Source organism: Leptodactylus fuscus, chromosome 4 (assembly GCF_031893055.1).
Source record: "Leptodactylus fuscus isolate aLepFus1 chromosome 4, aLepFus1.hap2, whole genome shotgun sequence".
Lineage (NCBI taxonomy): Eukaryota > Metazoa > Chordata > Amphibia > Anura > Leptodactylidae > Leptodactylus > Leptodactylus fuscus.
In genome coordinates, this window is record NC_134268.1 from 101,011,371 (window position 1) to 101,152,430 (window position 141,060).

The window sequence follows — 141,060 nt, forward strand, 5'->3', positions numbered from 1 at the left end:
GCTTCTCTTGCTCTTGTAGTTCTATACACGAGCATAGAGAGGCCACCCCAAAATGGCCGCCGGCCGGCTCCTGTATTGAACTGCAAGAGCGGCTACCCAAAAATGGCCGCCGGTGGCCATTTTTGGGTAGCAGCTCTTGCAGTTCAACACAGGAGCCGGTGGCCATTTTGGGGTAGCCGCTCTTGCAGTTCAATACAGGAGCTGGCCGGCGGCCATTTTGGGGTGGCCTCTCTATGCTCCTGTATAGAACCTTTCTTAAGGCTATTCCGACGTGTTCATTAGAAAAAAAGGTAGTTTAATGGTAGATTCCCTTTAATGTCTCCTGTGGGAACATTTGCTGACACATTTCCCCACAGATTACAGCTGATCGATGGTAGTCTTATCAGAGGCTTATTCACACGAGATCAGGTAATAGATGACAATACACGGTGGATGCCAGTATTTCAAAAATAGTCTTTATTGTACCTTATACACAAAGGAAAATAGGCTTAGTACAAATACTGCAGATCTAAAAAGGCACAATAGCACAGGTCAGTCCGAACGAGGAATCACCTCATGCAATAGAACAAGACACTGCTGGGAGTTTAACATTAAACCTCTTCAAGGACCAGCGAGCTTCACGGACCTTGCTCCACTGAAAGCAACAATCTAAAGTAACTCTAATATATCCTACTTTGTTCATGTTAAATAAATACGTAGATAATAAAGACATAAAATGTAATAATAAGTATATAATCTATCAATAAATATACACAGCTCTTACCACTTTTAGAAAATAGGTTCTGCCAGGTGTCTTGGCAAATGTTGATGCTGGAACAGTACGGTTTTTACGTAGCAATACAGTAAGTACCATGCCGCACATCACTGCAGGCTGTATAGAAGGACAAGTAACAATGCCTCAATTACTCCTGGCCATATCAAAGCACCAAACGCTTTTGTTCACAAGTCTTGGTGCGTGGAAACCTCTTACCTGTTGTTTACATTTACATTCTGACATAGAACTGACATCAAGGGCACTGCACTTGTAGCACTAGACTCCCTGTCACTCTCGTCTGCTCAGGAAAGGTGAGCGGATCAAGATTTATTTACATGAAAATGAAGCCGTGCAGTTACCTGAATATCCCTGAATAAATACAAATGTGCTCACGAGAATGCAAAACTATATCAAGATTTAATTCCCATCCGAAATGCTATGACTTCATTTAGGTACTGGGAACAGACACAACATTCGCTGCAACTTTGCTCTCAAACAAATATATATGTCTGAAGTGGGAATATGAGTGAGCTTCATTCTTCATTATAAACAGTGGTGGACTGCATGGAATAAAATAAAACAAAAATGACTATTTGTCAAAGTTTTTAAAATGATACCATATCTTACATTTTATACATGTTGCCATGTGTTATTTCCCATGGATTAAAAGGATGGTCAACAACCCTCTTGGCCAACCGATATCAAACTGGTGGAAGTTAAAGTCTAAGGGCTGGTTCACATTAGTGTATGTATTCCGTCTGGTTAGAGTCTGCATGGAGACCCCCCGAATGGAATACAATCGCAATTGCAAGCAATGTGCTGTAAAAGCATACGGACCCCCATAGACTATAACGGGGTCCGTGTGCTTGCCACGCACTGCCTGCATGAATGATTCGTGCGGGCAGTGCACGGCAAGCACACGGACCCCATTGTAGTCTATGGGGTCTGTGTGCTTTAACTGCACAGCGTTTGCAATTGTGATTGTATTCCGTTCAGGGGGTCTCCATGCAGACTCTAACCAGACGGAATACATACGCTAATGTGAACCAGGGGTCAGCACTCCCATGATCACCTGACTGAAAGGGCCTCAACACTTGGGTGAATACTGCAGTCTCTTTATAGTTAACACCCGTGTACACCTACATGCACCACCAACCTCGTAATGGCTGTGCAGGGTTTTCACTTGAAGGAGACAAAGTTGTAATATCCGGCATAGGTAGTAATAAGATGATGGCCTGCATGTATACAGAGCAGTATAAATATAGAGGTTGCAGCACTCACCTGGGGGGAAGGTGAGAGTTCCGTTTAACATGTGTAATACATTGAAACCAATGGGTTAAAAAGCCTCCCATTGATTTCAATGTGTTACACGTGTTAAACAGAACCCATTGAAGTCAATGGGATTCTGTTTTGCAGCGCTGATTCTTATGCGAGCTATCGTGCAAGAATCAGCGCCGTGTTACTCCGTGTGAATGCCCCCTTAGTGTTGTGGCCCTTTCAATCATCTGAGTCATGGGGGTGACCCCTACCAATCTAATTTTGATGACTTTTTTCCTATGTACTTGATAAACCATTTTAAGCCTAAGTGCCATGAATACATGACAGGGTTTGACGGCTGTGTGATAGGCGTTTTTTTTTAATGGCCTCATAGAAAATAATGGTTCTATTCACACAAGCTTTTTTTTTTTTTTTTTTTTTTAACAGTCCATCTCACCGATGCGTTAAATAACAGAACTTGCTATTTTTCAAGTCTATGAGGTACCAATGAAAATGGATTACCATCAGACTTACATTCGGCTGTGAACAACCTACTTTATCAAGGCCGAGCACATGGCCCTGTTGTGTGAATGAGTTCATAGACTGGCGTTTCCCATCACATCTTGCACATGGCTGTGTGACGAATATCATCAATAACACCATGCCGTTCTCTGAGCCAGAATACAATGGACTGTTGGACTAATGTATCCATTTCTAATGCTGGATTATCTCTGCCACAAACCTGAACCATGTACAGAAAGATGGTTGAGGGGCTCCATCTTAAAGAAGCAGCAAGCAGTTAACTGCAATTCAGACATGACTTCAAGCCGATGTACCCACACTAAGGCTAGACTGGAACAGTTTATACAATGTTACCATTACAAGTGCACTACAGTAGTAAACAATATACAAAAAGATAAGGGCCTGCTCTACTCATAGGTCCGTAACATGGTCTGTAAAGAAGCATATACAATATAGCATACAATTATACAATAAGACTGTAAATGTCTAATGTAATGCTCCTACTTATTGGGCACAGACATTACCAGTGTGCTCTTGTAGGAAATACTTATGTGCTATTCCTTTAACATCAATTCACTGATCCCACTCATGTCCTCTATTACAGCACTTATAAAGTCATGTGACACTACAAAAGCCACTTGTACTGAACATATATACTTGTCTTATAGAGGCTGAGGACACACATTGTGGAAGTGCAGCAGAAAAAGCGGTGCAGACATGGAGTTAGCAACAAATGCTGGAGATATTTCATCCCTGCCAAATTTGCTCATGTGTCTCTATGGATGGTCGAGATATAAACAGTGATTGATTTGGCTGAAAGCCATTCTCTGAATGTATTGCTGATCAGTTTATTGTTCAACTTTAATGCCCCTGATTCTGTATCTGCCCCTGTCAGTTCTCTACAGTATTACAAGAGGGCCATTTATAAAAATAATGTCCACATAATTCATGTACAAGCGGGGTCTTCCAGAGCAGACCTGCCCAAGCAGAAGATCCCCCTCCTTCTCCTCTGATTTTTGTATGCTTTAATAGGATCTTATTGCTCTAATATACATTGGCCCTAACATACAAATGTGTGCATTTAAAAAACAAGCAATAAAGTTGAATGAAAATCTTGTCCAAAACAACACAATGGTAGTATACAACACTAGAGCCATTAGACACTTTGGTATTGTGATCAATGGCTGTTGCACACGTATGAATGATATCTCACTGTGTTAGTATTGAGTATATTTTTAGTAGAAGCCGGGGGACAAATCTTGCTTAAAAACAATACAATACTGAAACTTTTCCCATAAAAACTATGTATCAAATCTGCTTAGCTACTCCCGATCTATGCAATAAAACTTAGAGATTGAACAGCAATTTCTAGGTGACCATTTCCCTTTAAGTACATAGAGGAAAATACTAGAGATGAGCGAACAGCGTTGGATCGAGTACATGTTCGATCGAATATCAGGCTGTTCGAGATGTTCGATTCGAGTCAAACACCAGGTGGCAAACTCACTAAAAATTTGATTCCCCTCCCACCTTCCCTGGCGCTTTTTTTGCACCAATAACTGCGCAGGGGAGGTGGTACAGGAACTAAGACAATGGAGGCATCGAAAAAAAATCGGAAAAAGTAATTGGCTGGCTAAATCAGGTGACCTCCAATTTATACGAATAGTGGATTTAATATCCGGGTCATATGAGACTGTGAACTATGTGACTGTGAGACAGGGATAGATGTACAGGCAGGGTTAGCTAGGGATTACCTTTATTTAGCTGGGAATGTCACTCACACAGCTCTTTGGGGCTCTATCTGGTCGGAATCCTTGTCAGCTTGCGATATGCACGAGCTGACTTTTTCCCATAGGAATGCATTGACCAGTGTTGATTGGCCGAATGCCATACAGAGTACAGCATTCAGCCAATCAACGCTGGTTCTGCCGGAGGCTCGTCTTCTAAGATTGGACCAGAATGGAAACTGCTGTGGACCGATCTTAGACTCCGCCTCCTCCAGCAGAACCAGCGTTGATTGGCCGAATGCTGTACTTTGTATGGCATTCAGCCAATCAATGCTGGTCAATGCATTCCTATGCCGAGATGTAGCAGTGCTGTCTGTGCGCTCAGCACTGCTACACCGGAGATGAAGCAGAGCTGAGTGTGCAGCAGGGTTCAGCCGGCAGAACCAGCGTTGATTGGCCGAATGCTGTACTCTGTATGGCATTCAGCCAATCAACGCTGGTCAATGCATTCCTATGGGAAAAAGTCAGCTCGCGCATAACGCAAGCTGACAGGGATCCCGACGTAATACAATGACTTGGGCATGATAGATGCCCCCAGACATGCTTCCCCTGCTGTCCCAGTTGCATTCCAGGGTGTTGGCATCATTTCCTGGGGTGTCATAGTGGACTTGGTGACTCTCCTGAGTCGAATAGTGGTTTTCCCCTAAACGAGTATTTATTCCCCATAGACTATAATGGGGTTTGATGTTCGATCAAATAGTTGAGTATTGAGCGGCTACTTGAATCGAACTCAGAACATTTCACTGTTCGCTCATCTCTAGAAAATACCTATAAACACAAATAGCAATAAAGAAGATCTGTCTCACTCTCTCTTTTTCTGTGTGAACATTTGCTGACACATTTCCCTTTAAAGGCTGAGATGAGGCCACATGCTGTAGAAACGCAGCATTTATGCTGTTGTGGAAATGGCGCAGAAAAATAATGCTATGTTTTATAGACCAGCAAAAGGAGATTTTATTTAGTCTGATGCCCACACTGCGGAAAAAATTGCTATGGAAAATATGTTTTGAAAATGTACGTCATGTTAATTTTACCTGTGAAAATGCAGCTTTTCGCCATAGACTTACATAGGGGAAGCAAAAATGCAAAATACAGCAAAAAGCAATGAAAAATATTGTGATTTCTCCACTGCATTTTTGGCAGGGGTGTGGAGTTGAGAGGCCAATCCACCAACTCTAAGGCTAAGGCCCCACGTTGCGGAAACACAGCTTTTTTTGTTGCAGATTTTGTTGCGGTTTTTTGAGCCAAAGCCAAGAATGGCTGCAAAAGGAAAGGGAACTCTATAAAAAGTTCTTATACTTGTCCTTTCTGCTAAACCCACTCCCGACTTTGGCTGAAAAAAACACAACAAAATCTGCAACAAAAAAACGCTGTGTTTCCGCAATGTGGGGCCTCTGCCTTACTCCTCTATTTTTCCACAACTCCGACTTCATAAATGGCTGACAGCCATGGTCAGTCAGAAATAGTAAAAATCCTCAAATTCATTAAAATACTACTGATTGAATTCCTAGGAAATAAATATTTAAAAAACAATGTATCGAATAAATTCTACAATATTAATATTTATATAATATCATTAAAAATATGTACTCATTTTGTTTTGAAGAAATTGGTCCTGGTTCCACAACTCCACAACCCTGGTTTTGCTGTAATTCACTATGTGTGACCTTAGCTAAAAAGAGATTAGTGATTTGGTGTATTGTCACCCACTAATGTAGAATACAAAGGGGTGGAATAGAAGATCGTCCTGATTCTGTGGTTCCTCTTAGCTGGCCAAGGATGATGTCATGTGACTTTCACAGAGCTGCTGACTGGCTAAGAATGATCAAGTGAGATGTTTGGTAAGTGCTACTGTACCCACAAGTATAAAGTTAACGATAACTTAGCACTGTAATAGATCCAGGTGTCCAAGCACCTAGTATTGGATACATGCCCACTAAAGTTATAATGGATGATTAAGATTTTGGGGTGGCTGGATCTATGCTCAGATCAGTTAGCTGGTATGCTGAGGTATATGCATGAAAGCAGGTAAAAGATTATCTTACACTGTACTGATTAGCTAAGTAAAAACAGCATGGCACAATAAAGATGCCATATAGTGTAGAAGTTAATAAATAGCAATAGAAATAGGTTTCTGATCATAGTTAGAGAAGATGGATATCTGTGATCTCAAACTGTTTGGGATTTTACTTGGGTTGTCCAGCCAGTATTTTGTATGGGTCACAATGGAATAAAAACAAAGTGGTACCTTGCCGATCCCCCACTGCTCCTGTTGAGATGTTTTCCAGGTATCCACTGGTCTCTACATCCTGGCCCCTCTCAACATACAGAATATGATTACTCAGTCACTCCCTTTAAAAGAATTGTCCAAATTTAAGTGCATCAAACTGAACTGCAAGTCTAGCCACAGTCAATTGACAGATGTTGGAACTATTCTTGGAATTTTTTTCTAATACAAGACAACCCCTTTAACCACACATGGGATTAATTCAGTAAATATAAACTTTACCCCACATTCACATGACTGAGTGTTGGCTGGATTTACCACCCTGAATAGCTGAGAGAGGGTCTCCTAGTATAATAGTTATCTGTGCTGCTAGCAGTCTGTCCCATACTATAAGACAGGGACTCCTAGAGGCACAGATAACTATGCTGCTAGGAGTCCCTCTTCCGGAATACTGTTCAGGCCGGTAAATCTGCCCAACACACAGACCAAGCTTTACTGTCGAAACTTGGTCATGTGAATGCAGGGTTACTTTTATATCAGTTCATCAACAACCAATAACAGAGTGTGGATTAAATTAAAAAGCAGAATTTTAGAAAATAATAAAGTAGATGAGTGTGTAGTGGTGTGTGCGGTTTGTTTACTGACAAATCTGCACTAAACAATTGTGGGTAATGAATTAAATCTCAACAAGACATTACAATGCTAATATTTATATCAAACTCATATTGGCCCAAATACATGAATGCGTACATAATCAATATTTTTTCTACTGGATACAGCACCAACTTCTAAAGGCAGATATAATCCATTCCAGTGTTCAGTCCTTATCTGCAGAACACTAAAAAGCAGTGGCAGTAGCTGGGACTCGGTGCTCCTCTATAGATTCTACTTGTGGAGTGGCTTCACCTAGGCATTCATAGTCCTGCCTTCTATTTTCTGTCTCTGAAGTCACTTTATCAAGACATTCATATGCACACTTTGCAGTTTCTTCTTCTGGAGCGACTTTCTCAAGACACTCATGTGCTTGCCTTTCATCCTCTGCTTGCGGAATGGCTTTCTCAACACATTCATGTGCCTGCTTACCATCTTCTGCTTCTGGAGTGGCTTTCTCAAGACAGTCATATGTCGGCCTTCCATCTTCTTTAGGAGCTGATTGACTTGCTTTTTGAAGTGTTTCATATGCCTGCTGTCCATCTTCCCCTTCAAAATAAATAATATATATATATATATATATATATATATATATATATATATATGTTGGATCTCCCATCCACCATTGTGTTTAGTGCCAGAGAGCTCAATGCTTTCCCCAGTTTGTTTTCACTTCCATGCCCCTGATCCCCAGATGTAGATCATGTAAAGATTGAAAGCAACACTATATACATCCATGGAAATGAAGATTGTGGCAGTCACTTGATTTGTTCATGTGAGCGCTTCCCTGTCTCCTGACTCCAGACAGGGCACATCCAGTGTTTAAACACTCTACTTATGGGTAGCAGGAGGCCTGGAAAATAGCTGGGGTAAGAAGTGAGCTCCATGGCACATAACATGATGGTTTATGGCAGATTACAAGTTAATGCAGAAAATGATCAACCCCTTTAAGTCTGGGTTTTTACAAGTATATCAATCAAGTGATATATTTACAGTATAATAGTTCAGACTTAGACTTTGTTCACATTTACATTGGAGGCCCCATTGCAACTAGATTTCATAGGAACAATAGTACTTAATTTTTTTTTTTTTGTGATAATAATAGAAACCTTAAGAGAACCTGACTGACCCAAACTATAGTGGACAGATAGCTATTAAGGAGGTAAAAATTAGGTGGGGGTCAGGGCTGAAGTAAAATAAACAAACTGTCTTCAGTTTGGGTGGTGTATTCCCTTAGTCCTCTGGGTTGTAAGTGCAGGCATTCAGATGACTGCTGTGGCCAATCTAACATAATCAGCAGTGACGTCACAAATACCTAACATCTATTCTAGAAAGCCCTATTAACTAATAGGGATCTTATGTGGAGGTGTGGCCTGGCTGTGCATCAGGACTTATGCAAGTTTGTGAGCTACGGTCCTGAAAGCTCTTAACAATACCAAAGCTTCCCTCTATGTTGTATGCAGTGCACCGACATCTCGTTATGGAAATCTGCAAGTTAAATGATGAACCAGAAGGGAAAGAGACATTTAATAATACTCATTTGAAAGGCCGGGAGACTCTATGGCTAGGTTCACACCTGTGCCTGCATTCCGTTTGGAGTTTCTATCCCCAAACTTGCTTAAAAAATGTAGAGAGAAAAGTCCTACTTGTAGTTCATCACTTAAAGGGGTTGGCCACTTTCAGACCAATATTGACAAACAAATGTACAATAAAAAGACATACAATTTTCCAATATATTTTCTGTATCAATTCCTCACGGTTTTCTAGATCTCTGCTTGCTGTCATTCATTCTGTTACTTCTAGAGGATAAATCTCTGACCATGGTCATGTGATTTACTTTCCATGGTCATGTGATGTACACAGGTGCCGCTCGTTACAATCACAGCCCAGTAATCAGACATCTGCCTGGTAACGAGCTGTGCACCTGTGTGCTCATCACATGACCATGGACCGTAAATCACATGACCATGGTCAGAGATTTATCCTCTAGAAGTAACAGAATGAATGACAGCAAGCAGAGATCTAGAAAACCGTGAGGAATTGATACAGAAAGTATATTGGAAAATTGTATATCTTTCTATTGTACATTTTTTTTTTGTCAATATTGGTCTGAAAGTGGCCAACTACTTTAAAGTCACTTTGTAATGAAGCTATGATAACAAGCTCTCTCCCAAGAGAAATGCTTCGAGCTACTACAGTTACCATACCTAGCCCGGGGGTATATACGCGCGTATCACATTGAAAGCAATAGGTAAAAAAGCCTCCCATTGAGTTCAATGGGTAGCGTATGTAAGACCGAACCCATTGAACTCAATGGGATTCTGTTTTACTGTGCTCACTCTGACACGTGTTTACGTGTCAGAATGAGCGGAGCGTTAACTCCGTGTAAAAGCAGCCTAAGTCAACTGCTATTCTTGTAGATCCCAGTTTCAGTGTATTAGTGGTGATCACCATCCCTCACCTGAGAAGGATCAATCTTACCATATTTCTAACAGCTACTAATTTATAGCCAATATTACTATAGTCCATAGTGAACAGCATTCATAAAAACAAAAAAACACCCATTAGTTTAGATATTTTACCTGATAAACATAAAATCTGCAAACCCTGAACCATCCCATTGTCTTACAGAATGACACTTATCTATGGCTCCATTGACAATGTATGTGCAAGTGACTTACCTAGAGACAACAATGCCTCTGATGCAGCCTTACTAAGCTCTTCATTATCTGACTGACAGACGGTAACAAGAATATTAATGCTTTCTTTAGCCTAAAATACACAAACAAGATGTACAAGGTTACACGGTTGACATGTTCACAGAGTTCAACATTTAATCCACAGAGGTGCCAAACACCCAGTGTGTATAGTTCCCTGACCCCTCGTTCACATCTGCGTTGGTATTCCGTCCGGAGGAGTCCACATGGGGATCCCCTGAACTGATTACTAAACGCAATTGCAAGCGCTGTGCAGTAAAAGCACACGAACCCCATAGATTATAATGGGGTCCATGTGCTTGCAGCGCACTGCCCGCACAAATCATGCGGACAGGAAAGTAGATTGTAAACTACTTTCCTGTCTGCAGGATCCCTGCAGAGATCTGGCGGCAAGCACATGGACCCCATTATAGTCTATGGTGTCCGTGTGCTTTTACTGCACAGCACTTGCAATTGCATTTGGTATTCCATTCAGGGGGTCCCCATGCGGACTCCTCCGGACGGAATACCAACACAGATGTGAACAAAGGGTTAAAATAGAGTCGCATAAAAAATAAATATATGAGAAATGCTGCTCAGGTTAGGTGAGGTGATCACATGTGTATTGAGAAGGCAGCAAAAAACAGCATGGATCATGGAACCATCACAAAAATAATACTGTAACTATGGTGGAGGGGAGTTTTAACTTTAACTCTTTACGTGTCTGCAGCGGAACAGTTTTTTTTAACCGGAAACAAAGTCCTGCATGTCAAACTTTGTGTCCGGTTAAAAAAAAACGGTTACGCCGTGGAAAGGTACAAAATGCTCACAGGTGCTCACTTTTCAAACCCATTCATGTGAATGGGTTTGAAAACTGACTGCCGGATTTCCAACCCCTGTCCAGTTTCTCGGGGCAGAAGACGGAAACCCAGCAGGATGGCTTAAAGCGCGCATGGGTGCAGGTGTGAACCTGCCCTTAGGCTAAGGCAGGGGTCTCAAACTCAACTCAGCATGTGGGCCGCAGAGCAAGATCCCAGCCAGTCGGCGGGCCGCACCGCGGCAAATTTAGCTCCACCCACTTTTATGTTTACTCCGCCCATTCATTTTTCATGTGCCCCCACACTGTATAATCCTCCTACAGTCACCCGTAAACTATATGCCCCCCCTCCATCTTTCCCCCAGTTACATATACACCCTTCATCTGCCCCCAGATTCATGTCCCTCCATCTCTGCCCCCAGATTCACGTCCCCCCATCTCTGTCCCCAGTTTCATGTCCCCTCCATCTCTGCCCCCAGTTTCATGTCCCCCCATCTCTGCCCCCAGATTCATGTCCCTCCATCTCTGCCCCAGTGTCATGCCGTTCTCCCCCCTCCCTTCGTCTGCCCCCAGTGTCATGAGCCCCTTCATTCCACCTCAATGTTTAAAGAGGACCTTTCACCATTTTGGCCACAGGCAGTTCTATATACTGCCGGAAAGCTGACAGTGCGCTGAGTTCAGCGCACTGTCGGCTTTCCCGATGTGGGCCCGGTGTGAAGAGCTTACGGTCTGGTACCGTAGCTCTTCTATGGTCAGAAGGGAGTTTCTGCCACTCAGTCAGAGACGTCCTTCTTCACAGCACAGCCAATCGCGCTGTGCTGTGACAGCTGGGAGGAATTCCCCCCTCCCTCCCTGATAATGCTCGTCTATGGACGAGTACTGCCAGCAGATGGAGGGGGAAGTTCCTCCCGGCTCTCACAGCACAGCGCGATTGGCTGTGCTGTGAAGAAGGACGTCTCTGACTCAGTGGCAGAAACTCCCTTCTGACCATAGAAGAGCTACGGTACTGGGACCGTAAGCTCTTCACACTGGGCCCACATCGGGAAAGCCGACAGTGCGCTGAATTCAGCGCACTGTCAGCTTTCCGGCAGTATATAGAACTGCCTGTGGGAAAATGGTGAAAGGTCCTCTTTAACACACAAAAAAACCACTTATACTCACCATCCAACGCTCCCCGCCGCACTCTGCAGTTTCACTAATAGACCTGTAGGCGCGATGTGATGATGTGACGTCATCACATCGCGCCTATATGTCCACTAGCCGGAACGTAGCGGCTAGTCACGCTAAGGACGCCGGATCCGCGTTGAATACATTGCGAGATGATTATATCCACTAGCCGCTAGTGGATATAATCATCTCGCAATGTATTCAACACGGATCCGGCGTCCCTAGGCTTGTGCGGGCCGCACAAAATTGTTCGGGGGGCCGCATGCGGCCCGCGAGTTTGAGACCCCTGGGCTAAGGCCTCAAGTTGCAGAAATGCAACTTATTTTGTTGCGTTTTTTATTGAGCCAAAGTCAGGAGTGGATTGAACAGAAGGGAGAAGTGTAGGAGCTTTCTATGTATTTCCCATTCCTTTTGTGGTCACTCTAGGTTTGGCTAAAAAAAAAACACAGTAAAATCTGCAACAAAAGAAGCTGCGTCTCCACAAGTTAGGGAAAGTGGGTCTTAACTATTTCACAGAAAGTCTGCACATATTTCCTCTGCAGACTTTCTGCCCCTATTAAACCTATATGGAAAACGCAGCTTTTCTGCTGCACATTTTGTCCTGCAATGTGTGGATGGGATTAGCCAGAATCCCATCCACTTTGCAGGTACTGTAAAACGTAGGGTTTTTTTGCTGTAAGGTTTGGTGCAAGATCTGCTGCAAGGTTTGGCCACGGCACGAATGATAAGCATTCGTGCTGTGGCCAAAAGGCTGTGTTTTTGCAACATGTGGCCCCTGTCATACAAAAAAAAGCAGTGACAGCTATCTCTTTTCACAATCATACCCCAAGAGGAAAAACAAGCTCCTACATCTCACTAATAATTATGGGAGCCTTCACACGGAGTAAACGCGCGTGTATTTTTGCAAAATACACGTGTAAAAATAAGAATCCCATTGACTTCAATGACATTTTACTGGCGTATTTTTACAGGCGTATTTTTACACGTGTAAAAATACGCCTGTAAAATGTCATTGAAGTCAATGGGAGTCTTATTTTTACACGTGTATTTTACAAAAATACACGCGTGTTTACTCCGTGTGAAGGCTCCCTATAAGAGGGGTCTGGTAGGTGTCAGGGCAGGTATCCTGACATATTTTTGTCTTTTTATTTTTTTTGTAGAATTTTCAGAAAAAAACATTAAAATGCTTTTTCCTTCTCAGTTGAAATACAATCCTCAAGGTAAGGACAAGGTTTGAGTTTCTGTGGGTAAGATGTAAGAATGACTACCCTGGAGCTCTGAAAAGAAATCACTGCAACCTCCTTTAATGTTTGTACTATTTACAATGTTCACTTGTTGTCATTCTTACTGGCAGCAGAAATAAAACTAGAAGGGCTCTTCTTACAGTCTATTCCATACAAGATTCTTATACAGCAATGTTTTTCAGAATTTACATTTGGCTTGGATCTGTGCCACTTTTATCTTGCCAAGATCAGCATGTTAACTGTAAACGACAGGACTTAGGAATACAAGAACAGGGTCATAGAATAAGACTTGTAGACACTTGCCTATGCCACCTGGTGACTGGCAGACAAAAGACAGACTGGTAAAGCGAATGAACATCTAACAGACTCTAGCAGAGGGATTTAGCTATTTTTTAGAGTTTGATATTCATTACACAATGGGATTTTTTAATGTGTTTATAGGTAGTGCCAGACACGTAGACAACACTACCAAACTGACAGAAATTACTGCCAAGATATTCATTTCACAATTTTAGTCTGTCGGGAGGCTGTCAGACTGCTGGTAATGAATGAGAGAAATAAATGACAGGATCGGAGACCCTTCTTATAACATATCATTTTATATGAGAGAACTAATATTACTCTACTGGTGTCAGATTGAGGTTATCTGGGCCCACCAGAGAAAACCATAGAGAAGATATGCCCATGATTTTCACATCCACTTCAAAAGTATTGTAAGCGTTGCAGCTACCAGGGCTCATGCAAGTCATATCATGACATATTTTCTGAATTTACCTATAAGAAGTAAACCCTAGCAATAAGTCATTGTCTCCAAAGCCCCATTGTTGATCCCATAAGAGAAGATATCCAGACTGTGGTAAGCTACTCCAGACCTCAACTCCACAAATGGACATACTACTTTCAGACATAAGCTCAGTTCAAGTTCAATTTCACAATTTTACAATCCATTCAAATCACATTTTTTACATCCATTTAACAGAGGCAAAAAATAGATGCAAACGGACAGCCAACCGTTCACGTAGCCATCAATCTTTTTTTTTAAAAAACAAACAAACAAACAAACAAAAAACAGATCTGTTTATGTTTGGTTTTTTTTTTTTTTTTTTTAAGGGCAAAAAAAATCTAGTCTACCATTGTGTCCATCCATAAAAATGTACGGCAATGGATCCTTTTAAAAAAAAAAAAAAAAAAAAGAACAAAAAACCCCCCAAAACACTGATCTCTATGTAAACGAATGGCTATTCATTTGCATTTGTTTGCAGTATTAACACTTTTTAAATAGATCTTCTTACATATAACACAGATATATCACAGTGGGAAATTTCAGAAAACATGAAATCAATGGTGTAGTATTCTCTTAAAACATTTCAGTATTGATTTATTGACATGGTCATGACCAGCTTCTATAGAATAAGAAATGTGCAATATGGTGTTCAGTTCTTGGTCATGTAAAGAATACGTATTCAGCTTATACAGATATCCCAGAAGCTTAAAGACTTCACTTTCCCACGACCATTTGGCCACCTTTCTGCAGAGAATGAGCTCAGTGGCGGTATTACCAGCAAACCAGGTTTTTCTCTGTGTATCAGTGTCAATGGTATATTTTACAGTACACGTGGGAACTGCCTGAGGTGAAACAAATTACCTGAGCAATGGCCAAATATATGACAATAGAAACAAAGCCGCATGCCTAAAACTGACGGGCAGACACAGGACTCAGAAACACCCTTTATTTATCACATTTACACTGCTTAACATTCAGAAATGTTGGTAAAAGCTGAATTATTATTTACAGTTGCTGGTAATCTACTGCTAATCTATTATACTAGGCAATGAATGGAGGAAAGTTTTTTGGCAATGCTAGAGTTTGTAGTTTTGCATGGTAGCAATGGCTGGAAATGCATGCTATAAACTAGTGTTAGAAATGTAAGCTCAATATTCACAGGATATATTGTGAAATGCTCCTTGATCATATAGATAACATCATGGCAGGTAGAAGCTATATTTCTGCCAGACCAGAAACCAGTTAGAATTTAGCTTTTTCATTTCTAGGACATGAAGCCAATGAATTGAATAGAATTAAAGTAAAAAAATATCCACATATGCAGCCACCCACAAATAACCCTGGTGCCACTTTACCAATAAGTCAAATGGAGCACTTGCACCAAGCCCTATGGCAGTGGTGTCTCACACTCACTCCCCACATCCATTCTGTATTTAATAATGCATTTTTGGTTCAGTCCTGCTGTTCGGGGTGGTGGGTCCCAGATTTTAAGGGAGTGTTCACACTACCGTCAGTGTCCGACAGGTAGTGTCCGCTCCTAGTGTCCGTTCAAAATCTGGCACGGACATTAGGAGCGGACACTAGGTGTGTCCGTGACACTTTTCATTCATTTAAATGGCGATCGGTTGCGTTCTTTTGCACTCCGTGCCTGTCCTTCACTGTCCGTTTGTATAGATGTCCGACTTTTCAAGCGGACAGAAAAACCCAACATGTAGGTTTTTTCTGTCCTCTTGAAAAGTACCTCTGAGTACCACTGAGAGTGGTTTCGTAATCAAGAGTCATGTGACAGACTTTCATTAATTTACCCTACTACACATATGGGTTGCATTATGCATATGAAAAGACAAAATGCAGTAAGCAGTAAGAAGCAATATTTTATCATACACATAATTAAACATGCTATCATAGTGAGGATAAAACACATGCCAAAGCAACAAAATACATGTATGAAACGCCTACTAAAATTAAAATTACTACAATCAAGATGCTGTGTTTTCATTAGCATCAATTAGTTTACAGTATTTAATGTACACTGCATAGCTTAGACACTGGGCTGCATGCATAACCGGTCAGTCTGTCTTGCTTCCCTGGGGAATGCCATGACTAGTTATAAGTGTATTGTCCTTACACTCACCTGAAGGCACCCAAGAGCCAGACATGCAACTTTCTGGATGTGATCTTTAGGCTGGGTCAGTGCCTCACAATAGTATGTCAAGGCCTGAAATAATAACGAAACAAAAAACAAGTACTATTAATAGACATAAAGTTTCTATATACTGTATTAGCCACCTTTTAATGACTGATATATGTCTAACCTTTTAATTCATTCAATGACCTAAGACTAACATCCTCTATTTTCTGAACCTCCCATTCCTATATCCAAGATGTCTCCCGAGTTGCATCACTTCTCTGGAATGCTCTACCCTGGACAATCAGATTAGCTCCCAATTTCTACAGCTTCAAGTGCAAACTAATGACACATTTTTTCAGACAGGTCTATCATCAAAATTCCTAATCTAAACAGTTAGACTCCTTAAAATGAACCCTTTTGTTCACGTTCCCACATAACCCTACAGGATATGATGTCGTATCGGACTATAACTTTATATGTCCAGTCACCATCTGCACATTAAAGGACGATGACTGGTAATGGCTCATACAGCTTTATTTATTTGTAATAACAGTAACCTCTATCACAAAAATGGCTGGACCATTTTATAAGCAATGCTACCTCCAATGCCACCCCTGCTGCCTCTTGTGTCACCCCCTCTACCTCATAGATTGCGATCAGGACCTTCAGTCCCATTGTCTGAATTTACTATTACTCTGTAATGTATCTCTTTGTCTGTACTTGAACGCTACAATTTGTAAAGTGCTGCGAAATATGTTGGCACTATATAAATAAATTGTATTATTATTACAATTGATGTAAGCACTCATTGGGTGACCAGGAGAGGGGGCATGATAACTGGGGCTTATACAGCCAGAGAACAGACTGTCCAGTGAGGCCCTGTAGATAGCTCAACTTTTCATGAAAACTCAAGTATCATTTAATGAGTTAGATGCATTTCTGGTCCTCTGTGCACCAGAAAGTGAAATCTACACAAATCAGTTTGTGATGAAAGTCATAAAAATTTGTTGAGTTGCGGTTGGTCACGGCCCTTCCAGTAAAACACAGTTTGCCCATTTTTAGGGAAAGTTGTGAGTGTGGTGCAAAAAAAATTGTGCGCAGAAAAATTGTGAATTGTGCCAGAATTTGCATAAGGGTCATGATGTATTTCCTTTTAGGTGTTTTAGGAATTTCCAAGGTAAATTTAGTTCACATGACATTTTTGCGAGGGTACAACAATGGAATTACTTTCCAGAAACCACAGCCCACCTTTTCTCTGAACTCCTTTGATTTGGATGCAGCAGAGGCCAGCAGGTCCAGGGCATGATTGACATCATCATCATTGTCAGACAGCAGAAGATTTAATGATGTGAGAATTTCCTGGGAATGAGGCCGAGGACAAGTTTCCAGATCTATGGTTTTATCAGCTTCCACTGTGGTTTGCAGTACTGACTCAGCTGAAGCTAGTATAAGAAAAAAGATAAAAAATACAATAGTTACTAAAAATATAAGGGCATCACAACATTTCATTTGTGCCAATGTATAACCTTGGTAGTATTGCACCTAACCTCTCTTCCTCACTGACTGCTATCATGTTCACAACTTTCATACACAATTTTACATTTACTCAATGGGGTTATCCAGGACATAAAAAAAATCAATAGTAAACCTAATTTGAATTAAAATAGAGTTGCTTTACTCATATCTCAGTGTTTTGTGTATTTTTATTACCCTTTTCCACCACTTCTGGACTGTGGCTCCAGCAGTGAGATCCCCACAAGTCTTAGCATCAGCTCTCCAACCAGAGTCAATACAATCCCAGTCCACCCATTCTTTCACAGAACTGCCCTCAATGTGCAAGTGCCCTTTGTTGCATACATGAGCGGCCCAAACCCTTACGTTTGTATGTATATGCATGTCTAAATAGTGTCCTACATTGGGGTGTATTCAGGCTGGGAAAGATCATATATTCTAGGAAGAAACAGTGGATCAGTATGACATTTTTAATTCCTGCTGACTTTCTATCTATTGTGAGGTAGAAGGTATATATCCAACAACAAACAACAAATTTGTCATTAATAAGTGGATTAAATAGGTTGCCTGAGTGAGAGAACCCATTACAAGTTACTAAGGTATTCTAGCTCTGAACCTCCATCAAGTGACCTGGAGCTGCAGGTTTTTAGCACAATTCGCACTCTGCAGGCCACAAACAGCACATTGGTAGAAGTGGCCATCCTACCATGTGGTGCCTCATTTATTTCTGTAGTAGATGGCTAAACATTTGTTTTCCTTTTCTGAGCACAGTGTTGGACTGGCTCAACAGAGCATCAGGGGATCCTCCATTGGACCTAGGCACCAACACAATAATGGTCCAGTAAGGGGCCACACGGTGGCTCAGTGGTTAGCACTGCAGCCTTGCAGCGCTGGAGTCCTGGTGTTCAAATCCCACCAAGGGCAAAAAACCATCTGCAAGGAGTTTGTATGTTCTCCCCGTGTTTGCATGAATTTCCATCCCATATTCCAAAAAAGACATACTGATAGGGAAAAATGTACATTGTGAGCTCTGTGTGGGGCTCACAATCTACATTTAACAAAAAAACAAAACAAACAAAAAAAAACAATAATGGTCCAGTAGAAGGCACCCAAATTTGACGAGTACTACAGTCTAAAGGGTTGTTGGAGGGCTGGCCTCCTGAACCTTAATTTTACACTAGTCAAGCAGATTAAAAATGCTCACTGGCGGTCCTAGTAGGAGCGACCATTTTATGTACAGAATATTTTTAGGGATCCCTTTTGTTAAAAAGAGGATTTAAGAAAGCAGATAACGTCTTTAATATGTAAAATTATATTGTACAAAATAGAACAAATACTCTACCTTCCTCTGCGAGGTGCATCAAATAGCTTTTAAGGTCTGTAATATTATGGCTACTGAAAAAATCATAATACTGAAAAACTGTGATGGTTTCTGCAGACAAACTGGATGAAAGCATGTTTTCTGTTTTGTCAAGAATATGCGCAACCAGCATTCTGTAAACTAAAAGCAAACAAAGGCTATTAGTAATAAATACCCAGCACACATATTATAGTACGGATACATTCAGATCAAGTTTTTTACATGTGTTTAGAAGACTCTTTAACAGATGAAAAAAACGGATGCAAAAAATGGACGGATGATCATCTGTTTACATAGGCATCAAATGTTAAATCTGATCCGTTTCTGACCTTTTTTTTTCTGAAGGACTCAAAATTGTAGTATACCGTCAGAGTCCATAAAATTGACAGAAAAGTGTCCTTTTTTTTTTTTTTTTTTTTTTTTAACAGTGATGTCTATGTAAATGGAGGGCCATCTGCTTCAGTCCATTTTTTTGCATCTGTTAGATGGATGTGCTAGACTAATGTAAAAAAATGATCTGAATGGGGCCTAACAAGGTGACATAACTAAGAGCAGCATGACAACAGCTTCACAAAATCTTAACAAATCTCAATCTTCAATACAAGCTAAGCTCTTTTTCCTTTAAATAAACTTATATCTTCAAAAAGCTTACAAGGTATGTGTTTAATAGAAGGCTGGGACAAATACCATCGTATGTAGTATAACAATGGTGATTCTACACTTCATAAATTTATATAGACTTGATAGTTGCCAGATAAATTCATTTTACTTGAATAAAGTTCCATGTAGTTGTCTTCTCTGTTTTTTTTTTTTTTTTTACTTTTTATGGTCCGTTCAGTGAAGCATGCTATGCTATAGTATCCAGTAAAAAATAGTCCAAAATGGACCATTATGAGTGTACAATTAGTAAAAAAAATTATCTTATCAGATTTGGCAATAGTATCATCAGAATGCTGTAAGTACAGTAGTCATTATGTCAGTATCACAATGTTTCCCTCTGCTCTGTATAAGTACGGTCACTAACTTCAAGGGCAGACAGTATGGAAGTGTTAATACAGTCCTATGAAAAAGTTTGGGCACCCCTATTAATCTTAATCATTTTTTGTTCTAAATATTTTGGTGTTTGCAACAGCCATTTCAGTTTGATCTATCTAATAACTGATGGACACAGTAATATTTCAGGATTGAAATGAGGTTTATTGTACTAACAGAAAATGTGCAATATGCATTAAACCAAAATTTGACCGGTGCAAAAGTATGGGCACCCTTATCATTTTATTGATTTGAATTCCCCTAACTACTTTTTACTGACTTACTGAAGCACAAAATTGGTTTTGTAACCTCAGTGAGCTTTGAACTTCATAGCCAGATGTATCCAATCATAAGAAAAGGTATTTAAGGTGGCCAATTGCAAGTTGATCTCCTATTTGAATCTCCTCTGAAGAGTGGCATCATGGGCTACTCAAAAGAACTCTCAAATGATCTGAAAACAAAGATTGTTCAACATAGTTGTTCAGGGGAAGGATACAAAACGTTGTCTCAGAGATTTAACCTGTCAGTTTCCACTGTGAGGAACATAGTAAGGAAATGGAAGACCACAGGGACAGTTCTTGTTAAGCCCAGAAGTGGCAGGCCAAGAAAAATATCAGAAAGGCAGAGAAGAAGAATAGTGAGAACAGTCAAGGACAATCCACAGACCACCTCCAAAGAGCTGCAGCATCATCTTGCTGCAGATGGTGTCACTGTGCATCGGTCAACTATACAGCGCACTTTGCACAAATAGAAGCTGTATGGGAGAGTGATGAGAAAGAAGCCGCTTCTGCACGTACGCCACAAATAGAGTTGCCTGAGGTATGAAAAAGCACATTTGGACAAGGCAGCTTCATTTTGGAAACAAAAATTGAGTTGTTTGGTTATAAAAAAAGGCGTTATGCATGGCGTCCAAAAAGAAACAGCATTCCAAGAAAAACACATGCTACCCACTGTAAAATTTGGTGGAGGTTCCATCATGCTTTGGGGCTGTGTGGCCAATGCCGGCATCGGGAATCTTGTTAAAGTTGAGAGTCGCATGGATTCCACTCAGTATCAGCAGATTCTTGAGAATAATGTTCAAGAATCAGTGACGAAGTTGAAGTTACGCCGGGGATGGATATTTCAGCAAGACAATGATCCAAAACACCGCTCCAAATCCTCAGGCATTCATGCAGAGGAACAATTACAATGTTCTGGAATGGCCATCCCAGTCCCCAGACCTGAATATCATTGAACATCTGTGGGATGATTTGAAGCAGGTTGTCCATGCTCGGCGACCATCTAACTTAACTGAACTTGAATTGTTTGTCCAAAATACCTTTATCCAGGATCCAGGAACTGATTAAAAGCTACAGGAAGCGACTAGAGGCTGTTATCTTTGCAAAAGGAGGATCTACTAAATATTAATGTCACTTTTCTGTTGAGGTGCCCATACTTTTGCACCGGTCAAATTTTGGTTTAATGCATATTGCACATTTTCTGTTAGTACAATAAACCTCATTTCAATCCTGAAATATTACTGTGTCCATCAGTTATTAGATATATCAAACTGAAATGGCTGTTATAAACACCAAAATATTTAGAACTAAAAATGATTAAGATTAATTTGGGTGCCCAAACTTTTTCATAGGACTGTATATAGATCCTCTGGAAATATCACTGTAAATACTCTCATACCTTTATCAGCAAGTCCTGAAATTTCGGTATTCAGCATTTGGCTATAGGTTTCATGCAGATTTTTTACCATTTTGTCAGCACTTATGTGATACATGTGAACAGGCGTAGAACATTTTGTCCAGAATGCTAGAAGTGATGGCATGTCATGAAATCCAGAGATAACTAAGACACAAAAATACAAAGTTACTTTAAATTTTTACAGCAATACATAAAGAAGACCTTTCATCACCTTCACAAACTATCTCTTTGTATTCCTCAATAGCTGCTGCTCCGCTGATTCCAGAACAGTTGGATTTTCTTTCTAGCCCCCACCGATTACAAGCAATAATTTCTGCTAAATAGGCTTTCTACTGTCAGATGGGCGGTCCGAGCAGTCTAGCCTAGGACTGCCCACCCAATGGTAAGGAGACTCTTTATCATATTGGGTCCAGCACTAATTTATCGGGAGTGGCAAACGCCATAAAGAAAATTTCCAACTGTATTAAAATCAGGTGAAGGATCCAGAGAATTGGAGGTTATAATAGGCCCTTTTTAAAAATTTCGAAAACTTTAGATTTTCTGGCTACATACGTTTCATGAATAAATTTTGGACTATACTTTATTGACGAATATTGACTCCTTTCTGCAAAATCTTGCACTTAGTTATTTTTCCCTTGCTTCTGTATTGAGAGCTGCATGCTGCTCCCAATAGCTGTATGAGTCTATGGTTATATAGGTTCCTGTATTATAAAAGGAAGTTGTGGTTGGGAAGGTAATGTAAAACAGGCATATCTCCACCATTACTGTACAAAACCTAGAAAGGTGTTTTCAGGGGTGAACCATGGGTTTCTGCCACCTGAGGCAGACGTCAGAAAGCGCCCCCCCCCCCCCCCCCAGGAGGGGGCGGAACGGAGGGAGCGGAGTGGGCGGAACCGAGCGGAGGGGGCGGGGTCGAGCAGAGCGAGCGTCTTTAGCAGGCAGAGAGAAGGCAGGGAGAGGACCTGCTCTCTGCCTGAGCGGCCTCCCCAATCCACCGCTCAGTGACGGTGACCCTGTCCTGGACTGGCTTAGGTCAGAAAAATGCTGCCCTCCTCGGGGCCCTGGCATAGGGCCGCCTGAAGCAGTCGCTTCAGGTCGCCTCATGGGAGGTGCGGCGCTGGGTGTTTTGGTAAGTACAGGCTCATATAACTCCAAATGCATCTTTCACATGATACCAGTTCACAGTTCTACTTTTTAATTCTCAGAGGTATGGCCAGCTATAAACACATTTGGGATTGGGATATTTATTTGCAGCTCCAGCTGTTCCCAATCCCAACTGTATTTTCAACTGGTGATATCTCCGGAAATAATACGGGTAGAATCCCATCTTACAAAGAGCCATGCTTTCCAGTGCCCAGTCCCTCCTGCTCTCCTTCCCTGCCTGCTACAATTGAAATGTACACTGCCCAGAGCTGTCAGGCATAGCAGGTGAGTAGCTCTGTGCCTTGTTTGCTTCAGCACTCCAACTGGTGTAGAAATACAAGTCCCAGCATGTCTACTTGCTCAACACTTCACGGACCTCCCATACAAATGAATGGAAAACGCTGGGAATTGTAGTTTCAAAGAAGCTGCAGTGTCGAAGGTTGCTGATCCCTGTCATAAGGGAAAATCGAACTGCTGCCCCCTATTGCAGGATACAAGTTATTCGCTAAAAAGAAATACACCACTGTATTAATTCCAAACTAGTCAACAAGTCCTCATCTCATGGGCCTGTACTTACAAACCCTCGATCTGAATCATCTTGCATTACTGAATATTTGCTAAGAAAGTATGAAATGTTAGGTGGGATTATATGAACAAAAGCATGTTTGTTAACCAAATCTGCAGCCAGCGTCCATGTGAACTGCAGTGTGCATGTCCTGTGATAGAGTCTAAGAAACAGCCTCTGGCTATGACCAATGTAAACACTAGTCTGACATTCAATAGACTATTTTACATTATGATGTACATCATTTCTTGTTTGCTTCACATGTGACCACAAGAAACGGTTCTACTTGGACAAAACTTGCAAAAACAAGTACAGGTAGGAATGTTAAACTGATACAGGTTCACAAAATATAATGTAGCATGGCAAAAATGAAAGTGCCCTTGAAACACAGCGTTATATCCGGGTGAAAGGACTTTTGGAAAACTCAGTGTTGTACACCATAGAATCTGACCACTCTCTGTTAAAGGCCATGGACATTTTCGTACTTTACACTTTTGAGTTTTTATTGTTCATTTCTTTCCTAAAAGCACAAAGTTTTTACCTAATTATCAATACAAATGTCTTACTATTTTGCAGGAGTTGAATTTGTTCAACTACTGTATATAGCAGGCTGTGCTGCTGGTTCTGACATAGAATCCACAGATGGCTGTTCCTGGCTGATGTGCTCAGGGTTCTCACTCAGAGGTATTCAGACTGCTCTATGAAAAACCGCCCAAGTTTTATCCACTACAGACGGTTGATTTGTCATACATGCATTCAGCACATACTGTAAATTCATGGAGGAGATTAACTGCGATGCCCTCAAAGGCAATTGTCTCTGATGTTCTCCAGGTCAATATTCCTCCAAATTCATGAAAACAATGAAAAGCAGCCTGGAAGGAACCTGTTTTAGCTCAACCACTAACATATGCAATTTTTTTCTATGATAACGGTGTCCATAGTTTTTAATTAAATAAATAAAAAGGACATACCGTATATACTCGAGTATAAGACGAGTTTTTCAACACAGTTTTTGTGCTGAAAGCACCTCGGCTTATACTCGAGTCAATACAGTAATTGAAAATGTCACATGACTGGTCCGCAGTGAAAGACATCTGTGGGAGGCCGCTGGAGCAGCGCTGCTGCCGATAGGCGAGTGGTGAGGCAGCGCTGTCTCCAGGACCGCCCCAAGATATTTCCAGAGCATCTTCTCTGCCTTGGAAACATCTTAAGGCGGCCCTGGAAACAGTGCTGCCTAGCCACCCACCTATCGGCAGCAGCGCTGCTCCAGCGGCTGCCCACAGATGTCTTTCACTGCGGACCAGTCATGTGACATTTTCAATTACCGTATTGACTCGAGTAAATACGGTAATTGACTCGACCGTATTGACTCAACTGCAGCGGGCCTCCGCTCCAGTCCTGGCCCCCTCCCCTGGCTACATCACATGCCGGATGACGTGGCCACATTAGCTCAGGCCCGCACCCAGCGTGTGTCGATTACATCTTACTGCGTCTCAGCGCAGGTGGTGTCATCACGCCCCCTACGCTGAGACGCAGCGTACAGGTGGGAGAAGACGAGCAGCTCCAGGAGATGAGGAGCAGTGGCGGCAGTAGCAGCAGCGCGAGGTTGGTAAGTATGAGAACTTAATGCTTCTTTGTTTTATAATAGACCGCTACCTGCTGGAGTATTCCCAACAGGTATCAGCCTATTTACCAACCTCCCCGAGCCTGCTCACTTCCGACCCCCACTTCACCTTATACTATAGGCCGTGGAGGCCGGCAGTGAGTAGGCTCGAGCCCAGGCTGCGATCTCACTCCCGCTATTATTATATTCGAGGTCTTTTCATACCCCCGAGTATAATAATTGGAGCCCCAGGGGAGGTCAGAGAAAATAATAAACAGCTTCACTCACCTCTCTGGGATCCGATGTTAATCCTAGCTGGCTTCGGGCCTGTATGATAATGTCCCAGACGTCATGTGGTCTGGGATATTACCACATAGGCCCAAAGCCTGTGCTAGCAGTACCATATAGGCCCAAAGCCTGTGGTAGTAGTAATAGCCTGTTAATGCTAGCACAGACTTTGGGCCTGTATGGCAACAGGCTGCTACTGCTACCATAAGCCTTTGGGCCTGAATGATAATATCCCAGACGTCTGGGGCATTATCATACAGGCCCAAAGCCTTAAGGTAGCAGTAACAGCCTGTTGCCATACAGGTCCAAAGCCTATGCTAGCATTAACAGGCTATTACTACTACCACAGGCTTTGGGCCTATATGGTAATATCCCAGATCACGTGACGTCTGGGATATTACCATATGAGCCCGAAGCCGGCTAGGATTTACATGAGCACAAACATAATGTCATGCATTTTCCCCCCTCGGCTTATACTCGAGTCAATAAGTTTTCCCGTTTTTTGTAGTAAAATTAGGGGGGTTGGATTATATTCAGGTCGACTTATACTCGAGTATATACGGTATGTATTTGTAGGCTCAACTCCTTTTATTGGCTATGTCAGAAATGTACACATGAAGTATTTTTGTAACATATGCCTCAATGGAAGCCTCCAGCTTTTAAAATGTATCCTTTTATTATACAGTAGAAAGAAAAATGTAGACCAAAGCAATATTGGTCTAGCTTATGCCATAAGAGTAGTCTTACACGTACATTTGTAATGTAGCCAAAAAATGAGAACCTTAAGGTTAAGGACCTACGTAGCAAGCCGTAGCGAAAAAGTCCTGCCGGAAAAACCATGGTAAAAACGCATTGTGTTTTCTACCGCAACACTTTTCACTGAGAGTTTTCCTCTGCAGACCTTCTGCTTCAATTATACCTATACGGAAAACGCCAGGTTTTCCATAGGTATACTTGACATGCTGCGATTTACAAAAAAGCAACAGTTATTTTTCACGTTGCAAATATTTTTCTGCAGTGTGTGGATGCGATTAGCCAGAATCCTATCCAGTTTGCAGGTACTGTAAAATGCACGCATTTAGTATTGTAAATTTTGAATATTTAACCCCTACCCCCTGGCAACATTTTTCGATTTTCATTTTTCACTCCCCACCTCCCAAACTCCATGACTTTTTTATTTTTTCGTTCACAGAGCCATATGAGGTCTTAATATTTGTGGGACAAATTGTTCTTCATAATGCTACTATTTATAATTCTGTACAATGTACTGGGAAGCTGGAAAAAAATTCTGACTGGGGTAGAAATGAAGAAAAAGTACATTTGTGCGACTTTCTTACAGGCATTGTTTTTACTGCGTTCACTCTGCAGCCAAAATGACATGTCACCTGTATTTTGTGTTTTGTTACAATTCTGAGGATGCCAAATTTATATGGTTTTATTTACATTTTAACCCCTTAACAAAAATCTAGAACCTTGCTGGGAACTGGCCTGCAACGAGAAAGGTCTGATTTTTTTTCGGGGGGCATCCTGTACATTACAGTGGAGACTCGGTAGCTATGGTGGCCGGCATAGACCTGTAATAATACGTCTGATGTCGGAAAGGGGACTGTTTTAGTAAACAGTTATATTCCTTATTAAAGACTAGGGCAAGTTAGGTTCATCTCCTGTTTTCTGTGCGCCAGCTAGGAAATGGCATATATCTGAGCTAAAATTTATACCAGTTTTTAAGATGAATTATAGTAATTATGCCAGGAAGTGGGAGGACAAGACCCCTCCTGCTAAGCCCCACCCCTATATAAACATTTTCTGGGAAAGTGGTGCATGAGGTACAGATTTTGGCACAAAAATGGCAGCACGCCAACATTTGTGTCTTTCAGCTTACATTTTATGCCAGAATCTGGAGAAAAATGTATGACAAATTCCTACACAGTGTTTCCTGTATGAACAGGTGGTTAAACTCATCAGTATATGTTTATTAGAAAGTGCACTGATAGTTTCACCTCCTGTTCATACTAGAAAAACTGTGCCCATCAGAGGAGCAGAAAGAAGGTCAATGCTCCAAATGGGAGCACATAACTTTATAATAAAGCTTATAGAAAATGATTTAATAACATTACACTATACACAGATTTTACTGGAGTGCTTCCTTAATTGTAATAATCGTGTCTTTACCTACCTTCTACAACTGAATTTGTGTTGCCCATGTTCTCTTTGCTGATATCTGACAATTGCTTCATCACATGACTTTGTCTACTCAATTTCTTCTTTAGATCTCTTAGGGCAAACAGTACTTGACTTGAAGCAATAATTTGCTATATAAAACATAAAATGATGATTAAATAGAATGTTAAGGAATCTGCATGCTGAATATACAACCCATTATTTTCTCAACTAGTCACAATAATGCTCATCATACTACTGTAATAGAATGCATGGTACATGTGCAGTAAGCAATTTTAAGGGTTTGCATACTATAAATAATAACTTGCAGTTTGGCAGGTCCTCCTACAATTAGATTATAGGTTGTATGGTGCTGTGATGTTCTCTGGGTAAGCAATGCAAGAAGTGAATAAAGGGGCTCTATCATTGGGAAAAGTCATTTTTAACTAAGCACATACTTGCATAGCCTTTAGAAAGGCTATTCCACACATACCTTTTTTATGTTAATTGCCTCAGTAGTTTTTGAATGAGCCCGTTTTTATTCATATGCTAATTAGCCTCCAGTGTGCACTCTGGAAGTCTCAGCGAGCACTCATACTGTTCCCAAAGATAGAGCCCCTTTACGCATATAGGTGTCCTTTGAAATAAAGGGAAATTTGCTCGACACAAATGCTTGCAAACCACCAGACACTAGAGAAATAGGTCATGAAGTTTGAAGTATACCAAAGCAAGAATCTATAGTTCATAATTGCAGACATTCTTCTAACTATATTAATAAAGCCTTTAAAACACAAAAGGAATACAGTAAAGTACAGTACAGTAAAGGTATCTGCATTTTTTTTAAATGTAGGTTGTGAGCCTCATATAGGGATCACAATGTACATTTTTTTTCCTATCAGTATGTATTTTTGTAGAATGGGAGAAAATCCACGCAAGCACAGGAAGAACGTACAAACTCCTTGCAGATGTTGTTCCTGGCAGGATTTGAACCCAGGACTTCAGCGCTGCAGTGCTAACCACTAAGCCACCGTGTTGCCTCAGGTATCTGCATTTTATTATGAATGTATGCATCCTTCCTTTTTCATAGAAGATGGTATTTTGAAATAGTGCATAAGCAAAGATCTAGTAGTTTTGATCTAGCCATATTCCTCTAGATATGGCAGGATAACCAGAGCAAATGGAAGAGAATCTTTACCAGCATTCCTATTGAAATTAATGGAGTGTTGCACTTGCCAACCTGACCACCTCTTCATTCACACAATCTCCTGATAGGTGGGGGTCTGAATAGTTAATCCCCAATGATTTCCAGGAATAGATGATAATTTATTAAGCTTGGCAATACCTGTTATGGCACAACAGTTTTTCTGTCTACAGTCCCCTCAAAATGAAGTTGATGAGTTTACTGCATTTTCTTAAAGAGGATCTTTCACCACCATCGGGAAGTCAATTGATTGATACGGTCCTCTGGTTCCAAAGGAATGGGTGAGTCACTATCGTGCCCTACCCTTACCATAATTCCACAAAAATAAACTCCCATCCTGACCAGGGTGGTCCGCAAGAATCGCCTCTAACCACAAAATGTTCTACTACTGCTTTAAAAACAAAACAACCCCCCCCAACCTCTACTTATTGGATTATTTCTATAGGAATCAATCACTATTTTACTCACCTATGCTGGCTACTGTTCAAGCCCACTTTGCTTTGGCCTCCATGGAGCACCGCACACTACTTCTGGACACCTAGCAACATCCCAATGTCATGTCCTTACACTGTTCAGCATCTGAACTAAACGTCCAGCGCCCCTTGAAGACCAAAGTGTAGACAGTCCTGAACAGGAGTGGGAATGGGCGAGTAAATATCAGTGTTACCTGTTCAAAGAATCCAGCAGGTAATGGATAACGTGTGGGAGCCATAAAAGTGGACGTTACACTGTCAGGGTTCTAAAAGGGGCAATGTACCGTGTGGGGCCAGTAAAGAGAGCAATATCCTGTATGGGGCCAGTACAGGGATCAATATCCTTTGTGGGGCCAGTAAAGGGGTCAATATGGAGGCCAAAAGAGGGTACAGTATACTATATGGGGGCCATAAAAGGGGATAATGTACTGTGTGAGGGCTATAAAAGGGGGCAATATACTGAAATAGATAGCCAATTGCTTTTCTCAGTCATCTTTGTCATTCCCATAGGATCTGAATAGACCTGCAGTGCACATGTTCAACTGTAGCTCCATTCAAGAAGGGGAAGTTAGAGTAACGCTCAGAAAAATATTGAAGTTGTCGAGGATCAAGAGTCACCAAACAGGGTGGGACAATAACAGATTTCCTTTTGCTCTGTGCTTATTTATAGAAAAGGAAAATACATACAGCAAATCAAATTGTTAATAATGCAGCGTCAATTTAGATTGAAGAAACAATGCACAATAGCCTCATGCAAAATGTGGCTATTTGTAAGTCATGGAATAATATAAACAACCCTCATTTCTTTCTATCACAACTTACCTTAATAAGTTCAGAGCAGTACTGTAGATGCCTGACCAGAGTGATGTCCAGGCTTTCGTTTCCTGTAGTTAGGGGCAATGGACTACTTGCAACACTAGTGCCAACACCTGTGTCTTCAGTCAATGCCTCACTCAGGTGTCCTCTGGCCTCTGGGTGGTCTGATCTGTAACTGTAAAAACACACACTTGAGCAGAAACACACCTTAATCCTATATAAGATAAGGGCTGCACATTTATAGATTTTACTAAATCTAATCTGCAAATTTATGAACGTTGTATAGATCAGTTTTGTCAATAAAATCAGCCTTTAAAGAATAGATCTCACTCCATTTACTAAAATAAGAGAACGGGATCTAGATGAATCATGTTGGCACATTGGCCTGGTTTATAATAGTTTCCTACCATTAGATTTGTTGGAAATACATTGGAAACTGTAACAACAATCTTTCCCCATATTTCTAATGGATCAAAGACGTAGACTAGAATAGCAAGGCTTAGTGTGCAAACAAATATACAGGGGGGGGGGGGGGGGGGCTGAGGCACCTATAAGTCAAATATACAGTGCAAACAGTGTCATAGATTGAAGAGTGTAAATATTTATGTGTAACACAGTCATGAGCTCTATGGTCCAGCATGGCACTGAAGATATACTGTAGTAATGGCTGGTAAGGAGCTGATAATGTGAACTGTGTGGTTAGTAGACAATGCAATAAATGAAAAGGTGTAATCCCAATGAAATGATTTACAGCTTAGGATAGGTTCACAGCTAAGCCACTTTACCCCCCTCTTCTCTATCATAAGTCACATATTAGTCTGAGATTCCTGGGAGAACGTTGGCCCATTGTGGCGCGTGGCCTGCATTTTCTGGCATGTAGCACCTACTAGACACTGCTATTCCACAGCTCTCCTGGTGGAAACATGTGACCCTCAGTGTTGAGGTATTAGCCTCAACTTTTCTCCCCTGATTGGGTTATTCTGTAATACAACCCCGTCCTACTACCTGTCACCTATACCACCATTTACTCTTGCTTTCTCCCTTGGTCTCTACTCACTTCTCCCCCTTTGCCACCCACCCTTCTCCTATCCACCCTCACCCTTGCCCACACCTCAGTGGTTTCTTGGCCCATCACCTATCTCCATAGTCCCCCCCCCACCTTGCATACAGTCTTGCAGGTCTACCTCAAACCATCCAATTATGGCAGTGGGGGTTTCTGGGTTCCTTGTCATCTTTTTACATGCACAGCACCTTAATTGATCTGCAGTAAAGGTATGTCTTTGTCGAGGGGAATCTGGCGGGAAAAGTGACTACCCTAGCCAGCATGTATGCATCCAGAACAGGTCAGTTTTCTGAGTGAGAACTGGAGAAGCTAGACTGCTTCACTCAGGCTTCCTGATACTGGTGAGGACCTGAACTTGGTCCTTGACCCTCAGCTAGATATTTATCGCTCCCTACTCACACCTCCTACATTGACACACACCTCTCTGTACTCTTCTTCACCAACACCAAATCGAAGACACCAGTCTTTCTGTGACTACACTTTCTACTTGGCCCTTCATGATATATACTTACAAACAGATTACTTTTTTTTTTTTTTTTAGCAAATATGGTCACTTATCATTACCGACTGCAGCAGGGATAAACATTACGTTTTCCAATACTCTGATTCCCCTTAGGCTTACCTACCCAGTTCCCTCCTCCACAACATGCCAATGGTGTCTAAATGACTCCTTTCTGCAAGACCACAAACTTCTCCCTGTATGTCACCTCCCTAGACTCCAACCCACAATCTATATGAGAGGCTTTGAATGTAGCACCCTGAATGTAGCACCCTGAATGTAGCACAGCAGTGCTACATCAGGGTGCTTTCATCAGGTGTGGTACACATCTGAAAAAGGGAGTGGGCGCATCTGGTTAGCTCTATACTGACCAAAATGGTGGATCTGAAGAAGGTGCACAAGCCATTGCAGTGGAAGCAGAACTTTGTTCTCTACGTGAACAGCTTAAGTCCCTCCTCTTGTACAAAGAGAAGGCAGTTTTGGTGAAAATCCATACACATTTATATAAATTTGTTAAAAACCTGGTCAAGACTTTGAGCCCCGCAGACGCAATAGGCATGCATATTTTTTGCCAACACTCATCTCTAGTAAAAGACACCTAGTTTGGTCACTGTGCTGTCCTCAAAATGAACCTCTTGTCACACTTCTATACCTGCTCCAATACACCTGCCATGCCCGTTCTTCTCTCTACACTGTCAGCCATTACTATGAAAGTTGCCTGGGCAAGCATGTCCCTCCAAAAAGATGGATTCAGATACAACAATCTACAACTGAGGTGCCCTTATCAGTATTACCCTACAATTAGGATGACTTTGAAAAATGTGGCTACTCTTTTCCAATAGCAATTCCATGTAGAAGATGTGTCCCTTTCCATGAATGGATTACGGTAAACATACCAACTTTGCCACCATTTGACTACCCTCAAGCCAGCCAGGGAGTTTGGAGGGCACCCACTCCATTTAAGACACCATGCAGCCAGGGTACCAACTCTGTTTGAGACACTGTGCAGATCAATGGGACCTCTTCAACATGGCCTGCTATAAATAGTTCTTTTTTTAACAGTTTAACGATGCTGTATACCTTTGAATGAATTAAATATTCAATTCAATTTGTTTATAAATGTGTAGGAAAAATTTTGTAAGTTTTTCCAAATCTGAATATCAATGAAGTAGCATTAGGATGTAGTGTTAGAAAGACGCCCTCATTGTTTAGATTGGTCAGTTTACTGGTATGTTGTACATACAGTAGTTGTTGAGCAGATTACTGCAGCATCATACCATACAAGTGAATGAAGCCGTAATACTCTACACCGCTCCTGCTAAGTAGACCGCATGCAAGTAGGTGGACTGACAAAAACATTAAGGAGGCCTCAGCATCTTTAAAACAGCAAAATGTGGGAGTGCTGAGACTCTAATGATAGGCCATCAATATTTTGATCCAGGAAAAGCCCTTTAAAGGGCTTACCCCATCTGGGGCACATGCGGTTTTATATACCGCTAGAAAACAGACAGTGCGCTGAATTCAGCGCACTATTGGCTTTCCCGTTCTGAGCCCCCGGTGAAGAGCTATTGGTGCCGTTACCGTAGCTCTTCACTGTCAGAACGGCGTTTCTGACAGTCTGTCAGGAATGCCCTTCCTCACAGCAGCGTCTATAGCGCTGTACTGTGAGAGGGGGCGTAGTTTACGGCCCAGTGATGACGATGAGTGGCGAGAAACGCCCCCTCAGTACTCGTCCATAGATGACTACTATCAGTTGGGGAGGGGGCGTTCCTCACCACTCTCACAGTACAGCGCAAAAGGTGCTACTGTGAGGAAGGACGTTCAGACAGACTGTCAGAAATGCCCTTCTGACAGTGAAGAGCTACGGTACCGGCACGATAACTCTTCACTGGGGGCACAGAACGTGAAAGCCAAAAGTGCGCTGAATTCAGCACACTATCAGCTTTCTAGTAGTGTATTAAACCGCATGTGCCCCAGATGGTGAAAGGTCCTGTTTAATGGCTTTCTTTCTGAGCTTACATTTGTGATCCAGTGAATGATCACAAGATGGTGGTAAAGGTCCTCAAAAATATAGCTCTGTTGTCAGTAGGTTGTCTATTCATTCAATACCACTTCCCTACCTAAGAGATGATCTAGTGTAAACTTTGTTTTATCCTGACTGGTTTCAGGAATGTCACAGGATACAAATCATCCCTTCTGGTGTATGACACACTTTACGTATATACACACACTGAATTTTAGAGTCAGACACTGTAATTCTATTTTTTAATTGTCATTGTAATTTTCCCTGGGACGTGCTACCATGAATTGTACAGTAAAGACTAAAAGCCAGCCTTCTGGAGAATACAATCAATCAGTCTTGTTTGCATTGTCATCAAGTGGACGTTAAGGGCTGAGTTATATGGAAGGGGTAAATAATGGTCTGTGAAATATCTAAGTTATATATACATTCAGTAATATTTAAAGAGTACCATGTCAATGTAAGGCCGTGAGAAAATTACACACCATGCTTTCCCTCCAATTTTAGTAAACTGTATAGTAGTAGTGTAAAAGGGGCCTGGTCTAAAGGAAATCCCCGCGAATCTAAATAAAAGAAGAGTACGCAATGTTACGTAATATCTTTCACTGCTTGAAGCTTGACAACATTGACTCAACATTCTGAACCTGTGAGGGTATGTTTATATGGCTGAATTTTTCCAACTGACTAAATTCGGCGACAAAATTCCACACCAGCCAGATGATATTTTTACTTCAATGAGTGTTATCAGGCAGAATTTGCCTGAAGATCAAACTTCACAGCCATTTATTCCACTAGATGAAAATCAGTGTCTGCCTCATACCCTTAGGGGGTATTCACATGTAGGAATTTGACGCTGATTTGGGGACAGATTCCAACCCCAAACCAGTGGCAGATTCTGCCTCCCATTGTTTTCTACGGGAGGCAGAGATCACAGTTGGATGCTAAAAAAAATAAGTGTCCTGCTCAATCTTGTCATGGCTTGAGACTCCCTTCGGAAGCGGAAACCTTACAAGGAATGCTGAGTGGGGAGTCAGAGGCTGGAAAATGGCAGCCGTAAAACGAAGAGGTATTTCTCCTGATGAAGCCTTGAGACAGCAAAACGCTGGGGGTGACTGCTAGCATGTTTGTCTTTAGTTATGTCTGTTTTGTTTGGCACATGAAGTTCGCCACAACGGATGTATTTATTTGGCTATTTATTTAGATAAGCATTAACTCTTTAAGGAGGCCGGGTACTTTGTACATTAATGCTCGATGACTGCTTTCATATTTTCTTTCCTGTTTTATAAAATTCAATTTTTTTATTTTTCTGTTGACATAGCTATGTGAGGGCTTATCATTTGAGTGTCGAGTTGTACTTTCATTTGGCACCATTTTGGAGTACATATGTTTTATTTAGCTCCTTGGTACCATTGGTAAAATGCTGTAGGCCTGCAGCTGCATAAGAACTTATATTGATGTGAAAATACCTTTAGGAAGGGGCTCCATGGGACGGAAAAATCGCAGCGTTTTAAAGTAAGGGCAAAGTGGATGGGATTCTAGGGAATCCGATGCCCACTTTGCTGTAAAAAGCGTGGTCAGGACATGCCGCGATTTCCAAAATCTGCACGGTTTTGGAAAACGCAGCATGTCAATTATACCTACAGAAACACCAGCGGTTTTTCCCATAGGTATAATTGTAACAGAAAGTCCGCAGAGAAAAACTACAGCACTGTGGGAAGAACCACGATGCGTTGCCGCCACAGTTTTTCCCTCAGCGCCTCTTTCCTGTGGGACGTCCTATGAGGCCTTAGCCTCAAAGATGTAAAGAATTAAAAGGTGACAGATCTTCTCTCATTATCAAGCTGTAAAAGAACTAAGCAGCAGACGAAGTGCACAGCAATAAGAACCCAAAATATACATTATAGAAAAATGAGACACATGAATACAAAGCACGCAGAAAGAAAAAAAAACAAGGTCCAGAACACAAAACACGCAGTGAAAAAAATATCTTGCCAATTCAAAAGCAAAAACCTACACCATACTGCTTATGTATAGCCCATTACATTTGTAATTGACAAAGAAGGAAAAACATTGAAGACAATAGTAACATCATTTAGGTCCATAATGTATTCAAGGACATTTTTTTGTTTCCCCCAGTTACAACATGGCTCTGATGTGGCTTACCACGGTTGGACCCTGATCTAAAATGCACATAGAGGTACGTGCCGAATGTCATGTGGATTTAGGCTCTACAGAGTTGAAACAAAGTCTTCCTTAAATCATGTAAGCACCAGGTTTTTCCTTGTAAAAAATACACATTAGCACTCCTGTATTACAACTTACCTTGTCTTCTCCACAACAGTGTCAGTAAACACTGAGTCCGCACCTCGACCATTACACACCATACCACCACCATCCTCCTCAACATCATCATCATCAAAGTCAGAGGTGTTCAGGAAATCAAAGCTCTCTAAAGCACTCTCAACAGTTAGACTTATACTGGAAGACCTGCTTCGGTTTACAGATGGCTTGCACTGCAAAGGTAGAAGGGACCAGTGAAGACCAGATGTACATGATAGAACAGTGAAGAACAGAATAGGTTAATCTTGTAAGCGGTATTTCACATATATTACCTCTTTTATTTGTAATCTGATTACTTTGGAGGTAGCATTATATACATAAAACTCTGGTAGGCACCTTCAAACTAAAGCCCCACATAGCAAAACGCAGCAAAAAGAAAAAAATTGCTGTGGAAAAGACACATGGCGGAAATGCGTAGTGTTTTTATTCACAGTGTTTTTTCCAGAAACTCCACAGAGTTTTCCTCTGAGGATTTTCTGCCCCTATAATACCTATATGGAACACACCAGTATTTCGGCTGGCATAATCGATATGCTGAGATTTTCAAAACTATTTTTAAAAGCGCAGCTGAGGATTTTTTTCTGCATTCTGCAATGTGTGGATGGGATTAGCCAGAATCCCATCCACTTTGCAGGCATGGTAAAACGCTGTGTTTTTGTAACGTGGGGCTTCAGTTTAAGACATTTTCAGGAATGGTTATATGACTTAGGAATGGTTCAAATGAGGTGAGACCTGCGTTTAACTATAAATTTAGTCCCCCCCATCCTCTGTGCCCTGCTATTGCAGTAACCTAGCTGAAAAGATTCTCAGCTATGGTGGGGGTTATAGAAACAGTAAATTATATGGTACATTTTGGTCTATTCACCTGTACTATTGATCCTATGATATAGTATAGTATAGTATACTTAGACTTAAAACTGTGATCACACATTGCAGTTTTTAGGAACCTGCACACAGAGTTACGCTCCGCTCATTCTGAATGTACAACTCGTTCAGAATGAGCGCGTAAAAACCAGATCCCAGGCTTTTTTCCCTATTGCTTTCAAAATCTGCAATAAAAAAAAAAAATAGCTTTTAAATGTGTGACCTTAGCCTGAGCCCCTCAGCCATTTTTTTTTATCTCATCAAAGATCTGTTTATTAGATTTTTTTTCTTTTATAGCAGTAGAAAAATATTGCGGTTATGGCTAAATACCTTTGTATAAATGCAATAGAAGATGATAAATGATGAAATGCCCAAGTGACAAAATAACAGCGTAATGAACGAATAATCCAAACAATAAAAGGATGGTGTCCAAACACACCAGAACTTGTATCATTTATTATTCAGATCCAAGAAACAACTTCATTAGCAACCATCAAGCAAGTCTGCAGTTTACTGATGCCCTATGCTCTTAAGGTCATCACTGGCTGAAATGAGTTTTTAATATGACCCCACCCACTTAAGCTGTAGGCATGAGAACACAACATATGGTGCAATTGAGTATTCTTATTTACAAGATGTGACCACCCAGAGATTGTGTTTTCACACACATATTTATTAGAGATGAGCGAACAGTGAAATGTTCGAAGTTCGATTCGAGTAGCCGCTCAATACAAGACTGTTCAATCGAACCCCATTATAGTCTATGGGGAATAAATACTCGTTTAGGGGGAAACCACTATTCAACTCAGGAGGGTCACCAAGTCCACTATGACACCCCAGGAAATGATGCCAACGCCCTGGAATGCAGCTGCGACAGCAGGGGAAACATGTCTGCGGGCATCTAACATGCCCAAGTCACTGTATTACATCGGGATCCCTGTCAGCTTGCGATATGCGCGAGCTGACTTTTTCCCATAGGAATGCATTGACCAGCGTTGATTAGCCGAATGCCATACAGAAGTACAGCATTCGGCCAATCAACACTGGTTCTGCTGGAGGCTCATCTGTGAGGAGGCAGAGTCTAAGATTGGACCAGAATGGAGACTGCTGTGGACCGATCTTAGACTCCGCTTCCCCCGGCAGAACCAGCGTTGATTGGCCAAATGCTGTACTCTGTATGGCATTTGGCCAATCAACGCTGGTCAATGCATTCCTATGCTGAGATGTAGCAGTGCTGGCCGTGAACTCAGCTCGACTACTCCGGAGATGAGCCGAGATGAGCGCACGGCCAGCACTGCTACACCGGAGATGAAGCAGTGCTGGCCGTGTGCTCAGCTTAACTACTCCGGAGATGAGTCGAGCTGAGTGCACGGCCAACACTGCTACACCGGAGAACCGCTGAACCCTGCTGCACACTCAGCTCTGCTGCATCAGAGATGTGCTGCATCTCAGCTGAGTGTGCAGCAGGGTTCAGCGGTTCTTCGGTGTAGCAGCGGTTCTCCGGTGTAGCAGTGCTGGCTGTGCGCTCAGCTCGGGTGCATCTCCGGAGTAGTCGAGCTGAGCACACATCCAGCACTGCTACATCTCGGCATAGGAATGCATTGATCAGCGTTGATTGGCCGAATGCCATACAGAGTACAGCATTCGGCCAATCAACTCTGGTCCGCACAAGGAGGCGGAGTCTAAAATCGGTCCACAGCAGTCTCCATTCTGGTCCGGCATAACCAGCGTTGATTGGCCGAATGCTGTACTCTGTACGGCATTTGGCCAATCAACGCTGGTCAATGCATTCCTATGGGAAAAAGTCAGCTCCTGCATATCACAAGCTGACAGGGATCCCCACCAGATAGAGCCCCAAAGAGCTGTGGGTGACATTCCCACCTAAATAAAAGGTAATCCCTAGCTAACCCTGCCTGTACATCTATCCCTGTCTCACAGTCACATAGTTCACAGTCTCATATGACCCGGATATTAAATCCACTATTTGTATAAATTGGAGGTCACCTGATTTAGCCAGCCAATTACTTTTTCCGATTTTTCAATGCCTCCGTTGTCGTAGTTCCTGTCCCACCTCCCCTGCGCAGTTATTGGTGCAAAAAAAGCACCAGGGAAGGTGGGAGGGGAATCGAATTTTTAGTGAGTTTGCCACCTGGTGTTTGACTCAAATCGAACATCTCGAACAGCCTGATATCCGATCGAACATATACTTGATCGAACGCTGTTCGCTCACCTCTAATATTTATATGTTTTAGCATTTTTAAACACAAAAGATAAAACAAAAAACCCTAAGGGCTATTTCACACTGAGTTTTTTGGCAGCGGATTTTGACGTGGAATCTGCCTCAAAACGGCTCCCATTGACTTCAATGGGAACCGCTCGCTTCTTTTTTCTGTTAGCTAGTAACGGAAAAAAGAAACGACATGCCCCTTCTTCCCGCGGCTGACCCATTCATTCGGGCCTAATCCGGAGCGGAATGCCAGTGCACTGCATCGGAATTCCGTCACGGCTAGCCATCCATTTTCCACCATGTGAACATACCCTAAGCATTTCATACTTCTTTCCACAATTGTTTTTAATGCCATTTTTTATTTTGTATTGTTTGAAACTATTTATTTTTTGGCGTTCTTAGAGTCCTTCTCCAGGTAAAGGTAATAATTAGAGATGAGCGAACAGTGTTCTATCGAACACATGTTCGATCGGATATCAGGGTGTTCGCCATGTTCGAATCGAATCGAACACCACGTGGTAAAGTGCGCCAAAATTCGATTCCCCTCCCACCTTCCCTGGCGCCTTTTTTGCACCAATAACAGCGCAGGGGAGGTGGGACAGGAACTACGACACTGGGGGCATTGAAAAAAATTGGAAAAAGTCATTGGCTGCCGAAATCAGGTGCCCTCCATTTTAGACGAATAGTGGATTTCAAATCCGGGTCATATGAGAATGTGAACTTTGTGACTATGAGACAGGGATAGCTGTACAGGCAGGGATAGCTAGGGATAACCTTTATTTAGGGGGGAATGTTATTAAAAATAACTTTTTGGGGCTCTATCGGGTGTGTAATTGTGATTTTTGTGAGATAAACTTTTTCCCATAGGGATGCATTGGCCAGCGCTGATTGGCCGAATTCCGTACTCTGGCCAATCAGCGCTGGCCAATGCATTCTATTAGCTTGATGAAGCAGAGTGTGCACAAGGGTTCAAGCGCACCCTCGGCTCTGATGTAGCAGAGCCGAGGCTGCACAAGGGTTCAAGCGCACCCTCGGCTCTGATGTAGGAGAGCCGAGGGTGCACTTGAACCCTTGTGCACCCTCAGCTCTGCTACATCAGAGCCGAGGGTGCGCTTGAACCCTTGTGCACACTCTGCTTCATCAAGCTAATAGAATGCATTGGCCAGCGCTGATTGGCCAATGTATTCTATTAGCCTGATGAAGTAGAGCTGAATGTGTGTGCTAAGCACACACATTCAGCTCTACTTCATCGGGCTAATAGAATGCATTGGCCAGCGCTGATTGGCCAGAGTACGGAACTCGACCAATCAGCGCTGGCTCTGCTGGAGGAGGCGGAGTCTAAGATCGCTCCACACCAGTCTCCATTCAGGTCCGACCTTAGACTCCGCCTCCTCCGGCAGAGCCAGCGCTGATTGGCCGAATTCCGTACTCTGGCCAATCAGCACTGGCTAATGCATTGTATTGGCTTGATGAAGCAGTGCTGAATGTGTGTGCTTAGCACACACATTAAGCTCTACTTCATCGGGCTAATAGAATGCATTGGCCAATCAGCGCTGGCCAATGCATTCTATTAGCGTGAACTGAGTTTGCACAGGGGTTCTAGTGCACCCTCGGCTCTGCTACATCAGATTGCTACATCTGATGTAGCAGTGCCGAGTGTGCATCAGATGTGTAGTTGAGCAAAACTGACTCAGCACTGCTAAGTCTGCATTCGCATAGGAATGCATTGGCCAGCCTTCGGCCAATCAGCGCTGGCTCTGCCGGAGGAGGCGGAGTCTAAGGTCGGACCTGAATGGAGACTGGTGTGGAGCGATCTTAGACTCCGCCTCCTCCAGCAGAGCCAGCGCTGATTGGCCGAATTCCGTACTCTGGCCAATCAGCACTGGCTAATGCATTGTATTGGCTTGATGAAGCAGTGCTGAATGTGTGTGCTTAGCACACACATTCAGCTCTACTTCATCGGGCTAATAGAATGCATTGGCCAATCAGCGCTGGCCAATGCATTCTATTAGCGTGAACTGAGTTTGCACAGGGGTTCTAGTGCACCCTCGGCTCTGCTACATCAGATTGCTACATCTGATGTAGCAGTGCCGAGTGTGCATCAGATGTGTAGTTGAGCAAAACTGACTCAGCACTGCTAAGTCTGCATTCGCATAGGAATGCATTGGCCAGCCTTCGGCCAATCAGCGCTGGCTCTGCCGGAGGAGGCGGAGTCTAAGGTCGGACCTGAATGGAGACTGGTGTGGAGCTATCTTAGACTCCGCCTCCTCCAGCAGAGCCAGCGCTGATTGGTCGAGTTCCGTACTCTGGCCAATCAGCACTGGCCAATGCATTTCTATGGGGAAAAGTTAGCTTGCGAAAATCGCAAACTGACAGGGATTTCCATGAAATAAAGTGACTTTTATGCCCCCAGACATGCTTCCCCTGCTGTCCCAGTGTCATTCCAGGGTGTTGGTATCATTTCCTGGGGTGTCATAGTGGACTTGGTGACCCTCCAGACACGAATTTGGGTTTCCCCCTTAACGAGTTTATGTTCCCCATAGACTATAATGGGGTTCGAAACCCATTCGAACACTCGAACAGTGAGCGGCTGTTCGAATCGAATTTCGAACCTCGAACATTTTAGTGTTCGCTCATCTCTAGTAATAATGACTCTGTAGTACCACCTAGTGGCGGTAGCTGTCCTAGACTCCCTACACCAACCTGGCAGTAGCTCTAAGGAGAAACTTTACTGATTCAATCCCTATGAGACAAACACCAGAAAAAAAAAATAAAAAAAAAATCTTTGGCCAGTCACAAAAAATATTTAATCTTAACATCTGGTTAAAAAAACAATCACACAGAAAAAAAAGCAAAAACAAATCTGCTGTGTGTGTATAAGGCTTAACAGGCTATTACAGCATCATTTATCACCCAATACATACCAATAAACACCAACAAAGAAAACAACAAATGCAAACCAAACACAGCAAATGGTCATAAGTATGAGATAATGAGGACAGACATGTAAGGGGGCGCTCACATTTGCGCCCGTGTCCGCCTGCCAGGTCTCTGTCCTATTCCCCAGAGACTCTGCATAGGAGACGGCTTCCCGGCAGTCAGTTTTACAACCCATTCATTTGAATGGGTTTTAAAAACAAGCCGCCGGTGTCTGTCTGTAGCCTCTCCGCGATGAAACAGATTTTTTGGCCGGACACAAAGTCCTGTATGTCCGCTCGGCGGACACAGGTGCAAGTGTGAACGCCCCCTAAGAAAGCAGTTTGATGAAAAAATAAAATGTAGAAATACATCTTGTATACTGTTAGTTGTAAAGGAAAAATATATAGCTACAATGCTACACACTCACTCCACAGAAAAAAGGGGTACAACTGAGACATGCAATTAAATGGAAAAAGGACTAAAAACGCAAAGAACATGCATAAAACAATTTTATTTTTGTGAGATATTACACATAAGTAGTCACAATGGATAGCACGTGTAAACTTTCAGCTTTTACCCCATCTCCCTTCAAACATACTACCAATTATTACATGCTTCACCTTGGATTGTGCAACAACATGTGGGTTTAAAACACATTTCAAACAAAAAACACACAATTTTTTTTAAATGGAACAAAACATTTTTGTAAACCCCCAGATCAATTCTTAAAAAAAAATATATATATTATATATAATGGGATTTTCCCCCTTTTTCAACAAATATAAAATAGGCAAAATTCTGTATACAAACTATGACTATAAACAGCATTGGATAAAACTTCTTTTGTTATATTATCAGGCTTTATTTGCCTGTTCATTTTTGTCCCCAGATAACACTTGAGTTTCACTCAGGGATAATGTATTAATGTACTTCAAATTTATCAAAGGTACTTATAGAATTCAAGTAAAAAAAAATATTAAGAAAAGGAAATCAAGCAAGTAAAAGATACTAAATAACACTGTTCTTTAAAGAGGACCTTTCACCATATCTGGGCACAGGCAGTGTTATATACTGCCAGAAAGCTGACAGTGCGCTGAATTCAGCGCACTGTCGGCTTTCCCGATCCGTGCCCGGTGTAAAGCGCTATCGGTCCTGGTGCCGTAGCGCTTTACAGTCAGAAGGGCGTTTCTGACCATTAGCCAGAGACGTCTTTCTGCCTCGCGGCGCCAATCACGCTGTGCTGTGGAGCCGGGAGGAACGCCCCCTCCCGCTCCTGATAATGCTCGTCTACGGACAAGCTGTGTGAGCAGAGGGAGGGGGCATTCCTCCCCGCTCCACAGCACAGCGCGATTGGCGCCGCGAGGCAGAAGGACGTCTCTGGCTAATGGTCAGAAACGCCCTTCTGACCATAGAAGAGCTACGGTACCGGGCCGTAAGCTCTTCACACCGGGCACAGATCGGGAAAGTCGACAGTGCGCTGAATTCAGCGCACTGTCAGCTTTCTGGCAGTATATAGAACTGCCTGTGCCCGGATATGGTGAAAGGTCCTCTTTAAGGTCCTTTTTAAGTGCTATCGGCTACTTGGGGAATACAGTGTCAAGAAACTCGCCCTACAATGGTACAATCACATATCAGCTAAAGACAGAGTGATGCTTTGCATTCACTTACTTTTAGGACATCTTCAAGGTGGGTAATTTCATGGTACAATTCTTGGTACTCTGGATATTGGTCTTTACAAGGCTCGAGTGTCAGGAGAAGTCCTTGCAAAGACTCCTCCAAAGTTCCATCCAAGTAGGATCTAGAGGCTTCAGCTTCACTACATGTGGAGCATTCAGACTGAAGTCTCTCTGAAACCACAGGTATTTCTGTTGAGGTAAGCCTTTTTACCAACTGCTTTGTAATATTTCCTTCATAAGTGTCCAGCTCCACAGGCTTCAACTCAGAGGACTCCTCAGAGTCTTGCAAAATTGACACCGAGACATTTGAAGTAATATACATATTACTATCCACAGTGGGCAGATGGCTTTGGCAAGCAGGGAGGTCAGACTTATCTCCTGAAGAGGTTTCCTCAGTTTCACTAGCTCGCTCTACAATGGACGGCGAGTCCTGTGACTGATCTGCTGAATCTGCAGACGTACTGGCACTCATACTGTCTTTTACTGGTTCCTCTGATGACAGATCACTGAGGTTATGTTCTGGTGGGGTAACAGTGATTTCGGGATTTGAGTAGCCCAGAGAAGATGAAGGAGTTGATCTGGAGGGTGTACATTCACCATGAGGCAAGTCATCAAAACTTAAGGAGAGGGCTCTTTTTTCAATAGTTTCTACACCGCTATCGAAAACATCATCTTGCAAATTTGACTGAAACAGAAAACATACAAATTATACAATGATATTACTAATTTGGCTGATGGTACTACTAGTAATTTATGTAGAAAATAGCAACACACAAGACAGGTCATTTCAAGAACCACAACAAATACAGCACAAATTTGGCCATGATGGCCCTTTTCTTTCCCAGTCCAGAAATTAGTTGCAACAGAAAATATTCCCAGGACAAAATAAATTTTACTTTGAATGTTATTGTCCTCTCAAGTGTTAAGAAGTAATATTTTATCACATTAAATTTTAGAATAGAATTATAATTTCTGGCATGAAAGAATTGCAGTAGGTATGAGAACAATAAACATACTGAAGATGTGAATTTATTATTAAAGTGTACCGCCAATGTACATTAGGGACTTGTTTGGAAAGTCACCTACACTTGTAAAATATAAGGCTTTTCATGTCATGAAACAGAGGGCTGAGCTGCATCGATGAGTTGACAGAAAAAAAATGTAATAACTTCCTATTAGAAAAGAAAGGAGAGTCTGTGACACAAACAGTTGGGGTCTGGCAAAGTCTTTACATATGTGGTCTACATGAGAATTTAAGTTTTTTATTTTTTCACTGGAGGTACACTTTAAAAATAAGACAATGCCCACTGTGGCTGAAGATACTGTTTAAAGAGGACCTTTCATCAGATCGGGCACATGCAGTTCCATATACTGCTGGAAAGCTGACAGTGTGCTGAATTCAGCGTACTATCGGCTTTCCCGATCTGTGCCCGGTGTAAAGCGCTATCGGTCCCGGTACCATAGCGCTTTACAGTCAGGAGGGCGTTCCTGACACTTAGCCAGGGACGCCCTTCTGCCCAGCAGCGCCTATCGCGCTGTAGAGTGTGAGCGGGGAGGAACGCCCCCTCCTGATAATACTCGTATATGGACGAGCTGTGTGAGCAGAGGGAGGAGGCGTTCCTCCCCGCTCCACAGTACAGCACGATAGGCGCTGCTGGGCAGAAGGGCGTCCCTGGCTAAGTGTCAGAAATGCCCTTCTGACACTAAAGTGCTACGGTCCCGGGACCGATAGCGTTTTACACCGGGCACAGATCGGGAAAGCCGACAGTGCGCTGAATTCAGCGCACTGTCAGCTTTCCAGCAGTATATAGAACTGCATGTGCCCGATCTCATGAAAGGTCCTCTTTAAGGAGGAAGGAAAATGCAAGCACACAGAGACAATGAACAGTAACTCATGGGTCTCATTGACTACTCAAGACACTGTAAATGGAGAAAACTCTTGGACTCAGCTCACTAGTATTTTTTTTTTCTTTTGCTTATTACTCAAGAAACACTAAAAACCACAACCGTACATTGAGTATTTTTTCCGTCTATAGAGCTAGTAATGGCATATCTGTTTTTCTTTCTTAAAGTTTAACTGGCAGCAAAGTTATAAGATTTTACAAATTTTATGCATGTTATGGGATTATAGGGGCATCAAATTATAAATATAAAACCTTTTAATATTACTTATTGATCAGTCTCTGTTCCTGCATCACAGTTGTGGTGGACTAGGGATTAATGGCTCACGAACACAGCAGGCTTAAAAGGGGTTGTCCAGTGAATATAAATGGTTTAAACAAATAAATAAATAAATAAATAAAATTATATATATATATATATATATATATATATATATATATATATATCTCAAACATAAAAAAGGTGTTTTTCTACAGTAATTTCATAATTCAGGCAGGGAATTCTGTTTGTCAGTCTTTATGATGGACCCAGCCAAAACCAGATCACGAACATGATTAACAGAGATAAAAAAAAAAAATTGGTGTGAAAGCAGTCCAAGGCATACTCGCCTCACTTATCTTTCAAAACGCCCATTCTGACACTGCCTCATCCCCTGCTGGTCTCTACTTCCTGCAGGGATATGTGACTGCTGCAGCCAATCACTGACTACAGAGATAAGCTGCTGTTGGAAGGGGAGTGGCAGGGAACTGGGCAGTACTGTAATGGGAACAATGTAGGACTGGTAAGGTATGTATGTCTATATGTCCGTATGTCCATATATTTTGAGATGTGTTCTTAAACTACTGAGCTCCAGGAACAAAGATGGCTTAATAAGGTAATTATATTACAGAAAAAAAAACAACCCACAACTACAGTTAACCCCAAAAGCTGCAATACGTTCTATGGAATAGTGGCTTTGTCACAAATTTTACTTCTTGATGCCATTTAAACACCGTACAAAAATACCTCAAAGATTAATTTATAGAAAATGAAATGTTCTTTATTATTTGTGTATAATCCTACTAGAATTGGTTGTCTGTTCCACAATATGATGGTAAGCACCCAAAAAGATGAAAACATTATAGAAACGAGAAGAAAAAAACAATACCGCATGCATGAAAATGTAAAAAACTCAGAGAAGTACAAAAATCCACTTGTGTTTAACTCACATATCTCTCTCGGCCAGATCTAGGCCTCAGCCTGAGAGAGGGCAGGTCACTAAAAGAGCGACTGCGTCGGAGTTTGTCAAAGAAAGTCTCCTGCAATGCGTCCATAATTGACAGTCGCAGCCTGTCTTGTGGAGGGTTGAACCATTTCTTCAGCAGGTTAAAAGCAAATGGGATGTTAGTAAATACAGTGTATACAAGTTACTGTAGTGCTGAAAGGCGTACGTTATATTAAAAGGGAACCTGTCAAAGCAATTTGGGACAATAAACCCATTATGTCCCCCGGGAACCAAAAAGGTCCTTATGGATTGGCTACACTAAACCCCCAGATCAGGGGTACACCTAGCCTCTCTGCTGCCTGAGACGAACTATATAATACAACCCCCTTTTTTTTTTTACCCCACATGGAAGACAACCACTTTTTTTGGCAAAACCCCATTTTTCTGGCTCCCCCAGTATATTATCCCGATTTTTTATTCCCCACTCCACACTATGTTAGGCAGCGGCTGATAATCTTTACTTACCCATCCATGCTCCTGCCTTCTAGAGGGCGGAACAGAAGATTGGATAGGCAAGCAAAAATTATTGCCCGCTACCTATTGCAATAATACAACAACTAGTGGTTGATTAAAAAAGTAACGCCGCCCTCAATTTATTCCACAAGGCGCCACCTCAGGTTGCCTCATAGAAGATGTGCCCCTGCCCTGGGTCCATAATGACCTGTGGGTGGTTTAGTGTTCCAAATTGCCCTGTCAGGTTCCCTTTAATTAAACAAGCACTCTAAGGGATATAGGTTGGATGTATTATGCACTATTTTAGGTCTTATTATTTACCATAGACATATGTTACTGAACAGAGACTGGGGATTAATTGAGATGTCAAAAATTCATTTTGAAAACTTTCAGAAAAAACATCACAGGCAAAAATTGGAAACATTAAGTAGTGCAAGATATTGTTAAATGATGCAGCAAGTCCTGAGCCCCCAAAATGCAATTAATTTCAATAAATCAGGCTTGATTGTCCTTGTTTACCAACAATGTATCCATGACTTAAGAAAAATACTTTATTTTGATTTTTTTTGGTCTTTTTGCCTCACCCCTCTGCAAAGAAACTTCTTTATTTTGTTTTAGCATAAAATATGGCCTATGATTGCATACCAAAACTAAATTATGAAATAAGAATGAAGATACTTACAAAGAAGGAATGGTCTTTAAATGTGGGTGTCTCTGGGGTGCCCTGGCTGTATATCGAGACTCTTCTTTGAAGAGCAGCAGCTTTATTTATATTGCCAGTCGATGGGGTTAGATCCTCAGTATCAAATGGACTGCAATACAATAACAGTTTTAGCACAGGATAAGAATGTCTTGGTAAAATTACTATTAAACCTGGGTTTTAGTTAGGAACACCATTCAGCAACTTTTCACAGTAGTCACATAGAAAATCTTCAAGAGTATATTCCAACATGTCCAAGGTTTTGTAAACGATATGGCCACCTTTAGATCAACCATTTTTTAAATGTGATCACACGCATTTTGAACAAAACAATTATATTTTTGGATTTTTTTTATTAAAAGTGTTGAACCATTTGATTTCTGCAGCTTGTATATATTACAATACATAGCAAGATATAGAACTCCATTTACTAGCAAATCTGTCAGGCTGGCTTTCTGATGGCTTAGTTTCTAGAACTGGTCTATGGTCAAATCAAAGCTAATTTATGACTAAATCATAATTCAATTTTGATTTAATTAAAAGTTAATTCAAAAAGGGAGAGAAAGGGGTTTGGGGCACAATCAGATGAGCTCTTTGGTGGATCACACAATGAGGAGTACTCTGCAGCTTGCTACGTGTTGTTAGACATGCAGATGTAGACACCAAATGGTTCATAATGTTTAATGAAAAAAAAAAAAATCAATCGCATAAATAAGGTTTAACCGGAATACATGGAATTAAATTAAAAAATATCTAAAAGGAGACCGTAGCCTTTATTTGCCATGTGTTTAGTCCTCACTTTTGAATAAAAACGGTATTCCAAATACACTATATGGTATACTTTCATTTTTAAATGGTAGTCAATAGTGTTTGTTTGATCATCCATTTAGCAAGATCACTTAAAACAATCCTGCTGAATGTGAACAGTGAAAGTTTCACATAAACCATATCTCCAACGCAATTTATTTATGTTTGGGTTTATCTGGGTTTATTTCCAATAAATTTAGGGAAACATTTGTTACAATTGTGCAATGACCATAAATGTCCCAGGCTTACACTGTTCAAACACTTCAAGATAATTCATAGCGCACACAACAAAATACTTTTTATTTTGATCAATGCTACATACCACCAAGTTACTTCAAGGTTAAGTTTGATAGTACCAAGGTCATTTATGTCAACAGCAACAGCTTGAGGATGGGCAGCAAAAAGGTCTTTTGTTTCACAGGTAACACTTCCAACTAAGATGTGAGTTGCAATGCCCTTCAGTTCAGTTACCTTAGAAAAAAAGACAAAAACAAGCAAATCAATCAGATATACAGAGAGCGATGTGCAAAATGTATTTTCCGTATATACTCGAGTATAAGCCGAGTTTTTCAGCACAGTTTTTGTGCTAAAAATCCCCCCTAGCTTATACCTGTCAAGCAAAAAAAAAAATAATTTTTTTTTTTTTGGGGGGTGGGGTGTCTACGACCAGCCGCAATAGTAATGTATAGAATCTCCCATAAAATAGTGGGGAAAAAAAGAAGCTTATAATAAAAAAAATAAAATGAATATAAGTTCTGAATCCCTCCTTTCCCTAGAATACATATAAAAGTAGACACTTTTACTGTGAAACACATACACATTAGGTATCCCTGTGTCTGAAAGGGCCCGGTCTACTGAATATAGGGTTAACAGGAGCACTGCAGATACCCTATATTCAGCCAGACTGAATTCCAAGTGGGGAAAAAAAAAACAGTCCTCAAGCTCAGGGAAGAGGCAGACAGACAACTTAAACACCCCCTCCCCTTCCCCATCAACTACTTCACCCAAAAACTCCGACCATTTTAATTTTTGAAATTTTCCAGTAGCTGCTGCATTCCCCCCCTCGGCTTATACTCGAGTCAATAAGTTTTCCCAGTTTTTTATGGTGAAATTAGGGGCCTCGGCTAATATTCGGGTCGGCTTATACTCGAGTATATACAGTAATTTTCCAGAAAATATATTCTTTTCTGCATAACTGTGATCTTAGCATTCAGAGAATGGTCCTTATAAACACTTATAAAATAGTAATTTACCTTTATAGATATTAAGCTATTAATCAGAGGAACAAAGAACATTTCATCGCCATCCCAACTCTGCTTGCCGTTAACCTCTATTTTGCCTTTCAGTTTCCACCTCTGTCTTCCATATCTCATGAATATCTGTAAAAAAACCCCTAAAATTAGCTTTCATTTATATACTTTACATCTGAAATGCAGTGAAGTGTGTTTGTCCGTTTCATATCTCCCACAGAAGTGAAAGGAGTGAGCCACGCATTTGTGGCTACCTCTTTATTTACAGTGGCTGTGGAAAAGACATTTCCAGAATAGGTGTGGGTCTCAGAGGCTGGACCTGTATCTATCAAAAATCTATTGCATATTATGTGGATGATACACAAATGTCTAAGATTGGAAAACCCCTTTAAAAGGGAGTCTACCATCATCAAAATGAGTTCTAAACCATCTATTTATAGATTTATAAACCATGCCCTGGGTGCACTGGACGCCTTATTTTCATACAGATTAAAAGTTGTTTTTTTCAGCAGCTAGACTGCACAAAAAGGAATGTTCAGTAAGACACTAACAGCACCTACAATAGCGTATAAGTGGTTTACAAGTGATTTTGTTGATAGACTTTTATAAATTTTTCAGGGCAAATTGACTGAAAGATCATCATAAAAATGTTCTTTTGTCAGAGTACACTGGCACATTACTAATGCTGTATAATTACGCAAAATTACGCGCGTTATACGGCGGTAACGACACATTGAAATGAATGTGATCTGTTTTGAGCGCTTACACTCTGACACATTTATACATGTAAGATAGGCAAATTTAGACCAAACAGTCTTAAACTATGCCAGATTTATCAAAGTGTCTACGGCTGTATGATAAATCTCAATTGTGCCATTTTTTATTGTAAATGTGTCCCAACAAATGAAAGTCGGTTTCAAAGGTCAGGAAATCTATGATTACTGTAGTTAAATATTTCAGAATCTGAAACAGAACAGAAAAGGTAGATATAATCTTGGATAGCGTTAAAACATGGGTGAGTAAACCCAGCCTATTCCAGATCTATTGGATGCTGCTTGAAGTTGGAATGAACCTAGTCTTCATCATTACAAGCAGCTACATGACAAAGGGCATGTGGAGTCTTGAAATACATTCCATATAATGTGAATAATATGTGAAAACAGATTACTAAATCTGAATTAATAAATGTATTTAGTGATAATTGCAGTGGTGTCAATATGTGAAAGATCTCAGGGTCCCAGTTACTTCACATTTTCTGCTGTGTTGCATGGGAAATTGTAGCTTAGCAGAGAACACAACTTTCTCACCAAACTTTATACTTAGCTTAGGTGACAGGCCAAAAATAAAACTTCATGCAAGTGAATAAGTTGGACCAATATCATTCATACAGCAATGGGTTCAGGGTATCAACTCTAAAAATGCACAACTTTACTCCAAGATCACTAGGAACATATATATTTCTATGCCCATACTTGCTGTAGAATACCATTTTATTTTTTTTTAAATAACACAACACTGCTGGATGCTCCTTATATGCTCAATGTGGAGCGAGAGGTAAAGTCATAATATTGTGTGTCTGACGGTTTCAGAACAATGATTAGACTTGAGCAATTCCATACAGTGTTCTTTGCAGACATAAGAAACTGAAGAGTTACTCAGTTTTTTTTCTGTTATGATGACACTGTGTAATTTTGCCAACTCCAAAAGTTGTGTTGTCCGTACATTTAAATGAACATGTAAAGTCTTTTTTTTCCACCCTCAAATCACCCCACAGCATCAAGTAATGATCTTTTCTATGGTACCCTCAATAAGATTTCTGCTGTGGTTACTTATAAACATACAGACACCACAACTTTTTAAAAGGTGGCAAAGACATACAGTGCTCCCATATTGGATGAAATATAGAGTACTAAAAACACTCACCGTACAGAATCCTTCAGTAAATATGCAATATGACTTAACCTCCCACTTGTGAACTCCACATTGGGCATAGGAGGGCCACACTCAGTATAATATATCCAACTGTGTTGTATTATTTCAAAGAAATGAGTATTCTACGTCAAGTATGGACTCAAATCTATATACGTCCAGTGATCTTAGTAGAGTAGAGCATTTAGGGTGGAAATATTCCCGACAGGTTCACTTTAAGTATCCAAGTAGATATGTTTTCATATGATATGTATCTAAAGAGAATGCATCTGTGTAATAAAGCCATAGGTGTGTTTGCCTGCCACTTGACCTGATCATGCCTGTATGTGACATGTAACCCATTGATGGAAACAAGAGCTGCATCTGAAGTTCCCACACTATGTCGAGTTGACAACCACTGATCTACAGTAATACCATTGAGAAGTAATTATTGACAATCATCTGTGCAATTATTAAATGGTATTATTGTCTCATACAGCAGAACAATTCATCAGCTGAATAAGTCAAAAATTCACCAACCTCATACTGGTCTCCAGGGCACAGACGTGCAAAACCAGCTAGGCCTGTAAATAAAAGATATTGTTCAGAACAGATTTATATTAAAATTCTATTATCTCTCAAGAGAAAAACAAAAAAACGAGTAAAAAAAGTTTACAAAACTAAGACTGATAAATTTCAAGTTCCGAGCTATAGAAGCATGTACTACCACTAGGTGGCAGCAGTGATTTACATGCAAAATCTAAGAGCGCTAACCCAAATGAACCAACAGAAAATGCATCAGTCTAAAGAGAATGTTGTTTGTTCTCGAGCAGACGACTCTCCAACCACTGGTAACAGTAACAACCAGCATATCCTAACGGTTGTTGCTAACTGGACATACTATAGCTTTATAAGAACTAAAAGGCTACAGGATGAGACCACTTCTAATTTGTCTCACCCTCCCAGTTAACCTCTGGTTCTCAGCACTATATAACCCTCACCTTTTCTTTTTTTTTTGCCATCAAGACCTGACTGCATGCAACTGCTTACAGACTACATGTACAAACAATCACAATGGCCGAGATTACATCATTATCATAGTGATAATGGGATACTAGCTGCTGCCATCTGACTGCTATGCTGTTCACATCTATGTATCTGTTTTCCCCGATGATCCAGCTATTTAAAAGCTAGGGAAACATGTCAGGGACGATAACATCTCTTCTAGGGACTGTTACGATCTGTTATCACAGCTTAGCTCCTTCATATAGGCTACGTCTATATGGGCATCTATTTAGGTTGGTGGACAGAAGTAAGCTCTTTTCAGGGCGCAACTCGCAGAGATAAATTAAAACTTCTGATCCCAACAGTTAGTTACTGGTTCCTGAATTTATGGAGAAAGAAATTATTACATATCATATTATTATATAGTTGGGTGCACTTACTAACCTATTAATAGCACTAACAGACCTTTTTTGAAAAATTAGTTTTTACCTGGAAAACCCCTTTAATCATTTGTTCTCTAGGGCAGGGAGATACAAGTGCACAGTGCATCTGTAGTACACTTTGGATACATTTTTATTGGTCCACCGACCACATTACAAATTATCTGGGTTTATTTTGGCTACAGCAGCCCTTTTCATATGAATAAGCAGCATATTTTTTATTTTATTTCATTCTTGTCCAGACATAATAGAGGTTTTTTAAAAATAGGAAGATAATAAAAGTTAAGTTTTGTTTGAGTTGTTCGAGTAATAATTCACCTCTACTGCGAATCCACACGTTGCACAGTAGAGGCTTATCATCGCTGAAGGAGAAGAGCTTGCACAGACTGAAAGAGTACAGGAGGAGGGGCCATCTCACAGGATGAAGTGTGGAGTGTAAGTATATAATATGGGTCGGGAGTTGGGCTGAGTAGACAGGGAAGGGCAGGATAGCTAGAGAGACAGGGAGAGGGTATACGGGATGGAAGGAGGGAGGAGGGGGCAGTGAGGTAAGAGGGGTTAGTGAGGAAGTTACATAGGAGGAAGCAGAAGAAGTAAACAAAAGCAGAGATACCAGCAGCTCCCAGACATAAAACACGGCTAAAAGGTATATGGGCATTTATTAGCTCATTAATAGCACTAAGACATTTTTTAAAAAAAAAAAAAAAAAATTTTTTGCCTTGAAAACCCCTTTAAATCTATAAACCAATAATTATTTAGAGTATATGAAAAGGTCACTCATTGCAAGACAGTGAGAAGTCAACTGGTAAATACTATTTTAAACACTAAAAATAATAAAAAACTGGCAACTTCCTGATAATATATTGTGATTCCCTACACTTAAGGTATTGATCAAATACGCTATACAAAACATAAAACTGACGTCGGACCACTAGACAATACAGAAAGGCCTACCTTTCATTTTGATGTAGAATTCGCCCAATAAATTTTCCATTTCTGACTCAACTGTGCACATGTTCTGTAAAACAAAGTGGGTTATAAACAGGTTATAAATCCATCTGATACCAAAGACTAAAGGACTGCTGCAATCTTTATCTAAGGATACAAGAACGGAAGTCTACATAAAAAACGTGAACAGTTTTTCACCAGATTGCTTTACATCACCCTGATCAGTAGTTTAAAATATAGGTTAGAAAACTGAAGTTTATCAGCTACTTTAACCATGCCAACAGTGCCTGAGCTATTCCAGTGTAACTATGGGGACACTGATTTGGTCAGCAAATTAAAAATATCACATCCTCACTGCTGTAGATAGTAGCAGTTGTAAGTGAACATGTGCACACACAGGTTTGATTCCCCTATGATAATAGTGGGCTGCCATGGAGATGCAGTAATATGAGGTTAAGGCAATCATAAGTAAGGGTGCATTATTTAGTGCTCATATCTGGCATTTTAAATTAATTTCTTTTTTTAGTTCCCCCTTAGGCTAGAGCTATATGGTGTGAAACTTTGGTTGCAATACACATCACACTGCCAAAGGCTGCATCGAGGTAATGCCTTCATTCCTCTGACTTGGATGTTTTGCGACTGTTGAAGACACTTCCATGTCACATTGTGACCAAATTCACTCTGATTACAATGGGGCAGATTTACTAATACTGTCTAATATTTAGAGAGTGTAAATTGTTACTTGTGCCAGATTACTCACTGTGGCTGATGCTGAATAAGAAATTTGGTGCATCACTAGACTGCTAGTCTAAGTCTACATTCTGGTTTACTCTGCGCTACAAGTTTTGTGTACTTCTGGGGCACATAGATGTATCTTAGGCCGCACATTTCCTACTAAGTCATATGCGCTGTTCCAGAAAATGGGTAGGTGAAATAGAGCTTTGTGTGATAATCATGGATTCATTGTATAATATGAACTAATGTGTTTTTCTAGGTTCACACTAACGTCACTACTCAGCTGCTCAGTCTCACTCTTGTAAGGGCTCATTCACATGTTGGCAAAGGGGCGGATTTTGACAGCGGATTTCGCTTCAAAATCTGCCCCTTTACAATGGTGGTCTATGCAGACCGCCAAGCTTCTTTTTTCCACTAGCGGCGGGCTGCTGCTAGTGGAGAAAAGAAGCAACATGTCCTATCTTCAGGCTGAAACCGCGGCGCGCTGGGCCGCGGCTTCTGCCTAGCGGCAGCACCCTCCTATGTCGGCTCATTCGTTTGAGCCGACATAGGAGGGGAAAGCCGGACCGCGATGGTCACGGCAGGCAGGTTTTGACCAGAGAGAGCCGCGGCGAGCCGCGTCTCTCTCTGTGTCAAAACCCGCGCGGGACTGTGAACGTGTGAACTTACCCTAAGGCAGTACTAAGGTATATTCCAATTTAACCAGAAATTCTTCCCAAACCTTGCTACATTGGATTATACCTTATTACTACTCTCCAAGATTGTTTTGTTACATCCTTCATATTAGTATGATGAATATCTGGTGGTCAGTATTCTGTACTCTGTTTATTGTTCTGGCAGGCAACCTCACACCTTAATAAATTGTGCCCTAACAAAGGCAGTACAAAACTGACCCTCATTATAGTCAGGAACTGTTTGCCCTGATTCATTAAAGAGCAAGTCCACTGGGACAAAACTGCACTAGTCTATTTCTGCCATCTCATTATTATATGAGGAGTGAATGATGAATAGACAATATTCAAGGACCTACTTCGGTGTATTCTTTGAAACTCTTATTTATTTCAGACAAACTCTCCCGAGCTGCCTTGCTTGAAGGTGAAGCTGCAAATGCCTGCTTCATTTTACACGCTCCTTCTCGTAGGCGCCTCTGGATGCAATATGCTTCATACAGTTCATCAACCTAGATAAAAGAAATAAATATATATATATATTTGTGTTTTAAATGTCAAATGTTTTTTAAAAGATGGTTTAAAAGGCATGTCAATCGAATAGCTCAATAAAGACTTATAGAACAGCGCAGCAATTCTCCTGGACTACATAGCTTGATTCTATATAGAAGAAATGAGAGATTTATGGAATTTCTGTTCCCTAGAAAAACATTCACAATTGATGTATGCCAAATCTGTTTTCTATAAACAGGAAGTGAGCTTTAAAACATTACAGGACCTAGGACAACAGGTGGTATCAGAGAAGGGGAAGCAGATATGTGCTGCACGCAAGAACGTGACCAACCGCAAGACAGCTGTAAACCCTGCTATTTAGTAGAAAAAAGCCCTCTATTTATAGCAGTTCTGCTACATGGCATCAGAGCTGTAGCTGTAGGATAGGCACAAAGGAAAGAGCAAGTGTGTGATATGCAGTTACCTTCTTAGTAATTTATTATATTGTGCTACATCTGTAGGAGACAAGTTACACTTTCCTTGTTGCATAAAAGGCTAAAACAATCTAGTGTGTAAGGTTTTACAACCATATATTAATTGTAGGCACATTTTATACAAATGGGCTGCAATTTTATTTGGCTCTATGTGAACATCAGAAACTGTGCACATTATATGTATTTTCATTAGGTTCTATGGACAGGCAGCAAAGCTTTTTTGAAGCTTAGCATCAATCTGTCACTACATAAGTTTGTTTGTCTATCCATGAAAAGAAATGTAAAAGCCTGGGTGATAACTGTTTACACTGTACACTGTTTAAACTTTACAGTGATATTCAGTACCAATTATTGTCACATATTTATACTTCCTTAAAAAAAAAAATCACCAATGGTTCGAATCACATTGTCAGCATTGTACCCCTAGTTACATGAGGCAATCATGTAACTTTGGGGAAGAAACGATCATATGCATCATGTATACCTCGTGTGAATTGCAGCATGTAAAGGTAATTAAACAAGGGCAATATCATTGAAAGTGTCGGGAAGCGTTTAGTTCATGATTAGGTGCATCATAAATTAGAAGCTCCCTCTGCTGGCGAGGAGGACATCACAGCCGCAGCTTATTAATCACAGCTCTGTGACGTGCACCTGTGTTTAATCACATGACCTTGGACAGATTTTTATCCACTGAAAGTGAACAAAGAATGACAGCAAGCAGAGATCTAGGAAACCATGACTAATGGATACAGAAAGTATATTGGAAAATTGTACAACTTTTCATTATACCAATAATAACATTTTTCTGATGAAACTGGATAACCTCTTTAAGGACCCATTTCTGCTCAGACAAAAGATGAAGTTAATAATGACTATAACTGAAATAAACATGGAAATATAACGCAACCCTATTCTAAGTTATACTACAAAGCTCTAGGATACCCCATGTTGGAGTCGGGCTGCATGACAAGTTTTGCTATATGGAACAATGACTACTTGTTACATCTCTGCTCCAAGCATTAACTGATATATGGCAACACAAAATAAATGCCAGATCCGATACAAAGGTAAAGAAAATCTGGAACTGAAACCATGTTCTCAGGCTGTGGCGGAAGCTACTACCAAGAATATAGGGGATGCCCAGACTTGAAGTTGAAAACACAGTGAAATGGATAGGATCACTATAGGACTAGATCACCAGAGTACCGACAGTTCCAGTGACATATCTGACCATCCATGGCTAGTTACAGTCCTGAACAAAAGAGCCTCAATCATCCTGGTGTGAATCCACCAAGTATCAATACACATTAGCCTGATATTTTTGTGGACAGTGAGGCTGGAATCTGGCCAACAATAAAACTGATCATTTGTAAGACGAGGAGCAAGCTGGATGCTTAATATCATCTACTTTATACAGAAAAGGTCTGTTGTTTAAATAAGTTTTGCAAGCATGATAAAATACTGAAAGTCTTACCTTACTCATGTGAAATTCTAATCGTCTTATATATCGTTCAATAGTCTTGATTTGCTAGAAAAAGAAAAATGTTTTTTTTGGGGTTAATATAGATTACTGAATTATGCAGATAGAATAACCACTAACAAAACAAAACAGCCATTATATGTTTGGCTCACACTAGTGCCGGAGGACGCCTGCGGGGAAGCTGCACGGAGAAGACTTCTAAAGGTAGGAGAAGAACTAGCGTTGATTGGCCGACTGTATAGCACTTTTACATTTGAATAGCGAGTGGTACTCGATCGAGTACGAGTATTTTGAATACCGTAGTATTCGATCGAATACCTACTCGATCGAGTACTACTCGCTCATCTCTACAGGATATGCTAGATGGAGAGAAGCTTTATATATAATAATAAACATCTTTTCCTGTATCTATGAGTGGGGCAGGGTAAGTAGAACTACTACAGTCTATTCTAGGAGTCCTGTTTAGCTCATCTCTGAAGGTTATCTAAGCAGCATAAAGTTTTATTAAAATCATTTACATAAACATGGCAGGATACAAGTTCAAAACTTCCTGCTTCTTAGCAATGTTCTCCTGAATTTAGCTTTCCTATATTGAATATAATACCACATCACACACAGGCTTGGACTGGACCAAAGGAGAAAAGATGAATGTCCCGGTGGCCCCTGACCCATGAAGAATAGCGGGCAAAGCAAACACATAATTGAAAGGAATCAAGGATAATAGCCAACATAGGTAATGTCATCTATGATGTACAAAATGGAATTGTTACTGAGGAGTGAATGCAAACCCACATCTCACAATTTCAAACAAGAACAAAAATTTCAACACAAGAAGCCACACGCTGAACTTTGAAGAAAAGGGAAGGATTTTCTTTCATAACTTTTTTTCAAGAAGTACATTTTGCAAGCGGACCTTGCGTCGGATGTTCTCATCTACCATGTTTCTCTAATACAAGCTATCCATATATGAAAGGTAAATGCAATTTTGACATTTGGGAAATGTAATTTTTAAAGAGGTTGACCAGGAATTTTTTTTTAATTCTAGAGACTATCTGATGGATGCAGGATGGATGGGGGCTGACAGCGGGCCTCCCGAATGTTTTAATGGCTTCCAACACCCATACTATACACAGTTAGCGCTGAACCCTGTATAATGGCTGGGCGTCACTATTGCAGTTCTCCCCTCATTAAAGTAAATGGGAGTTCAGCTGCAGTGATGGTGCCCAGCCACTACCCAAGACAAGAAGCCAACTACTTCTGGCTCTGTGCTATATATAGTATGAGTGTTGGAAGTGGCTTGAATATCTGATTCATGTGGGATCTGTCAGCCACCCAATTATTTATCCAAATAATAGGCCATACAAAAATCATAGCCAATCCCTTTAAAATGTAGAGAAAGCTTTACATTTTAGTGACCATGCAAGTACTATTGATAATGAAATCTTATTGTTCAAAATTTAGAATTTAGTATGGCTCTAGCATCCATTCAGGAGACCATTAGAGCCACAGCTTTAAAAAGAGGAGAGAGACAAACCTCCCCCCCCCCAAAAAAAAAAAAACCCAAACATTCAGTACGTAGAGTCTGGGGCACTACATAACAAGGGCTGCTCTTAGGCACCCCTAATCACAGTGCCGGGTGCTTAAATACATGTATTACGTGGTCATGTAACCTGCATGATCACCATCTGTCGTCTATAGTGCTACTGACAACCCTCCCTCCTTTACTGTAAAACGCTCTTAAAGAGGACCTTTCACCACTTAGGGCACATGCGGTTTTATACACCGCTAGATAGCCAATAATGCGCTGAATTCAGCCCACTATTGGCTTTCATGATCTGTGCCCTTGGTGAAGAGCTATAGGTGCCAATACTGTAGCTCTTCAGCGTCAGAAGGGCATTTCTGACAGTGAGTCAGAAACACCCTTCCTCACAGCAGCGTCTATTGTGCTGTACTGTGAGAGTGGTGAGGAACGCCCCCTCCCTCTCCTGATAATACTCGTCCATAGACGCTGCTGTGAGGAAGGGTGTTTCTGACTGACTGTCAGAAATGCCCTTCTGACGCTGAAGAGCTACGGTATCGGCACCGATAGCTCTTCACCGAGGGCACAGATCGTGAAAGCCAATAGTGGGCTGAATTCAGCGCACTGTCGGCTTTCTAGCACTGTATAAAACCGCATGTGCCTCAAGAGGTGAAAGGTCCTCTTTAAATGACCACTGCTCTACATGTACGTGAAATAAGTTAATCAATTCAGTGTTGATATCCGTTAATTCTCAACAACGTATCTTTATAATGTAAATGCAACTTATCTTCTGCACCTTTATGAGCAACTCTAAATAAAAATAGTATTTCAAAGACAATACTATAAGCTAATAAGTTAAAGTTTAAGCAGAACTTCAGCATTGGCATTTTTTTCAATGTACCAGCAAAGTGGCGAAACATGTAATAAATAGTAGCCTACCTTATCCAGATCATATAAAACCCCCTGCAATGTAAAAAAAAAAAAATATACTCGTCAGGACAGGTACAATTTGAAACCAGTTATAAAGATTACATAAATTACACCAGTGTGGGTAAAGAAGGTATTGTTGGACAAACCTGTAACTTCTAGTATTACTGACAACGTGAATATAAGGTTAAGGTACAAAAGCAGTTGTGTATGGTATCTACAAGCAGCCATGCTACCAAGATAACCTACACTTACTCCAAGGAATCTAATGTGACTTACCAGTCTGGAATTTCTCCTCATGTCTTTTAGTTGGGCAGTCAGCTTGTCTAGCTCAGTTTGATGAACTTCCAGATACTCACTATCGAGAGAAATCATACACCACACATCATTGTGGAGACATGACAAAACAATAGATAAGAAATCAGCCTATTATAAAGGACTCCGTTTATGGCTAATTTACATTCATCACAGCTTCCTTCTGCTGAATATATCCATAAGCATCACTTACCTACAAAATCACATTTGCGTCATCCAAACAAATTAGATTAAATGGTGGTATGTAAATGTTAGGAGTCACTTTTAGACATAAATACCCCATTGAACATAAGCCCTTGGATCATTAAGCTTTAACGTCTCAGCTGTTTGTTTTTTTACACATTCAGTTGATCTGTAAAGTATACTGTAACATGCAAAAGTTTTATGCAGGGGATCAGGCAAAATAAGAATGTTATCAAAAACAGAAAAGGTAATTTTGGTCAAATACCGTAGCAAAATGTGCAGTGAACAAAGAAAATAGAAATCTTAATCAAATAAATATTTGGTATGACCAGCCTTTGCCTTAGAAACAGCATCAATTCTTCTAAGTACACTTACAAGGAACTCCGCAGGGAGGTCGTTCCAAATGTCTTGGACAACTAAACTCAGATCTTCATGTAATCCCAGAGAAACTTGGTGTTGAGATCAGAGCTCTGAATTTCAGGATTCTTTATTTTCGATTGGTCTTGTTTCCACATTGAAGGTATGGTTTCTTGCATGTAATTTTTTCATAATAATCACTAATGGATAGACTTCTCTGGATACTAGAGGGTGGCACCTGGGTTCACTGTTTAACAATTCTGAGCTGATGTCACCACTGAATGGAAGTCAGCATGATGTGTCTTATCAAGCGGTCCTGAAAGTGAGGCATGGCTCCCACAAACAGGGCCATTTTAATACTTTGGTGAACCCTGTTATATGGGTTCATATTAGGGCCTTCCATAACTTAATGACCCCTCAAGTGGCCCCCACATAATATCCCCCTCCCCCCGAGTGATGATGGATATATATTTATATTATATACAAATATAACAAAAAAGTTATACTTACCTAGCTGATAGCTCCGTGCTTCGCTATTGTATTAAATATCTTATAGAATTGAAACTACTGCCTGCCGCCCAGGACAGCACCTGAAATCCGGGATTGTCCTGCAAGATTTGGGTCAGCAGAAGTGGTCCCCCACTACCACTACAGTTTGCCCTATGATTATAGCAGTCCTGTTCACAGAACACTGATCTCAAAATCATCGACTATGTCTGAGATTACATGTAGAGACAGAAGGATATGAGCAAGTTTACATCCACAGAAGAACTGTGGTTCTCCAAGATGTTTGGGGAAGCCTCCCTGTCAAGTTCCTTCAAAGATTGTGTGTAAGTATACCTAGAAGAATTAATGCCGTTTTGATGGTAATGGGTGATCACATCAAATGTTGACTTGATTTAGTTTTCTATTTTGTTCAGTTACTTTTATATTCTATTGACACTTCTATTTTTGAAAACATTCTTATTTTGCAATATTTTTGCACACCTGTTTAAAACTTTAGAATGGTACTGTACAAACAACACCTTATACCCTACTAATATTATAAATGTGAAAGTTTGTGTGTTTGGACATTTGTTCCTCAATCACGCAAAAACGGCTGAACGGATTTGAATGATATTTGGTACATAGATAGTTTGTAACCTCGATTAACACATAGGCTACTTTTTATCCCGGTAAATGACATGGCTTCAAAACTGTTATGAATCTATGTTCACTTACTATTAGAGATGAGCGAACACTGTTCGGATCAGCCGATGCGAACACTGTTCGGATCAGCCAATCCGAACAGCACGCACCCATAGAAATGAATGGAAGCACCTGTGACGCCGGCCGGCTGCCGGCAAAGTCAGCGTCACAGGTGCTTCCATTCATTTCTATGGGTGCGTGCTGTTCAGATCAGCTGATCCGAACAGTGTTCGCTCATCTCTACTTACTATATTACACTGCTTTGCAGCAGCTTCTCTCAGGTTCCGATAAAGCCAGGGCTGTTATCTCTAAGAGTAAACACTCAGATAACCCTCAGTGGATTGTGTACAAGCATTTGCATATTATCTGATCAGCTCCAGGCAGTTCTGACACACTGGATGGGAAAACAACTTTAATCCAAATTGGCAGTTTGCTCCTTTTAAACATGCCAGGAACAAGAAAATCTAATTTGTCGCAAAATTATAAAACAACAAGAGCTATGAAGGTAGCCAGAAGTCAACAGAGTTCTCTTCAAGCGGAGCTGAGGGGAATCATCATCACCAACAACACACTCATTATATGGTGTCCCAGTGAGCTGCTGAGATGCCGGAACAACGACAGGCACGGTGCAAGGAACAAGTTCAGCGGCAGGGCAGCTTGAAAGCTGCCGAAACGCTGGAGCAGGCGGATCATCAACACCAATAACATATTTGTTATATGGCTTCCCAGTGAGCTGCTGAAATGCCGGAATAATCACGGACAAAGTGCGAGGAACGAGTTCAGCGGCAGGCCAGCTTGACAGCTGCGGAAACGCCAGAGCAGGCAAACCATCGAGGGCAGCAATTTGCTGAATATAGGCAGATCATTGATGCCAACAACACAGAGACGAAGTCGCGGGCAGAGACTATTTTCTAATATATTAGGATGTATCCACCCAACCAGGCCAAGTCTTACCTCAATGGGTAAATTAAGTCCATTAAAATTATGATCTGAAAGTATGCTCTGTCAACAAATAGTCCAAGCACTACTTCTTCATGGACAAGATAGTACACAACAAAGCAACTCAGTCATGCGAATATGGTCTTAAGTTGCCACTTTGCAATGGATACTCATATAGATGGCCAAATGGTTTAAATATGATTCTAAAGACATATACATAGCAGGTCATCAAAAACAGCACCAATAGCTGCACAAAGTGAACCTAACTTTTTATACGCTTAGTGTTATTTATTGTGGATATCTATTCATAAACATACATAGCTAAGGTTTGGTTCACACAGTAAACCAATAACTGCATGCAATTTATAATTGCAATAATGAGTAGTACAACTTAGTATGCATCTCAGCTACAGCTCATTACTGAAATTAGAAAAGCATACAGTTATTGGTTGAAAAAACAAACAAAACATGTGAGCCTAACCAGTCAAACAAAAGTGAATAACTCAATGTATAAAGTCTGTACATTTCAGCAATCACATGCCTACCTACAGAGGTCGATCACCACTTGAGGGCAAATACCTGCAAAATTATTTAACTATTATGGCATATATTTACACTGCTTACATCTCATATTGATAGCACGTTATGTACTGAATTATTGTACTGAGCAACTAAGCTTCTCTGAAACTGATGGTTTTGTATGTCATATCATACATTGTGTATACATACACACACATATATATTTGCTTTTATGCTTTGTACATATTCTTCAAGCCATTTATACTTACTCAAGACCGTTTTTTAAGGCGCTATATATTTCTTCTACTCTCTCTGGTTGAGGTTCTTTTGAAGAGCTGTTTTTATGGCCCAGATTATGCATTTTCTTTTGCTTTGCTGGTGCCTTTTTGGGAACTGAAGAGTTCCCAAGAAAAGAATTACATCTGTAGAAAAATAAATAAATAAAAAAGGTCAGGTTAATCAAGAATTGTATCACACAGCACTATAAAAATGTGATCATGCCTAGGATAAGCACAGATCTAACCAAAGGCAAACTATACAGTTTCAGAGTGGAAGGCGCCAGGCCACTAGAAAGTGGCTCGGTACTATCGTTCCAGGGGCAGAGTGTCTATCGATCATATATTTATGGCCTATCCTGAGGAAAGACCATAACAAAAACAAGTCTGGACAACCTCTTTAAGTCCCACTTTACTTTACTGTACATTTGGTCTTTCTTGTTTTCATTTCTTCCTATTTGTACATTTGTGAGGGCTGCATGTTCGTGATCAATGTGCTTACTGAGAATGTGCCTGGTCATTTTGCTATTATTAGGGACAAATAATGTATTGTTTGAATTACTGTAATATAAATGTTAAAAAAAAACAACCTCGATTCATTTTTGCCAACCTTACCTAACAGTTAGACAACATAACCTTAGTCAAATAATCTGAAAATATATAAGATTTATCACAGTGGCTCAGTCAAACCTGTCTAATAGTTTCCACCACCTAGCTAGCTTAGTTTGTTCCAAAATTCCAGCTAAATTTTGGTGCAAAATGTCATACTTCAAGCCACGTGCCTTTCCAGTATAAAGCAGTGTACAAACTGAAATATTTCAAGACTTTTTCATGCAGATATCAAAAAAGAAGATTAAGTAAATATAGTTATTAGCAAATGGGCCTGATAGGTACCCTTCACAAAACACTGTAGAGCAAAGCTTAATAATGAAGACCTAAAAGATAAGATAGTGTATATCAGAACAGGGTGACATGAACCACAAGAGTAAACCTTTTCCCTGCAGCCGTTGTCTTTTGTGACTTACCTTGATCTCCTTTCTGGAATACCACTAAAACCAGCAAATGACTGACTTCGAAGAATTCCATTAGGGCCTCCCGGAGGAAATGTCTGAGAGCCCACTGACATGATATCAGGACTTCTAAAAGATAACTCTGAAAAACAAAACAGAAGTGGTTTTAATGCATGGTCTCTGGAAAAAGAATAATGCAATAAGAAGAGGCTTTCTGAGTAATCACATCTGATAAGTGAAGCCTGAACAACCAGGATCTAAGGCAGTGATGACTTTCTACCTGGGGGAGGCAAAAAAGAGTTCATGCAGAAACTGTTTCTGTTCTGTGGTCATTGCATCGAAATAAGTGTTGGTTTCTCTGTCATTTCTCTAGCTGGTTAGAAATAGTAACTTAATATTTTACATACACTACACAGTAAAAGCATTATGCAAAAAATATACATTACATTTTAATGAATATTGGCCCAACCAACCAAATTTCTACCTTCACAACTACGGTAGCAAGAGAAAAAAATCTGTTCCCAAAAGGAATTAAAAAGGGTAAGTTAAAATTCAATAAAACAAAAGTAGAAACGTAAATGTAGTCAGGAGTAAAATATTTTAAAGGGGCTCTATCATTGGGGAAAGTCATTTTTAACTAATCACATCCTTGCATAGCCCTTAGAAAGGCTATATCACACCTACCTTTAGTATGTAAATTGCCTCAGTGGTTTTTGAATAAGTCCGTTTTTATTCATATGCTAATTAGACTGGTGCACAATGCATCGTGCACCCCCTTTGCTATTGTTTCCTATGCACAGGCTGCTGCTGATGACTCAGCTTCCTTTTTGCACACACACACACACACACACATAGGAGTTACCGTATTTTGCGGACTATAAGGTGCACTGGACTATAAGGCGTATTACCCATCAGCGCCTTATAGTCCTGTCTAGGTTCATATATAAGGCGCACCGGACTATAAGGCGCAGCGCTCTCCGGTGCGCCTTATATGTGATTGAAAGCGGCGGCATGCAGACTTTGCCGGCGGCCGCTTAACCCCCCGCGTGCCAGCCGCTGCTATTCATTTCAATGGCACGCTTCCATGCGCAGTCGGCTCTAACAGGCTCTCGCAGCCATAGCCGACTGCGCATATGTCATCCATGGCGCCCAAAGAAGACGACACAGAAGGGGAGGACGCAGCTCAGGAAGAAGGCGGCGCTGGCTATGGCAAAAGGTAGGAGACGAATAGCCTTCTTTAAGGCTATTCCGACGTGGTCAAGAGAAAAGAACTTCTTTTAATGGTAGAATCCCTTTAAGCGGCGGCCGCCAGCAAAGACCGCGTGCCGCTTCCATACATTGCAATGGGAGTGTGCTATTCAAATAGTATTCGCGCATCTCTAACTTCAATTATAAGGCGCACCGGACTATAAGGCGCACTTTCGATTTCTGAGGAAATCGTAGGATTTTATGTGCGCCTTATAGTCCGGAAAATACGGTAATAGAAGAGACGATTGCTGCTGGGAACTTCCTGTGCTGGCTGGAATAGCATATGAATAAAAATGGACTTATTCAGAAACCACTGAGGAAATCTACATACTAAAGGTAGGTGTGGAATAGCCTTTCTAAAGCCTATGCAAGCATGTGTTTAGTTAAAAATGACTTTTCCCAATGATAGAGCCCCTTTAATACTCTAAATTATATGATGTATTCTCAACAAAGATTTTTTTATTTTACATAGATTTATGTATTTATGTATGTATATAAGAATAAAAGGGGGGAAATTAAAGTCATAATTCTTAAAATCAGTTTTGTTGGAGTCCTTGTTAGTGTGATTTACACCAAATGTAACAAATATTGCACAATGATTAATAAATTTGACACATCTATATGTCTAAACACTTCTGTTCTGAAATGTTACTCCACTTTATATGCCTCCCTCTTACTTAAGTGAGATTGCACTAATTTTCCACCTTTTATAAAATGTCACAGTTGATAGAAGACACTTAAACAGAGAAACCATTCCCACTTTCCCACCTACTTTTAAATAATGGAGAGAGTTGTAATAATGTGGAATGTGGAAATTTTGGGCGCATAAAAGCTAAAATAAGTTGCAAATGTCTATTTTGCGACCATTTCACATGAGAATTCTGGAGCGTTTAAAGTCTTATTTTAGTGCTGCAGCCATGTATAGTAGTCAGCTGACAAGACAAATGTCAATAGACTATTATTTATTTGATGTTGCCTATACTGTTTGGTGAAGTTAAACAGGATCTAAGGACAGGTCATCGATATTGAACATAAAACCACTTTCATTCCCCAGCCCTATGCAAACAAGTGATGAAAACCCTCTTGCAAATATTGTGTTGACTCTGTATTGAAACCAGACTGCAGACTTTAAGGCTGAGGTCCACGTTGCGGAAACGCAGCTTTTTTTGTTGCAGATTCTGTTGTGTTTTTTTGAACCAAAGTCAGGAGTGGATTGAGCATAAGGGAGAAGTATCCATTTTTTATAGAGTTCCTATTCCTTATGTAGCCATTCTTGGCTTTGGCTCAAAAACACACAACAAAATCTGCAACAAAAAAAAGCTGTGTTTCCTCAACGTGGAGCCTCAGCCTAAAGGGTTATTCCCATCTTGACAAATTGTTGCCCCTCCCTGGCTCCTGGGGCAGCACTTATAGGAACAGTCGAACTGTGCTGCCCTATACTGTTTTCACAACAACCATAGAGAAGAATGAAACCTTAAAAAAAACAAAACAGTGTAGCACAGCAAAGCTACTCTTTTCCTTTGCTCCACATTTTGGGAAACAGAGTAGGTAAGGGGGCTTTGCAGTTTCCATTGTTCCCATTCACCTCTATGGGATCTAGCACAGCACTGCTCAGATGATGCTGTAAATCCCGCCATAGAGACCAGTTCTTCCCATTTCTACAGCTATTTTCCCAAATGGGATTAACCCTTTAAAATGTCTACCCGCCTTTGAACAGCACTTTACAGTTTATATCTATTAAATAGATTACATTTACATAAAGTGTGAACACAACTTTAGACTACTATATAGGCTGTTGTGGGGAATCACTCAGGTAGAGTTTTGTAGCAGCGCATGAAACAGGGACACAGACAGTGGATTGCACACAAGTTTAGGCTTTATTCACTTGTAGCACATACACTGCCTTTTCAGAGGCACAGAATAAACAAAACAAAACCCTTCTTGGCTGAGAAACTAACTTAAACGTAAGGAAACTTTTTCCTGACTATACAGGAGACTGGCTACCACCTTGGCAACAGCAATGGGTGGCACAGTACCTGCTTTGTAGGTCTGGTCAGGTCAGCTCTGTCAGTGTGGTGCCACCCTGCTAGTCTTCACACACAGACTGTTATCAGGACTTGATTAGTCAGCTGACCTCCCTGGTGTGGGTCTTTACCATACACCCTTTAGCTGCCTGGCTGGAATGTACCTGTCCTCCCAGACCACACCCTTCACTCTCTCACACTACAAAAAGTCTAATACATTGTATGTAAAGACGATTTATGTAAACTGTATACAAATTAGCCTTCATCCAGAAAGAAGAATACCCTATTGCTACCTTTGGGTAGCTACCCTATAAGTCAATGTCTGACCCATAAAGAGGCCTGAAACATGACTTGCTATATCAGTCAAAGCAGACGCCTCTCCCTTCAGTAGACAGCTGTTTTGGGCTTCTTGCTCCTAGACATATATGATCTGTAAAATTGTTCTCAAAGGTAAACAAATGCTTTAAGTATAAAACAACTTCAAATCTATCTCATATAAAGAAATCAATCCCGCAGATCTACATCCCAGTTTACTACTTGTGTCATTCTAACTTCAGGTTTGTACAAGATTCAACTTTCAACCTAATAACACAACTAATAATGTAAGTGATAGTGAAAAGGCTCCTTGAAGTAGCCTGCCATTCTTCCTCCCTGTAATAAGTCTTCTTTTCGAGCCTTGTTTGTATTAATGATTGCTTTTTTTTTCTCCTATATGAATTTTGTGCCAAGCAAAAACGTTTCCATGGCAGCGACTGCTCCACCATATTAATGAGAGCCTGCCAGAGCCAACTCCATTTATATTCAGATTAAGACAGTGAACGAGATGAACAAATCAAAAGTGTACAAGGTAAACCTGAAGGAATCTTTCCATATACTAATATACCTGGCACAGAAGTTATTTTATGTCACTAACCTCACACTATTTCAGAGCTTTTGGCATTGGAATAGTGTTCCAAGTTTCTAAATTGGCTGTTTTAAGTGGATTTTGACTTGTTGTCTGCTCCAAAATACACATAAATGCTTACACTATAGTTCTGTGGATTTCAATGGGATCCCACTCCACGTGTACATAAGTCTGCAGTTTTTTCGTGTGCCAAGGGTTTTCAAAGTAATGTCATGCTCTTTCTTGGCATGGTTTCTGCACCAAAAAACAGCACAGAAACCATAGCGGTGGGCCACACCAGATAAACCATTAAATTGAGTATTATCTGTACCCAGAACAGTGACTGAAGTCTGCAGCTTCGCACGTGGACAAAATTGTTGGTACCCCTTGTTTAATGAAAGAAAAACCCACAATGGTCACAGAAATAACTTGAATCTTGAAGCCCGTAAGAGTCGCAGAAATGCATTTTTTCTTCAAATCTACCCTTCAGAATTTTTCTCCAGCTTCCCAGTACATTATACAGAACAAATAATGGTAGCATCATGAAGAACAATTTGTCCCGTAAAGATTAAGGCTGGTCTTACATGACCGTAAATTAACACGACGCGGTTTTCAATTCGCAGACACATTATATTCAGTGCGGCCTCTTACACCACTGGATATTTTATCCACGTGGGCGCGTGTGGCAGGACACGGCGTCTGCGATGTCTATGTCTAGTAGTGTTGCTGATCAGCAAGTTGCGGACCGTAAAACCAATATGGTCGTGTAAGACCAGCCTAAGAACTCATATGGCTCGGAGAGTGAAAAAATAAAAAAGTTATGGGGTTTGGAAGGAAGGGAGACAAAAATAAAAAAAAAAAATCGAAATATACCCGTGGCGGGAAGGAGTTAAATAGCACCAATTCAATGTAGTTTTGTATGTGTTTGGAGAAAAAGCAGTTACTAGAAAGTAACAGAATGAACACATTGTAAGAAGGACAAATGATCTGACAAGTAAAAAGCAGCAAGCTGTGGAGACCAGAATCCCATGTTAATCACATTGTCCACATCTTGTGAGCAGGATACAAGCAGAAGCCAGCTCAATATGGAGATAGCATCTACTGTACAGTAATTGGGTTTCAATAACGTCTCGCTATGTTGCTATTAAAGGTAAAGCAACTATTTTGGATCAGACTGATTATTTATTAAAGCTACATGCACACAACCCGAGATTTGGGGGGGCTTATTTTATAGCAGAATGCACTCAGATTATATCGGAGTGCCTTCCGTCCCCTATTGACTTTCCTTGGCACGAAGCAGAATAGGATCTTCTCTGTAATCATCACAATGGAACCGCGCATTGAACTCCCTCGCCCCCCAATCCTCATCAGGACAGACTTGGCCTGCACACTCAGCCTCTCTGTTCATATCTGTGCTGGGGGCTCTGTCACAAATTCTGTCACATTTGATGAGAAATTGCAGCATTTTACCTAGCAAATGATCGAGACCTCAGCAAATCCTGATGTACTCTACTATAACTTAACAGGTGTGAACAAAACTTTAAAGACAAACTTAAAAAAGTAAAAGGTAACTCTGTTTTTCAATGTAAATTGCCACTAGGCAGTTCTTCTGACATCCTAATGAATTATGTGTGCCAGCTCTGTGACTGTACTGCAGAACAGAGGGTAGTTTGGGTTGCTGCTGGTAAGTGCATCCACAGTGAACCATATTCCTGACAAGATAAATAACAAAATCAGTGGAAGGCTTTGATATGCTCCACTAGCAACACTGTAAGGGTATGTTCACATGGCGGAAACCTTTTCTGCCATGTGACTTTTCAGGGCGGCTAGCCATGATGGGATGCCTATGCAGTGAATCGGCATCCCGCTCCTGATTAGGCCCGAAAGAATAGGCATAATTGGCAGCGAGTCTTGTGCCGCGGACACCGCGGCTGAGTCAGCTGCATCAAGATAGGGCTTCTTTTTCCCGCTAGCTGAAAAAAATAGCTAGTGAGAAAAAAAAGCGAGCAGCCCCAATTGGAATGAATGAGGCCCTTTTTTGCGGGCAGATTTTGAGGCAGATTCCGCATCAAAATCAGCCTGCAAAAAACTCAGTGTGAACAGACCCTAACCTGCATTTCACTGATTATCAACACAAGACCATGAATCTCATTTTTTCTTTTCCTCAGTTGTAGAATCAGTTGATAATTGAATGGCAAAAAAATGGCAGATGCTGAAACAGAAGCCAAATGGACCACTTTATAGGCTATGGGGGAACGGAAATCCCAGTGTACACTACCCAACTCAGGGCCGGTTCACATTAGCGTTCCGGACCCGAGGACCACCCCCCCAGCGGAATACCAAGTGCTGTGCAGTTAAGCACACGGACTTGCATTAGCGTTGGTATTCCGTTCGGGGGGTGTCCTCATGCGGACTCCTTCCGGACGGAAGCTGAATGCTAATGTGAACAGGCATAAGGTCAAAAGAACCCTCTTTTGGTTTCCATTGGAGTTGGCTTAACATATGCTTTGGGAGTTTTTTCTACTGGATGCATCAGATCAATGAAAGTCTATGGGTCAGTGGAAAACAATGGAATTATGGAAAACATACCTGTATCATCTGTTTTTCACTGACCCAGAGACATTAAAGATATAGGAAAAGAAAGACGTGAAAAGTAGATCAACCACAGAGAGCACATCATCCACAAATGAGTAGGGTGGGATGCTGTGCAATAAAAGAACAGACCACAGATGTGGACATGTTAATGAAGCCTTACACTTTTTCCTGAGTATTCATTATCTTAAAAAGGTAATCAAATGCCAAAACTCTCATATCATAATATTTGAGGAGCCTGAAAAAAAAAAAAAAAAAAGGCCAAATTGCATTACATTTATCAAAATGTTGTATACTGCATAATATCAGGTAACTAGTCATTTTAGAAAGTGATATCCTCAGGACTTCAGAGTCAGACTCGTGAGGAGCTGACATGCTGCTTTATTGCGCCAGAACAAGGCGTCTCCATTTATAGCAGCTGTGCTGCTGGAATACTGCAGCACCGCCCCTATTCACCTCAACAGCTGATCAGGGCAGGGTCCAGGTGTCCCATCCCTACTGCTCTGATACTATTTACCTATCTTGAGGAAAGGCAATTCATAACAAATATGGCCCTTGGCCTGGAAAATTTTAAAGAAGCACTTTAAGAAAACTTTTGTCTACTCCGTTTGAAAATGGGTCTGTCTATAATATTATTAAATAACTTACTGACAACTTGTTGTTCAGGAATGGTGGGGGCTAGAGAAAAATTCCAACAGTGTTGGAATCAGTGGATCAGTACCTATAAACAAAAGCTAAAAACTAGAATTGGTAGAGGTGGTCAAAGCTCCTTTTTAAAGAAGTGAGTTTGACTTTCTGTTCAAAACAGGGAACACAATAAAGCCATCACTAAGTTATACATTAACATTACACCACACATATGCTTATTTTCTAATGAGTAAAGAGGTCAGGCACAAACATTTAAAAACATGAGGGATCAGGTTATATGCTTCTGAGAAGTCTGTGAAGAAGGAAAGACGAGGAGAGAACAGCAGCTATAAAACGAGAGACAAACATACACAGAGTGAGTTGAAGGCTTAGTACTGCTGTTTAATGCCCTTCATGCTGCTGTTGCTTCTGAGGGTGTTGCAGACTGATAATGGAATCTCCACTTTTCTGTCAAAGACATCACAACTAGTCTCCACCTACTAGATGAAGGTCAAATCACAATTAGAGATGGAGCCTACAGAGGGGAACCCTTATAGCAGTCATTAAGTGGCTCCATAGGTGCTCATTACTGCTCTAGGGTGGGTATTGGCTGTATAAAGACAGCCTAGCACCAAGTAGATTAAAAGGGATACTTCCATATTAGACATTTATAAATACATGTCCTACCAGCCAGAGGGCTGCTGTAAATGGAAAGGAGGTCTTGCACAGCTCTCTCCATTAGCTACTATGGGAGTTTCACAGCAAGATTGTAGGGGGTTCCCCCTTTTATTCGGGCCACTAGGTTTCCAGGTTATACAACAAGGGATTGGAATAACATTATGCACTTATTCCTGGGGATCTTTATGCCAACTATCCATTCAGATGACTGAAAGGAGAGTAAAAATACTCTTTTCCATAGTAAAGTCTTCAAAATATGCACAAACCTGTTGACAAAAAAAATCCCAAAAAACTACAAAAATAGCCAAGAAATGAAAAAGTAAAATTTTAAAAAACAAAACGTAATTACATGTGACAAAGCCTTTAAGCAAACTGTGCCAAGCAGCTGGTTCTCAGCATTAATGTGAATTGTGGAAATAACTTCTAATTCTGAGACTCTGAAAGGTCACATGCTTGGAGGCTCCAACTGTGTTTTTTAAATGGAAAACCAGCTTGTGAGCGCAGTGCCCACTGACTGCAATGGGACAGCAGTAATTAGGTGGTTGCCTTCCTTAGTCAAAGTCAATCTGAGCTTCAGTGGGCAGCAAGGACTGGCATTTCAGAGGTTTTAAAAGGATGGCAAATAAATATGTGCACTTCAAGTTCTGTGCCATTTCCAAGGAGTTGTCACTTTCAATTTGTTCTTTCCTCTGAGAAGGAAGTCAGCTGTTTGCTATATACGTGCCAGACTTTAGCGTATTAAGATCTGAAAAACACTTACAAAGCCAGTGTTGTAGATGGTAACAAAAAATGGCTTTAAAGGGGATGTGCCATCAATACAAACGATAAATAAACACAGCCAGTCTCACTAGAATGACATACACAGACCTATACATTCTGAACACCAGGGGGTCTATTGCAAGAAGAGAATTGAATTGCTTAGATAAAACTTTATAAAGTTTACAATACTTTACAATGTTACTCTACAATGCATACTCTGTGTATGTATTGCTATTGGTCCTGATGACACAACCACATTAATCATCATATAGTTGTTTAAATTATAAGTAAGCATGTGATTTTTTTTGGCTAATTTTGCTATAAAAAAAATCTTGAGTTTAAATTTATGGGCAATTTTCAATTTAATCTCAATTTTTTTATTTTAAAGAAAAACACTAGTTCAGTGAGCTGGCAATGGAGTACTCAAATCTATTTGATACAGGTTTCCTTGTTCTACCACCTATTAACCACAGTGAAAAAAATGTGAATCATAGCCTTTGGCAGGAGGAGAAAACCTAAATGGAATATATTACTGGCTAAATGGCTGTAGGCAATCATTCTGATGGAGGGTTCATGGCAGGACTTAAAGAGAACATTTCATGTCCTAGGGCACACGCGGATTTATATACCGCTAGAAAGTCGACAATGCGCTGAATTTCCCATTATGTGCCCTGGGGCAAGAGATATTAGTGCCATTACCAATATCTCTTCACTGTCATGAGAGCGTTCCTGACAGTGTAGCTGAGCTATGAGGAACACCCCTCCTAACAGTACCGTCCACAGCACTGTACTGTCAAAGGGGCATTCCTTACGGCCCAGCCATGATGCCAAGCTGTGAAGAACGCTGCCCAGTACTTGTGGATGATTACAGTAAGGGGGGGCATTCCTCACAGATTAGCATAATCGCTGGGTGGTAAGGAACACCCCCTCCAACAGTACTGTCAGGAGGGGCGTTCCTCATAGCCCAGCTAGACTGGCAGGAACACCCAACTGACAGTGAAGAGATATTGGTAACGGCACCGATATCGCTCATCCCGGGGCACATAACGGGAAAGACGACATGCATTGAATTCAGCCCACGGTTGACTTTCTAGCGGTATATAAACACCGCATGTGCCCAAGGACATGAAAGGTCGTCTTCAAAGGGGTTGTGCTGTTAAGGACACATCCCCAACCACTGGGTCCTACAGTGATCAGAACAGGGTACGAAAAAAGTCCCCCAAAGCTTTTTTGTAAATGCTGTACTGGTGTGCTTGCTTGATTGGCACTATATTAATTTCTAAGGTGGCTGCAGGCAAAGCCAGATAGAGATTATATATATATATATATATATATATATATATATATATATATATATATATATATATATATATATACACACACACACACACACGCACACTACTAGCCTCTGCCCGCGACATCGTCTGCATTTTGTTGGCGCTGATGATCTGCCTATATTCAGCAAATTGCTGCCGCTGATGGTTTGCCTGCTCTGGCATTTCGGCAGATCTTAAAGGGGTTGTCCCCTCACAAGGATCCTATCTATACTGCTTGTTAATGTCGATTTAAGACTTTTCCTAAATACATTGCTTCAGCAAAACTGCTTTGTTTGTCCACTATCTTACTTTATTCAATTCATTGTTGACACAGCCCTTGACTTATCTGCTCAAAAGTCAAGTGATGTATCTGCCTGCTCTCAGTAGGGAGGGAGGAGGGGCTAAGTGCAGGGAGCGAGCCTGTGTATCTAGCTATTCTTGTGTCTACACCACGTGACCTAGCTTCCTGCTTTCAGATAGGGGAGAGGAGCTGCTTTCATTTCTTCTGTTCTCCCAGTTATCAGGCTAGCTAATTCAATTGTGTTCATTATGGCAGAGACAGGCAGTCTCTGTATGTAACACAGAATGGAGTTGCTGCTGCCTGTACTTCATAGTCCAATGTGGGTGGGCGGAGCTACACGCTAATTTGGGGGTGGAGCTAAACGGCAGGTTCGTTGTTTTTTTTTACTTTCATTTTTGGGACTAAATGGCTCCCTTGTAGAGACAATGAAGGAGCTGATCGACTGCCATGGCAGTCAGCGATCTTGTAAAAGACTCCCAGGCCTGCAAGTGCTATGCTACAGTACAATAATGTCGTTTGGCAGGGCTCAATAGGATCAAAGGACTGAAGTATTGCAGTCTATACTATAAGCAATCTAATAAACGTCAGTTAAAACATCCTAGAGGGGGGGGATATATAAAAAAAAAATTCCAATCATCACTTTTTCTTGTTTCCATATGAAAATGAACAAAAATGAAACTAAAAACCATGTTAGGTATAGTCATGTCCAAAAATGTGTAATTAGCTAAAAATATAAATATATTTATATTGAATGTTAGAATAGAAAATAATAATCTTATTATATTACAGTTAAATATAAAAGTATATATACAGTTACACCTTTGCATTAAAGTTTCTTATAGAGGGGTGGTCTTCTCAAAGAAGATGGATAGTATGGAAAACTGAAAATGTGTCACAGAAAATGTAGTATAATGCATAGTAATATATGGAATTATATATGGAAATAGAGATTTAAAAAAATAAACCCACTCTGTATATGAAAACATTAAAAAAAAAAAAAAAATATGGGTATCAGAATACGGCAAGCGAAAGAAGTTTTTGTTTATTTTTCAAAGTTATAAAACATAACAAAACTATATACATTTGGTATTGCTGTGAATGTACTGACCTGAATGCAGGTGACCTGCCACAGTGAACACAGGAAGAACAAAACTTGAAAACTGGCTTGGTGCTGATAATAAAAAGGCAATACTAGCAGACTCAGAAGAGCAGGTTAGTATTTCATTTTTTGGAAAAACCCTTTTAGACTACGGAAACACATACAGGGTTGCAGAGAAAAACTGCTGCAGGAAAAACTGCGTTGGAGGTTTCCTCTGTGGACTTTGTGTTCCCATTATGCCTATAGGGAAACTGCAAGTGTTTCCATAGTTATAAATGACATGGTGCAATTTCCAAAAGCAAACAGTTTGGGAAATTCAGACGAAAACAGACTCAAAGAGTCCGATAGGTCAAGACATTCAACATCTATCTATCTATCTATCTATCTATCTATCTATCTATCTATCTATCTATCTATCTATCTATCTATCTATCTTATAAAAATGAATTCTTGTCTGTCTGTCTGTCTGTCTGTCCGTCCGTCTGTCTGTTCTCTAATGTGAACTAAACGACTGGACCGATCTTCACCAAATTTGGTACAGAGATACTTCAGATATCCGGGAAGGTTTAAGACAAGACTTCAACTCGCTCGGACGTACCGTTGCTGAGATACAGCATTCCAAACACAGTGCCCCCCCCCCCCCTTAGCCAATACAACCCTGCAAGACTTTCGCTCATATTCCAACTGCAATACACACGGTCACTCCACATGCACAATACAACACTGATATCTAAACTGAGATACACGCATCAGAGGATTAGATACACAGATCAGCACACAGTACCACACACCAGAGGATTAGATACAGGGGTCTGCACACAGTCCCACACACCAGAGGATTAAATACGCACTTCTGCACACAGTTCCACACACTGAAGGATTTGATACGTGCGTCTGCACCCGGTTCCACATGCCGAAGGATTAGATACAGGCGTCTACACACAGTTCCACACTCCAGAGGATTAGATACGCGCGTCTGCACACATTTGTACACGCCATAGGATTAGATACATGCGTCTGCACAGAGTACCACATGCCGTAGGATTAGATACACACGTCTACACACAGTTCCACACTCCAGAGGATTAGATACGCGCGTCTGCACACAGTTGTACACGCCATAGGATTAGATACACCCGTCTGCACACAGTACCACATGCAGTGGGATTAGATATGCACGTCTACACATAGTTCCACACGCCGAAGGATTAGATATGCGCCTCTTCACACAATACCACACAGGGGAGGATTAGATACGTGTGTGTGCACACACTACCACAGTTTGGAGGATTAGATACATGCCTCTGCACACAGTACCACATGCCGGGGGATTGGATACGCGTGTCTACACACAGTTCTACACGCCGTAGGATTAGATACGCGCCTTTTCACAGAATACCACACAGGGGAGGATTAGATACACGTGTCTTCACACAGTTGTACATGCCATAGGATTAGATACATGCATCTGCACACAGAACCACATGCTGTAGGATTAGATATGCGCATCTACACACAGTACCACCAGAGGATTAGATACAGGGGTCTGCACACAGTCCCACACACCAGAGGATTAAATACGCACTTCTGCACACAGTTCCACACACTGAAGGATTTGATACGTGCATCTGCACATGGTTCCACATGCCGAAGGATTAGATACAGGCGTCTACACACAGTTCCACACTCCAGAGGATTAGATACGCGCATCTGCACACATTTGTGCATGCCATAGGATTAGATACACGCGTCTGCACAGAGTACCACATGCCATAGGATTAGATACACGCGTCTACACACAGTTCCACACTCCAGAGGATTAGATATGCCCGTCTGCACACAGTTGTACACGCCATAGGATTAGATACACGTGTCTGCACACAGTACCACATGCAGTAGGATTAGATAGGCGCGTCTACACATAGTTCCACATGCAGAAGGATTAGATACGCGCCTCTTCACACAATACCACACAGTGGAGGATTAGATACGTGTGTGCACACAGTACCACACGTTGGAGGATTAGATACATGCCTCTTCACACAGTACCACAAGCCAGAGAATTAGATACGCGTCTCCGCATACAGTATCACACGGGGGAAGATTAGATACGCGCGTCTGCGCACAGTACCACATCCCGGAGGATTGGATACGTGCGTCTACACACAGTTCCACACGCCATAGGATTAGATACGCGCCTCTTCACACAATACCACACAGGGGAGGATTAGATACACGTATCTTTACACAGTTGTACACGCCATAGGATTAGATACACGCGTCTGTACACAGTACCACATGCCGTAGGATTAGATACGTGTGTCTACACACAGTAGCACATGCCGTAGGATTAGATACGCGTGTCTGCACACAGTACCACTTGCCGTAGGATTAGATTCGCGCGTCTACATACAGTTCCACACTCCAGAGGATTAGATACGCGCGTCTGCACAGTTGTACACGCCATAGGATTAGATACACGCGTCTGCACACAGTACCACATGCAGTAGGATTAGATACGCGCGTCTACACATAGTTCCACACGCCGAAGGATTAGATACGCGCCTCTTCACACAATACCACACAGGGGAGGATTAGATACGTGTGTGTGCACACAGTACCACACTTTGGAGGATTAGAAACATGCCTCTGCACACAGTACCACAAGCCAGAGAATTAGATACACGTCTCCGCACACAGTATCACACAGGGGAGGATTAGATACGCGTGTCTGCACACAGTACCACACGGGGGAGGATTAGATACATGCCTCTGCACACAGTACCTCATGCCAGGGATTAGATACACCTGTCTGCACACAGTACCACACGCCAGAGGATTAGATACACGCGTCTGCACATAGTACCACATGCCATAAGATTAGATATGCACGTCTGCACACAGTTTCATTTATCGGAGGATTAGATACGTGCCTCTTCACACAATGCCACACGGGGGAGGATTAGATACACACATCCGCACACAGTATCACACCAAGGATTAGATACTTGCGTCTAAACACAGTGCTACACGGGGAAGGATTAGATACAGCTTTACTCCAGGTATCCATAACAACTGATCACAGGTTTTTCACTGATATCCAAAATGAGATACACATAATCACATGACGCTTATGGACATACACACAAACCACATACAAAATACACCAGTGCAAAACTGGACAATTCTTATGGGGCCACTACACAAACATAACATGTAATATACCCGTGCGAAGCCGGGTCCTCCCTCTAGTATATATATAAAAATATATTTTTATTAATGAAAATGTCTAAAAAACATATAAACATAGAAAATTCACACACAGAGACTAATAACATATTGTACAAAACAGGGCAGCCCAAAAAGGGGACCTATAGCACAGATCACCTCATGAGACTGACAAATAGACACTATTAGTATCCCTCATATGAGTACCTACATAAATGTATAAGGTGATAAAGAATTATGGGTCACAAAATCCATTCAGGTATAGAGGCATCTCATAGAAAAATGTAATAGGATAAAGAATCCACCTAAACATGTATGTGTAATAGCAGAGTAACCTCAGCTATGTGCCAGTCTCAAGCCTATACATAAACAAGTGTATTAGTAATGTAGCTTACCCATAGCTAGGTGATCAAGAGTGCTCTAGGGCTGTATGGGTAGAGCCCACCCGACGCACGTTTCGGCACGTGACACCGGCCTTCTTTCCGATTTCCTTTGACTCTTATGTGCTATGCTTCCATTACAGTTTGGGAAATTGCAGAATCTCTGCTGCGTGTATTTTTCTGCAATTTTCCAGTGACTGTAAAATGCCGGGGTTTTTGCCGCTGCGTTTACACCTTGTGGGGCCTAGAAGGAAGTCTATGGAAGCTCATTTACTAAGGCTAATTTGCTTTAGTAAATTTGTGGTAGTTACCCAATCTTCTTTCTTACTGGTAATAGAAATGAGCTCTTCATGCACAAATATATATTAAGATATCATGAATGTATTTATATCTGAAAAAACAGACAGGGCTGCAAGCACAGACGAGTGATAGAGCAGCAGCCCAAACAAAAATGAGAATGGAGCAGATTTTAGGCTCCATTTAAATCTAGCCTTGCCTATTCTAGACTGTATGTAAAGGGAACCTGATCTGGCCCCATCATCTGCAGGATGAAGTAATGACCTTTCTATTTGTGCCTTTATGTATTCTTTGTGTTGCAGTAAAGTGAAATTATAAATGTCTCAAAGCATAAAAAGTCATATGTACAGTAAATGAAACCCATTTTTTTTTTTCAAGGAAATCAGAGAAGGTAAAAAAAAAACAAAAAAACCCCCACCATTCTCACCTGTTCCCAATGCCCCCGTATCTGTCATCGTGATCAGGCCTGCTGCAGTAAAGGTCCTTTCCTTAGGCCCATGACTGTCCACAGAAGTCATGCTTCGATCAAAACAAGACCCCGCAAGCAGTACCGGACTGCAGTGGGAGACACTAGAGCACCGGGGACAAGAGAGTATGGGGTTGTTTTTTTTTTTTTTACTTTCCCCAGCCGCATTTCAAAAAAACGGGTTATCCTGGACAACCCCTTTAAATTTAGCCTATAGTGTTCATCATTTATATGACAGTGTCAGTCTTATCATAAATTATTACACAGAGTCTTGCTTTGTACAATGTGACAGAAAAGCAAAACCACCCAGCTGAAATGTAGGATCCTTTGACGTGTGTGATACGTTATGTGTAATTGCTTTGTATAAGCCATTTGTGTTCCTTGACTGGAACAGATGCAATGTTCAGCTACATATGCATGGTTGCCACTGAGATTATGTGTATTTTGTACTATTCAGACTCTATTTTTGTATACTTTTAGCATCTTAATTGGAGCTAGCAGCAGGCACTGACAATACAATTTCCTAGTGGGATGCTGGAGCTATTGCAGGGAAGTAATTACGGCAAACATCTCTCCGAGCCATTATTTTATGACTCACTACGCTTAGGAATCCATAAAGAGGAAAGGAAAAAGGAAAAAGAATATCAGTGTTCCCTTCATAACTTAGGCAGAATTCACACAAAGCATTTAGGGGTGTTCCATGGCTTGATGTTTACTGTTAGTCAATAACAAGGGTGCACAAATAGGGCACTGCTTTGTGCAGCCTTCTTCCCCCACAACACCCCAAGTCATCAGGCTGTCACTGTTTGAAGGGAACTGTGTGGACCTCTATTCTAAATAACTTAAAGTTGCTCTATCATTGGGAAAAGTCAGTTTCAACTAAGCACATCCTTGCATAGCGTTTAGAAAGGCTATTCCACACCTACCTTTTGTATGTAAATCGCCTCAGTGGTTTTTGAATGAGCCTGTTTTTATTCTCATGCTAATTAACCTCTTGGTGCAACCGGAAAGACCCATCGTGCACCCCCTGCTATTCTTTCCTATGTATGTGTACACAGGGGTGAACCTACCTTTTTCGCTGCCTGAGGCGGACGACAGAAAGCATATCAGTCTGATCAGCTCCTGCAGCACTGTAATATGCTGCCTACAGACCAGACTGTATTTTTCATACAAACAATATTTAACCCCTTCCTGCCACAGGCATTTTTTGATTATTATTATTTTTTCTTTTTTGACTCACCCCCCCCCCCCCCCCTCCAAACCCCATAACTTTTTTATTTTTCCATTCACAGAGCCCTATGAGAGCTTAATGTTTGTGGGACAAATTGTTCTTCATAATGGGACCATTTAGTATTCTGTACGATGTACTGGGAAAATGGAAAAAAATAATAATAATTGGAGAAAGACTGCATTTGTCCAAATTTCTTATGGCTTCGTTTTATGATGTTCAAAGTGCAGCCAAAATGACTATTCACCTGTATTTTTTCTCCCGCTATGACGTTCATTATATCGAAAAAACATTTTTCTAAGTTTATAGACATGCACTTTCAGACACAGGGATAACTAATGTGTATGCATTTCACAGTACTATTTTTTTTAATTTATTTTTTATTTTTTATGTATTCTGTGTAAATGGGGGCGATCTGAATTTAATTCCCTGTATTATTTTTTAACTGTATTTACTAGACTGCCTAAGAGTCTGATCACTAATATAATACATTACACTGCTAAAGACTGTAATGCATTGCAAAATACCGGTATTTGAATTACATAGCTCTGGACTCACTATGGCAGAAGTCCTGTGTAGATTTTACACGAGACTGCTGCTGCCAGGAGCCAGAACCTCATAGCGAGGCGCTTCAAAACAGATCGCATTGACTTCAATGGGTGCTGGCTTACAAGCGCTACCCATTGAAATCAATGGGAGGCTTTATAACCCATTGATTTCAATGTGTAGCACGCGTAAGCCAGCACCCACTGAAGTCAATGGGATCTGTTTTGAAGCGCCTCGCTATGACACGTGTTTACGTGTCTAAATGAGCGGCGCGTTACTCCGTGGGAACGGAGCCTTACACAGAACTTCTGCCTTCATATTTTATAAAGGACTGCAGCCTCTTCCTGCATATTTTAGGTTCACATCAGCGTTTGGGTTTCTGTTCTTCAGCTTTACTTGGGACATGAAAAATGAAAACCCAATCAGCTTAAAAAGCGATTACCCGCCGGGTTTCGCCCGGAAAATGCAGAAAAATGTGGAGAGAAAAAACCCACTTACAGGACTTTTCTCTCGTGAGTGAAGGTGTGAATCCAGCCTTAGGGCCCCTTCAAATGGAGTATACGCTCGCTGATTCTGAACGTGTGACATGTTCCGAATCAGCGGCGTTAAAACAGATCCCATTGCTTTCTATGGGAGCCGACATACGTGCGCTCCCCATAGAAATGAATGGGCTGCTTTTCTCCCTATTGGTTTCAATGTGATACGCGTGTATCACGAGTTTTACGTTCACAATGAGCGAGCGTAAACTCCGTGTGAAGGCTCCCTTAGGTTCCATTCAAATGCGCGCTCATTGTGGCAAAATACAAGTGTAAACAATACACGTGTAAAAATAAGACTCCCATTGACTTCAATGACATTTTACACGTGTATTTTGACGTGGTTTTTTACACGTGTAAAAAAATGTCATTGAAGTCAATGGGAGTCTTATTTTTACTCGTGTATTTTGCCAAAATGAGCGCACGTTTACTCCGTGTGAATGGACCCTTAGGGTGCCTTCACACGGAGGAAAATGGTGCTGAATTTGGTGTGGAATCCACATCAGATTCAGCGCTGAATAAAAAAAGCCTCCCATTGACTTCAATCGGTTCCTTTTTCTGCTGACAACCTTTTTGGAAACTAGGCCCCTGAAGTAATTTATCATGGCATTTAGTGAGCATTAGAACTCCACAACTGTTTCACAGAATGTATTAATGAGCTGTGAAAATGAAAAATTAAATTTTTTCCAATAAAATGTTTCTTTAACCCCACATTTTCATTTTCACAAGGCGTTAAAGGAGAAATAGCACCACACAATTTGTAACAAAATTCCTCCCTAGTATGGAAATAGGCAAAAAATTGTGAAGGTAAATCACAGGAATAAGAGCTAATAAAAACTACAAAAATTTATTGTTTAAGTACATATTAAGTACATATAAAATATATATAATATTACGCGCGTTATACGGAAACCCCCCCCATTGAACTCAATGGCTTACTGAATTTTACACATGTATTTTTACACATTTGTTTGGGGCACAATGCGCGCTGCGTTACTCCGTGTGAACGGCACCTTATATACAGACACTGCTAAACCTGCCCCTCACTTGTTAATTGGATGAGGCAGTGCTTATGAAGTTGCGTGATTCAAGAGCAGCTCATTTCTTGGCGCACTTTCCAGGCCACGCACACCTGCATCAGTCAGTATTTCTGCCCCCAGGGACTCTTACTCATCGGGAGGTACTGGCTGGCTAAAGTCATAATTCACCTATATATAACACCTGATGCGTTTCCTTACTAACTCTTACAGTAATTCATCAGAGGTGTAAATTCTAAAATCTAAGCTTTTCCATTAGCACTATCACTCATTCAGGTAAGTTACTGCTGTCTGTAGAGGGCTCAGTTTTGTCCCCGCTCCCCTCACGGCATTTGGGCAGCTGCGAGTGGCAGTGGAGAAACACAGCCTTTTACCAGGGAAGCCCAGCTCATCTAGTCAGGTTGCGGCCAATCCGTGGGGCTGGCTCTGACAAAGTGAGATAAGAGAGACAGACCTTCAGGATCATAGGAACATATGATAGGACATATAAGGAGATTTGAGAAATTTTGAGTAGGTCCTGGAAAATTCTGTGATGGCTGTGGGCACTGTCCAAGTTTTTAGGCAATGTATGAAATGGGAGAATCGTTCAGTACTTTGCCTAGGCATTGTATAGAATATAGAATGCCGAATGCTATTTAGGCAGAGTATGAAAAAAAACGAGCTCTTTGAAGTGCAAATGTAGTGAAAACAGTCCGTGACGTCATACTGGATAGTAGTACTGACGCCTTCTTTAACAAATTTTGGACAGTTCCTCGTCAAATTGTTGTTTCATGTCCTTCTCCAACCCTCCAGCTTGCTCCTTCTCCCCTTCCCACATTTTCATGGACATTCATTCACAAACCAAACCGAACTGAGTAGAATTTCAAACACCTGAGGCAATGGCAGAGCAGAGAAGACCGTTGGGTATCATGCTAGAAGCAAAGCGCGCACTGGAGAGAGAGATCATCAGAGATAGCTGCTGAACAAAGTGTAAGCCTGAGGTAATGGCAGAGAGAGACCGTCGTATCGCGCGTGTGCGGAAGTGGCTTCATGCTAGAAGCGAAGCACGCGATCATCATTGGAGATGATGAAGATGCTGCTACTGGTGCCTTGCCTAGACTAGGCATTGTCTTGCCAAGGAGCCGAAGAAGTGAAGCGAGAACAAAGGTCATCTATTAGTTCATGCTAGACGTGCGCGCGATCATTGGAGATGATAATGTTGATGCTGCAAGTACCTTGCCAAGGAGCCGAAGAAGCTCGGCATTGTATAGAATGCCTAGGCAATGTGTGAAATGACAACAGTTTCATACATTGCCGGCTAGTTTTAGGCATTCTATACAATGCCTAGGCCTTAGGCATTCTGTAGAATGCTGGATTTCATACATTGCCGGTAACATATGTAAACCCTTTTCATATGTATTGTATCATGGAATTAAAGCAAACGATAAAGTCTGCAATGAAAAAATTAAAATACATATGAAGTAAACTGTGTTCTTTCCACCAGATGTTTCACTAGTGCCAGCACTGACCAAATTACTCTAAATTGTACATGCAAGATAACACAATAAAAGGTTATATAAGATTGAGAAATAAAAGCATATCATTTATTTTTGAGGCTGCTTTCACACGGAGTAACATGCCACTCATTTTGACACATAAACAAGTGTCAGAGTGAGCGCTGTAAAAGAGAATCCCATTGACTTCAATGGGTGCCCTCTTATGCGCGTTACACATTGAAATCAATGGGAGGCTTTTTAACCCAATGTGTAGCGCGTGTAAGACGGCACCCATTGAAGTCAATGGGATTCTGTTTTACAGCGCTCACTCTGACATGTGTTTAAGTGTCAGAATGAGCGGCGCGTTACTCTGTGTGAAAGCAGCCTGAGTTGCAAAAATACCCCAGAGCTTAATCAGTTAACTTTTATACTGTATGTTCATGTTGATGCACCCCCTACGAATAAGATCTTTTACATTTGCTGTTATTAAACACAAAATATACTCTATAGATAGAAGTCACATGAAGTAAGAACACTGCAAAGTCAGGAGGGAAAATTGTGCTGCAGGCCAATAAATGCTGAATGTACTTTTATGCAGTACATATAATGCACTACTTGATAATTCAAGCCTAGAGCTATACAAGTCCTATTAGATAATGTAACCTTAAAAAGAGAACAATACAAGAGAAGGGTAGCTTAGTGCCAACTGCACAATGTTGATCTATTGCTGTAAATCATGTCTAATGCCATACCATAAGCAAACAGTATAAGTACGAATATGAACATCAAATTCCATTCCTAAAAAAATAATCCAATTTTAGTTAAAAAAATCTATACCTGTACAGCATACTTGTCTCAATAATGACATAACAACAGGCTATCAAGCTGATCATTACTTTTATTTTTGCTTCCAGTCTCATAAAGAAGACCTTTTATTTCCTCATGCATATGTGGGTTTATATACCGATATAAAACCGAGAGAGAGAGCACTGTATTCAGCACACTGTCAGCTTTACTGTTATGTGTCCTGGGGCAGGAGATATCTCTCCCCACTGTCAGAAGGGCGTTCCTGACAGACTAGTGTCATCACTGGGCTGTGAGGAAGTTCTTCCCCCCCACAGTAATGTAACATAGCTTGTACTGTCAGAGGGAGCGTTCCTCACAGGCCAGCGATGACGCTAGACTGTCAGGAACGGTGCTGAAATTAACGGCACCAATATCTCCAGCCCAGGGGCACACAACGGGAAACCTGCCAGTGTGCTGTCAGCTTTCTAGTGGTATATAAAACCGCATGCACATGAGAAGATAAAAGGTCCGCTTTGATTTCTTAAAGGCAAGGCCAACCCCCTCCCCCACATAGACCTTAAAAGGTTTGTGCAGAAATAGAAAACATGGCTGATTCTGTCTTCTCAGGAAGTGACCATGTATCCTTCAGTCACATGGCAATGTAACAGGGCATTGAAATGAAAATGAATGAGAATGGGCTTTATATTGGCACCAGCATCTGCCCTTGACTTTGAGCATTGTTGGTGACGACCTGCGTATACGTATGCAATTGCTGTTGGCAATGATCTGCTACATCTCTGTATATGCACAGTTGGGTTCTGGTGAAAGACTCACTCAGGCTAAGGCCCCAAGTACCAAAAAAGGGCTGCAAGAAAACACACAGCAGAAATACACTGCTTTTCCTCTCTAGTCAAATAGCGGAGTTTACACTATGTGGGGGCCCAGCCTCAAACTAGTTCAAAACCAGGCTTTTTTTTTCTTTTTTTTAAATACCACAACTAAAAGGTTTTTTTTATAGTATGCAGATCACTACAATGTGGTATGTCGTTCTATGGTACTCCAAAGTTTCAATACATCAGTTACTGGAAGATGGAGTCCTCAGCTCTTCTTTCATCTAAAAAAAAAATATCCATAGAAAGACTTCACATGATTAAAATTAGACTTTTTTTTCCTCTGAAATGGCTCTTTAGGTAAAATGCGAAAAATAAGGGTACCAGTATGAGTGCCCTTTAGCACATACAGTATAATACAATACTGTGTAAGTGGCCATTTTCTTGTGGCCTGTGGGCATGCGCAGTCTGCTCTGCCCGAGGCCTAGAAGTCTGAAACCTGCACTCTGAAGATGCACTCGAAGATGAAGGCGGCGCTGGAGAGAGTTCTCTCGCAGCATTGGGGACGTCCCCAGTGCTGTTTGAGCGCTGGGGCCCGCCCCCAGTGCTGCAAGAGAACTCATCTGCATACTGTTAAAAACCGGGATTCCTACGGAACGGCGGCGCGGAGAAGACAATGAATGGTAGGAGAAGAATAGCCTTTCTTAAGGCTATTCCGACATGTTACTCAGAAAAAAAAAAACTTGTGTATGATAGTATTCCTTTAACGAACACCACATCTTTTGTCACTCTGTTTAAAAATGTTAAAGTGTTACTCCAACTGAACCTGTCAAGTCGGAGAACATGAATCAAGTTTCATATACTTTATATGTATGATGTGTTTAGGAAATACTAATTTTTCCTACAGTTCTGAGACAAAGGACTTTGAAACCAAGATGGAGCTTGACTCTTATTTGACACACCCTGTAACAGAATTCCACAGACTGGAGCAAGGAGGTGTCTGGCTGGACATTGAAGTTTGGAGCCAATAGAAGCTGGACAACTCAGGAATGTCAAAGGGGGCAGTAACCCCTCCTTTCTTTGTCTCTAAAGTGTGTGTACTTTCAATAAAGAGCCAGTAATGCTGAGGTGGGCGCAGAGCATGGCTGGTTTGATACGGAACTCTGTGTCTGTCTCATTATTGGCGATTTGTGCACAAACATGCTCATTTAATTTGGACTGACTGATTGATCCAAGATATAGTCAATTTGACTTTAAAAAACCTGTCAGCCAAATAGTGCATAAATAGTGTACCAACTAGGGTATGTAACCCCCAAATGTACACTATGCCTGGAGACGGACTGCTAGCATTAAAGTCACCTATGATGTTCTCCGTGACCTACTGTTCTGTAATAATGACAGTACAGGACATAAAACCAGCCTTACAGTCATTGTTATATAGGCACTGCTGGGTTAGTAGTGGCACTCTTTTTCATCTGCTTTGTTTATTTACACATCATCCCCTCCCCCCCATAAAATTAGTTACAGTAAGAATATAGCCTTCTGAGACATACTGGAACGCTGACCTGAATTTGCTAGACAGCAGGTCCTGCAACTACTTGAAATTATAAGACTGCAGGCTAGGAAAAGGAACGGTGTATAAATGGATAATAACAAACCACCTCTGCCTTCTCTGAGTCTCCCCAGTTTTGCAGGTGCATGACTTTGCAAGGACATTGTAAGACATACTTAAGATAAATGCTAACCTACTGGGCATTCTAAGGGCTTGTGCACATGAAGTTAACGTGAGCGCATTTTAGCATAATACATGTGTATAGAATACACGTGTTAAAATAACACTCCCATCGACTTCAATGAAATTTTTTTACACGTGTAAAAAACGCATCAAAAAACGTGTTGCGTTTTTGGCGTGTTTTTTGACGCGTTTTTTACACATGTAAAAAATTTCATTGAAGTCAATGGGAGTGTTATTTTAACACGTGTATTCTATACATGTGTATTATGCTAAAATGCGCTTGCGTTAACTCCGTGTGCACGAGCCCTAAGACTACGGGTGGTTGTCAGAGGAAGAGAGGTTCTGGCTAAGAGATTAGGATCCTGAGCAGACAGACCACCTCCCATTAACTCAGAGTTCTCTAATACAATATATGAAACACTGAAAAAGTACCATTTCACTGTTTTTGGAAGATGCATTTAATTTTACACAAGGCATTAGTGAGGCGAATAGCAATCTAATGGGTATCTGAGGAACCCATTTTTCCTATAGTAACCAGATTTTACTTCTCATTTCTCCTTCGGAGGTTCTCAGACCTGTACTCTGTATGGCATTCGGCCAATCAATGCTGGTCAATGCAGTCCTATGGGAAAAAGTCAGCTCCCGCATATCGCAAGCTGACAGGGATCCCGATGAGATAGAGCCCCAAAGAGCTGTTTGAGTAATATTCCCACCTAAATAAAGGTAATCCCTAGCTAACCCTGCCAGTACATCTATCCCTGTCTCACAGTCACATAGTTCACAGTCTCATATGACCTGGATCTGAAATCGACCATTCGTATAAAGTGGAGGTCACCTGATTTAGCCAGCCAATTACTTTTTCCGATTTTTTTTTCGATGCCTCCGTTGTCGTAGTACCTGTACCACCTCCCCTGCACAGTTATTGGTGCAAAAAAAGTGTCAGGGAAGGTGGGAGGGGATACAAATTTTTTGTGTGTTTGCCTCGTGGTATTCGATTGTAATCGAATACCTCAAACGGCCTGATATTCGATCGAATATCAATTCGATCGAACGCCGTTCACTCATCTCTATTCATTAATTTAAAAAAGAAATAAAACGCTTCATATAATGGCTAAGGTCCACCCTTTCATTTTGTGTACTTACTTTTCGGACACTCTTTATAAAGAAATTATACAGCTTATTTTTTGCTCATATTCTGTAGCTTTACAACGATAATGTATGTGAAAACTGAATTTTTAGGTTTGTGTTGTATTAACTTATTATCTACCACACCCCCCAAGCAGGACTTCACTCACCATACTCTGCGGAATCAACTCCCACTGTATAGGCAGTACAGACAGGAGAGGACAGGGTCAGAGCAATAACAGCAGTGCTCTGGGAACTAAAGGCGTGCCGAGTGTACCACAACTGCCTCATTAGTACATCACTTCATGGTTACTTTTCTACAAAGCTACCAAAGTGACATACATGATAAGGATATGTTATTTATCACTTTAATGTGCTCTGTAATGTGGTGGACACAATTGAAGATGCTTGGGGATGTGGTAGACTTCCTTTAAAATAACCTGCCTCCCCATAAGGGATATGAAACACTCATTTCACGCCTTCTCACACATCTCCACCCAATGCAGGTAGCATTGGAGGCCCACTTTGTTCTGGTGTGTAGAAGAGGTGTTTTACATTGAGTTGTCAGTTTATGAATCTTAGTGCTCACAGCTTTGTGCAGCAAGCTGGTGGTGGTTTGGTTCTACATGCACATGACACCACTGTGAGCAGGAGGCTGTGTGTAGATAATTTACAAAGCCAAAGTAACTGCCATTTGTGAGATGTATTCTTCGCTAGAAGCAAAGATTCAAGATAGAAATTGCCATGTAACCTTACATCTGGTGGTACATGCCGTTGTTTTGTTAGACTGAAATTAGAGCACATGGAGATACAGTACAGAAGGTCCATGAGTACCAAGTTACAGCTCAATGCAACTTGGAGGTTGCAACACAGGATGTGATTTGCCATGTGCACGAGGCCTAAGGACATCACTAAATGTAATCCTTGGAAATTCAATGTCCTTGGATTCAAAGAGGTTGTTAATGCGCCAACCAAAAAGATTTCAAGTTTTCTATAACCCTGTAAAAACACAGCACAGCTCTCTAAATTATAGGTCATTTTTAGGGTGCATTCACACTGAGTAAACGCTAGCTTATTTTGTAGAGTAAAATTACACTTGTAAATTTTGCTATCCCATTGACTTCAATGACATTTTACAGGCGTATTTTTACAGGCGTATTTTTTACAGGCGTATTTTTACACTTGTAAAAAAATATCATTGAAGTCAATGGGATAGCAAAATTTACAAGTGTAATTTTACTCTACAAAATAAGCTAGCGTTTACTCAGTGTGAATGCACCCTTATAGTACCAGACTATGTCAGTGTCTAGTTTTTAGACAAGTCTATCGATGACTACCTTATGCAAATGTTCTACAGCTTCATACCATGAAAATTATTTTTTTTTATGAGCCATTTTATCCTAATCAGGTAATGTGAGACCAAAAGTAAATAGCCATTCTTTGCTAGGAGTCTGAAAAGTCAACACTTTCCAGGCTCCTAGCATGACATAAAAACAGTACTCTTCTTAAATATACATCCTACAATATGTATACATACCTTGATGAAAGAATTTCCATCATAAAACCTGTGGTGCCACTATTCTGAGGCCAATGTCTAACATCACACAAGCCATATTAATTACATACCACGTAAAAGTATGACAGACAATATAAATAAATCTGCCCTATCATTTAAGACAGAATAACCTCAGACAAGACAGACAGAAAATGTGCCACATTTATCACAAGGCTTACGCTGTGCGACACATCCTGATAGACACATTACACACTGACTTTAAACCAGTTGTGTTGTACGCCTCATTAATAAGTCTGTCAAAACTCTTAGCCATTCCCCTTTTCTAAACGTTTTAAAAATGGTATAGTGAGGTACAAAAAAATAAAAGTGACAAACGCATGACGAATCTGATATATTGTATGAAGGTCAGTTTTCAGGTGCAATTTGAGGTTGAATTCTGGCATATTAGGATTACTAAACAAAGTGAAAAACAAAGAAAAATGGCTGTGGCAGAAAATAACCCTTTTACAAAGAATTGACTGATGTGGACTGTGCTGTCTAACCAATCGTGCACATTTTAGTCCAAACTGGCCACTACATTTGTTCAAACTGGCTATTGGGTTTTGAATGTCACCGCATGAAAGGTGAACAATCTACCCATGGTAATTCTTGTGGAAAGAAGGTTTGGGACCAAAAACTACTGGAAGAAATCTTTGAATACATTTTCACTGATCACTATGTGTATGGTCACCAGAAGACAAACAACATTTACTGACTCACAGACGAGGCCAGGCCTTCATATATAAATGTTACAGCAAGACAACCTAAGGGTGCATTCACACTGAGTAAACGCTAGCTTATTTTGTAGAGTAAAATTACACTTGTAAATTTTGCTATCCCATTGACTTCAATGATATTTTTTTACAAGTGTAAAAATACGCCTGTAAAAAATACGCCTGTAAAAAATACGCCTGTAAAAAATACGCCTGTAAAATGTCATTGAAGTCAATGGGATAGCAAAATTTACAAGTGTAATTTTACTCTACAAAATAAGCTAGCGTTTACTCAGTGTGAATGCACCCTAAAGTTGCATTAAAAATGGTTTTTCAGAGGTGTCCTCTAAGAATATGGAACTGAAAAAAAAAGATGTGTCACAGGTATTCTGGTCTAGAATTTTGAAGAAGTTTTACTGTAAGTATTTACCTTTTAATTTTCTTGAAAAGATGCAATATGAACACCTGACAAGCAAGTAGAAATGATAAACCGCAAGTATACCAATTAACTTCATAAACTGCAAAGTTCTAACAACGTGGAGAAAAAAAAAAAAAAAAAAACTCAATCACAGCAAGTACATCATCATGGTCTAAAAAACAAAAACACCACCACGCTAACAGCCTCAGTACAATGCAATGTGATCTTTTCTCTTTCCACACCACATAGCAGGTCCCTGTACAGTCAGAGTATTTTCATAAGACTCTTGTCAGTTCATTCAGTGTCACGCCAACAAGCACACCGCGGGTAGGCAGCACAAACATTCACTTTATATAACACATGAACAAAAACTAAATATATCAATGTAGAGTTTTGTAGCTTCATAAAATGACAACATATTTAATCTTGTCAGCCGCTATCCTCTTACCTTCAGGGTGTTGGTGGATGACTGATACCCTGCTAGATCTGTGGCTTTGCACTTAGCAACAAAGCTTCATTTCTACCGGTCTGGAGCCATTGTATCTGATAATACTTCCAACAAGCCCAGGCTTCAGTGCCAAAAAAAGAGATCAGTCAGCAGCTTGTCTTCAGTGACTGGCTGGCATAGCCCACACTGCTAGCAGCAGCTACTACATTCACAGTGAAAGAGAGGAGGGGGCAGATGAGGGGGGCTGGATCTCAGCCTGATTCTGGTGTCATCTGTACTCAGAGAAGTTTGAGATTCTCACTTACGTGCAGCTGCTTGCTGTTTAAAGTTGTAGTACCCTGTCACGTATCTGAACAGGCATCTATTTTTAATTTACCAGTTTCACAAGCTGCTACTTTAAAGACTGCCCTTGCCCTGAAATTTTTGCTATCATCCCCTGTAACTCTAAATGCCCTCAGAAAAGGATGCAGAGCATTTGCATCTACAAATATTGTTTATGTGAACAATAACTAGTAGTAATCTCATTTCCATTCATGGTAAGAACGTATAACATGATAATACTAGATATAAGTGACCAATGTCCCTGTTGTAAGAGATCAAGTGTACTGGTCTCAGGTGTTCACTGTATTGAGAGGTCAGGCACTGGCCCTCAGGGTGGGTATTTGAGCTAAATGCACATAAATGATGGATGAGTCCAGAAGATAATCCATTTATATAACATGGTTATGTCACTGCCTGCAGATGTTCTTGATGTGTGAAAGGAAAGTGCCAGCTGATGGAAAATTCATGTCAGACACCAGAAGCTGATCTGGCTCCAGCCATTAAGTGTCGTGACAATGAGGTCATTCTGGCAGGATACTACCAAAGAGGGAAGAATCTTAAATCATCACAATTGTATTACATATGTTGTTCAAAATACATATGTATCACTAGCTTCAGATTAGATTTGGCAGAGTACAATGCCATAAAGCTCCAGCTTTGACAAAATGTGATTTTCTAACAGTGGACAGTAGTAATACAGTCACAGGACAGTTATACTCAGAACCCAATTCCTGGAGAGCCCATAGGCCCCTTGCCACTACACAAGTCAGAGGCATGGCTGATCAATGACATGTAGAAAATATTAAATACTTCATTTTATAGTGTAGAACGTCACTAAAGCATGTAGTTTTTGCCCAGCTGTATGGGGAAAGCTGGGTTATTAGAGGCAGGCACTATCACTGCACAGGCTCGCCATCATTGCGCATCTTCTACTGTATTGTGAAGAAACTCAGGACTGGCTGGAAGCAGGGACATAGCTATAGCGGGTACAGCGGTAGAAATTCCTATTGGGCCCTGGAGCCTCAGGGGGTCCTAAGGCCGCGTTAAACATAAGAAGACACAGAAACTATAGACAGCGCATGGTATAATGGGGCCCAAAGCTTCATGTTACACTTCTGGTTGGCAGCAGGCAATAACAACCTAGTATGAGTGTTGTACATCAAACTGCGTAACCTCAATAGAAGGGTGCATTCTCTGCAGATTTGTACATATAATAGAAATGATACCCAACTGTAATACATATTCACACTCTCCTGTTTTTAATTCATTTTCCACCAACTGACACTTTTTAGGAAGGAGGTGCAATCTTGTCCATGGGGAGTGGTACTAAACCTGGTATTGGAGATCAACCCTAGTCAGTTAAATCGGGATGCACTGCAATACCAAAGGCAGCCCATAAATAAGAATAGTGCTGTTTGTGACAATAAAAACAGGTTGACAACCCTTTGGATGGATTTTTATGTTGTTGTTTTATTTACTTACTTTATTCTGCAAAATGCAGAATACTTAACACTCAAAGTGCTAGAGTCAGGTTCGAGTAATCTGAGAGTAGCTAGATATATAATATAGAATGGGAGATACCAGATGACATACAGCATCACTGTGTTGTGTGAACATGATGGACATTTCAAGGACAGCTTACGTTCTTGGAGCCGTTACATAACGTGGCATGGTGAGGCACATTACGTTATCCTTTCCTTTTGTACATGAATAAAGAATATACTGACTCAGTGGGATTGGACTGTGTCACTTATTGCATGTTGTCTGTATTTCATTATAGCAGTAAAGGCATCAAGCTCTCAGTCCACTAATGTGTCTCTAAAGCCATGAAAAGCTCTCAATAGTGTTAAACAAACATCCTGTCATCTCTGGTCCTAGATCTCTGGACTCATTAAATGATACTGAGATCATGTCTGCTATAGAGGGGCCCAGGTTTTTTCCCCCCGTGAATCGCCAGATAATGCTCCCTCGTTCCTTCCATAATAAGCTACCATTGTGCACTTGCTGTGATAGTGCTACCTATAAATTATTCACTCTATTGAAGTGCAATCTGCTGTGGCGTTTTCAAAATGGGGTAAATGAAGTAGGAGCAAGGAGGCGCAAAACCCAAAGTGGTATCAGATCACACGTCTGCAGAAGTTAAAAGACGTGACTCAAAACAGCAGTTGTCATGAAAAACAGTGACTTTAAGTGATTTAAGATTCCATAGTCATATGTGAGGAGGAGAATGCAGCAAATGAGCTACAGCTGTCCAGCAAACATTGCTGTGAATATGCAAACTATTCCATTGTGATGCCTTCAATGGGTGTGTACAAGGAGTATTTATGAGAAGTTCCTAATATCTGCTAGATCCTTTAAAACACTTTTAATATTGAGGCTTAAAGGGATTCTTCAGGCTGTAAATTTGAGGGTTATGTTGTCTTCTTATTCATAAAATAGTTTTATAATTGTGGTTTAAAATAAAAAATTATATATATATATATATATATATATATATATATATATATATATTATCAAGCATCATTGCTAGACTATGAGGAGGCTATAGAGGAATAATGTCAGGGGGATGTTCCTCAGAGCCCAGCCCATTGTTAGAAAGGCACGTCTTTCTGACAGTGGAGAGATATCTGTGCTGAAACACCAATATCTGTTTAGATATCATGCCTGCAAAGCTGACAGTGCACTGAATTCAGTCAGCGTTCTAGCACTGTATAACCCTGCTAATGTCAGAGGACTTGAAACGTCCTCTTTAGTTAACGTTCCAGCAATTATATTTAAGGAGTTGTCCAGGATAAATTAACAATTCCTGGCTAAGTCCCAATGTCCCCCTCAAACATTCTAATATATATTTTCTTTTCATATTGTATAGTTTTTCAGTAATATATGTAGGTCATATGACCTACATGTATTACATTTTTTACCTTTCAGGTCTTCAGTTTAATCCAGTTTCTGACCGGTTATGTCACTGTAAAGGCCAGGCCCCCCTTTCCCCAGCCCCACTGTACTTACCATCTTCTCTGGATCTGGGCCGGACACATTCTTCATGGAAGGCCCCCTCCTCTTCTGTTTGCCAGTTCCCCACACACACGCAATAGTGCCTGGAGAGCTGGCACACAATACTTACCTAGTTTCTATTACTTCTGGTCTGGAGCCGAGCCTTGACATCACTTTCGGAAGTGACGTCTGGCCTAACTCCAGGCAGCACAGGAGGCCTGCAGCATTCCTAGACACGTCGAGAAGAGGAGGAGACAGGAAGACAGGTAAGTATGATGTGGTGGGGTGGTGTTACAGGGAGGGAATAGTTAGCTGTTATGTCAGTCCAGGTAGCTGCAACGGGGCTAAGGGATTGCAGTAGGGAATCTCGCCCTGCACTACTCCCACTAGCTAACCCGGTCCCTGCCTCACGGGTGTAGGTCGGCTGTTCTCAGGCTAAACCTGACCCCGACAGCTCCTCTCTCACTGACACCGTAGGCCTAGAGGGAAGTGGGAGAAGGAATGCCCTATAAGATCTCTAGGGACTGGAGACTAAAGGGGGTCACCCCTAACGAACAAGTGAAGCTGCTACTGACAGGGACTGACAAGGGTGTGCGCTGACTAACAACACAAGCAGCACACAGGAAACATGTAGGAAAGGAATTCCCCAAACCAATATGGGAAGGAACCGTACACTAGGAAACAAACACAGGGAAACTGAGTAGAAATCAAAGGATAAGGCAATTCACTCACACAGTCAATTATACACGGAGGGAGGATTGGTGAACACAGAAGGGGAAACACACAAACCAACTTGTTCACCCAAAACCTCCCAAAAACCAACCACGGAACTTCCTCTATCCAAGATAACCACCTACTCCTCCTGCTAAGGCCTAGCTCTGTAAAAGCGACACTCAGCACAGAACCATGGGAGGCATGGGTTTATATACAGAGTAGAGACCACTCCTCCCAGGTGCAAATGGGAGGACAGACTAATGAACCAGGAAATCAAGCTGCCTACCAACAGTGCGTGCGAGCAAGTCAGAAGGTGTGCACCAATACCCACGACACAAAATACTCCTAACAGTTAGCTAGTAGGGAAAGGCTAGCAGTGGGTGGGCTAGCTAGCGAGACAGGAAGGTGGTGGGAGCAAAGCATTATGGTAGTTGTAGAATAAAAGCACAGGAAGCTAAACCCCAAACAAATGCAGAAGATACCAGGAGCTCTCAGAGTAACAAAGAGATCACTCAAAACACTGCTAAAGGTATTTGAGTGCACTTATTAACCCATTAATAGCACTAACAGACCTTTTAAAAAATAAATAAATTGACTGGAAAACCCCTTTAACTATGTAAAGTAGTCGACAGAATAGTTTCAAAATATGCTGCTGCTGTCATCCAAGTGTAGAACCTGTATCCATGTCTATTTCCTGTTTCTGTAAAACACTAAGGAGCCAATACCAAAATGGACCTTTCAGGACTTTAGTCTGTAAGGATGATGTCACCACTGGTCCTGGAAGCTGCAGCAAACTCTGCTGATACCAGTTGGAAAACTAAAGGGGGTATTGAGACCGGATTAAAATAATGGAGATAACTATGGGTAGTTTGGGCGATAGGGGACTATAGGGAGAAGATTATGGGAGAGGCACCTGAGGAGAAGAGAGGCATTTGGACCGAACATGGGCATGAACTTGAGGTCACATAGTTTTTAATAGTATCTATCTAATAGTAGAGAGAGACCTCCTGTTTGCACAGCAACTCAGTTTATTTAAAAATAAATAATTAAATATAATGGTCACACTAAAATCATGTGATCTATTGATAGAGGACATACACTATGATTATAGAGGCAACTATTTCTACAGAAAATAAATACAGATCACTGGAGTGTCCCTTTAAAATGTGTATATTCTATTGTAAAATATTCACCTATTTACCAGATATTTCTTTTAAAGATTCTAGCTACCCACCAACCTTACTCAGACAAAAAGAAAAACCTTTTCATCAAAATGTATTTTAAAGGTGACAGGTAAAGCTTTTCTTCCTATGTTTCGCTAAATTTATGCCGATATGTCTTATGGTGGTACTAGCATCATAGAGGGACAATATTACTTAGCGCTGAGGAAGGAATGTCTACAACACTGCCACTAAAGCTTGAGTAACACTAATGATGCAAACATTCACTACTTATATGCAACACGGTTTATTCTCTCTGGTTTCTACTAATTTAGTATTTCCATTACTGTGTACTCTGTTTTGTACTTTTGACCAGTAGCATAAGTACTGCCAAGGTAGCTGCCAAAGTGCTCACAACCTTAGGGAGCCTGGCGAATGTCTCCTATTTTTTTTTATTATGCTGTTACCTGCTGGAGCGACCCCATCAGCTAATGGGCCCTAATTACTTACAGATCCCTGTTCCTGCTCACGGCTGCCTCCGCTTCCCATTCTGCCCTCCAGGGGCCCCGTGCATCTCATATTACATTGCTGGGGCCCACTGGAGGGAAGAAGGGGAAGTGAAGGCAGGCAAACCTCAACAAATACTGCTATTATTATACTCTGGGGTGTCTTTGGACCCCAGAGTAAAATGATCAGATGCCCAGGATAGGTAAGCAAACATAAAATTCACTGTTACTCACATCTCTGGCGTGATTCTATGCCATCTTCAGCCTCTTTAGTGATGTCAAAGACATCACGTGGGTGAGGCTGGTATCACGCCACATAATCACGCCAAACATAACCCACGTCTGTGAAGTCATTGTAGAGGGCCGAAAACAGCAGGGAGTCGCACCAGAGAGGGGAATACCACTGGTTTTTATGTTGTCACCTCCACTGGGCCTTTTGATTACTGTAATCTAGGGTCTTAAAAGTATAATGATAGCTCGTGGGTGGTGTACCCAAAAAATTTCGGATTCTGATGAATGAACACCGTTGGGGCCATAATGGGGCGTAATACTGTGTGTAGGGTCCACTGTGAGACATAATACTGTATGGATGCTGCTATGGAACATTATACAATTTTTTTTACTTCATCCGGGGGTACATGAGACACAAAGCAAATTGACGGGGCCTCCCATTTTTATTTTAACATTAAAGTGAATGTAAATGGAACATTTTCACTCTGTACCAGTCACTTAGGGAATTTTTAATGTTGTTCTAATCCTCTGACAGATCAGAATAATGTGCACAATGCCCGCACAGCAAAACTAGTCTATTTCAAGATTATTCAACAAACCAAAAAAAAAAGAAGTAAAACACGTTATACCATTTTGTTGCTGTAGCTCCGCATGGTTTGTATTGTTTTATTATACAGTTTCATTTTGTAAGATTTGCAGATTACATAACCTAGAGACAATCTTTTTTTTCATTGCAATGGTGCCTGTATGGAATGAATAAAATGCCTTAGTACTTATACAATGAGGCACATCAACAAGTAGCTACCAAAATGTGTATTCCAAAGATCTTACAATTATTCAGCAAGGCCTATTCATGATAACACAACCTGATCCTGCATTAAAATCTATTGAGTTAGATGGCAATCAATGCTGAATCTACAATAGGACTTTGTGAATAGACTCTATAGTTCAGGACCATGGGAAACAGCCTGGCCTAATGTCTAGTAAGTACTTTCTGAGAATATGTGAAGAATATGCAGGTATACAAAATGCATAAGGGATCAAGCACTGGACAAAGCTGCCTGTACTGTACAGAATCCTTGACATAGAGCTGTATAGCCTCCATGCACTTCCACACAGGTTTTGACTGACTGATATTACTATGTGAGAAAAGTAATATCAACTATAATAGATTCTACCTAACCTTCCAAATATCTTTCAGAGTGGACAAAAAGACTTTTAAATCAGAGGCAATTCTGTGGTTGTTGTACACAGCAATATAACATCTGAAGTGTATTAGTACCTAAAATATTTGAGGTTCAGCTGAGGTTACAAGTCTAATTTCACATTCGCTATTCTGTCTCAGTAAGACACGCCACCTACAAAGAAGGTTGGATAAGCACAGACCTGATTAAAGTGATTGTGACACTGCTGCCTAAATTATCTCAGACATGTGATCGCAAATTTCAGGACAAACTTCAAAGACATGTAAATGGAAGAGGCAATTTCGTAAGCAATAGGTGTCTGACTGCCCCCATTTTCGACATGTTACATAATTGACATAAATTAGAAAATGTCAGCCTCATCTTTAGGTAAATTCAGCCAGGCAATCCGAGCACTCACAATTTCTCCAGACAAGCCTCCTACTTCTTGTGATGTTAGTCGAAGTACTTAATACATCTGCATGTCAAATGACACTTGTGCTTTGTGGGGTGGGATGCTTTCAGATCCTCAATGCCTTCATTTCTCTGAGGACTTGCATGAGCTATAGATTCCTGGCCGGTGCCTAGCAACGACAGCAAGCAGCGAGAAGCAGCGTGCAGCAACCCACATCAACTTCTACGTAGCAGCCCACATCAGGGTTTGCTTTAGTTTGTCTCACAAAGAAATTTTCTGAGTGCAAGTGTTTTAGAGAGCTCTTCAGAAGAGTTAGCGTGCACAAAAAACGCACAGTGGAGAATGACATCATGTATCTCCAGTTACAAAAACAGAACTGTGTAAGTGCACATGTATATTTAATGTAAGGCCATGTGCAGCCTGCAAGATATCTAAGATCTGTACTGTTCTCACTGTACACACATAGCTATGTTCAGTCATGGAGGTCATCATTTACAGTAACATGAAATATGCATACACTTTCATATGATGCTCAGGATACACGTATGTAGAAACTGAGAAACTGAACTGGGTTTTCAGACCCCACAATGAATATTAGCTAAAATTGTGATTTTCCTTCCTGGTTATTTTAACAGTCCCAAACCACCTAATACAGGACATGCAGTGACTCGAAAACATAAAATTGTAGTAAAAACTACTGTGTTCTGTTCACTGTAGTCTCTCTCTCTACACCTGTATACTATAACACAAACTGAGCTTAAAGGGGTTTTCTCAACTCGCCTGCTCATCAACTGTTCACTTCCTGGTTTTCTCGGTAAATTGGTGGACGGGGTTTCCCTTGCTCTGCTTAGCTCTCTTCATAGCAGTATGTTTGCAGTCAGTAATGAGGAATGGTTGTAAAATTAGCACAGTATCACTGGAAGATACACAATATGCAGGGGTGAACCTACCTTTTTTGCCGCCCGAGGCGGACGACAGAAAGCCGCCCCCCCCTTCCAGGGAGGAGGAGGCGGAGCAAAGGGGGGCAGGGCGGAGCGAAGGGGGCATGGCGGAGTGGCGTTAGCAGGCAGAGAGCAGGCAGGGAGAGGACCTGCTCTCTGCCTGAGTGTGAGGGGAGGCCGCTAGAGCAGCGCTGCGTCCACAGGGCCTCCCCAATCCACCGCTCGGTGACGGTGACGCTAAGCCAGTCCAGAACAGCTTGTCCTGGACTGGCTTAGGTAAGCAAAAATGCCGCCCTCCCCGGGGCCCTGGCATAGCACCGCCTGAAGCGGTCGCTTCAGGTCGCCTCATGGGAGGTGCGGCGCTGACAATATGAAGCTGATGTAGCAGAGCTGGATTTGATAGGTCATGAGAATCCCAAATTTACATGCTACAGGACCAAGAGTCAGCTTGCAATATACTCAGTGATAGGTCTGTGTTACATACAGAGGTAACAGACTCCCTGTCTCAGCCTTTATCAGCAAAAATCATTAGCCGACCTGATAACTGGAAGAACAGGAGAAAAATGGCTCAAATACCAGCTGCTCTGAACACTCAGCTCCCCCTCCCCTCCTCAGAGCAGGGAGCTACATCACTTGTCCTGGGCGGAGAGATAAGACCATCCCCAGGTCCTATGGAAACGCAGTGTAAACAATGAAGTGAATAATCTCAGCTGCTAAACAAAGCAGTTTTGTTGAAACAATGTATTTAGGAAAATTCTTAGGGCTAGTTAACACGGGGTTCCGCATGAACACATTCCATCGCGGCTTTCAGCTCCGGATTAGGCCCAAATGAATGGGTCTAGTCTGGAGGATGGTGTTGAGAGGCGGACGCCGTGGCTGAATTAGCCACGGAATCCACCTGAGAAAAGGGCAGCTTGCTTCTTTTTTCGGCGAGTGGGAACAATACGCTCACGGAAAAAGAAAATGACCAGCTCCCATTGACTTCAATGGGGGGCGTTTTTTTAGCAGGGTTTTGATGCGGATTCCGCGTCAAAATCCTGACCATTTTGCCCCATGTGAATTAGCCTTTAAATACATATAAGCTTGCAGTATAGATCGGATCCTTCACATGGGACAACCCCTTTAAATTGATTTTAAATCAGAAAATACAGTAACAGGTTTAAATCTTGGTAAAAGCCCTTACAATAGCTATCACCTATCTACAGTACTTCCACTTATCAAAAGAATGGATGTCCACAAACCTCTCTCACTTTGTTTGAATCGAACAGTGGCTGAGCATGTGCTCTGGTGCTCCATTCATCTTTATGAGACTACCCACTACTTCAATGAAACTGCCAAAAACGAACTAAACTAACCAAAGCCACAAACGACCTACTAACTACCAGAGCCAAACAGAAGTACATAGTTCTCCTCCTTTTAGATCTTTCCTCTGCCTACAACACAGTTGATCACTCCCTCTTGTCACAAAAGCCCTCATCCCTTTGCATCACAGACACTGCCTTGCCCTGGATCTCTTCCTACCTCAAAAACTCAGACAGCACCTTGCACCTTTTCTCTGTAGGTGTCCAACGTTCTGTGCTGGGATCCCTCTTCCCCCTCCCCCATCTACATTTAGAGTCCCATGGTTATCAATACCACTGCTACACCAACAACACTCAAATCCATCTCTCTGGTACAGACATCACCGATTTGCTACCCAGAGTGTCTAACAGACATAGCTGTCTCCTTCTCCGCACCTCCTCCAGCTTCTTCAAACTCAACACAGAGAAAAGAGAGTGCATCATCTTTCTCCCACCACACGCAAGTCCCCTCACAGACCCAACTATCAAAGTTATTGGTATCACACTAACCCCAGTCTCATAAGACAGCTGATAACATTTGATTCTGCCCAATTCTTTAAGACTCACATCCAAGTCCTCAACACCTCCTGCTGATTTCAAGTCAGGAACATTCACTGAATCCACTCTTTCTGAATCTAAAAATGCTTGTCTAAGCCCTCATTATCTTCCACTTAGACTACTGTAACACCCTTCTCTATGGCCCTCCAACAAATGCTCTTGCTTCCCTTTTGGTCCACCCATTTGCCTAATTCATCTCTCCCCTTGTTTTTAATCAGCCGTCCCAGTCTGCCAATCCCTTTACTGGCTACCCATTGCACAGTGAATAACGTTTAAAATGATAACGCTAATATACAGGGCCACCCACAACCTGCCCCCTCCATACATCACTGAACTTATTTCCCACTACCTACCAACACATAATCTCCAGTCCTGTCAAGATCTTGTTCTTTGCTCCAATTTTATCAGCTGCTCACACAACAGCCTCTAAGATTTTCTGTGCATTCACTATACTCTGGAACTTACTACAAAAGTACATAAGATTGAGCCTCCCACAATCACTACCTTCAAGAGGAACCTGAAGACGCATCTCTTCTGGAAAGCCTGCATCCTTCAATAACCCTGCTGCCACCTATTGTCACTATCCCCCTTTCCTCATAGATTGTAAACCATTGCAGCTATACTAGTCAGTCATTGTATTTGTTTTGTGCATTGTTTGTAAACCCTTATGAACATGTTTGACCACTATTGCATTCAAAGAGGTGGGCAAAGGACCCCCTTTTCATAATTAATGGGTTATTAGAAGTTATTAGAAGTCCCATCAAATAGGTGGCAAGTTTAAACCTTTGGAAAATTGTTTTATATACATGTAGATAATCCAATTTCAAAGACATATTTAAATCTCTCACATAAAATGTCATTTACACTATTCAATAGCATAAATCCCCTTATTGTCAATCCAAAATTGAGCTGGAAACCCTGTTACCTAGGTGACAAAATACTGGCTATCTCTGTTTTTTTCACACCAGATCAGAGAATGTCACTGGCATCTCAATGATGCCAACTGAATGGTTGAAACAGCCAGTGGTGTACAATGTTAATGTCTGCTCACCATGAGCTGCAGTCTAGTACAACGTGTACAATGTGTTTAAAAGGGACGGATGGCTAGGTTAACATTGTAACAGTGGGGGATTTGACCATTGCTAAATCCTTCCCTTTTTAGCTTGTATATAAATGACTATTAGCATCCTGGCTAGCGCTTACTTCCTTGACATTGCACTGAAAGCAGCTGTACGGTTTGATAAATGACTACAAACAAGAATATATTTGTGTTAAATAGATAAAGCCCCCTACTAAAGAAAACCTTCTATTTTTGTTCTTATTTTCATTTAAAGAAGTTATCCAACACTTTTCTTTTTTAGATCATGCAAAAAAAAAAAAAAAAAAGTGAAAGTGAAAACTCTTGCAACTCTGTAGCTAAAATTAACATGATGTGATTTTCAAAAATGCAAGTGTTTAATAACCCAGCTTTTCCACAGTATTTTTATCAGATTAATGAAATCTCAGGCTAGGTTTACACCTGCACCCGTTCTCTGCGCAGGGATTCAGTTTTCCATTCAGTTTTAAAAATGTAGAGAGAAAAGTCCTGCAAACCGGACTTTTCTCAATGCATTTTTCTGTGCGGAAACCCGGCGGATCTCATTATAGTCTAGAGAGTCCATGGGGTTTTGCGAGTAACTGCTTTTTTAAGTGGACTAGATTTTCGTTCATGGGGTCTCCAAGTGGACCACACAAACGGAGACCGGAACACAGGAGTGAACCTAGTGGGTAGTTTTTACTAGTACTGTAAAATGCTGCATTATTTTCCACTGCATTTCAACAGTAGCAAAAGAGATCCCATTCACTTCAATGTGTGCCGGCTCAAGCGGGCTACACATTGAAATCAATGGGTAAAAAGCCTCCCATTGATTTCAATGTGTAGCGCCCGTAAGCCAGCACACATTGAAGTGAATGGGATCTGTTTTGAGCGCTCACACTCTGACACATGTATACGTGTCTGAATGCGCGGCGCGTTACTCCATGGGAACGGAGCCTTATATTTCTTTATTCGTTCCCTTGCTTCTCTATTGAAAGTTATAGCCAGCATCTCATGCTAGGGTCACACTAGCGTTCTCCTGTCCGGTCTGTGGTTTCTGTCTTCTGCATGCCAGAAGACGGAAACCACAGACCAGGTCCGGCCGTGAGCGGTGGTGAGCGTTTTATGCTCTCCGCCGCGAAACCGGATTTTTTTTTATCCGGACACAGAGTACTGCATGTCCGACTCTGTGTCCGGATTATAAAACCCGGTTTCGCGGCGGAGAGCCTAAAACGCTCACCGCTGCTCACGGCCGGACATCTTTCTCACCCATTCAAATGAATGGATGAGAGAGACTCCTGCAGGTTTCCGTATCCTGCCTCTGTTTTAGGCAGGAAACGGAAACCTGCAGTACGGAGTTCACAACGCTGATGTGAACGAGCCGTCACTCTGCATGAGTTTGTGTGTAATGCAGGTAAAAAAAAAGAGAGGTAATTTCAGACAGCTAGAACAGAAAATGTAGAAACAAGTTTATGGCGTCATATTAAATAGGAGATTCTAATCTACTAAGGTTGCAGTTCTCCCTGTATTATTTTCAGAGACATTATCGGTTAAAAACACAGTTGAGATAGGGAACATCTGCAACTAAATATCCTAATCCCAAAACTACTGATAACTTCTACCTGTATTATTTCCAGAGATACCGGTAAGTGTCACATGGACAAATAAGAATCTCCTATTTCATATGACACCAGAATCACATTTCAATATTTTATAATGAAAGGGATATAACCCTTTAAATTGACCTGACCCCCCCCCCCCAATTTTCCCTGCATTACACACAAGCCGTGCCTTGTACACAGTGAGAAGCAGGGTACAGCTTTTAATACAGAAAGCATAAAGAAATCACAAATTCTGACAGAAAATCAAAAATTTGTTTGAAAGTTTAGTTACTCTTTAAAGAGGACCTTTGATATTCTCTATGAACAGAAATGTTATTTACCATTACAAAGCTTACAGAACACTGAATTAGCACTTACAGCTTTGGCAGTATTTACCCCATTCCAAAGATCAGAGCTGTGAGTTTCAGCTACCGATGTCACTGAACAGTCAATTCAATTCAGCTTTGTAGTTGTATATAACATTCCCTATCTTAGAGGACATGATAGGTCCTCTTTAACCCCTTCCCGACATGCGCCGTAATAGTACGGCGCGTGTCGGGTCTGTAACTATGGCGACCGCCCGGGAGCCGGGCGGCCGTCATAGCCGCCGGGTGTCTACTGCTTCAAGCAGTAGACAACCGGCTCTAATGCCTCCGATCGGTCCCCGGACCGATCGGAGGCATTAACCCCTCCGGCGCCTTTGACAGCAGCGCCGCCATTTTGGCAGGGATCGCCGGCTCCTGGAGCATGCTCCAGGGCCGACCCCCCGTTGCCATGACAGCCGGGAGCCTTGTTAAGGGCTCCCGGCCAGTCTGCAAATTCTCTCTTTTGCAGGCTGGTGTATACAGCCTGCAAAAGAGATGATGCTTTTTTGCAATGCATTGCAATGCATTAGCATTGTAATGCATTGCATTAGTGATCAGACCCCCTGGGGTTCAACACCCCTAGGGGGTCTAATAAATGCAAAAAAAAAAAAAAAGTAAAAAAAAAATATAAAAAAATATAAAAAGTATTAAAAGTTCAAATCACCCCCCTTTCCCTAGAACAGATATAAAAGTAGTTAAAAACTGTGAAACATATACATGTTAGGTATCCCCGCGTCCGAAATCGCCCGCTCTACAAATCTATACAAATATTTTTCCTGTTCGGTAAATGCCGTAGCAGGAAAAATAGTCAAAAGTGCCAAACCGCCGTTTTTTCACTGTTTTAATTCTGCTAAAAATTTGAATAAAAAGTGATCAAAGCAATAACATTTCCCGAAAATGGTAGAACTAAAAAGTACACCTGGCCCCGCAAAAAAAGACGCCCTATGCATCCCCGTACACCTATGTATAAAAAAGTTACGGCCGTCGGAATATGGCGACTTTTAAAAAAAAAAATTTTTAACACCGTTTTGGAATTTTTTTTAGGGGTCAAAATTTAAATAAAACCATATAAATTTGGTATCCCTGGAACCGTACCGAAACACAGAATACAGGGGACATGTCATTTTGGCTGCACAGTGAACACCGTAAAACCAAAGCCCGTAAAAAAGTCGCAGAAATGCATTTTTTCTTCAAATCCACCCCATTCTGAATTTTTTTCCTGCTTCCCAGTACATTATATAGAATAATTAATGGTGGCATCATGAAGAAAAAATTGTCCCGCAAAAATTAAGACCTCATATGACTCTGGGAGCGGAGAAATAAAAAAGTTATGGGGTTTAGAAGGAGGGGAGTCAAAAACGAAAAACGAAAATCAAAAAATGCCATCGGCGGGAAGGGGTTAAGTAAGTGAAAATACTAAGTAATTATCGGAACTGACAGTCAGTCAGGGCGGGTTCACACCTGCGCCTGGTCTTTGCTTTCGGGTTTCCATCTTCTGCCGAGAGAAACTGGACAGGAGATAGAAACACAGCAGTCAGTTTTCAAACCCATTCACTTGAATGGGTTTGCGAAGTGACCGCCCGTGAGCGTCTACTGCCTCTCTGGGTTTTTTTTTTAACCAGACACAAGGTAAGGCATGCAGGACTTTGTGTCCTGCAGCGGGGAGGCAGAAGACACTCATGGGCAGTCACTTTGCAAACCCATTCAAGTGAATGGGTTTGAAAACTGACTGCTGTGTTTCCGTCTCCTGTCCAGTTTCTCTCAGCAGAAAACGGAAACCCAAAAGCGGAGACCGGACGCAGGTGTGAACCCACCTTTAGTCACTTAAGTGATTACTGTATTTTTATTTAATTATTGTATTAATATTATTACTGGCCACATGGTAACCTGCAAAACCACAAAGTTTGATAAAGTCCATAATCACTTTACTTTCACTTAAGTGTTGTGGCCTTTGGGCCAATTAGGTTGCATTTACACATCCTGGTTTTCAGATGTCATTTTGAAGCCAAAATCATAAAGAACAGATGATACTTAACCCTGGGTTTTTTTCCCCCAAGTTACTCCTGTTTAATAAATTTCATCCGAAAACCTGAACATGCAAACACAGCCTTATCATATATTTGAGTTCGAAGCCAAGATCAAAGGCTAAATTAACTTGACAGAGTTTCACAGGCCCATGTGTTCGCCAGATTTACCGTCCTGAACAGTATGTTGGGATCAGGACTCATAGTATCATAGGTATCTATGATTCTAGAAGTCTCTGCCTCCCAACGATATACTGTAAAACTCGTTCAGAATGAGCGTGTAAAAACCAGATCCCATTGATTTCTATGAGTGCCGGCATACGTGCGCTCCTCATTGAAATCAATGGGAGGCTTTTTTCCCTATTGCTTTCAATATGATACGCGCGTAATACATTGAAAGCAATAGGGAAAAAAGCCTCCCATTGATTTCAATGGGGAGCGCACGTATACCAGCACCCATAGAAATTAATGGGATCTGTTTTTTACGCGCTCATTCAGAATGCGTTTTACGTTCAGAATGAGCGGAACGTAACTCCGTGTGCAGGCTCCCTTTTGCACCAGGCTCGTCACTTAGCTTTTTTTTGTCAGGGACAGCAGGTGTGGATTATGTGGAGTACCATTTTAGGCTGAGGCCCCATGTTGCGGAAACGCAGCTTTTTTTTATTGCAGAGTTTGTTGCGTTTTTTTGAGCCAAAGCCTAGAAAGTCTTCAAAAGGAATGGGAAATATATAGGAAGTTCTTATACTTCTACCTACTGCTCAATCCACTCCTGGCTTTGTTAACATACACTTGGGATACATAGTAACATAGGAACAAATTACTGCAATTAAAAACCACATACAGTTCTTCAGGAAAAAAAGTGCTGTGTGAACCCAGCCTTAGACTACATTAATAACTATGCCCCTTTGTCTTATAATAGTCGTTTTTCACTGCTGTATGGATAAGGCTTAATTGATGGACCCGTATTTGTAGAAACTGCAGAAAAGGACAAATGTTTCTTAACTACAGTAAGCAATACTTTAGAAGTATAAGAAACTCCTGTGTCTCACATGAGTACATAAGAAAACCACAGCGGTTACAGAGAGCACTTGTTATCGTGTACCACACCCCAATTAGTAAGTGTGATATGACCTCTCCTAAACACAATGCAACATAAGACAACATATGCTGTGAGCTCCAGGGCACGTTATTCATTTACATGTATACATCGTGGCTACTGAAATGTGAGCTTAACAGCTGTACAAGAGGAGAAAAATAAAAAAGACGCAGTCAAGGTTCACTAAAGGGTATACTCACAAGTAGTGGCTGAGAAGTGGTTTAAAACCACCACAATTGTTTTTGACAGTTTGCAGCCTTCACAAGTAAAACATGTTAAAAAAATGGGTTTCACCTGTAAAATCTGCAACTGGATCAAAACTTGTTTTTCCAATGCGGTCTGGACCTCTACATGTGAGCATAACAAAAGTGAACCGCATGAACTGCATTTAGGTCAAGAACGGCAGCACACCACACTGCTTTCCTTTGCATATTTCTATGTACATTACAACTCCATTTCTTCACTTTTACAAATGCCTAATGTTTAAAACAGTGGTAAGGGCTAGTTCACACGTAAAAACCTCCTGGCTTATTTTGGTCCTGAAAAAAACTGCTTCCTAATTAGGAAGCTTTTTTTGGAGCTTTTTTTTGTAAAAACCGCTTCCAAAAAAAGCCAGGCTGTTTTCCCCTCCCATAGAAGTGAATGGGCTAAAAAAAACCGCTAGCGTTTTTTTCCGCGCGGTTTTTTGCAAAAAACCGCGCTGAAAAAAACCTGCGCTGTTTTTGCCTCCCATTCACTTCTATTGCTTTCTTCAGGCGGAAAACGCCTGAAGAAAGGTCATGTCGCTTCTTTTTTCTGCTAGCTGAAAAATAACTAGCAGAAAAAAAAAGCTAGTGGAAAAAAAAGCTAGCGGAAAAAAAAAGCTAGCTGTTCACATAGGGCTCCATTGTAAAGGGGCTGATTTTGAAGCGAAATCCGCTGTCAAAAAACTCCCCTTTGCCCACGTGTGAACTAGCCCTAAAGCAGGAAAACTGCAACGGTTTTGGAAATCGTAGTGTGTCTGCGGTGACTGTAAAACTATGCGGTTTTTTTTTTGCAGCAGCAGCAGCATTTCCGCCACATGGGGCTCTGGCCAAAAACTGAATTTTCCAATTGGCCATGGCGTAAATGCCGCAACAAAAAGCACTGCGTTTTTCATTACAGGCAATATGTGGATAATCCCACAGTGGAAATACTACGATTTCAAAAACACTATGGAAATACTGGAGTTTTATATATATAGGTAAAGAAGCAGAAAAAAAAAGCTAGCAAAACCCATTGAAATCAATGGTAGGCTTTCTTTCAGCGTGGAAAATTCCACACCATTTTCCTCCATGTGAATGGACCCTTAGGCTAAGTTCACACGGTGGATTTTGGTCCGGAATTTGAGGCAGGATGCCGCCTCAGATTCCGGACCAAAAAATGGCTATCCGCGATTGGATGCTGATGCTGTGCATACAGTCCACCGGCACCCAGTCACCTCCGGATTAGGCCCAAATAAATAGGCAAAGTCCAGATGAAGTGATGAATGAGGTTTAATAAAATCCCATTCGCTGACATTATACATCTGTCACCTGAAGTTCGGGTGACACATATTAATAAAATGTGTTTAATCTGTAAAAATTCAGGCCACTTGAAAACAGTTTTAACTACATTCTCTGAATTCACCATTGATCTCTTATGACCACTATATTAGATCCACAATAAGAAGGAAAAACCTTCATTTTCAAGTTGGCAAATGGAAAAGACCGGATGTGATATATACGTCATATATATATTATAGACACACATATTATAACAATTATGATGATATTCCATTACATAACAATAAGTCATTAATCAATTCCATTATATATGGCTCCATGTCAGTCAGTTATTACCCATTCTCTCCTATAATTAATCATATACACATGACTGACTATAGAAATCCAGTCCAACAGGTGAAGGTGTGTATTTACCTCAGAGCTGACCAGCTGTCCCATATACTATCCATAAGCAGCCATGCCTCAGTCCCCACATCATTAGACTAGAATATAGGCAGCAGACATGTTCACTTGCTATCCTCATGTCCCATGTATGTATATATAGTAGATAAGAAGTATGCCTCTACCTTCAGCCAGAACATCCTCAGTCTCGTCCATGTCTCCCTGTTGGTTGATCTCCTCCTCTGTAGACATCTTTACTCTCGAGCTTAGCGACGCTGCCTCACAGCTAAGTGCGCCCTGACTGACCGTGTAAAGAGGAACCGTGTGTGCGTCCTCCCCACTACACAGCTACATGTGCCATTACCGCCACAAACTGTAACATCACTTCTGCAGTGACAGGGCAGGTGGCTCCTCACAAGGGATGGAACAATATGGGCACAGCTTTAGGCTCACAGGAAGTTGTAAGTTGGCATGGAAACAGAGGGTGAGGAGTGCAGTGCCAGTGCTGTGTAGGATGCTCTCATACATTAGAGAAGCGATGTGCTTGTATGTGCAGACACACCCAGGAAGTGAATAGGCACCGGCCGCAGGGACAAAAAGCTCATATTGATTATGTCCGAGCAGTGCACGAACTAGTGCTAAGAAAGGACAGGTCCATAGCAGCCAATGAGGTCGCTTCTTTCATATACTACAGGACTGTACAGAAGTGAGAGCTGGGATCTGATTGGTTGCTATGGGAGAATTCAGCTCTAGACAAGGAGACATGGCCTAATCCACATGGTGTATGCTAAATTCATATACACACTATGTCTTATATGTTCAGGAAGAATGGAAAAATGGACAGCACTGACTAGAATGGGGTCCAATTTTTTTTTTTACTCAAATTGTTGGCTAAAAAGTCGGCCTTGCAGGATTTTTTAGGCTAGGTTCACCCTTGCATCTCTGGTGGACCCGAACGACAGTGCCTCTTCGCGGAAACAGCGGTTATTTGTGGACCCCATATGGGGCCTGCCTGGTGTCCTTCGGGTTTCCACCGTTTTTATACTGAAACTGATGGAGAGAAATTCCTTTATACAGGACTTTTATTTTGTCAATTTTCAGCGGACTTTGCTCTGGAGACTCCAATGCAGATGTGAACATGGCCGCAGTCTGGTGATTTCTGATGGAAACTGCAATAGAGATTCCAAACAGAGATGTGATCATAGCCTTAGGGCCCGTTCACATGGGCACAGAGGGTCAATCTCGGATCAAAACCCGCCTGCCATTACTGTTGTCGTCGCGGCTTCCCCCAATGGAGTCGGCAGAATCCGCCTGAAGAAAGGGCAGCTTGCTTCTTTTTTCCGTGAGTGGCAGCATGCCGCTCTCGGGAAAAAGTAGCCTGGCGGTCTCCATAGAACACCATTGTGAGGGGGCGGATTATGACATGGATTACGCGCCATAATCCGCCCCCTCACAATGGTGGTCTATGGAGACCGCCAGGCTACTTTTTCCCGAGAGCGGCATGCTGCCACTCACGGAAAAAAGAAGCAAGCTGCCCTTTCTTCAGGCGGATTCTGCCGACTCCATTGGGGGAAGCCGCGACCACGACAGTCATGGCAGGCGAGTTTTGACCCGAGATTGACGCGGCTCCCCGCGTCACTCTCGGTGCCACAATCCCCCCCCGTGTGAACTTAGCCTAAGGGTGCATTCACACAGAGGAAAATGGCGCTGAATTCGGAGTGGAATTTGCATCAGATTCAGTGCTGAAAAAAAACTTCCCATTGACTTCAATGGGTTCCTTTTTGTGCTAGCAGAAATCTGCTAGAGGAATCCGCCTGAAGAAAGGGCATGCCGCTTCTTTTTGCCGTGAACGGGAACAAACCGCTCGCAGAAAAAGGAAATGACCGGCTCCCATTGATTTCAATGGGAGGCTTTTTTTTAGCTGGATTATGACGTGGATTCCACGTTAAAATCAGACCCAAAAAACCCCGTGTGATCTCAGCCATAGGGTCCAGTCACACTGAGTTTTTTGGCGAGGATCCGCTGAATCTGTGTCAGAATACACGTGGAAAAAAAGCCTCCCCATAGAGTTCTAAAGTAGCTTTTATTTCGCTAGCAAATTTTTTCTGCTAGCAGAAAAAAAAGCTTCCTTGAGGTGGATTCTGCCTGCAAAAACCAACACAGTCAATAGGAGGCAGAAAATCCACGTGGATTTGGCAAAAATTCCACATGGAATTGGCAAAAATTTATGTGGAATTGGCAAATTTCCTAATTCCTGAAGCAGATCCTTTCCTCACCAAAAAACTCTGTGTAAATGGACCCTTAGCCTCTGAAAATTCTCGCAATTTACAATGGTCAGCAAAGTGGATAGGGTGTAAAAGAAAAAAAAATCAGCACAAAGTTACATGTAATACAGGTTTAATACCTGCAGCCTGTCAAGTCGTGCTCGGGGCTTTACTTGCTGATTTTAACATTTGCAATGCAATGGCTGAAAGACATGGGACACTGCAGCAAAAACGACAGTAGATAGTCTGCTTGGAGAACCCGCAAATGGAAAGCTAATCCGCTTAAAAATTACCCTCAGAAACCGGTGGACCCCATAGACTATAATGGGGTCCACCAGGTATCCGCCTGAAAAGGGAGAACTTTTCTCTCTGCATTTTTAAATCGAAATGGAGAACGGAATCCCTGAGCAGAGATTGAGCGCTAATGTGAACCTAGCCTTAAGCTTCGTTCACAAGATGTTAAATTCAATATAGGTGTATGGGGTTATTCACATGACCATTATTTTAGCAGTCTGTTGTGACAGACCATAAAAATAAAGGTCATGTCCTATTTTTGGCCGTTTTCATGGATCCCTCCATACACTCAAATGTATAGGAAATCCATGAAAAGAGGTGCAAGACTGCCATGAAAATGGACATTTTTTATGGCCATTTTTCTCCTCAGTTGTCTTGGGCTACTTTCACACTACCGTCATTATAGTTTGTCGCTGTGATCTGTCAAAGGTGCTCAGTATATATCAGTCATTAAATCGTCATTTCAGTCAGTTGTCTTAATCCTATGATAAATCAGAGAAACTGTAATGACAGTAGTGTCAAAATATTACCATGTAGTGAATCACAGCTTTTTCATTGCTTTTTTGCAGCATTTTCTAATTTTCCTCCCAAATATAACTCTATGGAAAAAGTGCAGCTGAGGGGATTAACATACAAAAGGTATGTGTGGAATAGCCTTTCTAAAGGCTATGCAAGTATATGCTTAGTTTAAAATGAGTTTTCCCAATGATAGAGCCGCTTGAACATGCTGCATACTGCACACTGTGGAAATCTTACTCACTTTGCTGGGACTGTAAAGCAGCGTTTTTTTTTTCCTGCGTTTCTACGACGGCCTAAAACAAATTTCACATTCTGGAAAACTGCCTTTTTTGTTGCAGATCTTTCTGCGGTTTTATGAGCCAAAGCCAAGAGTGAGGGGTGCCTGGTGTCTGGTTTGTGCATTCTTTCGGGTTTCCGTCTTCAGCCCCGGCGAAACTGGACAGAGAATGGAAACTCAGCGGTCAATTTTAAAACCCATTCAGTTGAATGGGTTTGTAAAGGTGACCACCCGCGTCCTTCTGTGGCCTGTCTGCGGGGAAGCCAGTTTTTATAGCCGGACACAAAGTCTTGCATGTATACGGTATAAACTAAGAAATTGTCTGACCCAGAATGCAGAACATAATAAACGCTGTTACTTACCTCTCCCAGCTCCAGAAGGATTCAGGCCTACTTGGATGATGTCCCAGACGTCACATGGGCATGGGGATTGTGTCCTAATGTGTCGCGACGCAAGCCCCCTGCTCTCGTGACGTCTGGAGTCTCGCCGTACTACATTGAAAATGCCCTGCAAGAGCCAGGGAGAGGTAAGTAACAGGTTTTTTTTGTTTCCTCCCCAGGCCCTGGGTCTCCGATTATTATACTCTGGGGTCTGAAAAGACCCCAGAGTATAATATTTGTTCATGGATGTCCACAATGGGGCATAATACTGTGTTCAAGGCGCACTTGGGGCATATAATACTGTGTCCAAGGGCCACTTGGGGGAATATAATACTGTGTGCTAAAGCAACTTGGGGGCATATAATGTGTGCTAGGGCAACTTGGGGGCATATAATACTGTGTACAAGGGCCACTTGGGGACATATAATACTGTGTGCAAGGGCCACTATGGGGAAAATGTATGCCAATATTGGGTATAAAAGTGTGTACAGGAATGCGCGTGTCCATGGAGGGCAGGGTTTTGCCATTATTCCAGAGTTACCCCTAAAATGTTTTTCCAATTTAAGCACTGAGTAGAAGTCATAGATTCACACTGAGCTATTTTCTCTTAAAGGTAACTCTACTCTAACTACAATTACATTCATTGATGCCATTGACTATCACAGTACAAGTCTAGTTTATACACAAAGTATATGACAAGCGTGGAATGTCCTCATTCTGATTTTAAAATGTGATGAAGAGATAGATCCTATGGTAAATGTTAATTTCATTGCTATGACCAGCCTGAGAACTACTGGAAACCTTTCAGCTTTGGGTTAGATTTATTATTATGCCTTGTACACAGTGTTTTTTTGGGTGCTTGCGCAAAATAATTGAAATGTTTTGCTTTATGTGTAGCCCTCAAGACTTTACTGAAAAGGGGAGGTGGAGATAGTGTGCAGAAGCTGAAATCTGGCATAAATGATGCAGGAAATCTAGATCTTTCAGTTTCATGTCCAACGGAAGTTGAGCTTCATTTATAAGGAGGGGTGCGCCTTGTTATAAATGAGGCACACCCTCCGCCAGGGAGGGTTATGAAGACTGGTGGGCAGCACGGTGGCTTAGTAGTTAGTACTGTAGCCTTGCAATGCTGGAGTCCTGAGTGTGAACAACATCTGCAAGGAGTTTGTATGTTCTCCTCGTGTTTGTGTGGGTTTCTCCCTCACTCCAAAGATATACTGATGACTGTTAATGTCTGTAAAGCACTGCAGAATATGATGGCGCTATAAAAGTAAGCATAATAAATAAATTATGCCAGTCTTCACGTTTGCACTATTAAACATATTTTGTTCAATACAATATGAAAAGAGGAAATATGCTCAATGCTTACCCAAGGATTTTATCCTAGGTGATGAAACATGCTCTTCGTGTATTTCTGCACAGGTTATTAGTTCATTTTAGATTGCTCAATTTCCTTTAATTACCATCTGTGCAACAACTATAAAGATCAATGTACATGGGTCTGATTGTAATCTTATAGATATGTGCATCATATAGTGTGTTTTAATTAAAAAAAAAAAAATCTATATTTGCATCCTATGAAAAAAAAATACCGCAATAGAGCTGATGAGCTTTGGTAACAATGGATGCACTTTGAGTGAATTAGTAGTGCAGTGGTGAAATAAATAGTGCTATATAGTGTGCAGACTTTACCACACAATGACCATTCTGTATTGTGATCAACAATGTCATAAAGTGACCAAGTTAAAGGATAAGGGATATCATTCAAATCAATGGGAGTCGACCACTCAGCCCCCCAAAAATCAGGAGAAAGGAGATATTGACCCCTATTTTGAATGCAATGAATCCAAAAAATATATCCAGCAAGCAATCCCATCCATGTAACGTAGCTTTTATTGTAAAATTCTTGGAACAACCTACAGTCCATATAAAATTCAATTCAGTTGATGGTGACAGAAAACAGGAAAAGGCACCCGGCTGACGCGTTTCAGAGCTTATAGGAGCCCCTTACTCAGGCTATAAGTAATATTATTGAGAAGTGGTCAGGTAGTGCGTGCACTGCTTCATTAATTTCAATAGGAACACCAGATATAACCAAGCAGTGTACTTCATCTATTTCCAGCACTCCCATTGTAATAAATGGAAAAGTGCTACATGATCACTGTCAAGAACGGGGGACAAAAATTCCGTGATTGATGGGAGCCTTAGCAGTTGGGCCCCTACTGATCTGCAAACTGTCTTCTTGTTCCAAGTTGCAAAAACCCTTTAATACATTGTGCCATAGAGTTCCCATATGAATACAGTACATATATGAATAGTGGAATATTATACTTCCCTAGAGCATTTTCTAAACTGTGTACACTACCCGGGGAAGTCATGTAAAGACCTTGGGTGGGGGGGATGATGAACTGTTTACCTAATTTTCTCAGTGGATGGGCCTGGTCACATGATGTTCCATATGTAGTTATATCAGAACACTAATCCTGCACAAACAGAAAGAATGATGTGCTCCACACTGGCCACACCACCTTCATGCAAAAGTCTACAAATATAGAAGACATTTATTGACTCTTGCAACTTATCTATCTTTCTCCATTGGGCCACCTGGGAAAACAATCCATACAGTGTTCTATAATAATGAGGCCCTGCCAAAATGAACTACATTTCCAAGAGTTCATAACAGCAAGAGCATCACATCTCTGGGCAACACGCATTGTCCTGCACGCATAATCGTGGCCATTTCCACTGGTGTCAATAGAAGGGTGTAGCAGAGCTGTAGGGTTGGTTGGCCAAAGCACAGACTGCAACTCTTCTATTTTTCCACAGCCCAACTCTGACTCTTTCATAAATGGCTGACAACCATCAGATAGAAGCAGTAATACTCTTCTAAATTCACAAATTCTTATGAAAGTAAGTATGAAACAGACTTTGCATTTACTTATACAATATCAATGTGGTAAATGCTCATGTGGTATGCATTTAGCCCACTCTATATCTCGTAAAGCATAACTTATTTCTTGAGAGCATGGCCGTTGTCTTCCTGCCCCAACAACGACTGTTGACTATTAATAATTATTTTAAATTAAGTGCAAATATTTTTTTGAGTAAATTCAGATTTGTTCTAAAAAGTTAGATGGTAAGTGCTTTTCCTTATCTGAGATTATGACAGCCAGGTCTACTTCTTCTTTAAACAAAACCACAAAGGATGACATGACGCCTGGGAACGGAATTTGTGGTTGCTTAGATGCCACATAATGGTGCTCCACCTATCACGTGCTCTGTTCTGTATAAATAACTGGTATATAAATGCTGCTTTACCTATGATTTCTTCACTGCACCTTACAGGAACATGTTTTGAGTAAGTGAAGTACATAACAGTAACGTGGACATTTCTTAATAAAGAACGTCCGTGTTCTGCTGACATAGAGGAAGTGTATTATTTGAAGGCAAGTAAGACTCTAAATTGAGAAAGTAATAATAAAGTGATGGGAAATGGAAAACTAAATTCTTGATTTATGACCTTTGACATAATGTGCTAGTGTTTAAAGAGTACAAATAATACAAAAGCCGGCAGATTTCTCTTCCCAAGAGAGTAATGTCTTTTTGTTCCTTTTGTTTGTTGTTAAATGTTGAATGATGGACAAATTTCACTAATGCTAACTAATGATTCTAAGAATAGGAATAGAACTAAAACTCTACATTATCTCTCGTATTATCTAAAATACAGGTAAGGCTAGGATCACACCTGTGTCTGATCTCTGCTCAGGGATTCTGTTGCTCATTCTGCTTTAAAAATGCAGAGAGACCTCCGTTCCCATGTGGCAGAAGCTGGTGAACTCCATTGTCCCATATAATAAAGTGGTATATAAAGGCAGGGGCTGCCCTCAAAAATTTTGTAAGATTTGGGGCCCGTGGTGCGACTTTTCCTTGACCCTGTATACTGACCATTCTTTTCGCTCTACCCTGAATGCACTTGTTCCTTAGCTGTTCAAGGGGTGACTCTGGTCCATGCTTAGGATGCATTCACACGGAGTAACGTTCCACGTGACCTGGCACGTATACGCCGTGTGAGATTTTGAGCGCCGTATACGCTCCCATTGATTTAAATGGGAGTTAGTCTTGTATACGCGTGTTATTTTGCGGCCACAAAATCAGGGCCGCAAAATAACGCAGCGTGTACGATCCAGGCTCCTATTGAAATCAATGGGAGCGTATACGGCACTCAAAATCTCACACGGCGTATACGTGCCAGGTCACGCGGCACGTTACTCCGTGTAAATGCACCCTTATACTGCATTTGGAGTAATGTGTATGTTCCTATGCATGTTTTTCTGCTGTCTTTCTTGTTTTCTAATCTCATCCTCTGCAGGTTAGATGGAGATTGATACCTCTCTCGACTTTCTGGATTTGGACTTTCTACTGGATGATTTTTACAAGCCTTCAATTACTAATATGGACTTTGCAGCATGGTTTTTGGTTCTTGTTCTGTTTGACAAGATTTTTTGGTCCAAGATTTCTTTGGATTGTATACCCTTTGCCATCTCTTATGTCTTGTTTTTTCTTGTACTGTAATTTGTTATATAATTTCTCAATAAAATGAGTTTAAAAAAAAAATGCAGAGAGAAAAGTCCTGCAAGCCGGGCAGAAATCCTGCAGACCCCATTATAGTCTATATTCAATAAAACAAGTTAAAAAAAACAAAACAAAATATTTTATAGTCTGATTTGCATTACAGGTCATTGCTTGGAAGTGTAATATAACCATACTTGCCAATATTTTAGTGATTACAATGTGGTAGCGCGGCAGCTCTGTTCACCAAGAAATATTTTCAGGTTAGACACATGAGACAGTGGCCACACTCAGGGTCAACCAGAGAGATGCAGCATTCCAATTCTGTAAATCAGGACTGCAAATGTTGAAAATGCTCACTGAGAGTAAGTTCACACGGGGTTTTTTTGGACTGGACTGGACTGGACCGGAGGCTGCCTCAGGTTCCGATCCAAAATACGGGTTGCTGCGACTGGATGCCGATGCCGTGCAGCGGCATCCAGTCGCGCACTCCGCTCCAGATTAGGCCCAAATGAATGGGCCTAGTTGGGAGGGAGTGTCTCCAGGCGGATGTTGCGAGACAAATCCGCCTGAAAGAATGAGCATCTCGCTTCTTTTTCTGGCTCCCACTGATTTCAATTGCAGCTGTCTTTTTGGTCAGGATTTTGAAGTGGATACGGTCTCAAAATCCTGACCAATAAACTCTGTGTGAACTTACCCTAACACTCCTGGGAGGTTTGAGAGTGGGTGATTTTAATAAGTATTTGTAAAACCACATTATATGCAATAAAAATAAATGAAGCATTCCCTTGTAAAATACCTGGACTGTATTACTTTCAGCATGCTCGTGGACTGTCTTCTGCAGCGTTTAAAGCTACAGCACCAGCTAAGTACCTTGCAACCACATTTATGTACTTTGTAGGGACAGCTTTTTCATTTCTTTTTCAATATAGAAAAAATATTTATACTATATGGTAAAATGCATAGCGAGAAAAAAATAAAAATTGCCAAATCAGTTTTTTTTTCTGTTTCATCTTCCAAAAAATGTTAATACGTAAAAATCAAAAAGTATATTGCATACTGGTACCAATAAGAATATGAGTTCAACCCACAGCCCTTACGTAGCTCAGTAAACACTAAAAAGAAAAAAGTTTTGAATATTTTAAGTTATTAAAGGTAATTGTGCTCAGAAAGCACAGGCAGCGTTCCCCCTGTGGTCAGAAAGCTGATGGACATGCGCAGTTGGCTGTTTTGGCGGCCATTTTGCGGTGGTTTCGTGTAAGAAAAGGAGTGAAGAGGAAGAGACGCAGAACACAGAGGCGGCGCTGGAATGGATAACAACGCTGTGCTCTGAGCACAGGGGAAACACCCTCTGTGCTTTCTGAGCACAATTACTATAATGAAGAAAAGAAGAAAAATTCTAAAACAGCAGCGCAGACCTTCAAAATAAATGTAAGAGATGAACAGCCTTTCTAAAAGCTATTCCTAGCTTTTAGTTCTAAGCTGAGGCCCCACATTGCGGAAAAGCAACTTTTTTGTTGCAGATTTTGCTGCTGTTTTTGAAACAAAGCTAAGAATGGCTACAAAGGAATGGGAAATATATGGGAATTACTTGTATTGCTAGCTTCTGTTCGAACCACTATTGGTTTTGGCCTAAAAAAAAAACGCGATAAAATCTGCAACAAAAAAAGCTGCATTTCTGCAGCGTGGGACTTTAGCCTAAACTGTTTTTTTTTTAATGATAGAATCCTTTTAAACATAAACTATATAAATTTGTTATTGCCTTGACCTTACTGACATGCAGAATATAGATAATGTGAGGTGATGTGTCATTTTTTTTACCACAGTGAACATCATAAAAATGAAATTTTAATGGCACATTTGTGTTTTGTTTTATTTTCCTAATTCCATCCCATTCAGAATTTTTTTTTACAACTTCCCAGTACATTGCACTGAATGAAGTACAATTATGGAATACACTTTATATCACAAAAAATGAGAGCCTCATACAACTTGAAGAATAAAGGAGCTCCTGCTAACTTCTTGACACATTCATGGGTCTTCTGGGATACATGGGCTAGAGCTGTTTAGGTGGAATAAGGGTGAACTACATAATATTAGGTAGGATTTAATGTTATGGCTGATTGGTGTATGTGGAATTTGTATCAACTGTAATGGCTATGAAGATAAAACTGTTTTCAGCTAATTACAGGTTTAATTTAATTCTTAATTCCATAAGATGGAGAATATTTTTCCTGATATGAATCATTATAGACTTTGTTAAAGCTAAAATAATTAGATTAGTGAAATGTCTATATCCAGGGCTAGGGAAGTGAGGAACAGAAGATCTTTATCATTCTGCTTTTAAATTACATACTGTATTCTATTCAAATCCCTTTGTTTTATGAAATCCATGGTATGGTAGTTAAAATGGCACAGGATAAACCATGTGTACAATCTAAATTCTCCTGTTTTCCACCCTTACCCCCACAAGGATCATCCCCAGGTCTCAGACTGGTGGTGACATAGTCAAAAACAGAGACAGGGTTTGTTACCAATGGAGAAGACGCAACATACTAAAGAATGAGACGTGAGCCAGAAGCCAATGTCATTTACCAGGCATAGTATCCAAATATCAAGGCAGGAGTGTAGTCAGGAAGAAGGTTGAGGTCAAGATCATGATCAATAGCAACACATAAAGCACAACAGCAGAGTTAGAAAGGTTGTCTCTTCAGACCCCAGAATATAGTGATTGGAGATTAAGGAGAGGTGATCAAACATAAAAAAACAATGTTACTTACCTTGCCTGGACTCCGGTGCTAGTCCTTGTGCTCTCTGACACTTCTGCCTGACATCAGAGACCCCTGATAGGGCCTCAGGGATTACATCAGTGTCATGACGCATAATGACAGCAAAGAGACCCATGAGACCCAATCACTGGTCGCTGACGTTAGGCAGAATGCCAAAGAGAAACGGGAGCTGTACTATTATGGTGCCTTCCATTAAATACACATTCATTGTGACATAATAAGACGTCGCAGAGCTGGAAGGAGTTAAATACTTCACATCTGCTGTAACAGTACGGCAGCTGTTGGGAAAGGGTTAATTATGGCACCCACTCAGGATCTGAGAGGTGCAATAGTCCCAGGATCTCTGTTGACAGTTGTCTATAATTGCGAGCATTAATGCCTCAAATGCCACAGGTAAATGTGACAGAGGCATCTGAGAAACGGCAGCACATGGAGGCTGTCATGTTGCCCATTGCTGTTCCCTGGAGCGAGATCTAGGAGTGGCAATCTATTTCCATGACAGCTCCGAAGTCTATTGTTATTATTCTTTCATAAGAAATCTGTAATAGAAGTAAATTAAATTTTCAATATACTACAATAATTTTGTATCGCAGTATATTGTATTGCTGATTGGACCCTCTGTGGTTAAGTCCCCTAGGGAATCTAAAAGTAAAAATTTAAAAAAATAAATAAAAAATCAAATAACTCCCTTTCTCTAAGTCACAAATAAAAAATAACAAAAACAAGGCAAATGACCAAACTACGGTATAAACATTTTAAAATATCAAATAGGGGAAAAATCCCCCCCCCCAATGGAATAAAAAGCAATCAAGACATCAGATAATATCCAAAATTGTATCATTAAACGTAGAACTTGCACACCCTCCAAAAGATGCCTTACACAACTTTGTACATGGAAAAACAGAAAGGATTATTGGTCTTGGAATGCGGAGACTCAAAAAATGTTTTGATTTGTCAAAGTTTTGGATTTTTATAAACAAACTTTATAAATTTGTTATTTCCATGATTGGTTGATGCTCCTTTTTATCTTTCTGTACCCTTATTTAAAATCTCATCTAGCCTCTTAACCATGCCTTTACTCAACACAGCTGCCTCCTTCCAGACCTGGGATACACTCATGTGAAAATCCCTGACTGTAACCATCAGAAGCTAAAGGCAAATACCTAATTACATTTGCATCATTTTTCACAGTTGTCAGTTCAACACTTTCCTAAATGTCCACCTTTGTGTCTACCTATTTAACCTTTTGACGTGCCACAACTTTTTCTTACAGTACATGGGAAGTAACAACCATTGTAAAGCCATAATTCTCCAGTGTAAACGTGTAAAAATGGACCATAGCGTGAATAGTTGTAACCATAGAAATATGGCTACTGAGTGAAGGGAAATAATGTATATAGTTTACACCGTCTGGGTCAGTGAACATTGTGGTTTTGCTAAAGTTTTTTTAATTACAACACTTGTCTGTCATTACGTGTTGACTTTTAGTTTCACTGCTTACCATCATGATTCCAAAGAGCTTATTTAAAAATGATTAAAAATGGCAATATCTCAGCAACTAAGGCACCGATTCAGAAGGGTGAATGTCAGGCTGGGTTAATATGCTGGTCTCTGGTGATAGACTTCTCTAAGTGCAGCACATATATGAGTCCCTACTCTAAGCAGGTTTAGGATATACTAAACTCTACCCTCTACAATCTATTCTGAATGCAGCGGCCAGGCTCATCTATCAGGCTAGACACTACAGCTATGCCTCTGGTCTGTGCCAGTCACTACATAGGCTGCCTATTCATTATAGGATAAAATATAAAGTTATCACCCTCATCCACAAGGCTCTCCATAATGCTGCACCTCCTTACATTTCCTCCCTCATCTCTGTCTACCGTCCAACCCGTGCTCTCCATTCACTCAATGACCTAACACTTACATCCTCTATTATCAGAACCTCGCACGCTCGTATACAAGACTTCTTCCGAGTTGCACCACTTCTCTGGAATGCTCTATCCTGGACAATCAGGATAACTCCCAATTTCTACAACTTCAAGCGCAAACTAAAGACACATCTTTTCAGAAAGGCCTATCACAATTTCTAATGTAAACCCTTCCATACCATAATTAGAATCCCCAAAATTTAACCCTCCTCTGTTCCAGCTCCCACATTACCCCACATAATATGATGCCGTTTCAGGCTAACTTTATATGTCCAAGCACCATCCACATGTTAAAGGACAGGACTGGTGACGGCTCATAAAGTCTTATGTTTATGTAATGACAGTAACCTCTATTACAAAATTGTCTGACAATAAGCAATGCCACCCCTGCTACCTCTTGTGTCACCCCTTCTACCTCATAGATTGTAAGCTCTTGCGAGCAGGGCCCTCAGTCCCATTGTGTGAAATACCTTTCTTTGTAATGTATCTTTCTGTCTGTATTTGAACCCTACAAATTGTACAGTGCTGCGGAATACGTTAGCGCTATATAAATAAAATTAATTCATTAATTCATTTATATTCACATCAAGTTTTTTTTACATGAGTTTAGTAGATCAGTTTAGCAGATGCTAGAGATGGATGCAAACCAAATGGATGGCCAACCATTTACACAGAGAACAATGTAAAAAAAGATGGATCCATTTCTGTTTAGTTTTTTTTTTTTTTAAGGACACAAAAAGCATGAATCCCTTTATTTTTTTCATTGATCTCTATTAGAGATGAGCGAACACTAAAATGTTCGAGGTTCGAAATTCGATTCGAACAGCCGCTCACTGTTCGAGTGTTCGAATGGGTTTCGAACCCCATTATAGTCTATGGGGAACATAAACTCGTTAAGGGGGAAACCCAAATTCGTGTCTGGAGGGTCACCAAGTCCACTATGACACCCCAGGAAATGATACCAACACTCTGGAATGACACTGGGACAGCAGGGGAAGCATGTCTGGGGGCATAAAAGTCACTTTATTTCATGGAAATCCCTGTCAGTTTGCGATTTTCGCAAGCTAACTTTTCCCCATAGAAATGCATTGGCCAGTGCTGATTGGCCAGAGTACGGAACTCGACCAATCAGCGCTGGCTCTGCTGGAGGAGGCGGAGTCTAAGATCGCTCCACACCAGTCTCCATTCAGGTCCGACCTTAGACTCCGCCTCCTCCGGCAGAGCCAGCGCTGATTGGCCGAAGGCTGGCCAATGCATTCCTATGTGAATGCAGAGACTTAGCAGTGCTGAGTCAGTTTTGCTCAACTACACATCTGATGCACACTCGGCACTGCTACATCAGATGTAGCAATCTGATGTAGCAGAGCCGAGGGTGCACTAGAACCCCTGTGCAAACTCAGTTCACGCTAATAGAATGCATTGGCCAGCGCTGATTGGCCAATGCATTCTATTAGCCCGATGAAGTAGAGCTGAATGTGTGTGCTAAGCACACACATTCAGCTCTACTTCATCGGGCTAATAGAATGCATTGGCCAGCGCTGATTGGCCAGAGTACGGAACTCGACCAATCAGCGCTGGCTCTGCTGGAGGAGGCGGAGTCTAAGGTCGGACCTGAATGGAGACTGGTGTGGAGCGATCTTAGACTCCGCCTCCTCCAGCAGAGCCAGCGCTGATTGGCCGAATTCCGTACTCTGGCCAATCAGCACTGGCTAATGCATTGTATTGGCGTGATGAAGCAGTGCTGAATGTGTGTGCTTAGCACACACATTCAGCTCTACTTCATCGGGCTAATAGAATGCATTGGCCAATCAGCGCTGGCCAATGCATTCTATTAGCTTGATGAAGCAGAGTGTGCACAAGGGTTCAAGCGCACCCTCGGCTCTGATGTAGCAGAGCCGAGGCTGCACAAGGGTTCAAGCGCACCCTCGGCTCTGATGTAGCAGAGCCGAGGGTGCACTTGAACCCTTGTGCACCCTTGGCTCTGCTACATCAGAGCCGAGGGTGCACTTGAACCCTTGTGCACCCTCGGCTCTGCTACATCAGAGCCGAGGGTGCGCTTGAACCCTTGTGCAGCCTCGGCTCTGCTACATCAGAGCCGAGGGTGCGCTTGAACCCTTGTGCAGCCTCGGCTCTGCTACATCAGAGCCGAGGGTGCGCTTGAACCCTTGTGCAGCCTCGGCTCTGCTACATCAGAGCCGAGGGTGCGCTTGAACCCTTGTGCAGCCTCGGCTCTGCTACATCAGAGCCGAGGGTGCGCTTGAACCCTTGTGCACACTCTGCTTCATCAAGCTAATAGAATGCATTGGCCAGCGCTGATTGGCCAATGCATTCTATTAGCCCGATGAAGTAGAGCTGAATGTGTGTGCTAAGCACACACATTCAGCACTGCTTCATCACGCCAATACAATGCATTAGCCAGTGCTGATTGGCCAGAGTACGGAATTCGGCCAATCAGCGCTGGCTCTGCTGGAGGAGGCGGAGTCTAAGATCGCTCCACACCAGTCTCCATTCAGGTCCGACCTTAGACTCCGCCTCCTCCGGCAGAGCTAGCGCTGATTGGCCGAAGGCTGGCCAATGCATTCCTATGTGAATGCAGAGACTTAGCAGTGCTGAGTCAGTTTTGCTCAACTACACATCTGATGCACACTCGGCACTGCTACATCAGATGTAGCAATCTGATGTAGCAGAGCCGAGGGTGCACTAGAACCCCTGTACAAACTCAGTTCACGCTAATAGAATGCATTGGCCAGCGCTGATTGGCCAATGCATTCTATTAGCCCGATGAAGTAGAGCTGAATGTGTGTGCTAAGCACACACATTCAGCACTGCTTCATCACGCCAATACAATGCATTAGCCAGTGCTGATTGGCCAGAGTACGGAATTCGGCCAATCAGCGCTGGCTCTGCTGGAGGAGGCGGAGTCTAAGGTCGGACCTGAATGGAGACTGGTGTGGAGCGATCTTAGACTCCGCCTCCTCCAGAAGAGCCAGCGCTGATTGGCCGAATTCCGTACTCTGGCCAATCAGCACTGGCTAATGCATTGTATTGGCGTGATGAAGCAGTGCTGAATGTGTGTGCTTAGCACACACATTCAGCTCTACTTCATCGGGCTAATAGAATGCATTGGCCAATCAGCGCTGGCCAATGCATTCTATTAGCTTGATGAAGCAGAGTGTGCACAAGGGTTCAAGCGCACCCTCGGCTCTGATGTAGCAGAGCCGAGGGTGCACAAGGGTTCAAGTGCACCCTCGGCTCTGCTACATCAGAGCCGAGGGTGCGCTTGAACCCTTGTGCAGCCTCGGCTCTGCTACATCAGAGCCGAGGGTGCGCTTGAACCCTTGTGCACACTCTGCTTCATCAAGCTAATAGAATGCATTGGCCAGCACTGATTGGCCAGAGTACGGAATTCGGCCAATCAGCGCTGGCCAATGCATCCCTATGGGAAAAAGTTTATCTCACAAAAATCACAATTACACACCCGATAGAGCCCCAAAAAGTTATTTTTAATAACATTCCCCCCTAAATAAAGGTTATCCCTAGCTATCCCTGCCTGTACAGCTATCCCTGTCTCATAGTCACAAAGTTCACATTCTCATATGACCCGGATTTGAAATCCACTATTCGTCTAAAATGGAGGTCACCTGATTTCGGCAGCCAATGACTTTTTCCAATTTTTTTCAATGCCCCCGGTGTCGTAGTTCCTGTCCCACCTCCCCTGCGCTGTTATTGGTGCAAAAAAGGCGCCAGGGAAGGTGGGAGGGGAATCGAATTTTGGCGCACTTTACCACGCGGTGTTCGATTCGATTCGAACATGGCGAACACCCTGATATCCGATCGAACATGTGTTCGATAGAACACTGTTCGCTCATCTCTAATCTCTATGTAAATGGATAGCCACCTGCTGAAAAAAAAAACATATAAAATTAGATGTGAACGCACCATTATGGTGTTTTTTACAGTGCACACCAGTCTTAGTAGGGTTAACCTTATAGATGGTCATAATCACGGAGAGTGTTTATAAGATTAGGCAATGAGGTGATGGTAAGGAGAACATTGCCAGAGAACAGGCAATTATGATCTCGGACCATAATTCTAGTTATATCTGGATTCAAGTGAATACGGGCTGCCAATGGCTCAATACAGAGAGCAAAAATAAGGGGGAGAGTGAGCAGCTTTGAAGGGAAAGGAATCCAAAGAGGAGAGGCGGAGTTTTACTGTAGTTATGGGGGAGGAGTATAATACCCGACTCACCCACAGGAATGTCCCCCAAAAACTGAAGGCTTCTCATGATGTCATGATAAAGGACCAGTCAATATGGTCAAAGGCCTTCTCTGATGACTGCAGACCTCAATCAAGTCCACAGTCCTTCTAGTGTTATCTTTCCCCTGACAATAAAGCTCACTTGGTTCTTATGGACAAGAAAAGGCAACCAGACATTCAATTGGTAGGCCAAAAGCTTAGTAAACAGCTTCAAGTCAGTATTTAGTAGGACAATGAGTCTATAACTAGAGCACTCCTGTGGATCGTTTTTAGGCTTAGGGACAACATTGACAGTGCGACATTGGTATAGGAGTGCCATCTAAGAAAGATTTCAAAATCTTCTCAGATGAGGAAGAAGATAAGTTAGGAAGGTTTTATAGTATAAATAAGTGAACCTGTTGGGACCCGGAACTTTCCCATTTGATAGGTCCTTCAGTACCTCCTCTATCTCCTCATTGGTGAAAAGGGCATTGAGGGTAGGTAAAACATCCAAGGGAAGGGGAAGTAGTTGAGAGGGTGACAGGTAGTCCTGTAGGTATTGAGACGAGGTGTGGCCAGATGGGAGATTACACAGTTTAGCGTAGTAATCACAGAAGGCCATTGCAATAGTTTCAGGATGGTGCTGAAGGGAACCTCCAGCATCTCGCACAACATGAGGGGTGGAGGAAGCGTAAGAGTATCTCAAGTTCTTAGCTAGCAAGGTGTGTGCTTTATTACCCCATTTGTAGTAACGTTAGTGGGTGTACAGGAGAAGGCACTGTGCCATATGGTTCAATAGATCTCTCAGGTCAGTTTGGACCACCACTAACTATTGAAGAATCCTGAAGGGAGGGATTATTGGGTGGTGAGGTTCTGAATTTTATCGACAAGGGCACATCCACTAGCTACTTTGTTTTATGTTGTGTTGCTAAAGCAAAACAGTGCCCTTGCATGACCACATTATGAACCTCCCACAGGACCGAGCCTAAGGCTATGGATCCCTTGTTTATCCTGAAATAGTTAGATGAGAGCACAGAGTAGTCTGGGAGAAGGGTGTTTTAAGGAGGACTTCATTGAGGAACCAGTATTTAGCAGGGACAGGAACTTGAGAAAGGGGCATGGTCAGACCAAGAAATAAGGCTAACATTCGCCACAGTGAGTAAGCAGAGATGCAAGGCGTTACCAAAAAAGTAGTCAAGTCTGGGGTGGAGGTTATAGCGAAGAGAGAAAAAGGTATAGCAGCATAATGTAGGTTTATCAATGAGCCACAAATCATAAAGGGCATGGGATCTAATCAGATGGCGGAAGTCTCTAGTAACCCTTGTGAACCCTGTGGAGGACTGTCATCCAAAGATAGTCTGTTCACTCATTCAGAAAAAATCATATTAAAATCTCTTCTAAGTATCCAAACAGCATTAGAGTAAGACCACGGACGACTTAGGACCTTGCGTAAAAATAGGATCTGAGATACATTTGGGGTATAAACATTGCAGAGGACCACAAGTTGACTACAGAGGAGGCCCTCTAATATAATATATCTACCCTGGGGATCTAAAAAAAAAGAGAAAAAAACTCCAGGCTAATGCGCTCTGGGGCTGAACCCACTGTGTTGACAGGGGTGTAGTGATATACAAAAAAAGAGAAAAAAACTCCAGGCTAATGCGCTCTTGCTCTTGGGGATCTAAATGGAAGGCATAAATAGTAACTGGGCAAGAATGAGACAATAGTCTGGCCACACCATCCCTCCAGTGATCGTGAAAAGCAGAATAAGCATTAAGAAAATAATGACAGGCAAAGTGAAAGGTGCCGGAGTGGTCATACTGGGTCACCTGGAAGAACGAAACGTGTTCCCAAAGGGATTGAAGCTCATGGGGGAGGAGGCGCCACATAACGTTGGAGCCCAGGCCCTTGACATTTATGGTTATTCACCTAACCATTGTAAGGGAAGAGAGGGGGAATACATGTGTAAGGGTAGATCTCACCCAGTTAGTGGAGATGCACAGAAAATAAGACACCAGAGTTAAATGTACCAGTTGTTGGTGGCTTCAATTGATGTTCACTTATTTTAGCCACCTACAGTATACACAGTAGATTTTTAGTTCTTGATAGAAGGTGTGAAGCCTATTATTTGGCAATTCCGTCTGTATAGGAAACCACAGTAATGTTTCTAGACTTAACAAACATGAGAAAAAAATCTTAAACCACAAATATGTAAATTTTTATATTGTGAATAAAATATTTTGTTCTTATAGTCACTGTAGTGGACAGAAACGAAACATTAGGCTCTTGAACCCTAATGCAATATCTTACCAAGCCCTTCAAGTATAGTATATTATTTGCAGTACTGGTCTCCTCACACTGGGAAAAGACACCATATTGGTCCCTAATGCTCCTAATTCCAGGTGCAACTGCATCCTCTGTACCTGTTCAAGTTATTCCACTGGTTGTGGGATCCTAGGACCCTTTGAAGGGGCTTTCCTGATCTTTAATATTAAGGATTTAGAATTAGGTCATCAGATCGGCGGCGGTCGGACTCTTGACACTCCCACAAGTCAGCTAATAAAAGGGGATGCAGTGCTTTAAAAGCAGGCACGGTTCTGTATGCTGTGTAGTGGCAGTGACTATTACTACAGCTTAGTCCCATTAACCACTATTGTGTTTTTATGCTGGACCATCCAGTCATTTAGGAAACAGCACCTTTTTCTTTCTTAATAGAAAAATACTGACATCAAGATTATTACAATTTGTCAATTGCTCAAAAGTTATTTCCTTTATATGGTATTGTGAAACCAACTGTAGATAATGTACATCTTTATGTTGAAAATTTACTGTACTATGAACCGCACAGAAGACTTAAGTAGGAGTGTAGGTGGTAAATTGAACACAAATTACATATGATTCTTCACTAGATCACATGGAATAAAACATTTTATATTGCTTATTTCAAGATGATGCAAAGGTTTCTTGCAACTAAAAGCAAATGATGCACATATTTCTAAGGTGAAACAATGCCAATTGCGTCTGTGGATACACAAAGGTTTACTAACCTTCACAATAAACATGGAAAATGCCATGTTTTTCTCCTTTTTTCTGGTATTTCTGATGTGATTCATACAAATTAATTTTAACTTCTCAAATAAATATATAAATAATGGCATATTTCCTGGAAATTCAATTTCAGCAGCTACTGTATAACTCAGGACTGCTCTCACGTAAGGTTTGCATAAGCTAAAATTGTACAAGGTTTCTATGACAACCTTAAGTTTGAATTAATGTGTAAAGAGAGGTATTTCTTCACTATACATTATTTGAAATATTAGTTTTGCCGTATATGAGAATTCACTACCTCCATACTTGGCAAAAGTCCTGAATTGGAGTGTTTGTGTGGACACACAACTTGAAATTGTGGCTTGATGCACATGTCCTGAGTTTTAGGACAATAGGGCATGTCCTATGTTTTTGTAGCACAAACTCCAGCCCCCCCCAATTGCTTTTTGCATGGGTGTTATACAGTCTTATGGAACCCTGGGACGGGACACAAGAGACAGTGAGCCCTAAGCTGACGCCCCCAACTGTCCCTTCCTATTACCAGGCCCTATCCTACGTAATAGGCGACAACCACGAAGACGTTCCCTCCCTGTATATGTGAAACACAAAACGGAGACAAGACGGACAACAACAAAGAGAGGTCAGCTAGCCAAGGGTCAGTAACAGTCGAGCGATGCAGTGCCAAATTGGAGTCCAAAGAATAGTCAGTGAGGAAAGCCAAAGGTCAAAGATAAGAATGTAATCAAAAATAGGAACAGTAAGGAGCAAGTATGCACACGGCAATAGCAAGCACTGATTTGAATGGGAGCCAAGGCTAAATAGGGAGGAAGAACCCGCCCATGGAGTTGACAGGAAGGCAAGCTGTCAATCACAGGGCAAGGCCAGATTAACCATTAGAGGAGCAGAGAAAACTGTGGCGGAGTGGTTACACGACAATAACATCTCTGTAATGGACTGGCCTGCACAGAGTCCTGACTTGAATCCTATAGAACATCTTTGGGATGCTTTGGAACGCCGACTTCGTGCCAGGCCTCACCGACCTACATCAATACCTCTCCTTAGTGCAGCACTCCGTGATGAGTGGACTGCCATTCCCCAAGAAATCTTGCAGCACCTGATTGAACATATGCCTGCGAGAGTGGAAGCTGTCATCAAGGCAAAGGGTGGGCCAACACCATATTGAATTCCAGCATTACTGATGGAGGGCGCCACCAACTTGTAAGTCATTTTCAGCCAGGTGTCCGGATACTTTTGATCACATAGTGTAAGTATTAAAACCAGATATTTTTTCTAATTATAGATGTAATGGTGCATACTAGAGATGAGCGAACACTGTTCGGATCAGCCGATCCGAACAGCACGCACCCATAGAAATGAATGGAAACACCTGAGACGCCGGCCGCCGGCAAAGTCAGCGTCACAGGTGCTTCCATTCATTTCTATGGGTGCATGCTGTTCAGATCGGCTGATCCAAACAGTGTTCGCTCATCTCTAGTGTATACGCTTATGTTTTGTCTATAGCAGAAGCATTCACATTTGCACACAGTACAGACACACAGTGTATGTCAGAGATAAAACTGCAGTTTACATCTGTAATTTAAACATAGCAAATGAACAATCAGTTCCTGAAGTTGATGTGTTGAAAGCAGTAAAAATAGACAAGCGTAAGAATCTGAAGAAGACCAATGTGTAATTGTTGGGTCAAACTCTACCAGAATCAAAGAGTTTACCTCAGGGGTCTCAAACTCAACTCAGCATGTGGGCCGCAGAGCAAGATCCCAGCCAGTCGGCGGGCCGCACCGAGGCAAATTTAGCTCCACCCACTTTTATGTTGACTCCGCTGTGAAGAAGGACGTCTCTGACTGAGTGTCAGAAACTCCCTTCTGACCATAGAAGAGCTACGGTACCGGACCGTAAGCTCTTCACACTGGGCCCACATCGGGAAAGCCGACAGTGCGCTGAACTCAGCGCACTGTCAGCTTTCCAGCAGTATATAGAACTGCCTGTGGGCAAAATGGTGAAAGGTCCTCTTTAACACACAAAAAAACACTTATACTCACCATCCAACGCTCCCCCGCCGCGCTCTGCAGTTTCACTAATAGACCTGTAGGCGCGATGTGATGATGTGATGTCATCACATCGCGCCTATATTTCCACTAGCTGGAACGTAGCGGCTAGTGGATATAATCATCTCGCAATGTATTCAACTCGGATCCGGCATCCCTAGGCTTGTGCGGGCCGCACAAAATTGTTCGGGGGGCCGCATGTGGCCCGCGGGCCGCGAGTTTGAGACCCCTGGTTTACCTGGTATATTCTTGGTCTAAGGAAGGATAGCTGGTGAACTAGTAACAGGTTTTTGGATGCCACAAGCTGACTAAAGCAAGTGGGAAGTAAAGACTATTCTGTCTGGCTCAATCCCCTAGAAGAGGGGCTGCATATGTAGCCCCAGCCAAATTGATGTGCCCATTATATCCCCTGCTGAAAGCACCTACAATAAGCACAAAAAGATTCAGAACTGAGCCATGCAGCAGTTGATAAAGTTGGCTTAATCTGATACTTTACATCATTTGGATATCTGGGTATAACACCTTTGCCTGTTTGGGTCTCTGTGGCACTCTCTGCTCGCACACTGAGGCACAGGAGGTGTGTTCAGTTTAATTTTTTGCTTATATTTTTTTGTTGTTCTGTGTGAACACTGCTCTATTACCTCTCCTCTATAATTGAATTTCCACCGCTCCCATCTCCTGCACCTTGTTTCCCTCTGTTCATCAAATAGTTAATCTTAGACTTGCCTATGTGATTGACAGCCTGTGTACTAATCAAGTCTGCGGCAGGTCCTGGACTTCCTATATATAGGTCATCAGCCCACACAGGTTTACTGGCTATTTTGACTCTGTCCTCTGATTTTGTCCTCGCTAGCTTCCTACTTCTCTTACTATTGTATTGCTGACCTCTGACCTTTGGCTTCCCTTGTGACTACTCTTTTGGATTACAATTTTGTAATGCTTTGTCTCTCTGGCTTTGACCCTTGGCTTGCTGACTTTGCTTCTGTGTTGTTTTGTCCTTTGTTCTGTGTGACACTTATTTCTAAGAAGGGTTTTGCCAGCTAGTTATCATCTGTCACCTAGGACAGTTTAGGAAAGTAGGTAGGGACAGGGGCTAGATTAATTTTAAGGCTCACTGTCTCTGTCTTCCATTGTTCCAGCAGCAGAAGTAGGGAACTGCACAACTAGCAATTACCTTACACTGGGTGTTTATTTTATATTGCTTATTGTGGTAGAGATGGCACCATAATACACTATAGGAAGAAGCAAAGTGGCAAAATCAGTTTGATGCTCTGGGCAATGTTCTGTAAGGAAAACTTTGTCACTGACAGTTATGGTGATGTGGCCACATAGTAGAATCCGTCTAAGCATTATTGTAGACTAAGTAAATCTCTTCATGGTGACGGTATTCTCCATAATGCACCTTATTGCTCTCTAAAACCTATAGAGGAAAGGTTTGAGGAACATGAACAAGAGTTTCAGGAATAGACCTAACCTCCAAATTGCTAAATCTTAATCTAAGCGAATATCTGTGGGATGTGCAAAAAATTCACCTCCAAGGCCACATCTTACAACTTACAGGACTGAAAATATCTGCTGCTAACATCTTAGGCTACATACACATAAAAATGTACAGGTCTGTGAAAAAAAGGATAGCGCGCAAAGCAAGCAGTTGTGAGGATGGGGACTTAATATGAGATACTACAAAACAGAGGTCTTGTGTGTAATGTCTTGGTATCAGATACCGCAGGCCACTTTCAGAGATCTTATAGGTTAACTCATTGGTGAGTCAAAGCTGTTTTGGTGGCATGAAGGTGACCTACAAAGTTTAAACAGGCAGGTTTAAAATTAACTGGTCAGCTGGTATATGCTGCCTCTCCCATGGGTAGCATATACAGTTAGGGCCAGAAATATTTGGACAGTGACACAATTTTCGCGAGTTGGGCTCTGCATGTCACCACATTGGTTTTGAAATGAAACCTCTACAACAGAATTCAAGTGCAGATTGTAACGTTTAATTTGAAGGGTTGAACAAAAATATCTGATAGAAAATGTAGGAATTGTACACATTTCTTTACAAACACTCCACATTTTAGGAGCTCAAAAGTAATTGGACAAATAAACATAACCCAAACAAAATATTTTTTTTTTCAATATTTTGTTGCGAATCCTTTGGAGGCAATCACTGCCTTAAGTCTGGAACCCATGGACATCACCAAACGCTGGGTTTCCTCCTTCTTAATGCTTTGCCAGGCCTTTACAGACGCAGCCTTCAGGTCTTGCTTGTTTGTAGGTCTTTCCGCCTTAAGTCTGGATTTGAGCAAGTGAAATGCATGCTCAATTGGGTTAAGATCTGGTGATTGACTTGGCCATTGCAGAATGTTCCACTTTTTTGCACTCATGAACTCCTGGGTAGCTTTGGCTGTATGCTTGGGGTCATTGTCCATCTGTACTATGAAGCGCCGTCCGATCAACTTGGCAGCATTTAGCTGAATCTGGGCTGAAAGTATATCCCGGTACACTTCAGAATTCATCCGGCTACTCTTGTCTGCTGTTATGTCATCAATAAACACAAGTGACCCAGTGCCATTGAAAGCCATGCATGCCCATACCATCACGTTGCCTCCACCATGTTTTACAGAGGATATGGTGTGCCTTGGATCATGTGCCATTCCCTTTCTTCTCCAAACTTTTTTCTTCCCATCATTCTGGTACAGGTTGATCTTTGTCTCATCTGTCCATAGAATACTTTTCCAGAACTGAGCTGGCTTCTTGAGGTGTTTTTCAGCAAATTTAACTCTGGCCTGTCTATTTTTGGAATTGATGAATGGTTTGCATCTAGATGTGAACCCTTTGTATTTACTTTCATGGAGTCTTCTCTTTACTGTTGACTTAGAGACAGATACACCTACTTCACTGAGAGTGTTCTGGACTTCAGTTGATGTTGTGAACGGGTTCTTCTTGACCAAAGAAAGTATGCGGCGATCATCCACCACTGTTGTCATCCGTGGACGCCCAGGCCTTTTTGAGTTCCCAAGCTCACCAGTCAATTCCTTTTTTCTTAGAATGTACCCGACTGTTGATTTTGCTACTCCAAGCATGTCTGCTATCTCTCTGATGGATTTTTTCTTTTTTTTCAGCCTCAGGATGTTCTGCTTCACCTCAATTGAGAGTTCCTTTGACCGCATGTTGTCTGGTCACAGCAACAGCTTCCAAATGCAAAACCACACACCTGGAATCAACCCCAGACCTTTTAACTACTTCATTGATTACAGGTTTACGAGGGAGACGCCTTCAGAGTTAATTGCAGCCCTTAGAGTCCATTGTCCAATTACTTTTGGTCCCTTGAAAAAGAGGAGGCTATGCATTACAGAGCTATGATTCCTAAACCCTTTCTCCGATTTGGATGTGGAAACTCTCATATTGCAGCTGGGAGTGTGCACTTTCAGCCCATATTATATATATAATTGTATTTCTGAACATGTTTTAGTAAACAGCTAAAATAACAAAACTTGTGTCACTGTCCAAATATTTCTGGCCCTAACTGTAAGACTTACAGGTACCTTGTTATAAAGAACTATTGTTAACTGAAATACTGCAATGTTTTAGAGAGAGCTTGTCTTAAAGCAGTGAGGCAGCAGGAGAAATGGAGCTGGGCAATGGCTCTTCAGGTTCTCCCTAGCACTTTAGCTTGATTCACATATACTGTACAGGGACAAAATAACATTGGTGTAACCACTGGCCTAGGAGGTTGGGGAGCCACTATGACCATAAAGCAGCTTTCTACCATCTATTAGATTGTGTAGAAATTCTGGAACGATTGAATTTCATGACTAATATTTGCTAATACATTGTTAGTGAGACATAGTGATGGAGGTCTGAAGAGATGGAACAAGGGACCCATATGCCGTTCCTATCCATATACCGTTCCTATCTTCTGTTTGTGTCTGCCACTACTACTGTATGTTGAATAAAAGAAATGTAATTTTATGTGGCATCATGATAATACATTTGGGATATTAAAAAAACAAACAAACTTGTGGGTAAACAAACTTGGCAAGTCACATGCCTGTAAACATGACACAGCAACAAAGAAACATAAATTATGTACAGGTTAGAGGAAGACTTTCTCGTCAGGAGTTCTGATACTTTTTATTTTCTTTGTGCCTGAGTAAATCTACCTTCCTTGTACAGGGACAACAATACACCAAAGATAACAAGGTTATTTTATACCACTACTCAGTAACCAGACTCTCACACATCACATTAGTACAGATTATTTTCAGCAAAAAAAAACAAACAAAAACACACAACCATAGATGAGTGATATAATTATATAATATGTAACATCCAAACAATAAAAAAATCACAACCTGTATGTTAAAGAAGTTGCCTGACCTATGACAATTACATCAATTTGTTTCTAATTAATTCTTCATTCTATAAAAATTCCATACCAAAAAAATTGTAGCAGAAGTTTTATTAAAGGGACAGTAATCTTGAAATTTAATATATTATTGATTCCAATGGGATTACTGAACGGACTTCCAGCTATGATTTATCTTCATGATCACTACTTTACCTAACAGCTCCAGTTCTGAAAAACTAATTCTAGATATCTATATACATATACATGTGGATGAAGTTAGCTGCACTTCCTCCTTTACATAAATAGCAGACTTTATTCCTTTTACCACATTATAGATATCTTTATCATCGAAATATTACGTCATAATATATATATATATATATATATATATATATATATATATATATATATATATTAGGATTAAGGGTGCATGCACACTACGTAACGCCGGGCGTGTATGAGAGCCGTACACGCCGGCGTTACAGCAGGGCTGCCGAACACTTCCCATTCACTTCAATGGGAGCGCTCGTAAACGCCGCTGTTACAAGCGCTCCCATTGAAGTGAATGGGAAGTGTTCGGCAGTCTGCCGTAATGCCGGCGTGTACGGCTCTCATACACGCCCGGCGTTACGTAGTGTGCATGCACCCTTAGGACAGTTTTTCAAACTGTTAAAATGCTATAAAATGTAATGCATATGCCTTGTAGAAGGTTCTCAGGGAGTACACATGAACAGCTGAGATAAAGTACTAGATGTTCTCTAACTTTGTAATATATACTCTCTTAAGTCATCCTCTGAGTGATTATCTAAGGCAATACAATAGGGATGGGAGATAAGAATATTTTTTTCTTTGTGCCTTGTCCATTGATAACTATAGCTATACATAAGGACATGTTATCCTCATATATGAAAATCATTACTTGGGGACAAACATATTTAGAGTGTATTTACTGTTTAGGTATATTTTCATCCTTAAATATGACTCTTATCAAATCAGAATTTTTAACACTGGAAACCTCTACTGTAACAGTATTCATGCAGAACCTATGAAAACATGACAAATATATACACTGCTCTACTACCACACCACAAAAAAAACCTCATACATATTTTTATTTTTGTCTGATTGCTAAGAAAGGTTAAAGCAATATTTTACTGTACATTTTCTCTACTAACGATAGTAGGGGAAACACCACCTATACGTCAGTAAATCACAAGGTATACAGCATGCAATGCAGTGAAAATGACATGTTAACACAACACTTTTAAAGATCCCATTAACAATGAGGTAACAAAAAAAACTACAAAAGCAGTAAATGACTCCTAATTCATATTTCAAGTGTTCTCAGGCTTGTGAAATATTGGACAATAAAAAGTGTAGAAGTATATAAGTAAATGTTTTGTACCCACATCTACCCTTTATACTCTGTCCATGTCATGTAACACTATAATGAGCTTTCATGCTGCCTTTTTACATTTTTACTTACTGTTGAAGTGTCTGCCATGTAGTCGGTTTCTCCATAACCTGTTTCGAATCCATCGTAATCGAGATGAAACATCCATGGTGGTGTAAAATATCCTCTAACATAACACAATTTACAATTGAGAATATCCATTAAATATGATCCATACTCAGAGTTGCTGCTTCATAAAACACATGTTCCCAGTTTGTTTTCACATAGCAGCCATGAAACATATTTGCTGCCATCTGTGACAACCAATCTCCAGGTATCATGTCCTGCATGAGACATATTTTATGCATGAAGACACACTGCAACTTCTGATGCCGGTGGCTGAATATTTTGCTCAGTTAATATGAACCTGAATATCTAACATACAATAAACATCTAACCCTTTATAGCTGATGTAAGTTCATCAACTAATGTCCTGAAGAAGGAATAATTATGTTGAACCAAATGTGGCATTGTAATACTGATGGGCATCATTTATTAATGCCACTAATGAATATTAATGCCATTTGTCTCTCCATCCTCCAGTACACATAAAGAGGTGGATGTACTTAGGTTTTTTATATATAGGATAGTCATGTTAATGTGGGGCAACACAAACTATGTTTTGTATAGCAGCGGCTGTAATGCATAAGAGCACAATGTTGTATCTCATAAAGGCACATAAAGTCTTGTAACCATCGCATTTTCATGCCACAAGATCAAAAATTAAACATGCTATGAAAAAATTTGCATGACTAGTCTGTACGTTACATCAACTTCAGGTACTTTATGTGTTTACTTGTATCTGTCTGTTGTAAAATCCTTAAAAAAAAAAAAAAAAAAAGGAAAAGTCAAAGAA

The 141,060-nt window shown here is 41.3% G+C and overlaps 1 protein-coding gene across 2 annotated transcripts; it reads right to left on the reverse strand.

Moving 5' to 3' along the window:
* Positions 1-7,194: 7,194 nt before the first annotated feature.
* Positions 7,195-112,534, reverse strand: RIPOR2 (RHO family interacting cell polarization regulator 2). 2 transcript variants are annotated; one of them, XM_075270904.1, is made up of 23 exons: positions 112,213-112,534; positions 65,287-65,413; positions 64,256-64,408; positions 60,765-60,843; positions 60,498-60,521; positions 58,034-58,087; positions 55,936-56,085; positions 54,177-54,240; positions 52,318-52,361; positions 49,873-49,998; positions 48,942-49,090; positions 47,795-47,924; positions 46,604-46,750; positions 43,486-44,178; positions 35,790-35,980; positions 29,892-30,060; positions 27,412-27,547; positions 21,619-21,780; positions 18,892-19,050; positions 17,286-17,479; positions 16,041-16,124; positions 9,880-9,970; positions 7,195-7,747 (listed from the first exon to the last, which is right to left on the reverse strand). In XM_075270904.1, the coding sequence occupies exons 1-23, from the start codon at positions 112,277-112,279 to the stop codon at positions 7,386-7,388; spliced, it is 3,555 nt and encodes a 1,184-aa protein (XP_075127005.1). In that variant the 5' UTR covers positions 112,280-112,534; the 3' UTR covers positions 7,195-7,385. The 2 variants fall into 2 exon arrangements, with proteins under 2 accessions (XP_075127005.1, XP_075127006.1); XM_075270905.1 differs by lacking the exon at positions 46,604-46,750.
* Between the last annotated feature and the right edge of the window lie 28,526 nt (positions 112,535-141,060).

Coding starts and splice junctions, on each gene's coding strand:
- RIPOR2 (XM_075270904.1), bottom strand. CDS start 112,279: ATGTCTACAGAGGAGGAGATCAACCAACAGGGAGACATGGACGAGACT. Junction 60,522..60,764: donor TGAGGAGAAATTCCAGACTG/GTAAGTCACATT, acceptor TTTACATTGCAG/GGGGTTTTATATGATCTGGA. Junction 19,051..21,618: donor TTCAGGACTTGCTGATAAAG/GTATGAGAGTAT, acceptor GTTTGCTTTTAG/TTTACAGAATGCTGGTTGCG.